A 144,179-nucleotide genomic window follows, 5' to 3' on the forward strand; every position below is an offset into this window, starting at 1 on the left:
GCAAAATCAGGCAAGTTGAGAGGGTATCCTGGTGATGGCTGGGGATGCAGCTTCCCTTGGACTGCAGCCCAGGTCATCTGCACGTTGGACTCAGAGTGGCCCCCTGTATCCCCCCAACACCCACCCACTCCCACCCATCGGGACCCCACACTCACCTTATGCCGGATGCCCCCCCTCCCCACTAGCTATTTGGGTCCAGAACTGTGGGTTGGTCTGTGGTGGGTATAGTCACTGAAGCAATCTCAACTCTCCTATATAGAGGTAAACAGAACTGGGAGAAGAACTTAAACAGGAAGACCCACCAAACAACTGACAGGGGAGAGAAACGGCGCTGGGAGAGTAGAGGCCATGGGAGTTGTGCCCACAGAGAGCGAGCAACTAAGACTTTGCACTGTCGTCAACTATACTAATGTTTCTGTGGTTTTTTGTTTTTCAACAGAAGCCCAACGTTGAAAAAAATCACCCAAGATACACTGCCGTGCCAGCAAGAACTACCTTGCTTCAACACACACCTGCCTAGCTGCCTGGGGTTCTTCCCGTCATCTGACAGTCTCTAACAGTGTGGCCACAAAATGTAAGTTGTGGAGACTGGAGACGTCTTGGTCAGGTATTTTCCACAAAGTACGGTACACGTGTCACTGTGGGGTCAGCAGGTACCTTAAGGTACCTGCAAGTATTTATCGGTTTAATGGTTATACACTTATTTTAATATATATTAGGAAACAATAACCACACAGCCCATCAGTCTGGGCACTCGGCAGCATCACTCAGGGGGAGCTTGTTACTGAGCTCCAAGGCCACGTCTCATTAGATGCCTTCTGGGCCAGCTGGTTGGCATGTGGGAATTGTGGCCGCTGATGACCCCCCCACCCCGGCCTTGGGGAGACGGGTCTCTTCTACTATCCTGGCCTGGTGGCTGTGGACAAGGGTGTCTGGACAATACTACCACTAAGCAGCCTTGTGAGGATAAAGATTTCCCACAGCCCCCAACCCTGGGCTTTGAAAGTAGGTCTCCTTTCTCAAATCAGACACCTTACCCCAGATTTTGAAACATTTAATTCAGAAAAGAATCTGGCATTTTAAAAGTTAAGTTTACAAACTCGACACAGTCTTAACATCAGCAATTTACCTATTTATACATTGTCTAAGAAAATAAGGTCCATGAAGACATCAACAGGATATTTAAGAGTTCATTATAAGCTACAACAATTTGCAAGTAAGTATCCAGTTTAATTGTAACAAACCACTGTAAACAAATTTAACTAAGTATATAAAAACTTTAGTTAAATACAATTCTCTGGAAATATACATTATACCTACAGTTTGTTGTTGTTGTTGTTTTTTACAGTGAGATTCTTCTTGTTTTCTCCTTTCTTTTAAAATTCTCAAAATGGCAAATCACTGTATGGTCCTGGATCTCCAAGCTATAAAACTGAAATATGTGTTTCCAGCATAGCAGATGGTGACCAAAAAGGCGAAGAACTGGAGAAAACAGAGCATAACAGAAAGAGGGCTTAGGGCACATTCTAATTAGCAGAAGTTATCATTTCACCTCCATTGAATCAGGCACTTATAGCATCCCTTGACTCCAGGCTTTCTTATCTAAAATTGCTTTATTGGTTCAATTATCTTCCTTCTGAAATGATCCCTGGCTATGTTGGTTGTTTTGGGGTTTTTCTGTTTTGGGGCTTTTTCTTTTTGTCTTTCTTTTTTGGAAACATATCTGGAAAGCTTGTAGTTTTGCTCAAATAACCACAGGGTGTTCACTTCAGGGTAAACATGGTGGTTGTGTATCTGAGAAAAACACATGTATTCCTAATTTAGTACAGACAGTTTTAGACCAGGGCTTAACCTCAGATTGCTATAGGGTCAGTTAAATAAAGGAGTCAAGTGTGTGGGAGGAAGTGATGAATCCACGGGGTATGAATGGTGAGCAGGGAAAATGCTGGCCCTTTGGAAGGGGCAGCCATCAGGCATTTCTGGCTGGTTCTTGCTGCATGATAGCTGGAACCCAGTGCTGTTAAACTTGTGATTTAATTTTTTTTTTTTTTAAGTCGGCTCCATTCCCAGCATGGAGCTCAGTGCAGGACTGAACTCACCAGACCCTGAGATCAACACCTGAGCTGAGATCAAGAGTCAGATACTTAACTGACTGAACCATGTGCACCATGCTCTCTACCTTTAAATAGAGGCTTTCAAATATAAATATAAGACTATAAGAAACAGAGGAGGAGGGTTGCCTGGGTGGCTCATTCGACTGATCTAGCGTCCAGCTCTTGATCTCAGCTCGGGATCATGAGTTCAAGACCCATGTTGGGCTCTACAATGGGCATGGAGCCTACTTTAAAAAAAAAGAAGAAGAATATAATGAACGGCTGTATATCATCAATCAGTTTTAACATGATCATTTTGGTATTCCTGTCTAACCTCCATCCCCCCAACCCCATCCCCACCAATTACTTCTTTTGGGAATAGACTATTTTAAGGCCAATCTTAGAGAAACTTCTAAAACTCATTTTTAAAATCGAACTACAATACACATTTATGGTGTAAATATGCAAAGAGTATGGAAGCACATAGAAAAAAGGCAGAAGCCCCTCAGGCTGCTCCCCCCACCATCCACCCAACCGTCTCTGGAAGGAACCTCTGCTGGCGTGTGCTTTCCTAAGCATTCTCATTGCATAAACAAACATCTCCACTTCTTAAGTAAAAATAAAATCATAGTGTGCTCATTTTTTTTTTTTTTTTTTTGCAACTGTCTTCCCACTTGAACTGTGGTCAGTAGAATTATTCTCAGACTGTCTCAAATATTTTTTCTTCCTCAAACACTTATCTTGTTCTGCCTATTTGACTTTCACTCAAGCTGGATCATTTAGCCCCTGCTCACTTCAGGCCATCAGGAGGCCCCAGTAATTTTTGCAGCTTTCCAACCAACAAGATAATTGCCAGAGTGTTAGAAGCACAGGTGAGGCTTTCCTGCCCCCACAGATGGCTTGGTCCTCCTCCTGGATCACCAGCCCCTCTGGGAGGAGAAGACTGTGACCCTGCCACATGGGAAGGGGGCAGGGCAGGTGAAAGGGCTTGGTCACTCACCGATGAGGCTGCCCAGCTGTTGAAATTGTGGCTGTCCCTCTCGGGGGAGACAGAAGATGCATCCACCACAGCTGCCGAGAGGTATAAGACGAAGGCACTGCCATTAAAGCACAGACCCTGGGGGAGACAGGGAGGTGGGGAGGTCAGGGAGCGTGGAAGGGCTGGCACCTCTGGATTGCTCAAGAACTGCACACCAGGTCTGGTAAGAGGTGCATCTGGACACTTGGAGGGGGCAGGGATGAGGGATCTGAGAAGCAGCTTATCTGTGCCTCCGGGCAGAGGGGGCTTCCCACCAGCTTATACACGGCACACCCAGACACCCCTTACCTGTCCCCAAGACCCCCAGGCTGCCTTGTCCTTCGGCCACCTCTCTCTCTCTCAATTTGCTCTTGATCCTTGCTTCATCCAGATTTCAGACTTGGCAACCTACTGGCTGAGGAAGGCTGGCAGCTGGCGGCCTCCCTGTGAGGATGGTGGCCCCAGCTGCCATGGCACTTCAGCACCTGTCCCGGACCCAGAGCTGGGAGACAGCTCTTCCCAAAGCAGCCCCAGCCGATCTTCTATTCCCCTCAGGCTAAGCAGCAATCCTAGCAGCAACTTCTTAAAAATGAAGAGAACACTATACATATTAATAGAGCCCTCTGGGAACTAATCTCACCCCTGGCTTCATCTAATTTTTTCCTATTCTTAGAGAAGAGAGAGATGTAAATCCAAGTAGATATTTGGTTTTCGGTTATAGTTAAACTTCAGGAAATCATACTGTGAAATGTGCAAAACTTGATCCTGTCTGTAGAACAAGGGGGAGAAGTGGGGATGGGATGGGGCAAAACTGAGGCAGAAAACCAATGCTTTTTACAGGTAGGAAGAGGATGGCTCCTCTCCGAGGTCAGCCACCAAGGGTCTAACAGCTCTCCCTCTGTAATTCAGAGAGACAGGAATGGGTAGGGGTAAGAGGGAAGCACTATCTTTTTCTTTTAGAAGAAAGGCACGTAGAATTTTCAAGAGGCAGGTCCTCACATTCTGAGGTGGGCTATGTATCCCTCCGACCACCTCCACACTTTGCTGATATTGTTCTGGGTTAAGGAGATTAACCTTTATGATAAGGGTCAGTCCCAGGATTCAGGCTGCCCATGAAGCTCGCCTGCCATGAGAGACGTGCCCCCTGGGGCGTCTGGGTGGCTCAGCTGGTTAAGTGTTGACTCTTGATTTCCACTAGGGTCATGATCTTAGGTATCTGGGATCAAGCCCGGCACTGGGCTCCCCACTAAGCAGGGAGTCTGCTTGAGATTCTCTCTCCCTCTCCTCTCCCTCACTCTCCCTAATAAAGAAGTCTTTAAAAAAAAAAAAAAAGTCCCCAGGAAGCCCTGGTTTCCCTGGATGATTCATTATGTTTGCTGGTTGTGGGGTTTTCTTGGTCCAGGAACACATCTGTGCCTTTTTAAAACCTCTAGTGTTTTTTTTTTCTTTTTTAAATTGCACATTACCTCTAGAATTTTGCACATGTATTATTTGCCAAGTAAAGGACTTCCTTTTTTTTTTTCTTAAATGCTGAAACAGTTCGATGTCGTTATCTTTGAGGGGTATGAAACTTCAGTTTCCATTTTGCAGCATTTTATGGGTAGCAGTTAAGCTTATTCATTTAATAAATTAGCCATGTAGTACTTTTTTTTTTTTCAGGGGGAGGAGCAGGCTCCCTGCGGAGCAAGGAGCCCGATGTGGGACTCGATCCCAGGACGCTGGGATCATGACCTGAGCCGAAGGCAGCTGCTTAACCAACTGAGCCACCCAGGCGTCCTGGCCATGTAGTACATTTAAAACATTAAAATGCATAAGAGAAAAAAAAATTAAAAAGTAATGCACGTTCATGGTAACCAAACAAAATCCCATCTGGACAGAATAATCTGGAGTAGAAAGTCAGTCTACTCCTTTCACCTCAACCCTTTCCTCTGAGGTCTACACAAACACGCACTCTTACACAAACAGAGCCATAGAATCAGGAAACTCAGTGGGGTTTCTCTGTTTCGTTGGGATTTTTTTTTCTTCATTGAGAAAGATACCAGGGACAATTTCACACGTCAGTACAAACACAGGGACCTCAATTCTTGTCATGACATGAACACCTTCGAATTGAACTTTTCACCTGTTGATAGGCATTTGATGTTCCTAGTTTTCCCAGGATTATAAACACTGCTGTGAGGAATGTCTTTACACATGGATTTGGGGGCACTCCTGCATGTCCAGTCCCCATACAAGGGGAGACAAGAGTGAGCGAACTCCTGAGAGGCCAGCCTGGCCAGGACCACCCTGACACAGGCTCGGGCCCTTGTCCCTGCTGCTGCTGGGCTGCACAGGGAGTGGGAACACGACTCTGTACTAAGTGTGGCCCAATTGATTTTCGCAAGGAAACAAGAAATTCTATTTCCCTTGGAGAGAAGTGGGGAAGAGTTTCCTTCCCCCACACACCACCCCAAAGGGTCCCAACGGGTTCTCACAGCCTCTGTTCGGCTACTTCAGAGCCAAACCTAATGGCTCCCCCCATCTTTCGAGGACTCCCAAAATAAGTATGTCTGGGGGAACACCAGGTGTGGGAAACTAGTGAAAATAGGTGGAGAGGAAAGAAAAAAGAAGGGCAAAGAACCTGGATCTGAGATTGTTATAGAGGTTGGAAAAAGAGATCTGTGGGACTACAGAAGGGAAGGAGGACAAGGCAAAGCTTCAGCGGGTTCTGGAACAGCCCAGAGTGTTTCGGAAACACGAGCGTGTACTGCTCCAGAGCAATAGGACCTGAGTTGGAGACTGTTCCAGCTGAACGACCATTGAGCTCCTCCAACTCAAATGCCAGTTCTCGCATCCCTGGACCCCAGGGGTCATTGAACAAATACAGTGCCTTCTAAAAGGTTTCCAACTGACAGATGCTGGCGAGGATGCGAAGAAAGGGAAACCCTCCTACGCTGTTGGTGGGAATGCAAGCTGGTGCAGCCACTCTGGAAAACAGCATGGAGGTTCCTCACAAAGTTGGAAATAGAGCTACCCTACGACCCAGCAATCATACTACTGGGTATTTACCCTAAAGATACAAATGTAGTGATCTGAAGGGGCATGTGCCCCCGAATATTTATAGCAGCAATGTCCACAGTAGCCAAACTATGGAAAGAACCTAGATGTCCATCAACAGATGAATGGATCAAGAAGATGTGGTATATATACACAATGGAATACTATGCAGCCATCAAAAGAAATGAAATCTTGCCATTTGCAAAGACATGGATGGAACTAGAGGGTATTATGCTGAGTGAAATAAGTCAATCAGAGAAAGACAATTATCATATGATCTCCCTGATATGAGGAATTTCAGAGGCAATGTGGGGGATTTGGGGGGAAGGGAAGGAAAAAATGAAACAAGATGGGATCTGGAGGGATATAAACTATAAGAGACTCTTAATCTCACAAAACAAACTGAGGGTTGCTGGGGGTAGGGGGAAAGGGAGTGGGTGGTTGGGTTATGAACACTGGAGAGGGTATGTGCTATGGTGAGTGCTGTGAAGTGTGTAAGCCTGACAATTCACAGACCTTACCCCTGGGGCTAATAATAATTATATATGAATTAAAAAATTAAAAAAAAAAATAAAAGATTTCCAGCTATTCCCTTTTGGGGAAGGTGGAGGGAGGCTATTCTTTTCTGAAATTTGATCCCTCTTTGGTATAAAATGTCCTCCCCACCCCATAAAGGCACCCATAGATAAAAACCCTCAAACAGCTAGCCCCTTTGTTGACCCTCCACACTGTGTTATTGGGATCTGCCACTGACCAAACGTAACTGTCAAGAATGCTTCATTCCTTCCCAGTAGAGGGGAGGCAGTTTCTTCCAGCGAATTCCTAAAGACTAGAACCAGGGCACTTGTGTCCCCTGGGAGCCAAGCAGACTCCAGGGCTGACAACTGTGGTTGGCCTCCCAGGACCTGCATCCTATTCCTACAAAAATCCTCTAATGTCTCAGTTTCTTTACCCACCAAACAGAAATAATCCATTCCCTCTTTGCAGTTAGTGGGAGGTGAAACACTTTAAGATCTGAAGGACCCAGCATGACCTCTGGCACCAGCAGGGATTTCCCAATGATGGCTGCTACTGCCCACAGCAGGAGGCCACGCCCACCGGCCTCTGCCCTGTGACCCCTGTGGTTTGGAGTTCTTGCAGCGAAGCCAACAGGGGTGAGGTGCAGAGGACGAATCCTCAGAAAAAGCTTTTGTGGAGGTCCTGGTGCTCAGTGCTCTGAGGACAAACTGTTTTGTTCTGCCTTGAAGTTTTAGCTCAGACCAGATTTGTCAGAAAGCACATCGCAGCCTCTCCGGTAGATGATACTGCCCAGGAGCTCAGAGGTGCTCTCGGGAACCCGCTGTGGTTCCCGCTCCATGTTAAGGAAGGAGACAGTAAATGTGCACCTGTATTCTCTTCAGATGTGTTAAGGAAAATGCCTATTGTCAAGCCAAGTCCAGTGCAAAGCTCATGCCTTGTCAAGCAAAGAGATATAAGGCGAAACTACCACTCTGTTTTTTGTAGTGTCCCTTGGGAGGTCTCCCAGTCAAGCTTCCAGGGGACTAAAAGGGATCTACTGATCCCTTCTCTGAAATCTTAGATATTCCCCAAATGCTCCGAAAGACCAAAAGTAAATCCCAAAGTGACCTGACAGCGAAAACTGTCTAGCATGGACATGGGAGCAATGCAGTCTTTATCATTTCTTTTAGCAGGAAAATGCATGTATTTTGCAGAAATATTAACATGTCTGATTACAGTGCTGCCCCCAGACTCAGGAGGAGGGGTCAACTTATGTAATAAATGCACCAGATTACTTCTTCCTAAAATTTGGAAAAAGAAAAATCGTGATTGCAAACATATCTGGCCTAAAGGTTCCAGGGAAGAGGTGTGGACCCGTATTATCTGTAAACCTGTGTTTTCTACACATTAGGTGCCTAAGAATTATCTGGAAAGCTTATAATAGAGATTTCCAGACCCTCCATAGAGCTTCTGATCCAGTCGGTCTGGGGCAGGGCCAAAGATTTCCAATAAGCTCCCATGTGATGCTACTGGTCCAGGGGCTGTACTTTGAGCAGTGAAATTCTAGAAGGCTCAGTCTGGCACCAGAAGCCTATTGGCTATCTCTGGAAAGTCCCGGTCCACCTGACCCCTGTCATGCTTCAGTTAGTGTGGGACATACAGTGGGGGCTAGCGAGCGTCCAAACTAGTCTGTTTCTACATGAGCCCCTGCTGGGCGTAGGTAATAAAAGACCTGAGACCTCCACTGTTACACGTGAAAACTTTCCACAGACCCCACTCAGGATGTCCAGTTAACACTGCTCAACCCACTCACGATTGCTCGGAGAGGTCACAAAGGGGCTTCTCAAAGCAGGAAATAGAAACCCCCTCAACCCGAAGTCAGACATGTTTGACCTGTAGCATCTGCCAGTAACAAAATAAGTTTTTAAAATTTGGCTATAAATATTTTAAAAGTGAAAGAGTTCACACAAAAGCCCAGATTTCTGGATTGCCTTAGGGAGGGAAATAAACAACAGATCTAACAATTCTGAGAGCCCGTTTGCAATTTATTTCTTTGGGAAGTGAAGAATATTCCCCATTTGGTTAAGATGCCTCCAAACTGTTTCTGGGTGGTGAGAATTCAGCACTCACTGAATTTACACTCATTTGCATGACCCGTCTGGTCTTGGCCCACATGTGAGTGTGCAACCTGTAGGTGGAGGCTGACGGGCTTGCTTGATGAGATGAAGGATTCAATAACTCTAATGGGTCTCCAAGTCCTGGTCTCCTGACTGCTGGTTGGGTTCTTATACATTACTCAGGCAGAGGCATGCCTGGAATGGAACAAGATCAGAAAAAAATGCTGGATGGAAATAGAGAGAGATGGACCCCAGCTGTGTGTGCATCTGGGAGAAGCCATGAGGCTCTAAATCTCCATTTTCTGGCTTATAAAAGGGGGACACACTTCATTATGATGAATTCTGATCAAGCAAATCAAAGCATTTTAAAACTAGGAAGTGCCAGAAGGGAGCATTGTTAATTAAAAAAAAAAAAAAAACCAAAAACCAAAAAAACAATATTTGAGGGTGCCTGGGTGGCTCAGCTGGTTGAGCAACTGCCTTCGGCTCTGGTCATGATCCTGGAGTCCCGGGATTAAGTCTCAAATCAGGCTCCCTGCTCAGTTGGGGGGGGGTGGTGGAGAAGACGTGTGGGGGGGGGGAGTGTCTGCTTCTTCCTCTGACCTGCCACCTCTCATGCTCACTCTCTCTCTTTCTCTCTCTCAAATACATAAATAAAATCTTGAAAAAAAAAAAATAAAAGCAATACTTCATTTTTTTTTTTAAATTTTAAATAATCTCTTCACCTAACATGGGGCTCAAATTTACATACCCACGATTAAGAGTCTCATGCTCCACTTGATGGAATGAGAACTGGGTGTTAGAGGCAAATGATGAATCACTAAATTCTCTCCCTTAAACTAATAATACAGTACATGTTAACTGATCTGAATGTAAATAAAGAATTAAAAACTTCAAAAATTATATATTTATAGAATTAAAAATATATAATTATATATAATGTATAATTAAATATAATCCATATATTTACATACAAAATTATATGTTTATAATATATAAATGTAATTAATTATGTAATCATATAAATATATATATATGTGTGTGTGTATATATATGCCAAGCCACTGGTCTGTGGACCATCCAAACAGGCTCACAGAGAGGCCACGTGTAGGTACTCTGGCCCTGGCCAGAGCAGTATCAGCTGCTAGTCATGTGATGACTCCAGCCTCCAGCCACCTTCAAGCCATCCCAGCTGATGAGGGAAGCAGAGCTAGACTGTCCTATTGAGCTCCTCCCAAATCACAAATTTATGAGCAAATCCAATCTTGTTATTGCTTAGGGGAAAAACAAAGTCTCATGCTCTACCGACTGAGCTAGAGCAGTCTTCTAATTTTTAAATATTTTTAATATTAAAATTATAATTTTTTTCAATTTTTATTTTAAATTCTTTTTTTAAAAAAGATTTTATTTATTTATTTGACAGACAGAGATCACAAGTAGGCAGAGAGAGAGGGGGAAGCAGGCTCCCTGCTGAGCAGAGAGCCCAATGTGGGGCTCGATCCCAGGACCCTGGGATCATGACCTGAGCTGAAGGCAGAGGCTTTAACCCACTGAGCCACCCAGGTGCCCCTCAACTTTTATTTTAAATTTAAATAAATAATTTAAAATTTTAAATTAATTTAAATTTTTATTTTAAATTTAAATAATTAAAATTTGAATTTTTATTTAAAACTTTATTTTTAAATTTCAAAATTTTATTTGAATTTAAAATTTACATTTTAAATTTTAAACCACTGGGTAGCTCAGATGGTTAAGCAGCTGACTCTTGATTTCAGCTCAGGTCATGATCTCAAGGTCTTGGGATGAAGCTCCATGTAGGGCTCCATTCTTAGTGGTGAATCTGCTGGGGATTTTCTCTCTCTCTCCCTCTGCCCCTTCCCTTGTTCTCTCTCTCTCTCTAAAATAAGTAAATAAATCTTTAATTTTAAAAAAATTTAATGTAGTAAGACATTTTAAATATTTTTAAAAATATAAAATAATAAATTAATGAAACATAAATTAAGACAAAAGAAACTATTTTAAAATATTTTGAAATTTAAAATTTTTAATGTAAAAGTCAGTGGAAGTACTTTTGGCTTAGAGAAGAGAGAGACCAGAGATGATATGGAGCAGAAGTCAGCAAACTATGGGCATAGGCCAAATCTGGCCCACAGCCAGTTTGTGGGAATAAAGTTTTATAGGAAAGACTATCACGTTCATTCATTTGCAAATTGTCTACAGCTGATCTCAAGGTGCAAGCAGAGCTGAGTAGTCATGACAGATTGTATAGCCCCCCAAAAAGAAAATACTTACTGTCTAGTCCTGTATAGCGGAAGTTTGCCCAGCCCTGATCCAGATAACATCCCTAGGAATTGAGACTCAGCAGGAGTGGAATGCAAGGTACCGCTCATGCCCGCATTTACCCACTTCCTCTCCTGTGACAGTCTCCAAGTTCTCTTCTTCCAAGTTCCAAGCACTTTGCTCAAGACACCCTTTTAAGACCCCTCTTTCTCCATAACAGCATTCCTTACATGCCCTCGCCCCCCTGGGCTGTATGCTCTCCCTGTGACTGCTACTTCGAGGGGCTCCCCTTTTTTGATTCCCCACATCCAAATGAGTCTTTCCTCCCAGTGCCCACCCAGGGAGGCAGGACCCCAAATCCAGCAAGGCTGGTTGTGCCGCCCCAGGTGGCTCTGGGCACATAGACTGGTTTTACTTTCAGAACCACATTTCTGAGAATCGTAGTGGAGAATCCTCCCTTTTGTATTTGGGAAAACCGTCAAGAGGCAGTAACTGTGCTTTGTGAAATCGAATGAGACCTGCTTTCTTGCGGGTTGACTTAGCTCTGAAGGCAGCTCCCAGGAAGAACAAAGCCAGGTACATTTTGAGCAGTGATGGTGCTGTGGGCAAGGCCTGCCAAGTTCATTTCTGTCTACAACCCACAAATACGCTATACTTCAAATCTGGTTTATCAACCAGTTATTGGGAGCTGGATATTTTTCTGATATATTGGTTGAAAACAAACAAAAAGAGAGTATCACTCTATAGAGGTCTGTTTCATACAGACATGTGTGGCACTAAATGGGGTTCTTTTGTTTCTTAAATCATGCAGCTACTTCAAATTCCCCAACAAGACTGCAAATGCTCCAAGGCAAGGGAGACCTCACCTTTTATCTCTGTGAGCTCTCCTTAGGATGTGCATGCTCAGTCTTCAAGATGACACTAAATGCTGGCTCCTCCTGGAAGAGTTCCCAGCTGTCCCAGCTAAGATGGTAACTTCCGTCACACTTTCTACAGGGTACCATGATGATGGGATGATTTCATATGTTAACCTGCCTGGGCCACAGGTACACAGATATTTGGTCAAACCTTATTCTGGGTCTATCTGTAGGGGTTTCTGGATGAGACTAACATTTGAATCTACAGAGTGAGTAAAGCAGACTGCCCTCTCTAAGTGGGTGGGCTTCGTCAAATCAGTTGAAGAACTGAATAGAACAAGAAGGCTGAGTAAGTGGGAAGTGCTCCTGCCAGACTGCCTTGAGCTGGGACAGCAGTCTTTTTTCCTGCCTTTAGGCTTGAATTGAAACATCAGGTCTTCTTCAGTCTCAAGCCTGGTGGCTTTCGGACTAGAACTTAGAGCATCCCTAGTTCTCAGGCCTTTGAACTCAGCCGGGAACTACACCATCAGCATTCCTGGATCTCTGGCTTGTGGACAGCAGATCTTGGGACTTCTCAGTTTCCACAATCATGTGAACCAATTCCTTCTAATAAATCTCTTTATACACACACACAACCTAAAGCCCGTGCTTCTCTAGAGAACTCTGACTAATACAGAATTTAGATCAAGAGTGGCGTAGAGAGATTTTGGAACCAGGAGTGGGATGTTGCTGTAACAAAGATCTAAAAATATAAAATTGGCTTTGGAACTGGATAATGAGTAAAGGCTGTAGAATTTTGAAGAACATACTAGAACTATGGATGTTGAAGCTGATTAAGACTTTATCTATTTGTCAAAGAGAGAGAGAGCACAAGAAGGGGAAGCAGCAGACAGATGGAGAAGCAGGCTCCCTGCTGAGCAAGGAGTGGATGCAGGACTCGCTCCCAGGACCCTGGGATCACGACCAGAGATGAAGGCAGACGCTTAAATGACTGAGCCACCGAGGAGTCCCAAAAACTGGACATTTAAATGGGGAGATTTTTTAAGCAAAGTGTTCCTCCTGTTTATAGTAAAATGCACAAGGAGAGAGATGAATTAAAGAAGAAACTGTTGAACTTGAAGGTCTGGAAAGTTCTCAGCCTATCCATATTGCAAAAAAAATAAGAAAGCTTGGGGTGCTGGGTGGCACAAGTGGTTGAGCATCCAAATCTTCTTGGTTTCAGCTCAGGTTGTAATCTCGGGGTCTTGGGATCGAGCCCCGTGTTGGGCTGTGCACACTCAGCATGGAGTCTGCTTAGGACTCTCTCTCCTCCTCTCCCTCCATTCTTCCCCCCAACTCTCTCTCTCTCAAATAAATTTTTAAAAAAACTACTAAAAGAAAGAAAGAGCTTGCTCCAAAGAGAACAGTACAGGTGTGGCCAAACAACCATTTGATAGAGATCATGGCTGCAAACCACAGATCTAATCATGTGTCAGCAGAAGCCAGGAACAGGTAAGGGATTATACCAGTGAAACGCTGCCATTTGAACGAAAAGGGTGGAGATGGGACAAAATAAAGAATTGCTGCCGACTTCGAACCACAGAGCCATTTGGCTGTGAATACGTGCCAGTCTTCCAGAAAAAAAAATGAATCACCGAGAGGCTGATGCAGAGATGATCAGGCCCCAGGGAAAAGTTGGTTACTCCTCAGTTTCAAAGGGTTGGCCTGCCTCTCTGGGTTCTGTGTCTCAGGGGCAGGGTCACCCAACAGATGCATAGGGGTGACAATGCCACCCCAGGAGGCCTAATGGCAGAGCACTGAACCAAAGAGACTTATTCTGGAGACTTAAGACCCAATAGAATTTGTCTTGTAAGTTCCGGGTTTGCCTGGGACTCGCCTCCCCTTCCTTCTTCTCTATTTTTCCTTTTGGAAAGGGAACATCTATCCTGTGCCTGTCCCACCACTGTATCCTGGAAGTACATAACTTGTCTGGTTTCACAGGCTCGCGGCTGGAGAGGAATTCTGCCTGAGGATGAACTGTACCTCCACTCTCATCGTACTTGATCTCGATGACATTTAGGAGAAACTTTGGATCTTAGACTTCAGTCGATGCTGGAACGAGTTAAGACTTTTGGGGAGGCTGAGATGGAATGAAAGCATTTTGCACATTCGAAGGGCATGATTTTGGGGAGGCAGGGGCAGAATATTATGGACTGAATGTCTGTGTCCCCCCACGTGCACAGAAGCTCTACTTGACAACATGGTGCCATTTGGAGATGCAGCATCGGAGAGGTGATCCGGGTTCGATGAGATCTGGAGGGTGGGAAGAGATGAAGGAGAGCTCACACTCTCTTTCTCTTCCATGTGAGGCCCCGGCAAGACAGCAGACACCTGCAACTCAGGAAGGGAGCTCTCACCAGAGACCAGCTCTCCTGACACCTGACTGCATCCTCTAGAAGAGTGAGAAATCCGTTTCTGTCACTTAAGCTACCCAGTCTGTAGGGCTTTGTTATGGTGCCGGAGCCAACTAAGACAGGTGCATTTGCTTATCTATTTCATCCCACACCATGTGTTCCTCTTAGTTTATCCCACACCCAGTACGGCGTCTGAAGCCAACACAAGCATCCAATCATCCTTGACTGCACTTGCTTCCAATTATGAAGACACCCATTTATTTGAACAGCAGTTCATTTTTTGTTCTAATTCTGCACACACTGTGCTTCCCAACATCAAAGAGGTCTGTGTGCAAAAGGCTAAGGTTATGGCCCCAGGAGGGGTTCGAAGGAAGTGAGGTCTGCTGAGGCTGATGCCCTGATGTGCCTGTTTCTAGGTGATGGTGTTTATGGGAAATGAATGAAGAAGTGAACTTCTCTCTTCATTCAGTCTTCCGAGAACCGGTTTGCTATTTTGACTGAAAGAAATTCCTGGATGTTCCAGCATGGCCAGTTTCATACCCAGGTATAAAACACCTGCTGCACTGGGTTCTCCCTGGCTTTGTCCCCTGCTTTGCTGGCAGAGCAACAACCCTGAATTCCAACACTAAGGACTAGGAAGGACTAAGTTCCACCCTACCTAGTGGGCAGTGGACAAGACGACGACCCCTGGCTTCCTTACCACCGTTGTCCAGGGCACCTGGGGAATCCTGGTGTAGGTCATTGTAATGTAGATGATGAGGAAGAAGACGGTGAGGACCCAGTAAAATACAGCTACGAACATGACCCAGCCAAACGCAGGGACCCGGAAGTACTCGGTTCCAGCAATCAGCGTCCACACCAGCAGTCCCAGAACCTGTAAAATGGCAGAGGCAGTTCGAAAGAAAAGGAAGACACAAGAGGAAGAAAAAGAAGGAAGCAGGGAGAGAGAAAAAAAATGTTAGGGTGCCATTTACAGCTTTTGTTCATATTCACACACACACATGACTTACGAATACAAAACAGGGGTTGCAGACTCAAGTTTGCAGACTCACGTACCCACAAATGCCAGGGACGTACAAGAGATGAACGTGGTTGGCTGAACAGAGACCAGAAAACAAGAAAACAAGAAAAACTGTTCTAAGGGGTGGTCTCTACTCAGCTCCAAGAACTGCTCTGGGCCAATCTTTTATTAAGTAAACTCTAGCCCCCAAGGTGGGGCTCGAATTCATGACCCCAAGATCAAGAGTTACATTTTCCACTGGCTGGACCAGGCAGGCTCCCCTATTGTGGGTCAGTTTTGCTAGATTGTCATCTTTATTTTCCCCTCAAGAAAACACAGAAAGTCAAGTTTGTACAGGATCATCTTGATTTTTAAATGTTGGCACTAATAAGATGTTCTGAAGCACTACGAGGGGAGAAGCTACACACACCTGCTCACAGGCTGATGCTTTCAAGGAACAAGACTGTAGGTCCACTTGAGGTGGTCCACGGAACTATCTTCTCTCAAGGGACGAACTTCTGAGGACTCCCCACCTGCCACCGCTGCCCTCTCTTGCCCTGTCCCCCGGCAGATGGCAAATAATGCATGGCCTGAGAGAATTTTCAGAAAGGAGAACACCCAAGGGCCCAGTGCAGATGCCAGCATTGAGCATTTTAACATAAGCCATGCATTTATTCCAGGAAGAGCCATCCAAATCTTCACGGCCGATGAATAAGACCAAGCCCAAAGCCAAATCAATCTCCAATTGACTAAAGGAAGATTTCATCAAGGGAAAGGAAACCGATCTGAACTGTGGGCATCTTTAGTCCTGAACAAAGGAAGGCCAGCACAAAGGATGCATCTCATATTCCAGCACCTTCCAGGGACCAGGACTTTATTCCTAGGTCATGAAAAAGTTAGTATCCCAACCATATCCCCAGGAGTCCAGGGCTGGCTCTAGCTGTTCAGGCTCAGGACAAATTATTTCATTTCTCTTTTAGCTTTCTTTGTGGCATATGGAACAAAATACTACAAGAATTTTAATCATAAATCTAGGAAGATTGTTTTCACTTATTTGTTTAGCCTCTCAGAGCACTAAACTCTGCCAAAGCTTCCTGCTGTGAGGCCCCAAGGATGGGTGGGACACACATTGAACCAACCCTGTGGTTCATAACTTAAAGTCTAGTGGGGAGAAATATCTGAATAATTGTGATTGTGGAAAATGCTATGAAGGAAAATGAAGTATGAGTGTATAATAGAGAGATACACCCTTGTTGCAGGCATGGGGAGTGTCAGGGAAGGCCATACTGCAGAATATCCTGAAGACCCAGGAAAAGCTAGCGAGACGGACAGCAAGAAGACAGCAAGGGCAAAGGTCTGGGGGGGAAGGGTTTTGCTGTATTCTAGAACCTGTAAGAAAGTATACTAAGTTAGGACACTGGTGCAAAATGTTTGAGAGGTCAGAGAGGGTGAGATTATATGGGCCCAGGAGGCCTAGGGATTTTGTACCTTCTCCTAAGGGTGGTGACAGGTTGGAACAAGACAGTGATAGGACCAGGGTAAAGTTTTAATAGTGTCACCAGCTAGACCCCAAGACCTGACCTTTACTGCTCAGCTGCTTGTAGCCACTGACCTCTGTCCCACATTTTTCCTTAAGCTCTGCTTTCTAGCTTATCTCTTAACTGAGAAAAAAGACCGAACGGGTACAACATCCTGTGATGAAAACTGAGACTACCCCCTCAAGCAACAGCGAATGCTTGGACCCAGAGTTCTGGTGGCCCAGAACCCCCAGATCAGTTTGAACTTAAACCCCACTCATGCCTCTACAGAGAGCCCACAGAGTGACCCAGGGAATGACTGACAGATACCTTTATCTTATTATAATACTAAATCTCCAGGCACCTGGGTGGCTCAGTCAGTTAAGCATCTGCCTTCAGCTCAGGTTGTGATCTCAGGGTCCTGGGATGGAGCCCCGCATTGGGCTCTGTGCTCAGTGGGGAGCCTGCTTCTCCCTCTGCCCCTCTCCCCTGCTCATACTCATTCATGTGCTCTCTCTCACAAGAATAAAAAAATCTTAAAAAAAAAAATCTCCCCACAAGCTCCACAGAGGAGCCCCAGCCTCATTTACATAACACACAATGTATGTACAGGCAGGTTTCCTTAGGGCACACATGCAGCCTTACACTCCCCTCTACATGCAGTGACAAATCTAAATATTCATCCTCACCCTAAATAAAAGGAACCCCTCCACCCTTGCCTGGGGAGTCACGGCGTTGGAAGTGATTCCCCGTGATCTCCTTATTTGCTGCACGAGACCTCCGCCTGGTGGGGTTTCCATCCGTGTCTCACCATGGAGAGAACGCACATTAGTTTGGCTACAGTACTACTCTGGCTGCTTGGGGAGGATAGGCACGTGGAAGGGAAGGGAGTATGTGTGAGGAGACAAGCTCACAGACTGTCACAATAGTCCCAGTGGGAGAAGATGATGTATTCAAGACCAAGATGGTGGCAGCGACTATTGGGAAGTGAGGGAATTCCAGACACACATCCGAAGTGGCCAGGGCAGGACCTGAACAAATTTAGTAGGTTAGGACAGAGTGGAAAGATATGCAGAGTCTCTGGAAAGATGTACGGTGTATAAGAGGGCTGTCACTTCCTCACCTGAACAATGAAACAAGAACAGGTGAAGGGGCGGATCTACACCACAGCTTCAGAGCTCCGTTTTCAACCAACCCAGCCTGAGGCGGGCAGGACCTCCAGATAAGGATGACAAGTGGATGCTGCAGGGACAAGGGTGCAGGCCCCTCTTTTCAGAAGGAAACTTACTGTGAGGTCATGAAGCCCGCAGACAGGTTTCCGAGGGACACTGCCCACTGCTCACCGCGAGGAGACCACCTATCTGCTACAGTTTGGATGCTGTGCCAGGGAGTTCAAGACAGACTCTCAGTGTTGCTGCTTCCCCTTTGGAGGTGAAAGCTGCGGTTCCTTTTATCCATTTGATACTGTATATGATTCCAAAGCAATGCTTAATGGAGACGTGTTTTTACGCTTCCATTCGTGGCAGCAGAATTGATCAAAAGTGAAGACGTGCAAAATGAGATAGAATTCCAGAAAGTGCTAAGCCTCACACAGACGGGGTTTCGGGCCTGAATTCATTTTAACTGACAGGTAATCTACACACAGAGAGATCCTCATCAGATCAGTGAGACTGATAATAGATGTAATCCAGCACAGTGGGGTCTGAAAGAACATCACGGGATTCCTGATTCCAACTGAAGGGGTCAGAACAGCCTTTTGTTGGTGATGCACAGAAGAAACATCACTGTGTGAAGAAACACAGCAAACAGGGTCAGGTTGTCCCCCAAGGGGAGTGCAAGAGTTTAAAAGTCTCCAGCATGAGCCTGTGTCCAGGTCGACCGGCTCCGCTAACAGCTCTTGGCTCTGAATGCAAAGACGTTTTTCATTATTAAAGCAAGCAGGGCCCACTGTCCAGAGACGCTTTGTTTAACGGGCTAGCAGTGCTCATCTTTTACACACGGGGACAATTTCGTTAACTGAGTCATCTCTTTAAAAGCAGGAATACCTGACCCATGACCTCACCCACAAACACAGTTAAAAGAATGCCCCCGTCAAGAAAAGAATTCTACCCAAGTGAATTTCCTAGATAACAGAAACAAGAAGCAAGCCTTTCGTCTACCACTATACCAATACTGACGAAAATCACTCTACAAAAATGTTAGTCCTCTCCTGCTGGCTGTGCATGTGTGTGTTTAAGACAAACTCTAGATCTCTAGATCTTTATTTGCTTAAGACAAACGCTAAATCTTTATTTGCTTAGACTACAAAAAAACTGTTTGTTTTTTTCACTGATGAGCATTTTTTTTTTAGGCTAAGACTTTTTTGAATAGTAAAGCTAGGACTTAAAAAAAAAGAATTCCCAAAGTGATCAATGCAGGTAAAAATTTTAAAAAATATAGAAAGTATATATAAAATATACAAACAAGCAACAACCCCCAACCACTTACAAATTTTCAAGAGAAACCAATACAAAAAATTTAAATCTACTTTTCTTAACTTCTTTTCCTTGCATCTGTAACTACCACCTGAACATCCTTTTCTTTCTCTCTTGAAAATATGGATCAGGCTGTACACAGGGCTTGTGACTGGCTTCTCTCTGTGAATAATATCATGGGGGACCTCCTTTCACGCCACTACATACAGATCTACACCAATTTTGACAGTTGCCCAGTTTTCTATAACTCGTGTAACCAGTTCCCGATGGAGAGAAATTGAAGTTATCTCCTTTACGCTTGTATAAAAATGCCCAGGGAACATTCTTATAATATACACCTGAATTCCAGGAAGGATTCTGAGAGGCAGAACTTCTAGGCTATTTTAAGTATTAGAGATACTGCCAAATTACTCCTCAAGGCCTTGTGCTAACTGTACTTATACTAAAGCATGCTTTTCCTTTCAACCCCAGGTACCCATGTTTTAAATAATTTAAAACCCAATTTAAAAAAAGAGATCATTGAGGCATCTGGCTGGCTCAGTTGGTACAGCATGCAACTCTTGATCTCGGGATCATGAGTTTGAGCCCCACATGAGGCATAAAGAGGACTTAAAAATCTTTTAAAAAGAGAGAGAGAAAGATCTCATGTTTAACCTTGCCCTGCTTCACTGAATTGCAGCATAGAGAAAAATGTACAAATCCACAATGAACAACTCAACGAATTTTCACAAACTGCACAAACCTGTAGAACCAGCATCCACGCCAAGAAACGGAACGTGACCAGTGCCCGGAAGCTTCATTCTCACTTCTAGTTACTCCTGCCCTTCTCTAAGGGTAACAATCGTCCTGATTCCTAACACCTGAGTGGTGCATGTTTTTGAACTTCATATACATGGAATCCTACAGTAGGTATTCTTGTGGTTTGGTTTCTTTCACTGAGCATGGTGCGATTCAAGCATGACACTGAATGTCACTGGTTCATTCTCCTGGTTACGTGGAATCACTGGCCCTGCTTGTGAAACCACAAAGGGCTGGGTCCCAGTCTCTTTTTTCGGTAGGTCAGCAAGTCCCAGGTGGTGCCAATGCTGCCAGTCCAGAGTCCACACATTAAGAATTGCTGGTGTATGGGGTGCCTCGGTGGCTCAGTGGGTTAAGCCTCTGCCTTCGGCTCCGGTCGTGGTCCCAGGGTCCTGGGATCAAGCCTGACCCTGCCTCTCTGCCTACTTGTGACCTCTGTCTGCCAAATAAATAAATAAAATCTTTAAAAAAAAAAAAAAGAATTGCTGGTGTATGGGGTTGTGGGGGGTGGGTAGGGAGAGGGTGGTGGGGTTATGGACATTGGGGAGGGCATGTGCTATGGTGATTGCTGTAAAGTGTGTAAACCTGGTGATTTACAGACCGGTACCCCTGGGGCTAATAATATATTATATGTTAATAAAAATTTTTTAAAAATCGCTGGTGTACAGCACTCTTTTTGTTTTAGCTTACGTTTTCCTGATTAGTGGTGAGGATGTGATAGCACTTTTTCAAATGCTTATTAGCCATCTCGAGTTCCTTCCTCATTTATTGATATGTTTTTAAAAAAATCACTTTCTTCCTGATTTGTAAAGGTTTTTAGAGAAGAGGCATGGTAACGCCACATGTGGCAATATTTTCCCCACCTAAGTTTGTTTTTTAGCGGTTTTGTAACAGTCTTTTGTCTTGCGGAAGTGTTAACCTCTTATGTAGTTAATGGGTCCCCCTTTAAGCCTTCTTCTATTCCCACCTTAGGAAGGTCTTCCTCAACCCAGGATTACACAAATATTCTCCTGTATTTTCTTACAGCTTGTATACAGGTTTAGGTCTTTAATCCAACTAGAATTGTGTTCTCTATATGGGGCAAGGAAAGGCCAATTTTATTTTTTCTAGCAGCTAGTCGATTGATCTGTTACCACGTATTGGTGACTTTTCATATATTGGGTTAGTTTCTGGAATTTTTATTCTCTTCCACCCATCTGGGAGATGGCGGTACCAGTGCCAGCCACGGTAGCTTCAGCATGTATTTTAGGCTTCTGGATAAAGATGTCAAATTGAACACATGAGTCTAATTTTGCTCCTTCCCCAAACCCTTCTAAAATTATCACGAGAATGGGATGATTAGGAAAGGAGACAAAAGCGACACAGTTTCAGCAGCTTGGAACACGTGGATGAGGGATAACGAACGTGGCCACTGTGAGAAAGCTGGGGTCTAACTAAGCTGGTTGATAGGGAAAGGCAAGAACCAAACCATGGTCGCTGCAAGGTCTGAAAAGACTCAGGCACCTCTGGGACTAGAACAGCGACTGAGAGAGAAGGGGGGACGGCTAAAGTCATCGAGTTGCAGAAAGCTGTTTTAAAGTAGCTGGGTCCTAGATCGCTTTAAAAAAAAGGGGGCGGGGCACCTGGGTGGCTCAGTGGGTTAAACCTCTGCCTTCAGGTCATGATCTCAGGGTCCTGGGATCGGGCTCTCTGCTCAGCAGGGAACCTGCTTCCCCCTTTCTCTCTCTGCCTGCCTCTCTGCCTACTTGTGATCTGTCTCTCTCTGTTAAATAAATAAATAAAATATTTTAAAAAGGCGAGGGGGGGGCACCTGGCTGGCTTGGTCAGTGGAGCGTGTGACTCTTGATCCTGGGGTCATGAGTTCGAGACCAAAATTGGGCACAGAGATAAGAAGGGGAAGGGAGGGGAGGGGAGGGGAGGGGAGGGGAAGGAAGGGCTGAAATGACTCTTCAGTGTGCAGACTTCCCCATCCTTCCAATCCCTAACATTTCCCCTCCATTGGGTTCTTAGGGCACTGGCAGTGAAGCCTTCACTCACACAAGAGAAAAGACCTTGGGGATTCACCAACACACAGCTTGGCCAGGCCAGTCCACAACGGAGTTCAAAGTTGATAAGCCCCACCTATGTGCTTAGAGCATCTGAACAGCTTTGCATTTTCAAAACGCAGGCAGACAACCAAGGTTACCAGATCTATGATGACAAAAAAGCCGTATAATGGGGCAGGGAGCTGAGCCAAAACACAAACTAGAAGAAAGTAACTTTGAAGAGGGAGAGAAAAAAAAAAAAATCGGTATCCTCAGGGAAAAAAGATATTACAGTAGTGAACCAGAAATAGGTTATAGGAAGGACACAAACAGTCCTGTGGGAAGAAAATTCGCTTTTGAAATTACAAATAGGCTAGCAGAAATTAAAAACGCCATGAAAGTGGGACATAAAATTGAGAAAATCTTCTAGAAAAGAGGGCAAAAAAGACAAAAAGATGAAGGAAAAAAACAAACAAACAGGAAAAGAGGACAATTAGAGGACAGGTTCAGGAGGTCAGGTGTCTGAATGATACATTCCAGGAACAGAGACAGGAGACAAAGGAGGGAAAGAAGTCAACCACAAGATAACTCAAGAAACCTCAAAATTTAGGACATGAATTTCTACATAAAAGAACTCCCCTGAGAAGCCAGCACAATGGATGAAAATAGACACAAATAGAAAAGGTACAACATGAAATTTCAGGATATCAGGTACAAAGAAAGGATTTTGTAAACGACCAAAGAACAAACAGGTCACCTATAGACCTGAATAGCGTCAGAAAGAAGAACAGCTTTTTTTTTTTTTTTTTTTAAGAATAGCTTTTGAACTTTACTAAAAGCAATAGGATACTAGGATATTAGAAGACACAGGCAAATGCTTTCAAATCGGAAAATGACTCCTAACCCAGAAACTACCCAGAAAAATTATCAATGAAGAACAAGAGAATACATTTTTCTCCCCAGACATGCAGTGTTGGCTATGACTCACCAAAACGAGGGCACAAACTCTAAAAAAGGAAACATGTGTAGGCTGACCTGTAGACTTAGAGTTAACACAGGAGGGAGGTAAGGGCAATCCCCGAGAGGAGCGGAAATCAAGCAGGACAGGCGCCCCGGGCCAGGCTGGGACGCTGACTCAGAAGACCGGCATTACAGATGTGATCATCTCCTGCTTTATGTCACTTTACTTTCTTTTTAACCTGACAAGGCAGCTAGGAAACGAGCTCCCTGAAAATGAGGGAGGAAAATAAGAAACAGGAAGTGAAGTGATGCCAGGAAACAAAAAATTCAGCCCAACCCAAAGGCAGAGGGAATTCCAAAGTGAAGGAAGATCCCCGGGAGAAATTCATCCAGGATAAAAATTAAACTGTGATGATCTGATGTGACTGCCCTTGGGGGAAACCTTCCTGAGAGGCTGTTACAGGAAAAATTGGGGCAAATTAGCTACCAAAAACCCCCCTAAGCAAACAGAAACAGCAAGAGAGACAATAGTACTACTATTAACTTCGGTAAAGAACAAAAGAAACTACAAAAGTGGTTTGTAGTTAGATGTTCACTACAATACTCCATCCTAAATGATATTTGCATAGAGATAATAGTAAACACTAAACATTGACTTAAATGAATTATAATACGGAGAAGGGAAACAATGGGGGGGGGTGCACTGGACAGACTTGTGTCCCCCTCCCAAAATTCCTATGTTGAAGCCCTGACCCTCAATGTGATGTGATAGTATTTGGAGATGGGGGCCATTAAGAGGTACTTAGGTCTAGCTGAGGTCATGAGGGCAGGGTCCTCAATGATGGGATCAGGGCTTATAAGAAAAGGTACCAGAAAGCACCCCCAACCCCACCTGCCTCTGCTATGCACTGAAGAAAAGTCACGCAAGGACTCAGGACGAAGGCAGCTGTCTTACAACCCAAGGAGAAAGGTCTCACCAGACACCAACCCCACCAGCACCTTGATCATGGAATTCTGGATACTGGAAGCTACCCAGTCTATGGTCTATTGTTATGGTGGCCCAAGCTAAGGCAGATGGCAACAGATAGTTACCAGTTAGCATGTAACATTGAGTCAGAAGATGGCACTGCCCACATTATTTGCAGCTATGGATATGAGTAAAGGCAGAGGTGTCCCAAGTGGCAGTCTCTGGGGAGGGAGACTCTGGAGTAAGGAGGTATGGTGGTGAGAATGTTTGTTATAAGCCCTTCTGATCTCAATTGCTTCCCTAGAATTTTCTGGCTAAGCCATCTACAATAACCAGTTTTGATGTTCTCCAATATTTCCATTACTTGGTTTTTCTTGTGTTGCATTAACTGGAATCTCCAGAGCCATCTTCTACCACATGATAGTGACCATCCTTTTTATTCTACTTTATTGTTGATTTGATGTTTACATTTGTACAAGGTCTGTTTTTGACAGTGGATGTATATACCCTTGGTCAAGCTGAAGAGTTTCATTTTTTTAGCAAACTAAGGTTTCTTCTCCAACCTCCCCCATGAACAAGAGGGCAATGCACTCAGTTTAATGGATTTTTTGTATCTCCCTTTTACAATTAAGTAGAGTATTTATTCCTAACACAGCTAAACCTTTTAATGACCCAACCCAGGTCGTTAAGAGCACTATTTTGATTACTGCCTTGTGCTTTGGCATGAGCTTACCAATCTCGACTCTAAATGGTACCAGACACCTGTGATTTATTTTCATTGAAATCATCAATGATCACCTCTTGAGGCTCTCAGTGAGCTGATTCCAACAGCCCCTCCCCTGCCCTTCATTTGTACATGCCCACACGTTATCTTTATTGAAATATCCTATGAACCCAAGAAAACAGATGCCTTAGACTTTAAAAAATCACACCAAGGGGCGCCTGAGTGGCTCATTGGGTTAAGCCTCTGCCTTCGGCTCAGGTCATGATCTCAGGGTCCTGGGATTGAGTCCCGCATTGGGCTCTCTGCTTGGCAGGGAGCCTGCTTCCTCCCCCTCTCTCTCTGCCAGCCTCTCTGCCTACTTGTGATCTCTCTCTGTCAAATAAATAAATAAAATCTTTAAAAAAAAAATCACACCGAAAAGCAAAATAAAGTTTGTGAGGCTTCTCCTGTGAAGTCAAGTCTACAAAGCCTGTGAACTTTGGGACAGCCATTCTGCCACTCAGAGGAATTACTGGATGGTGACGCTAACGGCTTCCATTTATTCAAATGTCCACTGGGCATCTAAGATGAGCTGGGTTTCTCTAGCGCCTCAAGTAGGGCAGAACTACATAGGGGCACAGGTGGCGGGATTTATTTCTGCAATCAGTCTTGACTGGTACAAGCACCATCACTGCATCTGTATTCAGCCTCGAAGGCAGATAGGTGACTTCTGATGATTAACGAAGCTACCCTAGGAGCAAGGTACTGGTTGTTTCCGGCTGGCTCTGCCCTAGGGGGGCTGCCTTGCTCCAGGCATGAGCTCAGCACACCTGTGCTATACCTTGCTGCTCTTTCAATCATTTACCATTTTAATTCCTTGCAATGGAGTGGCACTGGAAATCTGCTATTGTCCATCCACCCGATGCCCCCAGAGTAGATGCCTCAGTGAGTATTTAACTACAAACTGTGTGAGTCCTATATAACAAAGGAGGCTGATACAGCCTCGCCTGCACAGTCAGAGGAAATCTGACACTGATCAGTGAATGGGAGTCGGCCAGGCAAAAATGTGTGGGGTAGAGGGCATGTGAACATGGAGACAGCTACCCCAGCTGGCCTGGCGCTGTGAATCTCCCAGGGCGTCTGTCCGAAAGCAGGAATATCAGCGGGAGGTCCAGCTCCAGAGCCGGCTGACCTGGGGCCCAGCACTTGGATAGCAGTCTCCTCCAGACAGCACCCTTTCTCAAAGTCAAGGCTCATTCTGAGTCTGCGGGCCAAAGAACGCTTGCCCTGGAAGAGAAGCGTAGGAGACGCTCAGAAGCAACGAGCTTACGATCACAAAGCTAGGCAGCGGTCAAAGCAGAACCAGCATTCAGTTGGGACTTCCAGTCCAATGATGCTTTAAATTAATTGTACTGTAAGGTCTTGATTTCTTTATTCTCCCACTTCTTCCTTCTCCTTCCCCATTGTTAGAGTGACGCTACCACTCTGGTAATTCAGACTGAGAGGCAGAGTACCTCAGTAACGGAATCATGGACTCTGGAGTCAGCCAACTGACGTGGAGAACCAAGGCCAAAGAAAAAAATTAAATCTCCTTACACTTTACAATCCACTGACAAGTCCTGAGACAGGCGGAGTGACCTTCCTTTAAGAGCTCAACTGCCTCAATGTTGATCTTTGCTAAGGGCAAAAGGCAATCTTAGCTTAACATTAGCCTGACTTCCGGGATCCTCTAAGTCTTCTTTAACATATAAAAATTCCTTTGGGAAACTTCATCTCCTCCTCCCCCTCCAAGATACCTGTTGGCAATCATGCCCCAAGCATGTGACCCACTGATACATATCTGAAAGGTCTCATAACTCAGGTTTTACTAGGCAGTAGTAAATGACCTTTTCCTAACAACAGTGAGATCCTGGTCCAGAAATCTTGCTTCCAAATTCCTTAGAGACTTACGCTGTCCCCAACTCCCTCCCATCTTGGAAGTATATATAATCCGACACTCCTTACAACCCCACTGCAGCTCTTTCTACCCATGGGTCCTGCCCCCATGCTTTAATAAAACCACCCTTTTTGCACTGAAGACTCCTCAAGAATTCCCTCTTGACCATTTGCTCCAAACCCCAACATTTTCACATCACTAACCAGAGCCTCGGTTTTCTAATCGATAAAATGGGGATACAGAAACACGCCTCACAGAGGGTGGGAAGACAAAAGATTTAAGTAATACCCACACAACAGTGCTTGGTACAAGCTAGGTGTTGTGTCTGTTATAGCTATTATGCGAGCATTATTAGGAGGTTTACAAAGACTCAGGAGTGCCATCTCTCTTCCTTTCTTAGGCAAGAAGCAGCTTTTTCTCTGTGATTCAGGATCTTTACACTTGCATGGAGCCAAGGAGCCCTATCTCTCTTCCAGCTCCCTGGATGTATGGCTTGAACTTGAGCGCTCTCCCATAAGCACAAATACCAACAAGATGGCAGGCTAAGTGGACTCCAGCTCTGTCCTCCCTGTCCAGTGTGGACACCTTCAGTGTCACCATTACTGTGTCCTGTGCGGTTCACTAGTATGATGCCATGGCTGTCTGGCCTGGTAGAAAGATTCAGGCTTTGAATTCTTACCAGCTGTATGACTGTGCAAATTAATTTATTTACCCAGTATATATGGAGCAGTTACTCTATGCCGGTCCTGCCCCCCGCAGGAGTGCCATCATGAGGTTGGCATGGAGCTGGTCAAGATCAGGCCTTTTTATCTACTTAAGTCTCACATGCGACACCTTGGCTCATCTTAAAGAAGGAAAAGTAGGAAGAAAATAGGGATGGCAGCAAATCCTATTTGCTCTGATGGTTTAAACTCCCAATTCAAAGAGTGTGCTTTTAACTCAGTGAATTCCAAGAAATCCTGGAAGAAAGTTGCTACCCCATAGAGGTCGACAAAAGAGCCAGCTTGGGTCCGCAAATGTGCTCTGAGCCCTTATTACGTGCCAGACCCAGTGCTGGGTGGAGGGTCCAAAGGTGGGCAAGGCACGCAATCACTGCCCCTGAGCAATGTACCATCTAGCGTGAGACAAACACAGCTCAGTACACTCTTCTTCACCAGGGCATTGAGAACTATGGACGGTGGCCTCATGCCCCCCACCCCGGTGTGTGCAAGACTTCAACACAGCCATGCTCTTTAACCTCCATGTTACCTATGGCTGTTTTCGTGCTATGATGGCAGAGTACCATATGTGGTCCTTGGCTGCAAAGCCGAAAGTATTCACAATTTGGCCTTTTATAGGAAAAAAACAAAAACAAAGAACGAAAAAACCTAGACACTCCTGTTGACCAGCACCCACACCACCCTCTGCCCAGGAAAGATACATGCACTTAACAGTTTTGGTTCCTGCACTGTTTCAAAGAAACAAGATTATTACTATGTTGAGCCAGAAGAGACGATAGGATAAAAGCCTGTACCCTTTCCTGCATCATCAAAGAATGACATTACCCTCAAGCTGACTGCTGCCTACACCTGCTCAGTATTTTCTTTATGGAGTCAAAGGTATCTTTAACTCAGGCATTTCCATGCCCCCTCCAGATTATAATCTGCCTCCAAAAAGCAAACTCTTCTGTTCAGCAAGCATGTGATCTTCTCCATTTATCCACTAGAGGGTGGCCAGACACTGCTTATGAAAGATGAAGGCGCTATGCTGCCTGTTCCTCGGAGAGCCAGCGGAGTCACCATCAGTCTGCATGAGTCCCTACACTGACAGCACATTCCAGAGGTGGCAGGACTTGTAAGAATAAACATGGTCTGGTACTCACCCATTAGAACCAGACGTTGCCTGGAAACAGATCTGACAAGAAATGTAGCCACCCAAATGAGATACAGATTAATTAGTCAAAGACTCAGAAGGACAAATCCACCAGCTCATGGCCTTCTTCGTATCCCCTGGAGATTCTATACGCAGTGTGTTTATTATTCTCCAGGAGGAACCGTGGGGAAGTACTCGCTAGTGCCGCCAAGGGGGCTCAAACTCTGCCGCTTTCTCCAGGAAGAAACTTGGCCTCTCTGGGCTTCTTTCCAATCAGGGAAATGGGAAGAATGGGATAAGAAAAGCAGCTTTTCCATGGGAGTGAGGAGGCCAGCATGGAGGAGGAGCATATCTGAATCACCTGGGGAACTTCACAGCACGTGGTCTTCTTCCTACTTTCACACACACCATCGGAGTGTCTCCTTCTGGCCCTCCTTGAGCCTTCCTCAAGTAGCATGGTAGGAAATCCCTGGGTGCTCCAGAGCAAATCAAAGCTTGAGACCTAGGTGTGGCTAAGATTTGGTGACATGACCTTGCTCTTACTTAGAACTTCATTCTATGATCAACTAGACCTGCCTAGAGATAAGAACTCAGGACCCCAATATTCCCAGCAGGCAATGGAATGGAAATCTGCAAACCAGGCTGGCTTTCAAATACAACCACCAATTTTTTGACACACCCCTAGAGTGTAGGCTCCTCTTGAATGTAGTGACTTGCTTCTGATGAACAAAGCATAGTAGACATGATGCTATGTGACTTGGGGGTGCTAAGTCATCAGCTGTCCCCCTGTGGTCTCAGTCTCAGAGAGTGTGCTCTACAGAAGCTAGCAGTCACGCCAGGAGGACACTCAGGCAGCCCTGTGGGCAGGCCCACGTGGAGAGGAACTGAGGCCTCCCACCAACAGCCAGCACCTACGTGCTCCCCAGGTGAGTGAGTCACCTTGGAAGGGGATCCTCCAGGCCCTAGATGACATCCGACTGAGCCTTAGGAGAACACCTGAGCCCGAATGGCCCAGCCACACTGATCTCGAATTCCTGACACATGATAAAATGTAAGCCGCAATAAATGTCTACTGCTCTTCAAAGCTAAGTTTGGGGGTAACTGTTACATGTATTAGATGACTAATACCCCAAGTTAAGTGCAATTTGGGCTCACACGTAAGAGGCAGTGTGGTAGGCAGAAAGGACAGAAGACTTAAGTTTGTCACTAACTTGCTGTGTGAACACAGGTAAGCCATTTCTCCTCTGGGCCTCAGTGTGCCCCTCCATAGGATGGGTACAGCACCAGCTAGGTTGCTGCGGGATCTCGAGGTGTTTTGTGATATGCAAAGATCTAGGTGAACAGCAATGACTACTAGTCTCATGGTTTTTCTTCCAGGAACCATGACTTCATGGTCAGGATCCCTGGCAACCTGACAGTGAGGGACCTAGAGCACTAAACCAGTGAAGGGGATGCGGGGGCCTGGACCTGTAACCAGAACCAGGGTACTCAGGGTACTGAGGGGACTGCTAGCGCAGGAGTTGGCAGACCTTTTCTGTAAAGGGCCAAATAGTAAATATTTTTGGCTTTGTAGGCCATATGGTCTCTGTCCCCACCACTCAATCCCACCACTGTAGCAAGGAAAGCCACCACAGACAATATGCAAATGGATGGAAATAACTGTATCACTAGAACTGTATTTACAAAAACAGGACGGGCCGGATTTGGTAGACAGGCTATCATTTGCCAACCTCTGCCCTTGAGCCTTTGCCTCACGAAGTGTGTGGTCCCCGCAGCGGCAGGATCAGCATCGCCAGGCGCTTGCCAGAAAGGCCGACACTCGGGCCCACCCAGCTCTGCCGAATCAGCCTTCGTGGGGAGGGGGCCACCCAATGGGTTTTCTCAAGCACCCCCAGCAGCTCAAGTTTGAGAAGCCCTAGCTCCCATCCCTGCTTTCTGCCTGGAGCTCCAGGCACCAGGGACTTCAGAGGACTCTCAGATGGCAATGACCTGACCAAAGATCTTTTCCAGTCTCACCAAGAACACAAAATATCTCAATATTCTCCACGAATCACTGAAAAATATTCATGGTCCCGGGGCCACCAAAGCAAGGCAGAAGCCAATCCTAGCCGAACAGCTTAGTCTTCAAGGAGCCAGAACAAGCTGTGGGGTGGAGACACTCTGGAGGCCAGGGGATGGGAAGTGGTGATGGGTCAAGGTTGTCTCTGACCCCATGACCTGGAGGCAGCCCTTTGTGGTCAGGTGTCAACCTGGCTCCCCGCCCAACTCGCTTCTTTAGGCAAATTTAGGGGAAGGCTGGTTTCCTTCTGTTTCAGTGAAGTGTGGGGATATTAAAGGGAAAGAGGGAAAGGAGAAAGGATGTCTTTTACGGAACAGGAGATGAAAGGTTGATAGGAAAGAAGCAACAGGAAGGGGGATGAACGAGAAACCAGGGCAAGTAGAGCCATTGTAAAATCACATCTTTCATTCTCACGTGGGAGATGCTGGATCCCAGGACTCTCACCGTCTTGCCTCCGAGCATTGGATCTACCTAAAGTATGTTACACACTCTCATCCCATTTAGACACACAGCCGCCCCATGATGTATACAGTCACTGTCTCCATTAGGGCTCTGGGGCTCGGCAGTGATGGGCCACGTCCAACGCCATACTCCACACAGCGGGTGGCGCCCTGGGTCAAAGCCAGGTCCAAGGACTCCTTTCTGAGACAGAACCTCCCGGCACTGCCCACAGGCCCACAGCTCCCTCGTAGGTCAAGGAGAACGCTTACAGGCACACACCTTGATCTGTGCCGCACGCACTCCATCACAGGTGCCCTGCAGGGTGAGCCTGCTTCCACCGGGGACAGCTCCACCCCTGGCCTTACCTTTAGGCACCAGGGAAGGAGGAGATCAGACCGAAAGGTTCAGAGGCAGAGTTAAACAGTATGATATCAGAAGTCACACAGCCACACTTTCAAGTTGATCTCAAAAGGACTGAAATAAAAATCAAACAGGGAGGACTAGAACATGCTTCCCTGCACCAAAGATGCTGGGTGTGAAGGGCTGAGCCCTCAAGTGGAGAACTACCGTACCCCAGGCAGGAGGCTCTCTAGCCCTCTCTGTCTGGGCTGCTGTTGTCTGGGCTCCGCTCACCCCCAGCCCTTTAACCGTCTCTGAGTGTGGAATAGAAGATGGTTCTTCTTCGAGTGGCAGCTCTGGTTTCCTGTCCTGCAAGCCTCCTTACCTCCATGGAGCTGAAAGGGCCCTAGCCAACATGCTTGCCTCTCAGGAGTCTACACTCCTTTGTTGTGTCCGTTCTTCTTAATTCTGTGCTTCCTGGATTAGCAGGCCTTTCTGTTTCAAACAGCAGGAAATGTAGGCAGCCCTAAACCATATGGTCTGCCCAGGAAACACCTGGAAACAGGCCATCTTCAACACATCTGTGCCATCCATCTCTGCCCCAATGGCAGCAGAAGCAGCAAGCTAAGTGGGGCCAAGGGCATGTGCAGTTATGTCACAGCAGATATGGAGAAAGGTAGCCATCTGGCCCTCCAAAACAGGTTTAGAAATATCAAGGTGTGGATTAAGGTGAGTCTGACCTCCGTATTTTTATACAGCTGGTTTGCTTCTGATGGGAGGGCCCCACTCTTTGCCAGCTTATGCTCCTGACCCCAAAGTAATAGAACAGTCCTCCCTTGTCTACACCTGTCAGGAGGTAGGCACAAAACACACAGGTGGGGAGAATGGCATCTACAGGAAGGTATCACACCGCCCCAGCTCTTCCAGAAAAGGCATGGTGTAGAGGGCACAGCCCAGTCAGACAGACCTGTGGGTGGCCCTGGAGACCAAGGCAGGCCCTTCCCTTCCATCACAGACAGAGAAGCCCTGAAAAGATGACCTCATGCCCCTGGCTAGGCCTCCACCCTCCTGACAAGCATGGAGTGTGGCAGGGGTAAGCTATTGCCTGGGAATCATGCAGGCACTTAAGGAAAGATGGAGTCTCCAAATGGGGCACTTAAAGAGAGACATAGCCCCCAAATGGGCCAGCAGCCTTTCACTATCCTCCCCCTTGCTCCCCAGATAACCCAGGGGCTGCCAGGGGATCGGGGTGATTCTTCTTGGAATGTTTGGTAGAATTCTCCAGTGAAGCCATTGGGCCCTAGACTTTATTTTTGTTGGGAGGTTTTTGATTATTGACTTAATCTCCTCACTAGTCACAGGTCTGTTCAGGTTTTTAATTTCTTCATAGTCCAGTCTTGGAAGGCTGTGTGTTCCTAGAAACATATCCATTTCTAGGTTATCCTAAACGTGTTGACATACCATGGTCCTGTCATCCTTTTCATTTCTTTGGCTTGTTTTAATGTCTCCTCTTTCATTTCTGACGGTTTTATTCGAGTCTTTCCTCTTTTTTCTTAAGTCTAGCTAAGGGTTTATCACTTTTGTTGAACTTTTCAAAACACTAATTAGGTGCTGCTTTCTTGATGGCAAAGATCACATGCCTTTATAACACAGTTATCTGTACATACCCACAGGTTCTAATGTTCGGGCAGGAGAGAATTGCCACGAGAAATCAGAATCTGTTTGGAGAAGGTGGCCAATTTGCCATATTACTGAAGACTGCCCAGGCAGTTTCCCGTAGTCATACATTCCGCACTTCAGTCTTTTTGACCTGCCATAAAAAATGCAATTTCTACTTTCATTAAGGGCTAGGAGAGGCTTCGGTATGGTTTACACCATTTTGTAGTTCAGAATGAAACCCCCCAGTTGCCCTTCAAAAACACCTCATGTGCCAAATCTTCTAATTTGCAACTAAGAAAAACTCAGTTGGGGGCACCTGGGTGGCTCAGTGGGTTAAAGCCTCTGCCTTCCGCTCAGGTTGTGATCCCAGGGTCCTGGGATTGAGCCCCATATCAGGCTCCCTCCTCAGCTGGGAGCCTGCTTCCTCCTCTCTCTCTGCCTGCCTCTCTGCCTGCTTGTGATCTCTGTCTGTCAAATAAATAAATAAAACCTTAAAAAAAAAAACCTCAGTGGGATAATTTTGGCAGTTTTGCCTGAGAGTCTCAAATTCAAACTTCAGGGGTGCCTGGGTGGCTCAGTCTGTTGAGTGTCTGCCTTCAGCTTCGGTCATGATCCCAGAGTCCTGAGATCGAGTCCCATGTCAGGCTCCCTGCTTAGTGAGTAGTCTGCTTCTCCTTCTGCCTCTGCCACTCCCCCAGCTTATGCTCTCTCTTTCTCAAATAAAATCTTAAAAAAAAAAAAAAAATCAAACTTCACTCCCAGAGTGAAAAATCAAACCCTTCAGGCATTCAAAACAAAACAAAAAGTCAAAGTAAGACAACCTCCTTAAAGATAAAATTCTCCTTGGCAGATACTGAATTCTAAAATAAGCAGGCAGCTTTTCACATTCAGACAAATGGTTCCCCTACATACTACTTCCCGGAAGCAACTAGAGACAAAATTCTATCTTCTATGGCTCCCGCTGTTGCAGGAGGGGACTGCCAACAAGAAACTGAATAGTTACGGGCTGAGGAGGGGACCCACCACGATGGCGGGCACCACTGGATTCTCAAGGTGAAGGGAAGCATGACACTTGACAGAGGAGGCATTCGCCCCCAGCACATAGACTGGTGAGAGCCCCAGGTGAGAGGCCCACCTTCCCAATGCTCTATACTCCAGCCAGCATTCGGAAGTTCAGACAAGCCACAGCTCTGCAGTGAGAAGCCAACAGAGCCTCCACCAGGAAAGGAACATCTCCCACAGCGGTGTCTTCCGGATTCAACACTGTCCTGATTACAGACTGGCTTGGTTTCTCTCTGCTGGGACCTCGACTGGCCGTGAGCCCCAGGATCTTGTCAGGGAGGGCTTCTCTGGCTGGCCATTTTGTCAGACTCAGCACGTGCACCCTGATAACTTGTGTGAGTTTGGGAACTTTGTTTTTACTTAGAAGGGAGGCAGGCGATGATACGGTAGAAAACTTGGAAAATCGAGGAAAGCATTAAGAAAACAAAAACTAATCTTCCATAAACTTTTTGAGTCGGAGAACACTCTGGAAAAGGCGCTTCAAACGCTTGAGAATGTTTCCAATAGGGAACATTAGGAGCACAATACTTAGCGCCACTCTGAGAGGTAAGGGCTGGTATTTGTAAGGCTCTTGGGAACCACGCCCAGTATGGCCACTTGCTGGGAGATAATGGGGGCATTATTAGAAATGCAGATATCTGGGTACACCCCAAACCACCAAAGCAGCATTTCTGAAGGCCTGGGCATCTGTATCTTTTTTTTTTTTTTATCATGTTTCTTCACTTTATCATCCTAACAATCAGTTGAGTTGAAGCGTTCAGCATTCAGGCTGCTACTGGAAGCTACTGTTGGCAGCTTCCTAACGAAGTCCTTTATCTAAAAATGCCTATTTTGCCTTTATACTGCAGTTACAATCTGGCTGGGTAGAGAATATATTTTGCCCCCAATAACAGCTTTGAGCTACAATTCACATAACACAGCACACAACTAAAAGGAGCCTACAATCCAATGCAGTTTCGTATATTCACAGAGCTGTGTCAGCAGCACCACAACCGATTTTAGATCATTTTCGTCATGCTAAAAGGAAATCCTGTGGCCACTAGGAGTCCCTCCCCGTGGCCCCTCAACCACACTCCATCCCAGCCCCCAGTCAACTTTCAATCTACTATCTCCACCCATTGGCCTGTTCTGAACCTTTGTCCACATGGTAGCATGTAGCACTACTTTCCTCCTTTTTATTCAAGAAGATTCTCCCCCACCCCCATGGACATGCCACATGTCATATATCCATTTATCAGACAGCTGATGGACACTTGGGTGGTTTCCTCATTTTGGCTATTAGGCATAATGCTGCTATGAATATTTGTGTGTACGTGTTTCAATGTGGACAAATGTTTTCAATTCCCTTGAGCATGTGCCCAGGAATGGAATTGTTGGTCATTAGTAAGTAACTCTATATTTAACCTTTAGTGGTAACGAAAGTCTGTTTCCCAAAGTGCCTGCAGCGTTCTACATTCCTACATCCCTCAGTGGAGGGCTCTCATTTCTCTCCACCCTTGCCAACACCTGTTGTCTTTTTTATTCTGGCCATCATAGCGGGTGTGAGTGCGATCTCACCATGGCTTTAATCTGCTGTTCTCTGATGGCTAAAGATGCGAACACCCATCCTTTCATGTGCTTACTGGCCATTTGTTTATCTTTGGAGAAAGGACTCAGGTCCTCTTCCCATTTTGTAGTTGGATTGTCTTTTTATTACTGAGTTGTAAGAGTTTATTTTTAAATTGAATGGTCATTAACATTTTCCTCCTAATACCTTTCAAAGGTGCGCCAACAGCTAGGTTTTAAATATAGGGGAGCCCCCTCTGCTCAGCAGGGAGCCTGCTTCCCTCTCTCTCTCTGCCTGCCTCTCCATCTACTTGTGATTTCTCTCTGTCAAATGAATAAATAAAATCTTAAAAAAAAAAAAAAATATATAGGGGAGCCCCAACCTTTTAAGAGCATTTTTCCTCGAAGATGTTTACAGGTTGCTGTAAATCAAAATTTATTTTTAAAAGCCTTAGTGAAGTGTTATTCACAAGAGGATGCATAAAATCCTGTTTGGGAGAATAATTGCCTTTCTAATTTAGCTCCTATGTAAATTCAAATTTTCCTGGATGGCCTCTATTTGTAGCACATCTGCATAAAACTCTATTTTTCATTCTCCCAGCAGCTGAAAGGAGGTCACAGAGGTTACCAGACACCAGGAGAGCCAAAGAGACAGGCCCTGCACGTGGGCTGGGCACTTGAGAAAGAGGACATGGTTCTTTCCCTTGAAGAATGCTCAGTGTGGTCAGGGAGATAAACAGAAAACATACCTCACCTGTGGCACAGCCAATGGTAAGGATCAAAGTACAATCATGTCATGAAATGCGGGATGATTCCTTCAAGGGGAGCAGAAGAGCAGTAAATATTCTGGATGCTCCGAGGGGACTAAGGGCATCAAGCAGGACAGACCTCACGGGAGTAGCTGCTCTCTAGGCAGGGGTGAAGCTGGGAGGTACCTATCTGCTTTAAAGATATGGGGAAAAGACCAGAGGGTTGGCGACACTTGGGAGGGCAGTAGGAGTTGTAGACGGAGAGGGTGGTGGGGGTCACCCTATGGAGAGCTTGGAATGGCAGCTTAAGGAGTTCAGAATTCATTCACCAGGAAGGCATGATGGACCAGAGGCAATTTTTTGAAATGGGTATTTCTGGCATCAGCTTTTCAGAATTAGCACATCTTTAAAGGTTTTATTTGAGAGGCAAAGAGAGAACCATGAGCACAGGGGGTGGGGCAGAGGGAGAAGCAGACTCCCCATTGAGCAGGGAAACCAGCATGGGGCTCGATCCCAGGACTCTGGGATCACAATCTGAGGCAAAGGCAGATGCCTAACCGATCGAGCCACCCAGTCACCCTGGCACGTCTTTAAAATCTTCTTTGGCAATGGAAGAACCAGTCACGTGACTGAGGGTGGGCTAGTCCTCAGGAGGCTTTGTTTTCATGCCATGTTGCCTCGAGGGCCAATGGATGGGCAGAGTGTGAAGCGGGAGCTCTGCCAGGCTGGCCTCTAGATTTCTCCTGGCTGCCTCTGCAGACATGAATTCCTGAGAGAAGGTTCTAAGTCAGATGTCCCAGGTTGGCTCATTTCACAGGTCCCAGTAAGGGTCTCCACCCTAGTCCAGGTCACGCTCCTGGGGAAGTAACACTCCTCCGTCTGGTGGGTTCAGATGCTCAATCGAGCATTTTATCATGAGCCCCCGGTCTCTAGAGACTTCCCCTGAGACTGGGTGATGAGAAGGAAGAGCGTGCAGCACACAGCTAACCTTTGGGAAGGACCTGACAATTTGCTGGGAGTATGGGAAGCCACATCAGTGTCAGTTTAATCCAAAGATCTGGGGGTGTGATGGGGAAGAAGTACCATCGCAGATAAATCCCTCCACAGCATCTCCTCAGATGGGATCTCTGTGCTTCTCTAATGGTCCCAAGTGGATGCCTAATCCCCAGCAGGACAGTGCTTGGAGCTGGGGCCTTCAGAAGGTGATTAGGCTCCACCCACATGAATGGGATTAGCGTCCTTGTAAAAAAAGAGGCCCTAGGAAGCTCTACTCTCCCCTTCTGCCCACAAGGACACAGTGAGAAGACGGCAAACATGAACCAGGAAGTAGGCCCTTTTTAGACACCGAATCTGCCTTCCTATTGGACTTCCCGGGCTCCAGAACTAGGAGAGGGACATTTCTGTTGTTGGGTGCCTGGCTGGCTCAGTGGGTAGAGCATGCTACTCTTGATCTCAGGGTTGTGAGTTAGAGCCCCAAGTTGGGTACAGAAATTACTTCAAAATTTAAAAAAAAAAAATCTTTTTTTTTTTTTTAAGATTTTATTTATTTATTTGTCAGAGAGAGAGAGAGTGAGCGAGCGAGCACAGGCAGACAGAGTGGCAGAGGGAGAAGCAGGCTCCCTACAGAACAAGGAGCCCGATGTGGGACTCGATCCCAGGACACTGGGATCATGACCTGAGCCGAAGGCAGCCACTTAACGAACTGAGCCACCCAGGCGTCCCTAAAAAAAAAAAAAAAAATTAAAAAAAAAAATTCTGTGGTTTATAAGCAACCCAGTGCATGGAATTCTGTTACAGCAGCCCAGACTAAGGGCCTCTTCATTGGAAATCAAAACCAGAAATATTGCCGAGGCAAAGACAGCTCACAAGAATTTAAAAATAAAATACCAACTCCCTTCCCAAGATTTTACCTGGGCAGCTTCGGGCCTCATCGTCAGATCCCTGAGAGAATGAGTTCACTCTCAGAGGTTTGGGATATTTTGGTTGAAAACCGTTATTAAACCCAGGCTTACAGAAACAAGACTCGTTAATTTAGACACCTGCTGTGACATTTTTCTCCCACTGAATGTGGAGAGAAGACAAGCCCCCTCTCTGACTGTAGGAGCAAGCTTATTATTCATGGCTCAGCACAGACTTTTCTCAGAAGAACAGGCGATTGTGGGGGCTTTTTCAAGCTTGCCAATGACAATGCATCTCTATTATTGGAACTTCTTTCTCCCCCTGTGACTGAGTTACACCTCAACACCCCTGGCTCTGCTTCACAATTTAAATAGGCATGTAATGACCCACTGGGGATGATCATAAATCAGTGCTCCCATTAAAGCTGGGACAAGATGCTGCCGCCAGCTGGGCTGAGATTTTAAACGATTTGCTAAACTCCTTCCTGGGCAACACAGTGGGGGAGACCCCAGTCTCCTTCACCTAAGATGAGTTTAACAATAAGAATTCCCTAAAGGAGGGAGTAAGTCCCGAAATGAGACTGCTATCTTCTTCCTCTGTCTCTGAGAAGCGTGGGGCACAGCTCCGTGTCAGAGAAGGGCCACCCCACAATGAGCCAGGAAACTCGAGATGACTACACCAAACGGTGGCTTGCCCACTGGAGGCAGAGGATTCTAACAAATACATAAAGCAAATACATTTAATGCTGTTGTATTTCAGAACACACGAAGTACAGGTACAGCTCCCAGACTGGAAACAATGGTTTTATGTTATAAGCAAACAGCTTTACAACCAGACTCCGGACACCATACTTTATTGTTCTTTGTTTTGTTTTGTTTTGTTTTTAAAGATTTTATTTATTTATTTGACAGACAGAGATCACAAGTAGGCAGAGGCAGGCAGAGGGAGAGGAGGAAGCAGGCTCCCCGCTGAGCAGAGAGCCCGATGCGGGGCTCCATCCCAGGACCTGAGATCACCACCCAAGCTGAAAGCAGAGGCTTAACCCACTGAACCACTCAGGTGCCCCAATACTTTATTGTTCTTAATGGTGCAATGCGCGTTGTTGCAAACCACAGGTGAAATTAGAAGTCTGGTCATTGTAAACAATATAGACATGAAGGGAAGCAACAAGAGGGCTGGCATATCAATCAAAGTTTGCCAGAAATCCTCAAAATTCACTTCACAGGTTTCAAAGTCATTCGTGACTGCATCCACCTAAATGTTTGCAACTAGCAAAACTGGTCAGCCTTGGCCTTGGCCTGCCTCATTCTATAGAGGAGGAAAAAAGAAACAGCTAGCTATTCCCTGAGTCCATACCATGAACTGAGGATTTCCAAGTATCACCACCACTTACTGCAAGAGCTTGACAATGTGGGTAATTCTGTCCACATTTTAAACATGGAGACGCAGAAGCAAAACTGGCAATTTGCCCAAAGCCAGCAAAGGTGGAGGGTCTGCACCTGATTTTTCTGACCTCTAAAGGCCATACTCACGTAGAAGATCTTTGACCACCTCTTCTCAGTTATGCTCAAAAGCCAGAAAGGGATATAGCAGTGTAGCCTTCTTGGGTAACAGACACCATTCAGGGCAAACTCAAGCAGGAAGGGGACTCTTGCCACAAAGCTCTCAGAGTCTCTGGGTTATAGAGCAAAGCTTGGGATAACTTGGTCTCTGGTTCAGGAACAACAGGGAACTATTTACATGCAAGCATAATTAGGAATAAAAGCCATAGGGGGCACCTGGGTGGCTCAGTCGGTTGAACATCTGCCTTCGGCTCAGGTCATGATCCCAGGGTCCTGGGACTGAGCCCTACACTGGGCTCCTTGCTCAGTGGGGAGCCCGCTTCTCCCTCTCCCTCTGTCTGCTGCTTCTCCTGCTTGTGTTCTGTCAGATAAATAGATACAATCTTAAAAAAAAAAGAAAGAAAGAAAGAAAGAAAGAAAAGCCACAGGCCTACATTACGGACAAAAGCTACCAAGTTTGAGAGTCAAAGTCTGGCCATGCTGACAGTAACTCAAAAATTCATTTTATACACCTAAACATAAACAAGCTTGTTTTTATGAATTACCTAAGATAGAGATTGAGAATCGGGGGGACATGGGGAAATGGTTGTTTCATCACTGCTGTTTACTCCTGGAAATCCATGACTGCATCTCCAGGAAGCAAATGAGCCAGGAGGCCTGACCGACAAGTGGCTGGTGGAAAGCTCTCAGGCCTGGCCCACAACAGCCACCCAGCTGTCCCTATCACTCCTGCTCACACATGCTGGCTTCGGGAGCTCAGAAGCTGCCAGACATGCAGCCAGAAGGACTCCCCTCTCAGTCTTCCGACCAGACCATCTGAACACCCTCTGTCTTGGCTTGAGCATCTCCGGGCCACTTGACAACCACTTCGCTGGAACTCACTGACTCCCTGCTTATAGGAAAGCTCAGGGCTGGCACCTGGACCAACATCTTTGGTGAGAGCACACGAAGTTCTCCACGAGGTCTAACCCCACCCAGCACCCAGAATGTCTAGACTGGAGAAGTAGGAACCAAGACTACCAAGATGCTGTGGGGAACACAAGACGCTCCCTCTACTGTCTCTGCCTTGGGATTTCTCTGTACCCCAGCCACACGGAAGAAAAAGGCCACCTGACTTGTCAAGGTCAGGGCTCTAGCCACTTAGGGAGAAACTATAGCAACAGTCTCAAGTTCAAATTCCTGGGGCACACTGTAATTGGCCCAGGGTCAGGGGCCTGCCCCTCCACCATAAAACTGTAGCCTGGGCTGGGGCAGGATCTGTGGGGGGATATCACAGTAAGTGAATGTGGCTGTTCCTGCTACCACCCTGTGAAAAGAGAAGGACTGACAACTCCTAGAGACTCTATGAGCAAAGAACTCAACAGGTTTCCATGACCAGGACAGCATCAAAAGTGGCCCAGACAAGAAGCTATTTACCTACCTATGAGGAGGTTAAAATCCTTATGGGAAAAACAGTAAACTTGGGTCATACAAAATTTAAATTATTCTCATATCAGCCAGCACAGACTCCAAATGCTCCCAGTAAATGATGAGCACACTACTAAAGAATCTTTGGAAGATGACCAAAAACTTGCCTTCCAGACCACTCCACAAAGGGAACCCTAAGAAACCTTCTGATTAATACAGAGCTAGTATGCCATGTTGGAGTAAAAATGGATTGCAGGCTGACTTGGGTTCTTGAACCCCTGGCTGTAGAGCTCTGAGACCTGTGGGTTTTTTGGTTTTTTTTTTTCTCAAACACATACTAGGCTCACGTTCTAAGTACCATGAATAAAGGCCTGTTCCCCAGGAGAAGGGAATTCTGGCTTTTAGCACTGAGGTCAGCAAACTTGTTCTGTAAGGGGCCAGATAGTAAATATTTTAGGCTTTGCAAGACAGACAGTTGCAATAACTCATCTCCACGGTGGAGGCCTGAAAGCAGCCAATGTGTAAACAAATGGGCATGGCTGGGTTTGAACAAGAACTTCTGAAAACAGGCAGTGGGCCAGACCTGGCCCCTAGGCTGTAGTTTGCTGACTCCTGATCTAGCAGATTCCAGTCTCCCTTCATATCCCATAAGAAGTTGGGGATAATGCGGTGGGGCTCCCTCCCCCAGGAAGGCACATTCCTCCTCACAGCAGCATTTCAGGGAAGAAGTCAGGACTTGCCTCTCTTTATTCCTCCCAAGGCTCTAGAGAGGGGCCTGTCCTCATATTCCGTCCACACTCACACACACTCATGTGGTACACACACTCATGTGGTACACGCACACTTTTGCCAGCTCTGTTTGTCCCTCTCCTCCTACACTGGTCTTCTGTTTTTGGCCAATTTTCCAGTGGGCATGCTGCTGTATGACCCGAGCCTCATGCAGGTCCCCAATGTTTAAACAGCGCCACTGCGTTTTCCTGGGAAACCATGCTGGCGTGGTGGCTCTTTCACCAGCAGGAAACTACCCCTTTGACTTGAGCGTTGTTTTTACACCCTTCCTTCTGGTTGGGCCTTATAAATAAAAGGGCCCATCCTTAGCAGATACCAGTACTGGTTTTTGAAGACCAAAGCAATTTCCAATGCAGGAAAACTCCAGAAAAGGACAGTCATTGGCTGTCACCCAAGAAGGATAATGATGCTTTAAAGTAAGTTTGGCGGGGGCAGGGGTGGGTAGAGAAGGAAGGAAGTTATTATCTGCTAAAGGAACTCTCATAGCCCCAGATGAAGGACTGGAAGTAAAATAAGATGCTGGGGTCAAATAAAGTCACTACTGTTTTCCAGGTGATCTTTCTGGGAGAGAAACTAAGTTTACAAGGAGTTTTAAAGGTGAAAGGAAACGACACCTCCTCCCTCACCCCGGGAATGCACCACACCCCAACTCCAGGAAAAAACAAAGACAAATGCCAAGAGGCAGATCCAGGTACATCTTGAGGCATGGCAGTATGTTAGTCAGATCCTACTTTTATAACAGCTTTACTGAGATACGACTGACACCTCATAAAAGTCACCCATGTGACTTTTTTTAAGCTACAACTGAACGGATTTTAGTGTCTCCTCAGAACTGCACCATCATCACCACAGCTGTGGAACATTTTTATCACCTGTAGAAAGCCCTGACCGGCCAGAAGCCACTCTACATTACCCTGCCCCTCCACCAGCCCCCCATCACCACCCTTGGCCCTAAGCAACCAATCATCTGTCTCTGTGGATTTGCCTATTCAGGGCACTTCATGGAAGTGGCGTCAGGTGACACACAGCCCTTTGTGTTGGGTCCCCTTCGTGTAGCATAATGCCTCCAAGGTTCGTTTGTGTTGTGGCAGGTGTCAGTGGTATGGATTCTTTGATGGCTGAGTGACACTCCATTGTAGGATGTACTGCATTGTGTTTGTCTCCTCAGCTGACGGACATCTGGATTGTTTCCCTATTTTGGCTTCTGTGAATAATGCTGCTCTGAACCTTCACGTTCATGTTTTTGCGGGAGCATACATGTTCATTTCTCTTAAATCCAATCATATTTCAGATATATGAGAGAAGCTTGCTGAGGATCCGAGGGAGTAGCCTGCTGGAGTCCGTTTAGATTTTTAGGTAACAGGCTTGCTGGACCTCTAGTCAGAAGGAGCAGAAGTTTTTCTGGGCACCCCCTCTCCCACACAGCTGCTCGGAGCAGAGCAGAACTATAGGAGGAAATACACAGGGGCCTCAACTTTCAAGTTCAATTTTTGCACGTTACTGATTGCAACCTTCAAACGCTTTCAATGCTAAGCGTCCTGACATCAGCTGACAAACCAATATTTCCACTGAGGGTTGTTTTTTCAAGGGTGGTTTGACAGCTCTGTCATGCCTACTTTTACAGCAGAACTAGTCTGCACCAATATCTGAACATTTCATAGTCTTTTACCCTTACTAGATTTTTTTAAGCAGGTGGGAAGTGGAAAATTGGAATTGCTGGTGCTAGTGATAGTATTGTTAACTACTCATTCATAGGATGAAAGCTACCACACGGGTCAACTGAGAAGGACAAGCTTAACATGTAGGAGATGTGGAAAGTCACTCTCTGAAGAGCGTCTGAAATGTAAAGCAGAGTAATGGATAAAGTGGTGAAAACTTTAAAAGTCCGGGTTAAGGATTCATATTTCAAAAAATAATCCGGCATGGTCCATTTTCAGATTTAGATTTTAGAATGATTTTATGTATGATGAGGGAGAGGAGAGAGAAAACTAATTTTAAAAATTCACAGCATTTAAAATATAACATTTACAAAATATTAAAAGAAAATTCCTGCCTTTTAGAGTAACATACTAAAATATTTATAGATGAAATGACATGTCATCTAGGATTTCCTGCAAAATCCCCATGGAGGAAGAATGCGTAGAATATAGATCAAACAGAGGCGCCTGGGTGGCTCAGTGGGTTAAAGCCTCTGCCTTTGGCTCAGGTCATGATCCCAGGATCCTCGGATCGAGCCCTGCCTCTGGCTCTCTGCTCCTCAGAGAGCCTGCTTCCTCCTATCTCTGCCTGCCTCCCTGCCTACTTGTGATCTCTCTCTCTCTCTGTCAAATAAATACAATCTTAAAATATATATAGATAGATAGATCAAATAATATTGATCATAAATTGGTAATTACTGAAACTGGGCAGTGGCAGATGGGAGTTTATTATGTGCAGTTTGAAATTTCTCATAAATAAGTAAAATAGAACCACATATTCCTGAGACCTAAATGCAGAGAGAAAGTCCCAGAGTCTTGGCACCGCTAACAGGGAGACAGTTCACTGCAGACACCCTGTTATCAAAGGAGGAAGACTAGGGTTCGAAATCTTCATGATTATTCAAATTCTTCCAATAGGTAATATACTGATATGGCTCAGAAATTAAAAAGTTGAAGAACTTAGACTGTGAGAAGTCTATCACCAGTCTCCTTGTGGGTCTCTCTCTTGCCATAGCTTTCCATCCTTAACCCACTGAGGCAAACCCTGTTAGGAGTTTCCGGTGAATCTTTCCAAAATTTTACTTAACTTCTTCCCCCTTACTATCCCAGCTTAATGCATTTTGGAGACCTGTTGTAAGAACCTAGAAAGCATCCTTATTTCTCACTCAACTGCTACATAATATTCCCAATAATATACAGCGTCTCTGCTAGTTCCCTGCTGGTCTACATTTTGGTTGCTTCCAGTCTCATGCTATTGCAAACAGTGCTGCAAAGATCACCTTGTACAGATACTATTTTGTATGCATTCAGGTTTGCTGTTGGCAAGTTTATACCGAAGTGGAACTGCATTTTCCTTATGATAGCTATTGTTAAAATGGCCCTTCATAGTAGTTAAGACTTTCATTTACTTCTGTGTATTTTGCCACCAACAATACATAAGTTTAAAAATAAAACATGCACAGGGTTATGACCATCTCCTGCCTCCTCTTCAGCAGCAAGTCCTTCTTCCAAAACGAACATTTGCTTTCCTAATGTCATTTCAAGTAAGATGGATCAAGTTAGACATGAAGAATGCACTTCAGAAAAATAATTCCAACTGACCATACAGTTTAATCTATGTTTTAAGTACTCACATAAAAAATAAATTAACATTTACTGAGCAGCCCCTAAGGGCCAGGCAGTGCTCTGAGCTGAATCCTTACACTGTCTTGAGGTCAATTCTAATGCCAACCTCAATTCAGATGAGGAAAGAAGCCCAGGCGTGAGTAAGTGTCCCAGGTCACACAGCTTGTGAGCAACAAGCTGATGTCAGGGGCACCGCACACTCTCCCTCCGTTGCCTGTCTGTGCACAACCCCCTAGAGACTCAGAAAACTTCCAAATTTAGATCCCAGGCCACTTCCCAATAGTTAGGTCTCTTACAGTAATATGGAAGTCTGGTGTGTTCAATCTTCAAACACTGGTTTGTCCTACATTTTTAGGAATAAATTAAACACAAAAGCATTTTCTTTTTTTTTTTTTTAAAGAGGTTCTTTTTTTTTTTTTTAGATTTTATTTATTTGACAGAGAGAGATCACAAGTAGGCAGAGAGGCAGACAGAGAGAGAGAGAGAGGAGGAAGCAGGCTCCCTGCTGAGCAGAGAGCCCGACGTGGGACTTGATCCCAGGACCCTGAGATCACGACCTGAGCCGAAGGCAGCGGCTTAACCCACTGAGCCACCCAGACACCCCACAAAAGCATTTTCTTATCCTAGGAAATTATCTACCATATTGGCAAAGGGACCTTCAAATCTGGGCTCACAGTCAGTCAGGGATTTGATCCCAGCGTTAAGCCCTGAAATATTTATAAATGGAAAATGTTTCACAGGAAAAAAAACAACAACAAAAAAAAAACCAACAAAAAAACACAACAGTCCGAATATTCTATGACTTAGAAAAAGAAAAAAGTTAGTCCTGAGGAGTTCTCTTGCCATATAACCAACTGGTTTCTGAAAACTTTATGGAAAAATTCAGCTTTCAACTCAATCATTCAACTTGTCTTCCCACCTCAACCCCAAACATTATGCCCTTTGAATACACTTTGAGTCTCAACATGCTGTTTGTCTTGGAAAAAAGAACCCCAGAATTAGCAAGCAGGCACTCCTCTATTCAGCTTTCATTTCGTATTCAGATAGTGTGGCTATCGACAAATAATTCAGTGTCTCCATAAGACCTTACACATTTAGCCACAAACCTTCTAACAATAAAGGTCACATTCTTATCATGCCTTCTGTTACCCGTCTTCTAGGTTGCTCTGAAGAAGCTGCCCATCTGTCAAGTCTTGAGACCCAACATGTAAACACTGGGCATCTGGAAAAGTCTGAGTTAATCTCAGAGGAATTCTCTTTTCAAAGACAATGGCCAAAACTTTATCAAATCTGCTTCACCAGCTGATGGATCTGAGCAAGTAAAGAGGCAGAATCACAGAAGTTTCAGATTTCAGCGATTTCCTTTTGTAACATCCCAGAGGATGCCTAGTTATTTCAAGGAATGTCAACAGATTCTCAAAATAGAGTTAATTCATTTTTAAAAAAGAGAGAGACTGAGAAGCATTTGGCTTTCTTAAAAGGAATGAAGCACAGGTTGTCAATTCCAGATAATTTAGGAATTAGTATCTGATGCCAAAAGCCACCAAAAAATATGCCACTTGCTCCATAAGCCACCATGTTTCAAAGTATGTTCTCAAAGGTCCTCCGGGAACACAGGTGTATAGTTAGATCCATTTGGGAAAAGAAGACTCTAGCCGTCTCTTAGAAGTGTAGTAGATTAAAGGGTCTGAAGGGACTCACAGTAATAAAATTAACTTTGTCTAACCTGGCCCCTTCCTTACTTATGTGGTCGTGGGACCCCTTTCACTTGAAACCCAACACTCTAAGAATTCTCAGTGTGCAGAGTCCTCCTGGAGCATCCGGCCAGTCACACCTCTGTTCTACCACTTTCTTCGCCCTGCCTGTTGGTCATGGTCACTGTCCACATCTCTTTCCCCTTGAAAACTGTAAAGTTTTGAAAGTAAGACTATGGTTGAGCTGCATGTGTTTTCCCCACAGCACTCGGTTTACCACTGAATGACCCCTGAGGCTCACTGCAGCACTCAAAAGTCAGGAAGCATCAACAGAGAATCCAGAGAGCTGGAATGGGGATTTCTAGCACTTACTAAAGTGTTAAGCTATGCTCCCTAGAACACACAACTCAAGATCTCTGTAAAAGGCTGTCAATATCCCTATCGGCAATGCCTCAAACAAATCTACAAAGCCCACTCCAGACCATTCTCCCTCCTTACCCATAATGAAAAGAAAGAAAAAGAACATATTAAGAAAAAAGCTCCCATCTGACTCTTCTTACCCACGCTCCCCCTGAGCCAGAACTGTCCTCACACTGCCAGGCCCTGAAGACTCATTCTGACTGTCCCTCAACTTTGAACAGAGTGACTGTGGGTCAGGTGCCCCCAAAAAAGCACCTCGCTCATCCCCTTCCTCCCCAGGCATCCCAAATACAGTGTTGCGGATGTGAGGGCGATCTGGCTGTGACATCTGTCACCCCATTGATCGCCAGGGTTGATTCGGCTGATCTGGCTGGCTAGGCGGGTGTCCCCTTCCTCCCTCACCGCTCCATGTGCGTCCCTCCCGAAGCTGCGCGCTCGGTCGAAGAGGACGACCTTCCCCGATAGAGGAGAGGACCGTTCTTCGGTCAAGGGTATACGAGTAGCTGCGCTCCCCTGCTAGAACCTCCAAACAAGCTCTCAAGGTCCAAATACAGTGTTGCCTCTCACCCCCTGCACAGCCATAGAATAACAAAGCTGCCACTTTCTTCACTTGATTCCACTGCTCTCCCTTCTCCAGAGGGGCTACTTACTAGCTGACGCAGAACAAAGCATTAAGGCTCTGCTTCCGTGGGGCTGGCTGCTCCTGCAGCTGTACCAGACTCCAAGATGAGAAATAAATCCTGTAGAACCTTCTGCAGGAACTAGCCTCAGGAGCACCTCTGAGATTGAACTGCCCTCCTTTAAAAAGGTGATGCTTAAAAAAGAAAAAAAAAAAAAAAAAAAAAAAAGGCGATGCTTACACTACCAGCACCCAAATGTCTTGGTGAGTTTGTTAAAAATGCGGGTGCCTGGGCTCCATCCCAGAACTCCTGTGTAGAATCTCTGGGTGGGTGTTGGGGCCAGGGTGGGGTTGGGGGGCAGAGTGCTCAACAATCTACATATCTACATTTGACAGCTTAAGTGTGAGTGATGGATACATGGGACTTTGAACACTGCTGCTTTGAAAGACTACGTGAAGAGGGAAAAGTGGGAGAAGCGATGATTTTGTGGTTAGAAGAGTAATGGCCTCCAAGAGGTATCCACATCCTAGTCCTCAGAACCTGGGGCTGTTCGCTCACAGGGCAGGTGTGATTAAGTTAAGGGTCCTGGGACAAGGAGGTTATCCTGGATTATAGGATGGGCCCAAGGGTCCACAAGGGCCGCTAAAGGTGAAAAACAGAGGCAGGGGAGTCAGAGAGAAAAATCTGGAGATAGCTCTAAAGATGGAGGAAGGAACCATGAGCCAAGGACTCAGATTCTCCCTCTGAACAACCAGAAGGAACCAGCCCCACCAGCCCCTTAACATTAGCCCAGTGAGACTGATTTTGGACTTCTGACCTCCAGAACTGTAAGAAAATAAATCTGTGTTGCTCTAAGCCACTAAGTCCATCAGAGTTTGTTATAGAATTGACAGGAAACTAACACACACACACACACACAAATGAGAAACCCCAAAAAACCCAGCACTGCGCTAAGCCTGTAGCCCAGATATCAAATATATCTCCTCCCTAAGAGGCAGATATTTTAAGTGAAAAATGCCAGCTGGCAAATGCATCTAAATGCTTCTGCCCCAAAAGCGGAGGAGGAAGACTGAGGCAGGAACAGCTTGTGGAGTGTGGCAGGGGCACACTGATGGCGGTAAGCACCCGTGGGTTCTTGCTCCATGCCAGGAGCTGTCCTCAGCTCTTACATCTGTGACATTGCTTCTTCCCCATTCCCTCAGGCAGTTTCCGCTGGGCAGGGCAGGAGACCACCTCACCAAGAGGAAAAGGGAGGTGTGATGGACGGAGGCAGTGACAGGGACCTCAGGGTCCCAAGAGGTGGGCGGGGCTAGCAAAGCGAGGAGGGGCAGCAGGGACCCAGGGAGGAGAGGGAGTTGCTTAGATGGAGGTGCCAGTGGGGAGCGAGGAGGTCAGAGGTCTAGGTCAGGGAAGCTGCAGACAGCAGGGGGTGGAGTTCAACCTAGCTGCCCAGAGAGTGGAGGGGACAGTCAGGTCAGACATGGAAGCCACAGGTAGGAAGGGGGCAGAGCCACCTTGACTGGCCACCAAGCAGAAAATTCTAGGATGGCTCTGAGGACTTAAGGGCCACATGCCCAGACTCAGCCAGACTCCTCTTCAGCTGGAAAGCAAAGCTGCGGTGTGGGGCCTGAGTGCCTTGGGGGACAATCATGGATTTGGATTCAGGAAAGCAACTTTTGAAAGCATCATCCTAAGTTAGGAGACAAACTTCCTTCCTCCAGCACTGACCCAGGAATGGGCGCAAATGAATGAATATATTACAAATACCTTCAAAAATGATGTGCTTTATCATCCCAACTGCAGAAAATATTTATACATCTGTATAAAGAGGAAGGAACTCAAAATTTAGAGTTACTGAATTACCACGGGAGTGGGGAGATTTGGAGTCAATTTTTTTTTCACAACTTCACTGAAGTACAATTTACATACAATAAATGACACCGACTTAAAGTACACAGCTTTATAAGTTTTGCCAAATATATATATCACCACGAGATACCACCACACTCAGAACTCACATTTCCTCTGCCCTCAAAGTTCCCTTGGGCTTATTTCCAGTCCCACCTTCCAGCAGCCTACTGGTCTGTTTTCCACCCTATTGATTAGTCTGTATTTGAATTTCATATGGATAGAATCATACAGCACAGGGGCCACAACAGCTTTTTCTGTAAAGGGCCAGACAGTAACTATTTTAGGCTCTGTGGCCCGTACAGTCTGTCACAACCAGCCAATCTGTCTGAAGAGCACAAAAGCAGCCGTAGACAGTACAAAAATGACGCGTGGCTGTGTTCCAATAAAGCTAGATTTGTGGACACAAATTTGAATTTCATGTCATTTTGACATTTCACAAGATAGCATTCTTGTCTTAATTTTTTCCCCCAACCACTTAAAAAAAAAAAAAAAAAAAAAAAAAAGGAAACGTCACTCTCGATGTTTTTGTAAAGACGGCAGTAGGCCCAATTTGGCCTCTAGACAGGGGTCTGCCAACCCCTGGTACAGTGTAGACTCTATTGCGTCTGGATTCTCTTATTCAGTGTAATGTCTGAAATTCATTTGTATTGTTGTATATAACATTAATGCAGATTACTACGCAGTATCCCAGTGTATGGTTATGCCACGGCGGTTTATTCGTTTACCGGTAGATAAAGAGGCCCGACTACTTACATCTTATTGAACATAATTTCTTAAACCATTAAGAACATACCCTACAAAATGTTCAGGATGAAAAGCATACAAGCATAGGAATTTCCTTTTTTTTTTTTCCTGATTTCTAAATTTCTATAACTTTTTTCCAAATTATTAACTTGTATAACTTAAGAATGCAAATCAGGGGCTGGCTCAGTTGGCAGCGGGCGTGACTCTTGATCTCAGGGTCATGAGTTCAAGACCCACATTGGGTATAGAGCCTACTTAATTAAAGTAAAAATAAAAATGAGATCAAATAAAAAATGAGGAAGAATGCAAACCAATCTTATAAATTGAGTCAGAGTATTTCTTAAATAGTTTGCAGGCTCAGAGGCACACCTGGTACCTGGCGTTGCTTGAGGCCTGTGCCTTGATTATGAGGTGATGATAAAGGATTACCAACACATAATCCTAGGCAGCTAAATTCTCAGGCTCACAACGGCAGTGTTGCCCCAGCCCTATGATTTCTTCCTCTAGTTGCAGGAAAATAACCCTAGCAGAAATAACCCCAGAAGAAAGTGGTAAAGGGCTACCTTCAACTTCAACCTGTTTTCATTAAACTCATTTCTTCCTTTGGCATCCTTCACAGGCAAGGACAAAGCCTCCTAATAAGAGGTTACTTATTAGAGGCTCCCGGCTGGCTCAGTTGATGAAGTGTGTAACTCTTCATCTGGGGTTGTGAGTTCGAGCCCCATGTTGGGTGTAAAGATAACTTAAAAATAAAATCTAAAAAAAAAAAAAAAAAAAAAAGATGTTATTTATTGGATGAGAGATCTCTAAAGAGCCTCCAGACAGCATTTCTGCAGCTCAGGTATAATTTTCCTTGGAACAGAAACACAGCTGGGCTGTAAATTCGAGCTGCAGCCTAACAGTGCTAGCAGAATTCCTCTGCTCCACAGCTGCTGTGAGAGCTTTCTGATGGGCCCTTCCTTGCAGAGACCATCTCCAGAACCTTCCCCCACAGATGAGTGCAGATGTGGCTTCTTCAAATCTACCCGTCTACTTGACATGCTTGAGTTATTCAAGGGGGAAAAAACCCACAAAATTTACAAAACCATGCATAACTCCCCCACTCTTTTCCACATGTGTAACTTGCATGGTAAACATTGGGGGGATGAGTTTCCTGCTCTATCTTGGCTTCGTCCTGTTTTGAATGCCATTTGCTTGCTTCCTCTTTTCCCTTCTGAACACTGGGCTAGGAATCGAAAGACCGCTCTGAGAATCTCAGATAATCCTGCAGAAAGCAGAGCCAACCAAGCACAGTCCCCGGCAACCGAAGGCCATCATCGGATGCCCAGGAGAGCAAACACATTCTTCTGTCATGGACACCAAGAGCCCACAGTGGGTGTAGGGTCACCTGCAAAGCTCCCATGCCCTGTTGTGAGCTGGGAACTCACAGAGCCCAGAGCACACAGACAAGGTTAGCATGGGATCTGAACATCCATTCTGCACCTCCTAATGGACCAACGGTTCAGTTCAAAGAGCTGAATGACTCAAAAACTCTCACGGGGCTGGCCTTTTAAGGAAATTGAGATACCAGATGCCCTAAGTTTGGGACATTTTGTGGGCAATGAGTCCCCATGAAGGCAAAAGAAGAAACTGGTTTTCAGCTTAGGCACGCATGAGCCTTTCCAAGTTTGAACTCAAATTAGCTGGTCTTGCTGCTGTACCAGGAGAAGATGAGACAGGCCTAGGCAATGCTTTGGAACCACTCAACATTTCAGTGGGTCAGCAGAGGGTTAAAAATGTTTGTTTAGAAATAAGCAACTCAGTACATATGACCAAGACACAGGTATTCCCCAGCACACACAGCTGTCCTGTCTATGAAATATTCAAACGTCCTAAATCCTCCCACCCCCCTAATGCCATCACCCGGAAGGCTTTGGCTATTCCAGGGTGGGGGTCACTCATCTCTAGTCATTGTTGGTTAAAGAGGACAACTTCTCAGCAGACAGTATATGGACAAAAGAGCATCTCTAATTGACGGGGCCGCTGGGATCCCAAAATGTGAAAGTTCTGAACCCTAGATTCCTAAAGTTGCTGCCACCTTATTTCCCTAACAGTTTACACCATGCGATCTAACAGAAAACAAACTACAATTCATTAAGACACACTGTGTCTATCAACCCACATTAAAATATAATCAAGGATCATGTTGATTTTAAGTACTTACTATGTGCCTGGCAGTGTTCTAAGGACTGTATACATATTCTCATCTGATCGTCCCCAGCACTGTCAGGTAGGTACCATGATCAGCCTCATTGTACAGATGAGGAAACTGAGGCACACAGATTAATACCAAGGTCATGCACAAAGAGTCTAGCTCTTCCCGCATCCCTTCCACTGTTCCACCCAGTGCTCTCTGGCTCCGCTCTGGGGAAGAAGCTGTGGGGTGGAAATGCCCACCGGGTATGCTAAAGAGCTCTCTTGCAAATTCCTTTGGTTTCCATTAAGCAAATACACACATAGATAGGGCGGGAGAGTTAATATGTTTATTTCCTCTTATATTGAAAACTCAATGTACTACCCTTTACAATCTATCTCTAATGGCCCTGGCAATCTATAGCCACCAAGCTGCTTCTGTTTTCCGATGCTGCAGGGGGCAGGGTCATTTAACACAAAGGTCCCCTCGCACCCATGCCCACGTGCAGCAGTGGGGTAGTGTCTGAGGCAGGAGTGACTCTTCACCTGGCTCTTAATTTTTCTTAAAAAGATGCTTAGGTGTCTTCCATCCTAAAATAATGTTACTACGAATAAAAATGAAAAGGCAAGGAAAATATGCTTCTTACCTTCCCTTTTTCTATGCCCCTCTCTTCCTTTTAAATTCAGATGTTAAAATGAATGGCCTTAAGGTGCAGCTCAGTTCCTTATTAAAACACTATTCTCTGGTCTTCTAAGGGCTCACACTGTCTCAGGTTCCTCTGAGGGCTTTGTAGGGTTTTTGTGGGGGGTTTTTTGCCCCTTCTTTGATCATGAGCCTCCCTGGCCTTTCTCCATTCATGCTCTTGCTCTGCACTGTCCTCAGACGGTGGTCCCCAGACCAGCAGCAGCATCACTTGGAAGCATGTCACTCTGGCTTCCCTCCCCACCCACTGAATTAAAAATCTCTGGTGGTGGGATCCAGTGGCGTGTGATTTAGCCATCTTCTAGGTGATTCTGACGCATGAGAAAGGTTGAGAACCACTGCCTTTGACGAACCCATGCCTGGCGGGCACCTGCTCCCACTGTCTGGTGATTCCCAGTCCCTCACCCATAGAGCTAACTGGAAAAGAAACGGAATGAGATAATTTATACAAATGTATAATTTATACAAATGTAACTGTGTTAAGGTAGCCACACAAAGCAGTAATGCCTATTTTATTTTTAAAAAGCCATGCAAAATTAAAGATTCACGTTTAACCCATAGACATGGTTGCCAGCGGTTTGGTGGGACAGGAGGGGCAGGTGGGGAAACAACACAAGGCCCATGATCGCAGTGTGAACTGAGGAATTCAACTTCTCCACTGTCCACACCTAGTAACGCCCGCTCCTCTGGTAAGCTCCAGCCCAAGTGAGGCTTCTCTTTGGGGCTGGCTGCATCATTGTCTCTCAAATAGTGAAGAAAGCTTGTAGAAGAAAGAGAAAGTGCACTTACCAGTCTTGTGATTGTCTACAGGTCTGTTTTCCTAACGAGATGGTCACTTTGAGTGTAGAGCCCTAGTTTTCCTGGAACACCCAGTGCCCACACAGCAAGACACTGCACACACTAGTGACTGAAAAAACTCTATCATTCTGTAAATGAGAGTCTTCAGCCTTGGAATGACTGACATTTGGGACTTGAAATTTCTGTCACAGACAGTGGTGTATGTGTGGAGGGGGCACTGTTCTGTGTCCTGCAGGCTGTGAAGCCTCCCTGTCTCCTCTCACTAGATGCCACTAGTGCCCTCCCACGTTGTGACCGTCAGAAATGTCTCCCAACATCGCCCTCTGTTCCCTGATGGCCCAAATCACTCCCTGATTGGGGAGCACTGACTTAAAGGATCGGGCTACACAAGGCTGCAATTCTGAGATGGCACTTGAGACACACTGAACAAGTCTGACAGAGACATTGTTGGAGTTTATAACTCTAACTACATCATTCTGCATATAGCAGCTTCCAGGGAGGACTGGGATGGCCAGCGCGGTTCCTCCTTGCACGGTTCTCACCCACCAGCCCGAAGCAGTTTTAGCTCACTACCCTACAGGGAAAGACCAAATACAGAATTCACGTTGAGTCTTCCCATCCACACAGAAATGTTTCTCCTTGGGAGTTTTAGTCAAACCCTTGTTTTGCCAAGTTTAAATCTGTGTCTTTCAGTCCATGCGCGACGCTGCTAAGTTTTCTCTGTGACGCTGCACAGGCTGTTCATCGGCTGAGGCCGCTGAAGCAGACCTTCCTGTTCCGTGGTATTAACTAAAACCTGAAAACCAATGTGTAACCAAGCTAAAAGAATTCTGGCTTATTGGTCTTGTGTGTGCCACTAGGGCAAACATTAGGCATTTTAATAAGTTCATTCAGACCATGGGTAATCACTGTAGGCTACTGACTCCAGACAAGTATTTGCCGTGGAGGCCTCTCTGTAGACAGACGGAGCTGAACTACACTTCCTTTGTTCATGGAGGGGGAGGGTGACAAAGGAAAATACAGAGCACTCCCGTCATTCACTCCCTGCAATGCCACAAGTCGGGATGGCTCTACAAAGATCTGAGTGGGGCCTCTTCCTTTATTATTTTCACATTACTCCTCTGCCACCTCCAACTTTACATTACAACGATGCTAAGATCATCAGTGGATGCCTAAATCAGTGGGTAAAATGGTGTTGGCAAAAAGTACACTTACATGGTCTCAAAACTGGTCCCCACTGACTTATTAAAAGGGTCCCTTTTACAAGATCCGGCCCATATCACTGTAACCAAGTGACCAAATGGTGACGCCAATATGGAAGCAACCTGCTAACGTCTGCCTCCTGGATCAGAAATGTCCAGCACTGCCGAGGTTGTCTGTTGTCCAAACTGTCTAATGTGAACCTCATCATAAGGAAAGAGACAAACCAGGCTGTGAAACATTCTAGAAGAAACTGGCCTGGACTCTTCTAAGATGTCAATGTCATAAGGCAAGAAAAGGCTGGGGACTTTCCCAGATTAAAAGTGACTAAAGGGGCGCCTGGGTGGCTCAGTGGGTTAAGCCGCTGCCTTCAGCTCAGGTCATGATCTCAGGGTCCTGGGATCGAGTCCCGCGTCGGGCTCTCTGCTCAGCAGGGAGCCTGCTTCCTTCTCTCTCTCTCTCTGCCTGCCTCTCAGTGTACTTGTAATTTCTCTCTGTCAAATAAATAAATAAAATCTTTAAAAAAAAAAAAAAAAGTGACTAAAAAGACATGGTGACCAAATGGAATTTCTAGATCCTGACTGGACCTTTGAACAAAAAGCGGGGGCAAAGGACATTTTGGGAAATCTGAATAGGGGCTGTACTACGTACCATTAAATCAATGATAAATTCCTTCAGTGTGATGGAGGTACCGTGATTATATAAGAGAACATCTTTGTTCTCGGGAGATATAAACTGAAGTATTTAGGGAGTAAATGTCATGTATGCAATTTACCTCATAGTGATGTAGCAACAACAAAAATAAGTGAACACACACATACACACAGGGAAATAGAGCAAATGTGGCAAAACATGAGCTGGCAAAGGCAAACGGAGGAGTCTACAGAATTTAAGTTAGGGAGAATTAATTGTTCTTTCAGTTTTCCCACAGATTTGAAATTTCTCAAAATTAAAGTTGGCCGGGCAGAGAACACTAGGTACAGATCTATTACTATGATATATAATCAAGCCAGAATGTTTCAGAGATGCATTGCCCAGGGGAAAAGGTATCAAAAACCAATTATTAGGGGTGTCTGGGTGGTTCAGTTGGTTAAGCATCTGCCTTTGGCTCAGGTTATGTTCCCAGAGTCCTGGGATGGAGTCCCAGTCTCTGCTCAGTGGGGAGCCTGCTTCTCCCTCTCCCTCGGTCCTTGCTCACATTCTCTCTCTCGTTCACTCTCTCAAATAAATATAATCTTTAAAAAAGTTAAAAATAAAATTATTTCAAAAAGAATCCCACATCATATTCTGCCTCAAATCTGAAGTAACCTGAGTTAATTTGTTTGGAAGCATAAGGTTTAAAAAAAAAAATCTCTGAATCCAATCCAACATGTTTTGACTCTTGTTGTCACATTAACAGTGAGGGGAAATCAGAAGTTTTGATGAATCAGAGCTCTTAAAAACCCTAGAAATTTCTCATCGATATGATAATGGGCTTGAAGATTTATGCACACACCAAATGAATCCCAGGCAAAGATTAAAGTAATCTTTGTAATTTGTTAACGCAAATGCTCTCAAGAGATTATAGAGAAATCTTGCCAGGAAAGGCCTGTGCTTCCAGCAAACAGTAACAATCAGCAACTTAGAATAAAATGACAAAGATTTTTGTTAGTACACCTTACTTCTTCAAGACCCGAATTCATTTTTTTTTAAAGATTTTATTTATTTGACAGACAGAAATCACAAGCAGGCAGAGAGGCAGGCAGAGAGAGAGGGAAGCAGGCTCCCTGCTGAGCAGAGAGTCTGCTGCAGGGCTCCATCCCATGACCCTGGGATCATGACCTGAGCCGAAGGCAGAGGCTTTAACCCACTCTGAACCACCCAGGCGCCCCACGACCCAAATTCATTTATTTTTGGATTTTGGACTTGTGCAATTTGGGCATTCAGTTAAGAGTCAACAAGAACAGTTTGCTGCAAAAAGGAGAAAGCTGCACAATCAAGCATGTGCTTGTTTGCAAGGGGGTTAGAGAGAAAAAATTAGCTTAATATTTTAATAAAGCCACTTGGGTGTTAAAACTTTGAGGCCAGGTCCTTCTTCAAAGACAAGTTTCTACACCAAATGCTCTGATCCCTTTGTTCAAATTTAGCGAGCCATCTCTTTGTGTCTGGGAGCTCAAAAGAAGATCCTGAAGTTAAGAGAAAACTCGGTGGGGATGTGGGGGTGGGACTGGGCGGTGGGGGGAGTGGGGAGACACATGCATATGAGCACATGTTTATGAGAAAGGGGACTTTTGCTTTTCGCAGTTCTCAACAGATCCCTGACCTCCCAAAAAGTTGAGAGCTAGTGCCTTTTGAGATATGCGGTAATCTCTTCCCAGGGCTTGAAACACCAGGGAATTTCAAGCACCCGCATGTGTACTTTTACATTCAAAGGGGCCTTGGATCCCTTATCTTCTATTTCCATCTCTTTCACCAATGTGCTGGCCTGTCAGGATGCCAACCTGCTATTCTGGAGCTCTATTTCATTGTTTCCACCCTTGGCCAAGGAAATCTTTGCTCTCAGACATAAAACCAACTTTGCACAGGGAAGTGACCCTAAAGTCTAAGTAACAGAAGGGTCCTGTTGGAGGCACTTGGCACCATAAACTGAATAGCAAACAAAGGCAGGTGATTCACTCTGTACTTTTCCACCACAATTTGTTCCAAGGAGAGAATTAACTTGAAAGTGGTTATCTTTCCTATACCATTTTACTCTATATGATTATTTTATTTTTTTATGAGAAGTCTTTTATAGGTTTTATTAAAAAAAAAAAAGTCAAATCTGGAAATCTAGATTCTGAAAATAGACTATTTTTATTTAGGAAAAAAAAAAACAAGAATCAGTGACCACTCAATTCCACCAAATGGAATTTGAGTCTACTTTTGGTTGTGACATTTCAGCACCAGAAAAAATGTCAGTGACTAGAGAGTGTAAGCTGTTCATTTTACATTTGCAAAAATAAAAGTCCTATGATAGCCAATGTCATACAGTTAGTTGGTCACAGACTCCAAACTCCAAAACTCTTGACACTTAGTCCAATGTTCTTGGGGACCTCACCTGGCTTCTTCACATTAATGCATTCTGCAAGAAAAAATTCCCTTTCTTCTTCTTTCTAAAAATATATCAGTAGATAAGAACCTCTCACTGGAAACCAAAATTGTTCCAGAAAATTGTATGAGATGTCAAGCGTCCACAGTGCATTGCCTCCACTCTGCCTGGAGTAGCAACGCTATGACTCCACCAAGTCCAAGTGGGCACAAGAGGGGACCCCACCTTCCGTCTCTGCCCCCCTTCAGCCACCTTCACCCTCCCTCGATGACTTCCTGCATTTAATTGACAGGAGGGAAGATGAGGTGTAAACCTTCTACCCTTATACTGAATGATTCATAGAATTGCCCTGATCTTAGTTCTAAATATCAATGAACTGAAATCTATATGTTTTTCAAAACGTTCCACAAGTTTTTGTATATGTGGCTGTCTAACTCTCATATTTAAAAAGTTAAACATTTTTCTCTCATATAAATGTATAGAGGCACAAGACAGATTTATTTAACTTACTAGTGATGGCATCAACAGGATGTCAAAACTGGCTCAAAGGGGGTTACAAACACCTATGTGAAGTAAAGAACCTATGGAAAAAATAAATGCTTAAGAAGACTGGAAACTCTGTCACACAATTAATGCAGGGCATAAAGTAATACCCGTCGTGGTCCTTTTCTACCTGGGAGAAATCAACTGTATCTCAACGGGGAAAAAATTATTTGCAACTTATTAATATCAGCCATCTGTTTTCATGGCCCCTGTGAGTGAAGACGGATTTCTGTATTTTTAAATGGCTGAAATTTTTTAAAAGATATTTCACAATGCATGAAAATCATATTAGATCCCAATGTCAATGCCCATGAATAAAGTTCATGTCACATGCATTTGCTGATGCTTTACTAGGGCTGCTTTCACAATACAATGGAGGAGTTGAGTAGTTACCACAGAGACCATATGACCTACAAAGCCTAAAGTATTTACTATCTGGCACCTTAAAAAAAAAATTTCTGACTTCTGCCCCAGAATATCAGGTGATCTTTGGTGAACTTGTTAAACAATGTTCTGGTAGAATACTAAAAGGGCACTCAGAAATCTTTTCTTGCCTTATTTCCAACACTGACATAATTAAAAAAAAAAAAAAAAAAAAAAAAAAAAAAGCCTCTCTACCAATTTATGTGTGCTTTTCCCCTTGAGTCATTGACTCCTATGGAAGGGAAACCCATCTGCAGAGTAGGGAGAGCAGAGGAAACAGAAGTCTGGCATTCCAACATGTTTACAAAATACAGGGTAACCTAAGCCAATATTTTCATCGATTCAAATCAGTATTCTCTTCTGAATTCTTCTCCAAAAAGGAGGAGGTAGAGAGAAAAACATTTACATTTAGAAATGGTGCCTTGACATTTCTCTCCCTTCATATGATATGTCCAGGTCCACAGAATGTTCCACACAGGAACAGCACTCTCTGAGATGCTGAACCTCATCTGATGAGGGGCTGGATGGTAGGAGAGCAAATAAAATATGCAATCAGGGTTGTTTTAATATAATAAGTGGAAGCTCAATGTAAGGAAAATTCCTAGCTATGGTCTCCCTAGAAACACACCAAGAGTTCTTATTCTGAAAAAAAATTTTAAGAGAATAAAAGATTTCAAAAAGCAAAAAGTCACGTGTCTATAGCTTTTTCCTACTTTAGATATTCTAATATCCACAGAAAGCTTGTAGTCAGTTAGGAGATTATAAAGATTTTGTTGGAATTCTATGAGCAATGAACACTGCTAATGACCATGAACCCTGCTGGAGAACACAAACCAGACTTCTTTGCCCTTGAGTTTCTCACCATCTTGACTTTTAAAATGTTATTCTTATCCAGAGCTCTTTCATAAACAAACACTTCAAGTCCTTAAATTAGTCCTCGAACGATTTCCCCAAATCCTTCCCACATACAGATCTTATTTTCCTACACACAGGCCTTTATTTTCAACTGCCAAATCCCCCTCCCCCCAACAACGAGTTTAAGAATTTTATTTTTCCTTAACTCCCACAGCTTGTAATTAAACGTTCCTCCAGATAAGGCTGGTGAACAATAGAAGAAATTGTTATCTTTCACCGTTTTGCACAAGATGCTGTGATGATACTGGTGGGCTTAAGACAGAGCAGCCTCCAGTGTCTGTCCTAGCAGCAGACTGGGCTGACACAGACTGGGGGCATTCTCTGTGTGAGGCCACCATGTACTCTACAAGGGGAGGTTTGGTCACAGACTGCTGGCTCACAGAAGAGAATGGCTTAGTACAAATTTAGGTAGACTGCAACCACTCAAGGTGAGGAAATAGTGTGATCCCTCTTCAAAAGCAGAGAGCGACTGTCCTAAAATCCTCTTCTTACATTAACACATAATAGGAGGATTTATTCTCTCTGTTCGGTGGCTAGACCACAGATCTGCCAGGAAAACAACCATGTTTTGGAAGCAAACTAACACAGAGGGTGAGTTGAAAAGATAACCTCATGATAGCTTATCAAAATAATTAAAATGTAAGGGGCAACTTGGGCAGCTCAGTCAGTTAAGTGTCTGACTCATGATGTTAGTTCAGGTCTTGATCACAGGGTCATGAGTTTGCGCCCCACCTTGGGCTCCACGCTGTGTATGGAGCCTACTTAGAAAAAAAAAAAAGGATCATCCTTATAAAGAAAACAATTACCTGAGCACCTGGGTGGCTCAGTCGGTTAAGCACCTTCCTTTGGCTCAGGTCATGATCCCAGAGTCCCAGGATCAAGCCCCACATGGGGCTCCCTGCTCAGCAGAGAGCCTGCTTCTCCCCCTGCCCCTCACCCTACTCATGCTCTCGCTCTCAAATAAATAAAATCTTAAAAAATTAAAAGAAAAGGAAAGAAAAGAAAAAGTTAAAATGTGGACATTACTGTGGGCTGTTCAGGTTCAGGATCAACAGTCACACAAAGGCCCACCCAGGGGTGCACACACACGTCCCTCCTGTGTTTGAATTAGGCACTGGTTTTCCTGAAAAAGAAATTAAAAACAAAAACAAACAAACAAAAAAAAACCTAGGTGGGAAGGGCAGAGGCCTGACCTATGGAACCTCAAATCCGGCAGGAACGTGTGAAGCAACACAGCAGATTATGCAACCCTAAGGACACCATTCCCATGGAACGTAATGTCAACAGAGCTCTCAGAGTTAAGCAACACTACAGCCCCAGCTGGTCATTTAATAAAGACTGCAGAAGAATAAGTGATCTCTCAAGGGTCATCAGACCAGTAATAGGGCCAGAAGCAGAACATGTTGCCTATCTCAAGGGAGTGGCAAAGAAAAACCAACTTCCCACAAAGGAAAACAGGTTCCAACCGGGCTGACTTGAATAAGACAAGTTAGAACACGTATCCATGGCCCATTCTAGGCTTCAACTATCCATCCGTCCATCCAACTCATCATCAGGCACTCACTGTGGACATACTAAGAGATGAGAGACGAACACGTCCCTACTCCCGGGGGGCTTCACAATTAGAGGGACTGAGACAAGGAAACAGGCAATTTCAAAAATAAGGCTGTGGAAGTCTGCGGAGAAGGAAATCCTGGTTATTACTAAAACACGAGCCTGGCATGTGACCCAGACTGGGGGGTGGGGAGATGAAGAATAGCTTCCCGAAGGAAGTGACATCTAATGGAGACCAGGACAACACTGGCCAGGGGCAGCAGGCAAGGAAACTACTCCAGGCAAATGGAACGGCACACACAAAGCGGCAGATGTGAGACAGCATGGGGCATTCTAAAACATAGAGGTCCAGGGGAGCTGAAGCCTGTACCGGGCTTAGGCTCAGGCAAACTGATAGGTAATAGACAAGGCTGAAAAGCAGGCAGGCCCCAGAAGGAGGATGGATGGCATTGCTTTGGAGGGGTTTAAGCAGAGGACAGAAACGAATAGATTTGGGTTTGGGTTTCTTCCATCAGACCAGGCCCCAAGGAGGTTCTGCCAAAAGCAGTCATCATTCCTGCCCCCAAGCACCTTACCATGAAATGAAGAAGAAATGAGTAATTCTTCACGCAGTTAACACAAAGATGGTGCTACGGGATTTCAGAAATGTTATCAAGTAGGTGTATCTGTATTTACTATGTACCATTCACTTCTGTTAATTGTTTCTCACCACAACTGAATGTAAGCCACACAGGAAGGGATCTTGTCTCTTTTCACTGCTCAATCCTCAGTTCTGAGATCAATGCCTAGAACACAGGAATACATGGAAAACACCGTAGAAGAGAAATGGATGGATCTGCTCTCCGGGTAGGTCGGAGGCAGGGTGCTGGCATTTATTAAATGCCTGTGTGCTGCTGCAGACTTCATGTGGGTTCTCTGGTTGCTCTTTCCCATAATTTTAGAAGGAAGCATGGTTCCCATTTTACAGACCTGGAAAGGGAGGTTCAGGATTTTTTTTTTTTTTTTTTTAAGATTATTTTATTTATTTGACAGAGAGAGAGAGAGAGAGAGAGAGAGCGCACAGCAGGGGGCGCTGCAGAGGGAGAGGGAGAAGCTGACTTCCTGCTGAGCTGGGAGTCCACTGTGGGACTCAATCCCAGAGCCCTCGGAACATGAGCTGAGCCGAAGGCAGATGCTTAACCACCTGAGCCACCCAGGCGCCCCAAGTGAGGCCCTGCGTTAAGAAATGTGAACAAAGGGCGCCTGGGTGGCTCAGTGGGTTAAGCCGCTGCCTTTGGCTCAGGTCATGATCTCAGGGTCCTGGGATCGAGTCCCGCATCGGGCTCTCTGCTCAGCAGGGAGCCTGCTTCCGTCTCTCTCTCTCTGCCTGCCTCTCCGACTACTTGTGATTTCTCTCTGTCAAATAAATAAATAAAATCTTTAAAAAAAAAAAAAAAAAAAAAAAAAGAAATGTGAACAAAGACATATAGATGGTAAGTGGCAAAGCTGGAATTCAAAACCGGACCTGTCTGATGTTGGAATCCCCCCAGACTCTGAGCAACATGACAGCCTTGTGGTGGGCAAGCACAAGGCAACTGTGGGAAGCCAGAGGGGATGGGCGGCGCAGGGGGGGGGGGGAGGGGGAGGAAGAGAAGCAGGAGGAGGAGGAGGAAGAAATGACTGCAAAGTGGGGTAGGGAGCAGAATCAGGAAGTTTCTCAGGGGAGACAGGACTTGGAAGCCTCAAAGAACAGTGAAAAATTGGAAAGTAAAGAGGAAGAGCATTCCTGGTGGAGGGCATGGCAAGGGCAGAGGCCCTAAAACAGACCAATCTAGGGCACTTGCCACTCAGGGGAAAGCAGAGAAGGCTGAGTTTCACTGAGCTCCTGCTCAGAATGAATAAGACTATCAAAATAAATGTGCTGGTCTATTAGGAAACAACAAGGCATTTCTCACCTACAGAACTGGCAAGAATACAAAGGCCCTGCGGATACAGGCCTCTCCATCATTGCTGATGGGAGTATCAAAGGTCATGGCCCTTGGGAAGGGGAAATCCACCAACAGTGCATTTACCCTTGATCCAGAAACTCTACCTCGGGGAGTCTATCCCACAGATGCCCCTGCGCAAGCCAAGCACAGATGAATGACAGCAGACTGTACGGAAGTGCCCAACAGGACACTGGCTGAATCAATGGCATCTCCGCAGCAGGAAATGTCATGAAGCTGCCAAAGTGAGGACAGCCTCCGTGGACTGACCGGGGATCCCTAGAACATCCATACATGTAAAAGGAAAGAATACAGGTCGGCATTTCAGGAAGAAGAGCTGTGTACAGCTGGCCCCTGAACAATGCGGGGGTTCAGGGCCCCCACCCCTGACACAGCAAAAAATCTGTCTGGAACTTGTGACCCCCTAAAACTTAACTACTAATAGCCTACTGTTGACCAGAAGCCATACTGATAACATATACATCCTGTTAACATATATTTTCTATGTTCTACGGATTCTATACTCTATTCTCACGTTAAAGGTTATTGAGAAAATCATAAGAAAAATACATTCACTGTACTGTACTGTATTTATCGAAAGAAGTCTGAGTATAAGTGGACCCACATCAAACCCGTGTTGTTCAAGGGTGAACTGCACAGAGACTGCCACCTTTATATGAAAAACGGGTGGGAAATAAAGATAGATATATAGATATATATATCTATATATTCACATTTGCTTCTATTTGCCTAAAGCAGTGATTCTCAACCAAGGACAGGTTTGCTCTCCAAGGAGTATCTGGCGGTGTCTGGAGGCATTTGTGATTGTCACTGCTGGGGGAAGGAGGGTGGAAAGGAGCCTACTAATATTTGGTGTGTAGAGGTCAAGGATGGTAAGCTCCCCACAGTGCCCAGGACAGCCACCCACAACAAGGAGTTACCCATCCCCGAATGTCAGGAGTGCTCAGAGAAACCCTGGCCTACAGAAACAACAGAAGGATAAACAAGAAACTCAAAGCTGACCTGTGTAAGGGGGCAGGTTAATGGGGCAGGGAGGGGAGGAACAAGAAGATATCTGTGTCTCTTTTCCAAATCTCACCTTTTGAACCATGTAGACATAGTACCTAGTATATACCTATTTGGAAATTAAGGTGAAGAGAGAAGAACCCCAAAGAGGTGATCTATGAGCCTCAGGAGAGCTCCGGGACTAGGAGTCAGGAGCCCGGGCTAGGGATCCAACTCTCAGAAAGAGGCAGTGTGCCCACCTCCAGACCCCAGCCTCCTCAACTGTGAAGTGCAGCATCTTTATATGAGAAGCTAACGGTCTCCTCAAAACCCGCTCCGATTTCAGGCTGCCCCCCCCACACGAAGGGGGCGGGGGTCACAATGCAAGGTGATGTGGGTTGAAGGAGGGAGGCAGGCCTTTCTGCCACACACAACCTCAAACACAGGAATGTTTTCTGAATATTTCCCCCAATAATCGCCTTGAAAGACACAGAACATTCTCGGTTTCCAGACGAGATTGCTAAAAATCAACCACGAGATCAATCTGGGTACAACAGAACCCTGGAGAGGCTGGAGAATAAATACATAGTGTTACCTGATTTATTCTTCCAACATCCAAGAAACAGTTTATATCCTGTGTTCAATCACCAAATATGGGCTGGGAATCTCATCTCCTACTGGCCGTTCCGGTAGGAGCAGAGGCTGCCTCTGCTCCTCTAGAAAGTAAATGCACAGGAGAGGAATGTGGGCTAAGGAGAGGAGTTCAAGGAGCACGCCTCACAGAGCTGGGATCACTGGCTGGACTCATCCTACACCAGGAAGGTGCTGGGTACCTCAGATCTTTACGTGGGGGAAGGAAAATTTAAGATAGAACATTTCCAGATTCATTCCCTTCTCTGGATTCAGCTGTGACTGTCCCCATGAGGTCACCATTCATCTCTGTATGGTCATTTAGTAGAAAAAGGATACAGTCGGAACTGACATCCTATTCACTTCACTTCTAGCTCTGCAGCTCTGGTCACTTAATTTTTCTGAGTCTCAATTTCCCCATTTGTAATTTTTGCCCAAAAAAAAAGAGGAAATTAAGTCACAGGATTGATTTAAGGAGATTAAATGGAATGCCTCAACCTGTCAATAGTTGACCTTGAGCGAATATTCTTCTCTACCCGAACTTTCTTTGCCTCTCACCTCCCCTCTACCCTGCAAAATGCCAGCAGAGTAACACAAATAAAATCTATATCCTACCCCAGCCCTGCTCAGCCTATTCCAGTATTTTTCAAACTTGAATAGTGCATGGGCCTCTTTAAAGTGAAAATAATTTTTTTAAAGATTTTATTTATTTGACAGAGAGAGGCGAGGGGTGGGGGTGGGGTGGGATGGGGTGGGGATGGGGAGCAGGCTCCCTGCTGAGCAGAAAGCCTGCCGCAGGGCTTGATCCCAGGACCCTGAGATCATGACCTGAGCCAAAGCAGAGGCTTAATTCACTGAGCCACCCAGGCACCCCTAAAGTGGAAATAATTCTTGAAACAACCTTCAGTCATGGCTAAATCATGGAGGGTCAGTAGGAACAAGACCTAAATGTACATACTTTACTTACCGTTCACAATGATAAAAACAAATCAAATCTGCAGATTAAATAGAACAAAACCATAAATCTGATGAAATTCAAATCAACATTAGGAATTATTAGGTAGTAAGGCTTTTATGAAACTGGACCACTATTTGCAACTCAAATATGGTACAGACAGCAGTCATCCTTTGTGTTTACTATACCAGTATCATCTAACATATCCTATGTGATATGAATTCTTCAATCGGGACACCTGGGTGGCTCAGTCAGTTAAGTGTCTGCCTTCAATTCATATTGAGATCTCAGGGTCTGGGATTAAGTCCCATGTTGGGCTCCCTCCTCAGCAGGGAGTCTGCTTCTCCCTCTCCCGGCCCCCTGCTTGTGCTCTGTCTTCTGCCAAATAAATAAATAAAATCTTAAAAAAAAAAAAAAAAAAGGATTATTCAATCACTTTTTTCTAGTGGCTGCAAGCCCCTTACTGGACGGTCACCCTATAAGGCTACACTTGGTCTAACCAGACACTTCCATAATCAGTCCATTTGTTCTTTTCTCCTTAGCCTAGGACATATTCCTATAACAGCACCAAGCTGAGTATAAACATAACTGTCTGCCCTGAAGTCACCTGGAGGCCCTTGGGAAAATTCGGAATGTCCAGAATTTGCTTATCATGTTAAAATAACACAATTTTTTAAATCCCTGAAAATACAGTGACCCCAGCCTAAGAAACACTGACATTTAACGTTCAGATCAGACCTAAATTCCATCTTCTGGCAACAAAGTCCTCTAAATTTGGCTTCAGACTGCTTCACATACAACACATTTTAGAAACAGCTTACATTACACACTCTTATAATTATCACAGAAAATTTTTGTGACTTGAGTTATAATTAGTTTGAATGTATTTATTTGGGGAAGAATTGGCATCTTTATAATATTTATGGTTCTCATTCATAAACATGGTATAGCCTTCCATTTATTTAGATCTTTAGCTTTCATAGTTTTGCTCCATAAAGACCATATCTGTTTTAAAAATCATACATGCAAACCATTTGCTGCTTGTATTCAGAAATGCAATTGACTTTTGTATTATATTCTCCTATCAAGCAACCTTCTGAACACTGTAATTCCAATCACTTATACATTTTCTTTGTAGACAATTAATGACTACGAATAATGACAGCTTGATTTCTTTCTTTTTGATCCTTACATTTGCTATTTCTTTTTCTTGTTCTACCACACTGGTTAAGGCTTTGAATATATGGTTATGATATATATATGGCTATGAATATGCTGGTTAGGGCCATGAATATAAATGTGATAATGAACACATTTATGCTCCTGATTTCAGATTACAATGTTTTTAAAGTTCCATCATTGACTATGCGGCTTGCTCAAGGCTTTTGGTTGTGAGCCCCACATTCTCCATGCACCCATTTCAATCAGAGTGGCTTTCCTGCTACTATGGCATTAAGAGCATACTGGCACCACTGTTGGTATTATTCCTTTGGCTAATATTTTGAGTGTCATGGTGCTCAGCACTTACTGTACAACCTCTCTCCTTTCGTAGTACCTCTCCTAACCTGGAAAGACCTCTCCCTCTTTCTTACTATCCATCCTTAAAGCCCTCTTTCAGATTCCACCTCTTGAGGAAGGCTTCCCTGATGCCATGGCTGTCTGAAGCTTCCTGACTTCCTACTTATTTGGGGTAATAAAATCAGAGTTTATCTTAGAGGCCACAGAGAATACAGCAGACTTCATTCTTAAACTTAAAGACCAATGGCCAAATCTGTTTAGCACACATAATGTTTTTCCAGAGTGTTGTTTTTTTTTTTTTACCACCATTAAAAAAAATTGTGGTAAAACACACACCATCTGAAATTTACCATCTTAAGCATTTTTAATTAAGTGCACGGTTCAGTACTGAATACATTCACATTGCTGTGAAGCCATCACCACCATCCATCTCCAGAACTCTCCTCATTGTGTGAACCTGAACTCCATACCCATTAAATACTAATCCCCATTCCCCCTTCCCACAGTTCCTGGCAACCACCATCCTAACTTTCTGTCTGTATTATTTTAACTATTCTAACTACTTCATCTAAATGGAATCATACAGTACTTATCTTTTTGTAAGTGGCTTACTTCACTCAGCATGAGGTCCTCAAGGTTCATCCACATTGTATGCAGCACATCAGAATTTCTTTCCTTTTTAAAGCTACATGGTATTTCACTGTATTCACATATCACATTTTGCTTATCCATTCACCCGTCAATGGACACATGTTTTAGCTACTGTGACTAATGCTGCTATCCAAGTATCTCCTTGAGACCCTGCTTTCAATTCTTTCAGGATTAAACTCAGAAGTGCAGGATCATATGGTAGTTCTTTTTAAATTTTTTTACAAAAGATCTTATTTATTTATTTATTTATTTATTTGAGAGAGAGGCAGAAAGAACACAAACTGGAGGGGGTGGAGAGCCTCTGGCTGAGGGAGAGAGAAAAGCAGACTCCCCACTGAGCACAGAGCCTAATGCAGGGCTCGATCTCACAACCCTGAGATCATGACCTAAGCCAAAATCAAGAGGTAGATGCTTACCCAACTGAGCCACCAGGTGCCCCTATTTTTAATTTTTTGAGGAACTGCCCGCTATACTGTTTTTCACAGTGGCTGTACCATTTTACATTCTCACCAACAAATACAGTGGTTTGATAATTTTTTAAAAGAAGGTTGGTAAGAAATTTTATATGAAAATTCAGAGTACGGCTTCTCTGGAAAATCAGCAGGTCGGCTACTGCTAAGCCTTTCCTTTCTCTGCAGCAACAATCAGCTACAGCCCAGACACAGTGTCCGCAGATCCAGGGTGTGATTCCCCCAGCTCACCACAAACCCACCGCTCCGTGCTGCCTGAGGACCAGCCTGCTTTGTTCGTTAATGCTGCCTGTCTGGCTCGGGTCTGCAGCCGCTTTTAAGACTGCTGGTAGGAAGGCAACTGTGAGAGACAGAGGATCAGGACTCCAGCTGTCACTTGCTGGTATGACCTTGGGTCAGTCACTAATTCTTTGAGTTTTGGTCTCCACACCAGGAAAAAATGAGCTAAGGGCACAGGTCTCAGTTAATTTATAAATGCAGGAAATTCAAATGCGATAGCCTGTTTGGAAAATTAAAAAGGGGGGGCCTTTAGAAATTATAGTCAAATTGTCATCTTGTTACCATCATGCACGAAAGTCAGTTTCTCAGCTAAATTCTTAGCCCCTTGAGGGGGGCAGGAATTCTGTTATCTATCGTCTTGTGGTCACAGACTCCTGGACACAGAGATGTTGCAAAAAGATCATGAGCTGTTCAGTCTGGCTGCGTGGCTAACTATTATCTGGAAAGTGACTTCATCTTTTGGAACCTCAGTTTTATCATCCACAATAAAATGTGTCATGTCAAGTAAATAGTATAGATCACGTGAGTTAAGATTTCATAAAATTTTTTTTTAAAGGCCCTGGACAGACTATCTCTTTCATTGCCAAACCTCAAGCCCAGAACACTGTCGCTTGGTGAACATCAGCTGGCACATAAGTATATTTCCAGCTTCTCTCGTGGTTTTCTCTATAATCCTATCCACAGCCTCCAGGTGATTTTCACATCTCTTTCACTCATAACCAAAGTCTGAGTCAACAGACTTGTGCCATCCTTTTTGATTTGGCTGTCTCTGTAAGGTTGAGGGAACATGTGACATAATGTAGATTTTTATTTAACCAATAATTTTCAAAAATATTTGTTCTATCAATCTAATCAGCCTTTAAAAGCCTTCCAAGAGACATTTATATATTCCACTAAACTATTATTTCCCTAATGTTCTAATTTAACTTTATTCTGAATTGGCAAAAAAAAACTATAATTCCTAGCATACACAAAAACAAAATAATACCTTTACTAGTGAAAATAATTCAGCTAGGGGTGCCTGGGTGGCTCAGTCAGTTAGGCATTTGACCCCTGATTTCTGCTCAGGTCATGATCTCAGTGTTGGGAGACTGAATTCCTCATTGGGCTTGATACTGGGAATGGGGCCTGCTTGGGATTCTCCCTCTCCTTCTGCCCCTCCCCCAGTCTCTCCCATTCTCTCTCTTTCAAAAAAAAAAGAAAAGAATTCAGCCAGTAATAATAGTATTAACAGCTTGGGGCGCCTGGGTGGCTCAGTGGGTTAAGCCACTGCCTTCGGCTCAGGTCATGATCTCAGGGTCCTGGGATCGAGTCCCGCATCGGGCTCTCTGCTCAGCAGGGAGCCTGCTTCCCTCTTTCTCTCTCTCTCTGCCTGCCTCTCCATCTACTTGTGATTTCTCTCTGTCAAATAAATAAATAAAATTTAAAAAAAAATAGTATTAACAGCTAAAGTGTTTCATGATTTTTAAAAGAAGATCTTATTTATTTGAGAGCGAGAGAGACAGAGACAGAAAGTATAAGCAGGGGGAGGGGCAAAAGGACGGGGAGATGCACGGAGCAGGGAGCCTGATGTGGGGCTTGATCCCAGGACCCTGAGATCATGATCAGAACCAAGGCAGATACTTAACTGACTGAGTCACCCAGGCACTCCAGTGTTTCATGATTTTAAGAGTAAAAGCAATATCACGTTGGTATTCAGGAACAAAATATCTGAGTGGTTTAAGTAAAACTTTGAAAAAAAAATTATGACTACCTGTCAAGCTAATTCTGATAAAGACAAAATACTGAAGAAACCCTTTAAACTGAGAGACCTGAGTCGCTCTGTGTGGGAGCGTCTCAAGAATAGAGACAATCTTACCTTATTCCATCCTAGGTAGGCAGTCCCTTACATTATCTGTCTGGGTTTAAATATTACAGAAGGTGCCCAATGAACACGGTGGGTCAAGTGTTCAGTACCTTAGTATATTGTTTTGTGCCAGATCTCAAACAACCTTATAATGTGCTGGGTGAACAGAACTACTTTAGGCAGAAAAGGAATTTAAGGGATATGACCCAGCGCAAAATACAAGATGGGAAGCGGCCACAAAGAAGACATGACTATACATCGGCATTCTGATTTTTAACTAGAGACAGACGAGTTTCAGAGTAACCTGCCCAAGCTCATGGAGCTGAAGAGGCTGTTCCAGCAGGGTCTGAGCCTAAATCTACTCGACCTTTCCACTAGACAAGGTCACGTGGAGAATACTCTAGCATGCCCAGAGCAAGAGGGTTTTTAAGAATCCACGTGGGAAACGGAGCTTCCGGAGTACAATGCAGGCTGGGTTGATTCAGGCCACGGAAGCAGCCCAGAGGTGACCCAGGACATAGACCCCCTTTTGGGAGGGAACACTAATTTTGCCACCACAGTGTCTGATTTCCCCAGCATGTGTGTGCCTGTGGCCAGCAATACAGGGAACAGACTTGCCCGAAAGCATGGTGTCTGTCCTACTGAGCGAGCTGGGGCCCATAGGCCCGATGGAGCCCACAGCCTACTTCTGTGTGGCTCTTGAGCAAAGGGTGGTTTTTATATTTTTTAAATGGCTGCCGGGGGCGGGGGGGGGGGGTGCGGGGAAGAATACCTCATGATGTGAAAACTATATGAAATTCAAATCTCAGTGTTCACAAATAAGATTTCATTGGGCCACGGCCACATTCGCTATTCACATAGTGTTTATGATTGCTTTCGTGCTGCAGGGGCGAGGGGAGTAGGGACAGCAGTGACGAGGCTGTGTTGCCTGCAAAACTTAGCAGGCGGCCTGTCTGGTCCTCTACAGAAAGTCTGCTGACCCCTGGAGTTGAGCATCTGCCCTCCAGCGGGCCCTGAGCTTTACCAGTGTTACATACACGTAATTCATACATGTAATTCTCCCGAGATCCTGAGGAAGTGGCATTGTTCTCACTGTAACAAGGACAGAACAGTCTCACAGAGTTTACATCAGCAGTGCTAACTACACTCAAACATCTGAATACCAAAAAATGGGTGCCAGGCCCCATGGTAGGTACTGGAGAATTCAGCAGTGAACAAAACAGACCCACTTCTCCTTTCCAGGAGTTCATATTCCAAGGGAAGAAGGGCAAAGAGCAAATATGCAGTTTCCAGACGTGGGGAATGCTAAGACAAGAGTCTCCACTCAGCATGGGGTAGTATGGGACTGAACCCAGCTCTGTTGGTGGTGACCGGGAGCCCAGCGGGGTGCTTGATCCCAGGACCCTGAGATCACAACCTGAGCCGAAATCAAGAGTCGTTCACCTAACCGACTGAGCTACCCAGGAGCCCCGTGACCCCACTTTTTAAAAAATGTTTCAATTTGAATTGATCATAAACACACAAGAAGGTGTAAAAAATAGGACATGGGGCGCCTGGGTGGCTCAGTGGGTTAAGCCACTGCCTTCGGCTCAGGTCATGATCTTGGGGTCCTGGGATCAAGTCCCGCATCGGGCTCTCTGCTCTGCAGGGAGCTTGCTTCCTCCTCTCTGTCTCTGTCTACCTCTCTGCCTACTTGTGATCTCTCTCTGTCAAATAAATAAATAAAATCTTTTAAAAAAAAATAAATAAATAAATAAATAAAAAAAAATAGGACAGAAGTCCATGGCCAGGCTTCTCCCAACAGGGGCATCTTATATAACAACAGCACTTTGCCAAAACCCAGACACAGATAACTGCACAGTGTACTTAACTAGTCTATGCAGTTTACGGATCTCACCCACTTTCGCATATAGTCTTTTTTGGGAGGATGGGGGTGTAGATCTAAATCTGTGCAAGGTGCCTGCTCTTCACTGCTATGTTGCATAACCTCAAAGAGAACCACCTCCGGTGTGTACACCACCGTGCTGGAAGCCGCATATTTAAGGACGGCTCTCCAACCCCCCTACGGGTTCTAAGCTTCATTCCTGGATCAGGGCAGAATGACCAGAAGATACGCGCCAACTCAGACTGCCTTAGCTGGGGCCTCTGAGACTCTCCTCCATTAAATCCATTAAACTGCCCTTCCGTGTCAGCCCTTCAACTTCCCTTCTATGAGTCAAGGCCACATGAATTCTGAGAAGCTTCTCCCAAGTTTTCCTAAGAACAAGACTCAGGACACCCTTTAATGTTCTTGTTATAACTGCTCACACGAGGGGCGCCCGGCTGATGCAGTCAGTGGAGCTGGAGCGTGTGACTCTTGATCTTGGGGTTATAAGTTCAAGTCCCCTGCTGGGTGTAGAGATTACTTAAAAAATAGAATCTTCAAAAAAAAAGGAGTAACTGCCCACATGGAAAACTTTCAGAATAGACCTAGGGGTGAGGGGAGGGTGGGGAACAACTCTTTCTCAAACACTCGACTGGTTTCTTCTTTTCCAGTAAGGAGAACTGTAACACCATTCATTTATTTAATAAAATATTTATTGAGTTCCTCCTGTCTTCCAGGTACTGGAGTACAAAGAGGAATAGACACCGTTTGTGGCCTCTGGGAGCAGTGATCACCAGCCGGTGTTGAAGACAGACTCAAATTGTCTAGAATGTCTACTTAAATGCCTAGATACACTTTTAAAATAAGGTTATAGGATCAGTTACTTAGGTTTTTCAATTAAAAAAAAAAATGGGCAGGGGAGGGGCACCTGGCTGGCTCAGTGGGTGGAGCATGCAACTTTTGATGTCAGGGCCATGAGTTCAAGTCCTACATTGGAGTGTAGAGCTTACTTAATTTTAAAAAAATACAATGTGATAAATAAAATAATTGCAGACATCATGAGGAAAGGGATAGTGGCCGCGGAGGGATGGACCCCCCAGCTTGTGTCCCTGGGCAGGTGTGGTAGGCAGAATGTGGTCCTCCCCCAGAGGCCCTGTCCCAGCCCGAGGGCTCACTTTCCTGCTTCCTCCTGTTGGCTCAAATTCTTTTTTCCACTTCTATTTTGTTAAATCTCAGTGTCTACGTGCATGGGGTTTATATGTACGCATAAACACTTTTAATCCTTTTTAGAAAGAAGTGGGCTGCACTGACAAATTATTACGAATGGTTTCAGAGATGATACCAGAGGCACCGCAACATAGCCAGAGCATCGTTTTCTGGCCACAAACTCATAGCGCATTTGAGTCTCCAAAAGGATTGCCTTTATTTCTTCCTTATTCCTCCTTTGCTGCCTCAGCTCCCAAAGTTGGGGGGATGTGTGCCCATGGGTGACAAACTGAAGATGTCTTTGGTGTTGAGATAAATCCTGGGAGCCCAGAGATGCTAAAAATCCTGCCCTGGAGGAGACAGTCCCATACAACAGCCAACTGCCTAGCCTAAAATGCCAAGTGCCCCATGGATTTTGGCACCTCAGTAAACTCCCCCAGTTACTGCTCCAGTTCACATATGGGGAAGAAAGCAAATGGCCCTACTGTGCGCTGCACGTCTCATATACACCTACTATGGGTGGGAGCCTTGTCTCTGCAAATCTGAGACTTCTCCAGAGGGCAAAGCATGCCAACGTCTCCTGCAGTTCCCCATGGCGACTAGTAGAATATTAGCCATACCAGAAGAGCTCAAGAGGTTGTGGTTCTGTCCAAAAAGAAGAAATTCAAATGGCCTTTCCCCAGTGAGAGGCATTTAGCAAAACTCTGCTGTCTGACAATTAGACATCATAGATAAAACAACACAGATTGTCCCAATGATGGGAGAAGAGGAAAGAAAGATTCAGGAACAAGAGCAGGCCTTGGATAATCATGTCCTTCCTCATGGCTTGGGCTAAGGCCTTGATTTTCAACCTTTTTTTCCTTATTTCCCCTCATGTCCAAGGAACATTTGCAAAACCATTTTTTTCCTAATGCCCGGCACTCCTCTTCCCATGAAATTTTTTTTCCTTAAACAAACATTTACTTAGTGCCTATTATGTGCAATGAGCTATTTTAAGCCCTGGGGATGCAGTAATGAACAATAGAGTCTACTCTCACATAGCTCACATTCTAGGGGAAGTAGCAGAACAAAAAGTCGGGGGGGATTGTCAGATGGTGATAAATGGTATGGAGAAAAGTAAAGCAGACTGGAGGAGGCCAGAGTGGCTGGAGGGGCTGATTCAGGAGGGGGGTGGGGCATGGGGTCTTGCAGATTGAACAGAGTTGGGGTCTGACTTCAAATGAGCAGAAAGTGGCATAATATGACATACCTTAGAGAACAGACTGGGGGGCCGGAGATGGGGGCACAAGCAAGGAGGTCAGTTAAGAGGGCACAGTTGATTAAGCATCTCTTTTTCTTTTTTTTAATTTAAAAATCTATTAATTAACATAGAAGCATCTGATTCTTGATTTCAGCTCCAGTCACGGTCTCAGGGTCCTGGGATTCAGAGATCCGGTACTACCCCCCCACAGGCTCTGTGCTCGGTGGGGAGTCTGCTTGTCTCCCTCTCCCTCTGCCCCTCCTGCTGCTTGCTCACTCTGTCTCTCAAATAAATAAATCTTTTAAAAAAAGAGGCAATTGCCAAAATAAAACAAGAGAGGATGTTGGTTTGGCCAAGGGTGGAAATACTGGAGGTGGTGAGTACTGGTAACATTCTAGGTACATTTTTTTGGAACTTTTTTTCTCACAAAACCAAATCACTGTGACAGCTAGGGGGAAAAAAAAAAAACAATATTTAACTTCAATACATATCAATATTCAAATATCCCTGACTGTCTCATAATTTCTTTACCATTTGTTTGTTTTAATCAACATCCAAATAAGGGCTATATATTGTATATTGCAACTGACTGACATTTATCCCTTAAGTCTCCCTCATCAGTAGGTTTCTCCGCCATTACACCTTTCTGGTTTTTAGTTTAACATTGGGTTTTTCGTGTGTTTTTTGTTGTTATTGTTGTTTTTAGGGAAATTGTCCTAGTGACACAGTTTGGATTTTGCTGATTGCATTCTCATGGGTCCTTTTCCATGTTTCTCTGTCCTCTAAATTTCCTGCAAATTGGTACTTACAGTTGAGCTGCCTGTGAGACACCCAAAGAGAGACAGTATGCAGACAATTACAAATCTGGGACTCAGGGGAGAGGTCCAGGATGGAGGTAGGAACTAGGAGTCCTGGACAGAGAGCATGTAAAGTCATGTTCTGGGGAGCACTGTGGGAATGAGGCTGGACAGAGAACTGAAAGGCTGGAAGGCCTGAGCCCTGGCACTCCCAGGCTTACGGCTAGGGAGATGAGCGCATCCAGTCAGATAAGAGAAAAGAAGTTTAAGCCAGTGACCCTAATGGCAAGAAAAGAAGGTACTTGAGGAGAGAGTGGTTAACTGTATCAGTGTAGTCCACAGGTTCAGTGATGAGGATGGAAAGTTTACCATTGGGTTTGGCAAAGTGGACACCACTGCTGGTCTTGGAAGAGCCGGCTGGGTGGGTAACTGACAGACTGATTGGGGAGGGTTCAAGAGCAAATGGTTGAAGAGAAAGAGACAGGAAACAATGACAAGTGTGTCAAGAAATTTTGCCTCAAAGGGGAGCAGAGAAAGGAGGGGACCAAACATGACATAGCCTCCTCATGCAAGTTTAACACTACAAACCACACATTTATATACTATACATATATATGTACTTTATACACAAAAAGGATAAGATTTTTCTTGTCCTCTCCCCAAGAATCAGTTTTGCTTCCTTGAGGGCAGTATCCCACGCGCTAAAGGAACCAAAATGCTTGAAGAGAAGAATCCAGCTACCTAACTCCTCCCACTCTCGTCAACGTGAACGGAATTCTGCTGGCCAACGAAATGTTTTCAGGCACAGCCACTGCAGGTGTTATGGGGAAAACAGAGCTCACAGCTACATCTGTATTTCTACATAAAACCCTGCCCTGGTGGAGCTACGAGATCTTTCCATATTTTGACTGCTACACACAGGAGCATCAAACCTCAGAGTTTTCCCCACACAGAGACAGGAGTTCCAGCATCATTCATTCCAGAAAAAGCTGAGGGCGGTAAATGAAGAACCTAGTACCACCTGGTGTCAGAAAGACCTGGTTCAATTCCTACCTCTGCTACTTCCTGGTCTGACCTTAGGTCACCACCCTTCTTTTAGCCTCAGGCACCATATCTGTAAATGGGACAGTGACAGTTCCAAGTGTAGCAGGCTCATGTTTCTGTAATGTAATTTGAGCAGGGCTGACTCCACACCCTGGTACCAGAAAGAGACAGATGATCCAAGTATGACTAGTGTCCTCTATCTCCTTGGTCCTGCCGAATGGACTAGAAATGGCCATGGGGCCTGAGCCAGGTCAGTGAGGGGCTTCCTCCAGCACTTGGCCACCACAACGAAGGAATGGATTCACGTTCTTTTTTTCCTGGAATCAGTAAACTATAAGGATAATACAGAATTATAAGTGGCATCTTTACTATCATGCAGAAAAAGTTTTCCTGAGGACAACGTCTATAAAGAAGAAACATGACCAAGAGATGGAAAGAGATCTAGTGCTATCATTGGCGCTCCTGGTCCCAGCCATACCCAAAGCTAGACCCACATCTCCACTTGTCAGAGATATGAACTAACAAGGGCCCCTCCTTTCTGGCTGCTGCTCAAACTGTCTGGGCCACATTTTCATCATCTACACCTGCAAAAGCCACAACTAACACACAATTTCACTGTAGGGTATGAAAAATAAAGTTTATAAAGGTTTGAGAATGGGTCTTTGAGAAAGGGTCAGTACCATTTCTCTGGTCAGTAAATGGTACTGATCATTAGTCTTTTATGTGCCAAGTGCTTTGCCAGGCACTTGGTATACTGAATATATAAAGGTAAAGAAACTAAAAGGCATTATATAAAAACGAGCATTTGTGTATTAGGATGAGACAACAGAGAAAGAAGTCATTTTGGGAAGGGAAAGAAGGGGCCACGTTATCCTGAGGAAGAGTCTGCCAGGCCTGAAGGGGAGGGAAGGGAATTCTAAGCAGAGGCAGCAGAAAGTAAAGAGGAACACACACACACCCAGGAATATTACTCAGTCATCAAAAAGAATGAAATCTTGCCATGCTTAATGACTTGGCTGGAACTAGAGGGAATTATGCTAAGTGAAATAAGTCAGTTAGAGAAAGACAAATACCACATGATCTCACTCATATGTGCAATTTAAGAAACAAAACAGATGAACATAGGGGAATGGAAAGAAAAATAAAATAAGGTTACAACAGAGAGGGAGACAAACCCTAGAGACTCTTAACTCTAGGAAATGAAAGGAGTGTTGCTGGAAGGGATCGGGTAAGTGGGGGATGGGCATTAAGGAGGGCATGTAATGTAATGAGCACTGGGTGTTACATGCAATTGAGAAATCACTAAATTCTACCCCAGAAACTAATAATACAGTATATGTTAACTAAATTGAAATTTTTTAAAAGATTTTATTTATTTATTTGACAGAGAGATTGAAAACATAAGTAGGCAGAATGGCAAGCAGAAGCAGGCTCCCCACCGAGCAGGGAGCCCAGGACCCTGGGATCACTACCTGAGCCAAAGGCAGACATTCAACCAACTGAGCCACCCAGGTGCCCCTAAACTGAATTTAAGTAATTTTTTTTTAAAGCACGGAAGTGTCCTGCCTGAGAGTATCAGGGCAGAGCTGAGAATGGAACCTCGACTGTCTACAGGGACCAAAAAGGTAACATCAATGAATGAAACACATCAGGTATAAAGCAATGAATGGCCATGACTCTTGGCCTGTGGTGGCACAGAACACCAGCGGTCCATGACACCAGCTCTCACCCTCTCCCTTTAATGAGAACTGGATTTAAGCTATGCACATGGCCACAGACATGGAGACCACGCTTCCCCAGCCTTATCTGCCACCAGATGTGGTCACACCAGGACATTCTGCCCAAGGGGTGGGAGAAGAAGTGATCCGTGCAGCTTCCAGGCTAGGGCTTGAAGGCAGGCATCCTCCACTTCCCCCTTCCTACTATTCCGACTGGAGTGGACGTGATGGTGGGAAACAAAGCACAGGGGCCACAAAATGGAACCCAATGTGCATGAAACAGTGAAAACAAGACAGAAGCAGCTGGAAATCCGGCACCACGGAGTCATCCTCTCTGCCCTGGACAATTGTCGCTTTAACCTTCAAAGGAGAGAAAAACAAGTTCCTATCTTGTTTAAGCCACTTATTTCGATCTTGGTCACAAGAGTCAAACACGCATCTTGGCCAACACTCTTTTTTTTTTTTTTAAGATTTTATTTATTTATTTGACAGACAGATGACAAGTAGGCAGAGAGGCAGGCAGACAGAGAGGGGGAAGCAGGCTCCCTGTTGGGCAGAGACCTCAATGTGGGGCTTGATCCCAAGACCCTGGTATCATGACCTGAGCCAAAGGCAGAGGCTTTAACCCATGAGCCACCCAGGAGCTCCTTGACTAACACTTATATGCAGATGGCAGCCACTGCTTGGTTCCAAAGGATTATCGCCGTGAGGGATTATGGGGCCAATGCTGCACATTTGTCCAATTTTCCAAGAGAAAAGAAAATGTAAATTTCCTTAAGATATCTGACTTTTACATACTGGCAAGTAACTCTGATTTCCAACACTATACAAGCCAAAAAAAAAAAAAAAACAGTCGAGAGGCCATGGTCATTTCTGTTCTGCAGGCTTTTCTGAAATGAAGACTTTTTATGGGAACGAACAACATAATTTAGGGTGATAATACCGACAAGATATTCAGAGTCCTGAAAGCTTGGGCAAAACAAGAGTGTTCCGACAAACACTCACCACCTTCAAATATGGTCTCCCTGGTGGCTCCATTCTCTGGAGAACTGACTGCCCAGGCCTGTAAGGCAGCAGCAGCGACAGCCATCAGGTCTTACCTGCCCGCAGCCCACTGCACAGCCTCCCTGGAGACCAGTGCCCTTTATCAGGCTGAACATGGTCCCTTCCCCCTCCTTTTCAAGATTAAGGGATTTCTCACGAGATGGGGATAGACAACAGTACCAGGCAAGTGTCACCCATCCGTGCAAAACAAAATCAAAGGTGAGAAAGGCATTCCTCCGTTTCATATGGAAGGTCTGGCAGCCTCACCAAACAAGTTCACCCAGACAAACCACTCCCTGGAGAAGGAGTGCACAGTGACAGAAGACACAGAGGATGCGACATCCAATGCTCATTCAGGGGGGACCTGTCGAGGAGACAGGTAACAAGAAAATACCCTAGGTGGCCTCATCACTCTGCAGGGTCCCAGCTTACACTCGCTTCTAAAAAAGGAAGATCCCATGTGAGGCAACTTCAGCTGAGCTAATCTTTCTGCTGGAATTCCGGTTTAAATGTCTATGCAAATGTCCATGGCTAGCCACAGGCGACTGATCGCCCCAACTGCCAGCAGGGCAGTGGCTCCATAAGATTCTCCCCATACAGGTCAAACCACTCACTGTCGTCACAAGCCGATTGGAAGATAAGAGAAATACTGTGGCATCACTGTTGCACAAGCAGCACAATGAACAGACGCCAAAGATCGTGTTCCAGGAAAAGAGGTGCCTTCTCATCAAACCACCTGCCTTCTAGGGAGCTGGGGTCCAGGTGGGTGCTAAGCCTTTGTGGTGCTCCCGCCGGGTAAGAGACACAAATTTGGAGGTAGGAGCTGGAGAGTTTCCCGGAATGGAGGGAGAAGGATTTGGATTTGGAGGTGAGGAGGATGAGTAATCTGGGAGGGAAGGTGACAAAATGACGGGGAAGAGAATGGAGTGGGATGTCTGTGTGCATGTGCCAAGAGCCTCTTGCCCATCATCAGTCAATGTCTAAAACTAACCCAAAAGTCAGGCAAGTGGGCTTCTTAAGGGCACTGGAGATGTGCCATAGCAAGGGGGCGAGGAGGTGGGCGAGAAAGCAGAGAAGACCAAGAGAACACTGGCTCTCTGAGAATTAAAGAGTGTAGGAGGCTTGTGGGCTCCTTTACTGAGGTTCTGAGTAATTTCACCAATACCTTCGAGGGCCAGGGAGGCTCCTAAGACACTGAGGTAACATTGCCTCTCCCAAAACAAGAGTTAGGAGTTCCTCCTGTGCCAGTCACCGTGCTCAACAACTTACACGAATTTGCATTGGATTTTCCAATAGTCTCAAGAAGTAGGTGTTATGGGACTTGTTTTACAGGTGGCTTTTAAATGTTACATATTTTGCTTATGATCAGAGAGCTAACACCTGCTAGGTCAAGACTGAAAGCTGGATCTGTTTGATTCCAAATTCTGCCATTTCTGCTCTGAAATATGCCATGTTTAGCGTTCGGAAAAGGACTCGGGTTAGATTCACTCATCACTAGATGCAGTGCAATCCCGTGCCTCCCGCTACGCTGCACCCGGAAGGACACACATCACGTCGGTGGTATTTCTGACAACGTAACCGGAATCTATGGAGGGATCCCCAGACAAGCCCAATTCGAGAGCATTCCACAAAACAACTCCCTTGATTCTTCATAATTGCCAAAGTCGTGAAAGGTAGAAAGACTGAGCAAATCTTCTAGGTTAAAAGACACTAAAGAGACAGGACAGCTAATGTAACACATGATCCTGGAGTACATCCTGATAGGGAAAAAAGTGAATAAACATAGAGGGCATTACTAGGACAAATGGTAAAATTTAAATATGAACTGTCTTTGTATCAACGGTACATTTGTTGAACTTGACAGTTATATGGTGGTTCCACAGGAGAATATTCTTGTTCTTGGGAGACACATCCAAAATACCTGGGGTATCTGGGGTTGTGAATTTTGTAACCTAGTCTAAAACAGTTCCACAAAAAATATTAAGTAGACAGACAGGGAGGAAGGATGAAGTAGGATATTTACATTTGAGAAATCACACTGAAGGGAGGAGGAAATTCATTATATTGTTCTTAATAACTTTCCTCAGCAACTTGAACTTTTTTAAAATTAAAAAATTAAAAAGATTCTGCCTTCACTTTCTAGTGGTGTGACAGGTTTCCCAAATGAGACAAATACAGGTAAAACATAAAACATTCTAAATCATGTTGCTGAGCTGGCATGAAAAGAAAGAACCCTAAGAGGCCAAAATGGAAATAAAACAGGAATCCTGGGGAATTATCAAATGCCAAAGCCAGTTTTCATGCTGACAGTTTGTTGAAACTCGTGGGGATCCTGAGCTTCCTTTTTTTTTTTTTAACAGTTTTTTTGAGATCCAATTTGTACACCATATAATTTAGCTTTTCAAATGTAGGAGTCAGTATTGTTTTTTAGGTTTTTTTTTTTTTTTAAGTATATTCACAAAGCTGTGCAACTATCACCAGTATCTAATGTCAGAACATTTTATCATCCCCAGAAGAAACCCCATTCCCACTAGCAGTCACTCCCTCCTCATTCCCCCACCGCCCCTCCAGGGCCAGGCTCCAACAGGGTTCATCTGCTTTGTGTTCTATGGAGTCATCCATTCTGGATACTTCATATAAACGGAATTCTACAATATGTCGCGTCCTATGTCTGGCTTCTGTCATTGAGCATAATGGTTTCAGTGGTCATCCATGACGTAGTCTGGATCAGTGCTTCATTCCTTTTTATTGCTAAATTAATAATCCATTCTATGGAGCCAACTGGGTGGCTTAGTCAGTTAAGCATCCGACTTTTGGTTTCAGCTCAGGTCACGAGCTCAGGTCTGCTCTAGATTTTCTCCCTCTCCTTCCCTGTCTGCCCCTCCCCCCACTAGGTCCTTTCTTCTTGCTTTCCTGCTCTCTTGCTCTCTCACTCTTTCTTTTTCTTTCCTTACCCAGAGAGAGACTGAGAGAGCACAAGCAGGGAGAACAGCAGGCAGAGGGAGAAGCAGGCCGCCCGCTGGGCAAGGAGCCCAGTGCAAGATCTGATCTCGGGACCCTGGGCTCATAACCTGAGCCGAAGGCAAATACTTAACCTAATGAGCCACCCAGGTGCCCATGTTCAAATTTTTTTTAACAGAAGCTTGTTTTATTAAATTATTTTGACCATATGCCTGGGAATGGAATTGTTGGGTGATACAACTCTGTTTTTCCTTTGAAGAATTGCCAAATTGTTTTCCAAAGTAGCTGTACCATTTCACGATCCTAACAGCAGCACATAGGGGTTCCAATTTCTCCACATCCTCACCAAACCTTGTTATTGTCTGTCCTTTTAGTTATAGCCATCTTACTGGCTGTGCACAGGGAACTCACTGTGCTTTTGATTTGCATTTCCCAAAAGACCAAGGAGAAAAAGTATCTTTTCATGTGCTTATTGGCCTTTTGTATACTTTCTTTGAGAAACTGCTATTCAGATCCTTTGCCAAGCTTCCATCTTGGTGCTAGATGGCAGAAGATATTAAAGCCAAGGGGCCACCCAAGGCATAAAGTCTAAAGGGAAATAACCTCCCACCCCCATTCACGTAGAGCTGGAATCTTAGAGGACCATCCCGTCAATGTCAAGGTAGATAAGAATTAACTCACTGCCCAAAGGAACCAGCAAGATAACAGCTATCTCAGTCTTGGCAATGGGTAGAGAGCAAAAAATACCTTCTTTCAATTCAAAGCCACACTCAGTCTCTCATTTGGGTTGGGTCTGAGTCTATGCAGGCACTAAAGAACACAGGAGATCTGAAAAAGTTAAGGAATTTCTAGAAATGTAAAGAATTGAATTTAAAAGTTGAATGTAAAAAAAAAATAAATAAATAAAATAAATAAAAGTTGAATGTATGGATTAAACAGCTAAAAAAGAATTATTAAAATAGAAGATATAATACATACATACCTACATACATACAGGCCAGGAACACAGAGTCAGAAATTATCAATTTTAAAAATAGAAGACAGATGGGCGCCTGGGTGGCTCAGTGGGTTGAGCCGCTGCCTTCGGCTCGGGTCATGATCTCAGGGTCCTGGGATCGAGTCCCGCGTCGGGCTCTCTGCTCAGCAGGGAGCCTGCTTCCCTCTCTCTCTCTCTGCCTGCCTCTCTGCCTACTTGTGATTTCTCTCTGTCAAATAAATTAAAAAATAAATGAAATCTTTAAAAAAAAAAAAAAAAAAAGTAAAAATAGAAGACAGAGCCTGGGGATCTAATACATATTTAATTAGAGTTTCAGAATGAGATGAAATAAAATAAGACAAATATTCCCAACATTTTAAGAGATAATGGCTGAGAATTTTCCGATATTGTTGAAAGATGGAAAATTGGATCCAAGAATCCTGTTAAACCCAAGGATAAATAAAAAGAAATTCTCAGATATACAAGGAGATTGCTGCATACAAAGACAAAAACCATTTTAAAAGAAAAAGAAGCCAAATTAAAAAGGAGGCAAATTGCAATTTGACTGCCAACTTCAACAGCAACCATGGAAACCAGTAAGACAAAAGAATGACACCTCTAATGAATGGAGACAAAAAGGACTGACAGCTTAGAATTCTATAATCTGTGCAATTATCTTTCAAGAATGAGGAGGAGAAAGATTTTTGTAAAAACAAAAGCAGATGGTGGGCCTGAGTTATTAAAAAAAAAACAAAAAAACAATGAGCAAAGAAATTGGGCAACCATGTGGGTTGTGGGTAAAACAAAACTGTTGACTGTATACAATAATTATAATGCCTAACATGTAGGTGGAAAAGAGTACAATATTATAAATTGTGAGGGATGTCATCTGAATTAGAGTTCTGAGGTCTTTTTTTTTTTTTTCCTGCTTAGGAGCACGTTAAAAATACTTATTAATTTCAACCTGTATACCAGACTAAGTATGAATGTTAAGATAGCTAAGGAATCCACAAAGGATAGTTAGAGCTGAACTTCCAAACAAACAGAAGAAAGTGGATAAGAAATACAAAATGGAACACCGAATCATTCTAAAACATGGCAATCCAGGTGGTCATCAACATAGAAGGGGCCAATGGGGGATACACGTTTCTCTAACAGAAGCAGCAAGTAACAGAAGGTATCACCTGATTCTGTATTCGGTAAAGTTCAAAATGAGCCAAGGCTAAACAATGGCTGGAACACTTTGAACTTTATAAGATACAAAGCCAGGACAGCGTTACCTCTGGGAAGTAGACAGGGCACACATGGGGCCTCTAAGATACGGTAGAGTTCTAATTCTTAAGCTGAGTGATTGGCATATACTTTTTTTTTCCACCAAAAAATACTTTATTATTATTATTATTTAATTTTTTAAAATTATTCTTTACTTTTATAATTTTTCTTTAGATCATATATAAGTTTAGTACCATATGACATTTCACATACAAAAATGTTTTAAGGAATCTTAGTTCTGGGGGCATGGTACAAGTCTGCAGAAGACACTACTCCCCAGCTAATGCAAGTAAGCCACTGAACTACTGTGGCCCAACCTTTTCAAATCCTCCAAGGAACAGGAAACACAAATGCCACCTCCCATCTGAGCTCCCTTTCCACAGGCTAGCAGCTAAGCCAGCCTGGTATTAACCAGTGATTTAGTTCACTGCACTTTGGTTTTCCACCTTTCACTAAATGAACCTAGCCACATAGAGGGAAGTTAAAAAAAAAAACAAAAACAAAGAAACAACCAACATTAGCATCCCAGGGCAGGAACAACGTAAGCTCTTGATCCGAAATGTGAATGAAAAGGAATACCACTCAAGATTCATCATGTCACAGTTAAAGGAACCTGAGACATGATTTCCAAAGTATAAGCTAGTAGAATATTAAATACAGCAACTACATAGGTCTCCTCTAATGTCTCCATCTCTAAGGAAATTTCTGGGTTCATGAAACCAGAAGGAGGTCAGAGACTCAAAGCACACAAATCTTTTTTCCCCCTAAAGTAAACCTAGAGTTGAAAGCAGATGAGCTGACAAGTCCTGGATATCTTCTCTTCTTGACCACCACACAGAGTAGTGTCAAGGAAACACAACTGTTTTCTGTCTCTAAAGAGTCTATTCAAGAATGCCCCTTCAGGGAGACCTGAGTGGCTCAGTGGGTCAAAGTCTCTGCCTTTGGCTAAGGTCATGGTCTCAGGGTCCTGGAATCGAGCCCCGCATCGGGCTCTCTGCTCAGCGGGGAGCCTGCTTTCTCCTCTCTTGCTTCCTGCCTCTCTGCCTACTTGTGATCTCTGTCAAATAAATAAATAATTAATTAAAAAAAAAAAAAAAAAAAAAAAGAATGCCCCTTCAAGTCTGCTCATAGTTTAGTGATTATGACAAAGTTCTTCTCTTTCTGAAGTGATCTTTGAAGCCTGTCAATCCTTGTTGATAAAGATTATATAGATTCTTTTTTTTTAAGGTTTTATTTATTTACTTGATAGAGAACACGAGTAGGGACACAGGCAAAGGGAAAAGCAGGATCCCCACCTAGCAGGGAGCCCAATGCTGGGCTCAATCCCAGGACCCTGAGATCATGACCTGAGCTGAACACAGATGCTCAACCAACTGAGCCACCCAGGCTCCCCTAAAACCACAATTAAAAGACATCTGTCCCACCACCAGTCCTCTGTGGAAACAAGGCAGGTTACAAATCAACAATAAAGATGTCTTTCTCCTCTGAATTATTTTCCCCCCAGAAAGTGGCACTGTTTATAAATAGGTTTTAGATAGAAGAAGGAAAGAAACGAAAGGCAAGATAAGAAGGTCAGAACTTTGCATGTTTTTCCAAAACAGGCCATTAAACTCAGGTCTCCGGAAAGCTGACCTACCTTATAACTTCTTAGACCTTTATTGAATAGAGTGTACACAGGAACATAAATGGATGAAATGTTTCCACTGCACCAACAAAGCTGGCATCATTCATAATTGTAGCTAGGTCATTCTTCTACTCATAGTCTAAGTGAACTGATCATGTTAAAAGGTAAAATACATGGGTCTTTGTAGTTCTCACTGTAGCCTTTAAGGTTTCTTTAGTCAGAAGTATCATCATAGTCCTAACCTCAGCACACCACAGAAGCTCAATTCTATGTTCATGCTCATTGCTGGGTACAAAAAATTCACCAGAAGCTAAGATAGGACCATCCATTCTCAATGCAGCCCTGTCCAACTGGGATTAACCTATATAATCTGGATCTACTGAAGGAAGAAAGACAGAAAGAAATCTATATTTAGCCAGGAAATAAACCAATGTTTACCTCTGGGACAAGGCTTACATGTAGCTCATTTCATCTTCCGCTCTCTCTCTGCTAAGTCATCATTACTTAGATGGAAGTTCAGGAAACATTAGGTCAGTCATACAAGGACATAGAGCTAGAAATTGAATGCATGTCTGAACTGAAAAGGGGCAAGTCCTTTGAATGTCCCAGAAGTGTGACAAGTCACAGGTCTTTCACTTCCAACACAATGAGCCTAGTAGAATCCAATGAAAGTGACTGTGGTAAGTACAGCACATAGACCCACTCACTCCACTCAGTTTTCCTTGCAGTATGTCTTACTGCTCACCAGAGACTGGAAACCAGATTATAGTCCAGGTTCCATGCACGGTGTAGCTTGGGCAGACACACTCATATGAACAAGGCTTGGAAAGCAAAAGACAACACCATGGGGCTAGAAGATATGCTTTCCCTGCTTTTGTGTTCCCACTGCAAACCAAGGAGTGATTTCCTTGTGGCCACTATACTGAAATCCTAGTGTCCTGTCCCTTGCTTTATAGTGTTGAGAGACAAGTCAGGGGGAAGCCTTTGAGGCCGTGTGTCACAATGGAGGCAATGGAGCCCCAGGATCCAGCAGTTGTGAGAGTAAACCCTACTTCTTTATGTTTTTACCCATGGCAGTGGAGTTCTCAGGGTGATTCTGAAAGGTTGTGCCAAAAGCTTCGCTTAAAGTCTGCTCTTCCAGCCCTACAAAAAATTTTGGAAGTCATCTAATGATGCTTAATAAACCTCTTGCTGCTTCAGCCAGCTAGAATGGATATTGTCATCTGCGACTGAACCATGACCAAGAGAAATGGATATCCTGCTTTCCCACTGAAAGGAGATTTTACTGATAGGCTAGCATGAACTGATGGGTGGGTATGGAAGAGGGAGAAGCAATCAGGTGAGATTTGTTTCAACCTGTCTCTCCACAAGTATCGCTGACTCATTTGTGTATTATTTAGGAACCGTTTCCTCAAATCAATGCTCAACTAGAAAGTAAAGGTAAGAGGATTCCCCAAAACTTGGACTGGCTTAATATCAATTGAGATAATAAGAGTGAAAATTCATTTTATTTTATTTTATTTTTTTTAAAGATTTTATTCATTTAACAGACAGAGATCACAAGTAGGCAGAGAGGCAGGCAGAGAGCGAGAGGGGGAAGCAAGCTCCCTGCTGAGCAGAGAGCTGGATGCGGGGCTCGATCGCAGGACCCTGGGATCATGACCTGATCTGAAGGCCGAGGCTTAACCCACTGAGCCACCCAGGCGCTCCCATCACCAGCCCTTCTAAGAAATAGAAAAAAACAAGGAATACCTAGAAGGCTTGTTTGTATCAACCAGCTAAGCATTTAATAATTCAGATGGAAATATGGACATTTAAATGTCACCATAGACAGCCTATAGGTTTTTTTGTCTTTGCTTTTGTTTTTAAGATTTTATTTATTTATTTGACAGACAGAGATCTCAAGTAGGTAGCGAGGCAGGCAGAGAGAGAGAGAGAGGAGGAAGCAGGCTCCCTGCTGATCAGAGAGCCCGATCCATGTGGGGCTCGATCCCAGGACCCTGGGATCATGACCTGAGCTGAAGGCAGAGGCTTTAACCCACTGAGCCACCCAGGTGCCCCCAAATTCATTTCATTTTAAATGAAAATTACTGATAGGGCGCCTGGTGACTCAGTTAAGTGTCTGCCTTGAGCTCAGGTCATGATCTCAGGGTCCTAGGATGGAGCCCCTCATTGGGCTCTGCTCAGCACAGAATCTGCCTCTCCCACTCCCTCTGCCCCTCCACTTCGTTCGTGCTCTCTCACTCTCTCTCTCTCAAATGAATAAAATCTTTAAAAAATTTTTTTTAATGAAAATTAATGGTGGGGTGCTTGGATGGCTCAGTGGTTAAGCCTCTGACTCTTGATTTCAGCTCAGGTTGTGATCTCATGGTCGTGAGATTGAGCCCCATGGCTGGTTCTGTGCTCAGTCGGGAGTCTGCTTGAGATTCTCTCTCCCCCTTCTCCCCTTACCCCTCTCTCCACAAACAAGTAAATAAATCTAAAAGAAAGTAAGAGAGAGAGAGAGAGAGGAATTAATAGTAAAATACTCATCTAATGAAAAGTACTGCTACCTTCCTGGGAATAGTTCTAGTCATAAATCTTAGCAAAAAAACAAACTATAATTTGCATCTTTTATATTTTAGATTTTGAGATGAATAATGGACCAAAGGCCTACAAGGAATAAATGCCTTTTGAATTTCAGCTCAAACTTGAAAATTTGAAGCTTTAAACTCTCCTTCAGTACCTCCCTAAGCGTATTTTCTTTTTATGTCTTACATCCTATTACTGATCATTTGTTATAATAAAAATAGAAAGGTGCTATTTACCACCACATTCTAAATGCCAGATACAGATTCTGGCACACAATAAATATTCACATACCTGATGACTGAATACATAAGAGATGCATTATTAACTTACACTGGAAAATACCTTGAAGAGCGTGACAATCAATCCTAACACATCACTGAAGACAAGGGAATGGTTGAGAAGTCGTCTTTGTAGGAACTAAGGTAAATCCTTTGTCCCAAAATTAATCTATGCATTATATAAAAATTTAATCAAAGTGCAATACAGTTTTTTTTTTTCTTTTTTTTTTTTAAAGATTTTATTTATTTATTTGACAGAGAGAAATCACAAGTAGATAGAGAAGCAGGCAGAGAGAGAGAGGGGGAAGCAGGCTCCCCGCTGAGCAGAGAGCCCGATGCGGGACTCGATCCCAGGACCCCGAGATCATGACCCGAGCCGAAGGCAGCGGCTTAACCCACTGAGCCACCCAGGCGCCCAAAGTGCAATACAGTTTGACAAGAGAGAGGGGACACAGCAGTCCAGGGCTTTAAAAAAAATTCTGAAAGTTATATCTGAGGTGGTTTACCCTAGCAGATGTTAAAATGTTATCCTAGAACTACAGATGGTAAAAAATGGGAACGGAGACTGGAATAGAGTAGAAAGTACAGAGTTGAAGGTAAGAAGATACAAGAATTAGTTAAGTGAAACAAAGAAGCAACCCAGATTAGTGAAGGAAGAATAGAATTGTCAATAGATCATGCTGGGACAATTGAACAGACATTTGAAAACAAAGTTAGAGCTCAAATTTATACCTTCTACTACAGTAAATTTCAATATGAAGATTAAACATCAAAAAGTCTTAAAAGAAAAAAGTTAAATACAATGTATTTGGGTTTTGTTAGTGAGGTACAAACTTCAAAGCATGATGGCAAACGTGGGGTCAAAATGAGATGAATCAAAGATAAACTTTGGATTTTGTAAATAAAATCAACATAAATAAAATTATGGTGTGATAGGGCAGAAAAAAAAATTTGCAATACAGAAAGAAGGTCAATATTCCTTCTGTACATCAAAAATACCTCTAAGTAACAAAACAGCTGAACTTCTCTTTCAAAGTAGCTGACCAGACCTGCACGCTTACCTCTTCATCCTCCCTATATCCCACTGAAATAACTGAAAAAACAAACAAACAAACAAACAAACAAAACCCCCAAGTAATTTCAAAACACAGAGTAGTGCAGGGGCACCTGGGTGGCTCAGTTAGCTAAGCCTCTGCCTTCAGCTCAGGTCACGATCCCAGCAGGAATGAGGCCCACATGGGGGCTCCCTGCTCAGTGAGGACCCTGGCTTCTCTCTCTACCTTTGCCTGCTGCTTCCCTGCTTGTGCATACGCTCTATCTCTTTCTGTCAAATAAATAAATAAAATCTGAAAAAAAAAAAAAAAAAAGTACAGGGTAGTGCTGAAAAGCTGGATAGAGCAGCAGCGGTGCCTAGAGTAGTGAGGGATCCCTGGGAGGGACGTGGGAACAAACTAATGACAAACATGCAGTTTCTAACCTATAGCTCTAGAAAGGAAAATTGAGGACCTATCAAAAAAAGGTGAGCTTCCAAACAGACCCTCAGAAAAATCCAGACTAGAGTTAACAACAGAAGTGGGAGAAGGAATAAGCCAAGAGTAATCTGCTAAGTATGAATTTGAAGGCTTAGAAGCTGCCAAGTTAATCATCATCTCCCCGATTCCCTCCAGCAGTTACTTCTGGAAATAGCCCCCAAGACAAAGCTTCAAGACAGCCAGATCCTTCAGGAAGCTATGTGCACACCTCATAGAAAAGTCCACACAGGTACACTGTTCCTTAATGTCCCCCCTTCGCCAGATTAATATGTCTCTTCCTCTGGAAACAAAACAAAACAAAACAAAACCCACTAGGTCTAGGTCATGTGATGAAAACCCATGTTCACTGCCAGAGGCACAGGATTCTCACTCACACTAAGCAAACACTCTCCAGCCATCTCATCTACAATTACAAACCGACAAATATGAATCACCAAATGATTGAGGAAATCAGCCGGAGAAGGAGCCAACAGATTCAACAAGCAGACAAGGTCTCTCTGCAAACGAAGTGTAAAAACATCAAAGGGTCCTAAAATAATTCAATTAAAAAAAAAAAAAAAAGAAATGATCAGGCTACAAATGAAAAAGAATGATAAACTGCTGTGAATTAAAAATATCAAAGCCCAAAAAACCATACTCCACAGAAAATCTGAATTGGGGCTGGAACTGTTATTTCCCCAAACTCTGCAAAAGAACAAAGAGAAGGAAAGTTTGGGTGAGGCGGGGAGAGGGGGGTGAAGCAAGGAGATACTGAAGACAGTTTAATCTCTCCTGGAACTTCTGGATTGAATAAAGAGTTTTGGGGGAGGAAATGGAACAGATGCAGGAAATAGAAAAAAGTTCTCTGTGCTGAAGAGAGATTTCATTATTATTTATATAGGGTCCCATGAAGGCTGATAAATAAGGAATGCTTTTCTAGACACACAGTGGTAAAGTATATGGTCTCTACAGATTTATAAACATAGGGAGAAAATTCCAAAAGCTTCTAAGGAGATTTTTAAAAAACACCATTTGGTTGTTTAAAAGGAAATACGAACATTATTCCCACTGAGAAGTGGGTTTATAACCTAGGACAAACAAGCTCTCTGACTTAAATATTACAAAGGTTCTATTCTGCAAGAGATGCAAAGGACATAGTCTCAGCAGGGATCACCAGGGGCCATCAGTCTAGAACCACCCTGAGAGAGGACCTTCAAGTCCTCTCCATCCATCCCAGGTTGGGGCAACAGCATTCTGTCTGCCCAGGGAGAGAAGCCATCAGGACTCAGGAAACTCCAAGTGAGGGTTTAACAATCTTTAATTCCCAACCATAACAATCTGAAGGCCTACTATAATTACCAGATATGGCTGCAAAATGACCTTTCACAAACCATTTCACCCCAATGAAACATTCCACCCCCAAGTTCTTGCCATACCACCAATGCCATCTTTCTACATTTTCCTGCAATGTGCAAGTCACTTCATGCAAGGCTGTGCTGCAATGAAGTCTGTGGGAATGCAAAATCATGAATGGACAAGGCCTGGAAGGGACTAAACTTCATGGCCTGTCTAGGGTCTACCAGACCACGAGGTCTCTTATTAACAGTACTAGATGCTTGAAGACAATGAAAGGTCTTCAAAGAATTAACGAAAAGAAGTGTTAAGACCTATAATTTTATACTGAATTATTATTCAAGTATGAAGATAAAAGAAAAATGTTTTTTGATGCACAATAATTTAAAACGTTTACCATCTTCCCACTTACTAAAACAATTACTCAAGGAGTTATCTGGAAATTGAAAAATAAGAAAGTAAATGACACAAAAAATTGACAAAAGAGTGAAAAAAATCTAAACTTGTTAAGTTTAAATAGTTGTTCAGTGATATGGGCAGGAAGCTTCAGACAACCAGCAAGAAACAATTCCTAAGGGGCATCTGGGTAGCTCAGTGGGTTAAAGCCTCTGCCTTCAGCTCAGGTCATGATCCCAGGGTCCTGGGATTGAGCCCTGCATCGGGCTCTCTGCTCAGCGGGAAGCCTGCTTCCCTCTCTCTCTGCCTGCCACTCTGCCTACTTGTGATGTCTGTCAAATAAATAAATAAAATCTTAAAAAAAAAAAAAAGAATAAATAAGGAGGACAGTATTGTTTTTTTAATGGTTTTGAGGTTAAACATCTTAATTTTCTGGGTGGTTAGAAAGATATGTTTAGGGCGCCTGGGCGGCTCGGTGGGTTAAGCCGCTGCCTTCGGCTCAGGTCATGATCTCAGGGTCCTGGGATCGAGTCCCGCATCGGGCTCTCTGCTCAGCAGGGAGTCTGCTTCCTCCTCTCTCTCTCTCTGCCTTCCTCTCTGCTTACTTGTGATCTCTCTCTGTCAAATAAATAAATAAAATCTTTAAAAAAAAAAAAAAAGAAAAAGAAAGATATGTTTAGGTACTTTAAGGAAAACTTAAAAACTAAACTCTAAACAAAACAGAATTTATAATTTCGTTCATTAGAGGAAAAAATAAGGAAAACTAAAAATACTAAGTAAGTTATCACAATAAATGTAAATGTGATAACATTTCCATGTGGAAAACAAGTTCTCAGACTGGGTGTATAAATAAAATTTAGTTATACGATGGGTATAGAAGATGTACTTATAATAAGAAGAAAAAAGTGAAAAATAAAGGGAGGATTTCCTTTTGGGAAGATTAAATGTTTTGGAACTACACAGAAGTGGTGATTGTATAACACTGTGAATGTGCTAAATGCCATTCAATTGTTCACTTTAAAATACTCAATTTTATTTCAGCCATATGTGGAATTTGAGAAGTAAAACAAACAAGCAAAAGGGGGAAAAAAGAGAGCATGAGACAAAATAAGAAAAAAACTCTTAACTAGAGAGAACAAATTCATGGTCGCCAGAAGGGAAGGGGGTGACAGGATGGATGAAGTGGATGATGGGGCTTGGGGCAGGCACTTACTCTGATGGGTACTAGGCAATATGTGAAATTGCTGAATCACTACATTGTACACCTGAAACTAATATAACAGTATGTTAACTGAAATTAAAATAAAAACTTAAATAGTTAATTTTATCTTTTTTTTTTAAAGATTTTATTTATTTATTTGACAGAGAGAGAGATCACAAATAGGCAGAGAGACAGACAGACAGAGAGATGAGGAGAAGCAGGCTCCCTGCTGAGCAGAGAGCCCTATGCGGGACACGATCCCAGGCCCCTGGGATCATGACCTGAGCCGAAGGTAGAGGCTTAACCCACTGAGCCACCCAGGCGCCCCAATAGTTAATTTTATCTTTTGTGACTCTCACTTCAATTCAAATTAAAGGGACAAGAACATAACAGATAAACGTTAGCCAGAAAGCTTGTATGGCAATATTAAAATCAAACAAAATGGATCACAGCAAATGAATCAAAGAGGCTGGTCTTACATGAGTGTAGAAACAATCAGATAGAATATTAACAAATAAAATTAAAGAGTAAAAAAAGTTTTAAAATAGAATATTAAAAGAATATATTATAACAAAGTAGAGATTTATTCCAAGATCTCAAGAATGATTCCATGTTGGATTTCCTAATATAACTCACTCCATTAGCGAATTAAGGGAAATAAAATTCTGGTGATCACACTGACAAACACTCCTCCCCCCAAATCCTATCTTCTAAATTCAACAATAGTTTTTGATTCAAAGTACAAGTTAAACTTCCCTTCTTTAACTCAACAAAGAATATCTACCAGAACCTATAGTTAAACCTGTACTATCACTGATACATTGGAAAACGCCCAACTAAAGTTATAGCCAGCCAAGGACACTCATACCATCCCAATCATTCAACATTATACTGGTAGTCCCAACATACACAATAATGGAAAAAAGAAAAAGTATAAATATAAAAAGGAAAAGAAAAGAATCTAAGGTGCCTGGATGGCTCAGTTGGTTAAGCATCTGCCTTTGGCTCAGGTCATGATCCTGGGGTCCTGGGTCTGAGCCTCACATTGGGCTCCTCATTCAGCAGTAAGTCTGCTTCTCCCTTTGCCCCCTCCCCTTCTTGTGCTCTCTCTCATGTTCTCTATCTAATAAATAAATAAAATCTTTAAAAAGCAAAAATAGAAAACAATCCTTATTCAAAGACAGTACTATAATTTACTTATAAAAGAAATAAAACTGTTAAAACTAGTAATATAAATATGATAGCTAAACACAAGATAGAAATAAGAAAAATAATAGCTTCCTTATAAACCACAAATAATTAGAAATTGATAAATCCCATTAATTTTTATAAATATCCCTTATCAAAATTGAGAATTCCTAATTCTAGTAAGAAATACATAAAGGGTGCCTGCGTCTCTCAGTTGATTAGGCGTCTGCCTTCCACTGAGGTCATGATCCCAAGGTCCTGGGATTGAGTCCCGAGTGTTGGTCTCCCTGCTCAGTGGGGAATCTGTTTGTCCCTCTCCTTCTGCCCTTCCCCCAACTCATGCTTTCCTTTGATCACTCTATCTCTTGAATAAATAAATAAAATCTTAAAAAATATATTAGATTCATCTGGAAAAAACTTAGGACTTCAAGAGCATAAACTGACCCAAATAAATAGAAGGGTACAATATCCCTAGATTGTAAGATTCAATATATCAATTTATAATATTAATTATATTAATTTATACATTATTGAATTATCAAGTTAATTTATAAATTTAATACAACTCAATCAAAGTTGTAAAGGGGTTTAAGGAACACTGATTCTGAAAATCACTTAGTGTAAATATACAAGAACAGCAAAGAAATACAAGTCTGTAAGACTTACTCTCCTGAATATTAAAATTCACGATGAAGCTACAGTAATTAAAAGGTTATAAAGCTAACTCAGGAATAGAACAGATTAGGGTCAAGAAATAGTTACACATATATGGGGATATGATATGATTAATGGTGAGACAACTACATATCCATTTGAGGAAAAAAGTGAAATCACATTCTTTTTTTTCTTTTTTTAAGAGTTTATTTATTTATTTGACAGAGAGATATCACAAGCAGATGGAGAGGCAGGCAGAGAGAGAAAGAGAGAGAGAGAGGGAAGCAGGCTCCCTGCTGAGCAGAGAGCCCGTTACGGGACTGGATCCCAGGACCCTGAGATCATGACCTGAGCCGAAGGCAGCGGCTTAACCCACTGAGCCACCCAGGCGCCCTGAAATCACATTCTTACACATACAAAAGGAACTTATGGCTTAAGACAGTAAATACTTTTAACACTAAAAAAAATTATCCTATATTTCCTTCAAATATCGGCATAATCCTGGGGGTAGGGAAGCCATGTTTAAGCAAAGCAAACCCTAGAAGGCTAAATAAAGATAACAGGCTTAAAGATTCTATTTATTTATTTACTTAGAGAATATGCAAGCAGAGGGAGGGGCTGAGAGAGAGGGAGAGAACTCAAGCAGACTCCGCCCTGAGCAATAAGCCCAGTGCAGAGGGTGCTCTCACGACCCTGAGATCATGACCTGAGCAGAAATCAAGAGGCCAACACTTAACCAAATGAGCCAGCCAGGTGCTTCAAAGATAACAGTTTAGACGGTGCAAATCAGAAAATTATTTTAGTGAAAATGGCATGATTGATGCTATTAACAAGTGACAGAGGAAAATTAATAACCCTTAGTATATAGGAAACTTATAAATCAACAAAGAAGAACATAGAAAAATATTAAGATATTATTAAATGATGAAGCAGTTGCAGAATGTATGTAATATACTCATTCATGTATGTGCAGCATACTGTATGTTCGCATGTACACAGAAAAAGGTCTGGGAGAAATGTGAACGGTATAAGCACATCAAAGCAGACGGGTAGATGAGGGATGGAATGAAGGACGTATGTTAGCAGAGACTTTCAGTTTTCATTCTATATATAAATGATATGAAATTTACCTTTACAGTGAGCACTTATTACCTTGCTGTAGGCTTCTTTAATTCCATTAACTCATAAATATATCCTTGTTATAGAAAAATGTAAACCTATAAAAAGATAAGCAGCTACAAAGCAAACAACCCATTCAAACACATTCCCCATACCAATCTTATCTCTCTCCTGGGAGGTAATTTTCATTTAAGCTTTTTCTCTCTCTTTTATATCTTTTAAACATTTTCTTAAAGAAAGAAAGAGCCCATGTTTTAAATGAAGAGGAAAAAATTACTAGTTATCAAGAGAAGAAATAAATGGCTAATGAGCATATTTAAAATATTCAACTTTAATAATCAGAGAAATACAAATAAAAACAATTTGTTCTTTTTCACATGTCCAGGGTTCCCCTAAATATTAGCTGATGTTCTTTCTGACTAGTGTTGTCTATGCCAAACTAGTTTTTTTTATTTTGAGTATCTCCCACTCTAACAGAGCTGGCAAATATTAAAACAAAGTTTGAGTATTTGTAGAAACAAACCCTGTTACACACTGAAATACCACTAGAGGAAATGTAAATTGGTATAAACTCTGTAAAACTTGGCAGCAGAATCAAAAGTCTTAAAAACACATATGCCAAACCACGAAAAAAAAAACTATTAGAATCAATATATGAGGTCATCAAAATTGCAGGATACAAGATCAAAGATACAAAACTCAATTGGATTTCTATGATCTAACAATGAAGAGTCTGAAAATGAAATTAAGAAAATAATTCCGTTTGCAAGAGCATCAGATAGAAAATACTTAGGAATAAATTTAACAAAAGAAAAATAAGACCTGTGTGCTGAAAACTATAAAACATGTTGAAAGAAATTAGAGAAAACCTAATGAAATGGAAAGCCATCCCATGTTTATGAACTGAAAAATTTAATTATGTTAAAGATGGCAATACTCCCCAAATTGACCTACAGATTCAACATAATCCATATTGAAATTTCAGCTGCCCCTTTCTATAGAAACTGACAAACTGATACTAAAAATCTATAAGGAAATGCAAAGGACCCAGGATAGCCAAAAAACAATTTTGAAAAAAGAAAAACAAATTTGGCACACTCACAACTTCAGACTTCAAAACTTTCTACAAAGCTACAATAATCAGTACAGTGTGGTACTGGCATTAAGAACACAGAGATCAATGTACTAGAACTGAGAATCCAGAAATAAGCTCTTATAATACTACATTAGATTTTTGAAAAGGGTGTCAACACAATTCAATGGGAGAAAAAGTCTTTTCAACAAATGGTGCTGGGACAACTAGATATCCATATGGAAAAGAATCAACTTAGACCCCTATTTCATACTGTATAAAAGTAACTCAAAATGCATCACAGACTCAAAGATAAGACAAAACTATACAACTTTAAGGAGAATACATAAACGTAAATCTTCATGACTTCAGATTAAGAAAGTCTTCTCATATATGATATCAAAAGCATATGCCATGAAAGAAAATACATACACAAATTGCATTTTACTGAATTAAGAATCTTCGCACTTCAAAGGACGCCATCGCATAAAGTGAAAAGACAACTCACAGAATGGAAGAAAATTATTTGCAAGTCATATATCTGATAAAAGACTTGTATCCAGAATATGTAAAGAGATCTTCCAACTCAACAATAATTTTTTAAAACGGTAAGGGATTTGAATACACATTTCCCCAAAGAAGATAGACAAATGACCAATAAATACATGAAGAGCTGCTCAACATCACTAGTTGTTAGAGAAATACAAACCCAAACCACAATGAGATACCACTTCAAACCCTGTAGGATACCCAGAATCAAAAAGAGAGAAAATAAACAATCTTAGTGAAAATACAGAGAAATTGGAACTCGGATTGCTGGCTGGATTGCAGGGCAGTGCAGGCACTTTGAAAAGTCTAGCAGTACTTCAAACAAAGAGTTACCCTGTGACTCAGCCATTCCATTCCTGGGTAACTGCCCAAGTGAAAACATATGTCCATAAAAATACTTTGTTCATGAAGGTTCATAGCAGCATTATTCATAATAGCCAAAATGTGGAAACAACCCAAATGTACATCACTTGATGAATACACAAAATTAAATACATAACGGAATATTCTTTGGCAAAAAAGGAACTGAGTATTGATATGTACTACAGCATGGATGGCCACTGAAAGCATTAGGCTAAGTAAAAGAAACAAGACAGAAAGAGCCACATATTATAGGGCCATTTTTTGAGATGTCCAGAATAGACAAATTAGAGAGACAGAAAGTAGACTAGTGGTTACCAAGGGCTGAAAGGAGGGGAGAACAGAAGTAACTGTTAAGAGGTATGGGGTTTCTTTCTGAGGTGACAAATAAGTTCTAAACTAGTGGTACAGCTCTGTGAGTATCCTAAAAATCTCAAATTGTACATGTTAAAAAGGTCAATTTCAGGATCTGAATATCTCCATATAGCTGCATTTTAGGAATGCACATGCTAAAACTCACAGAACTCTACACTAAAAAGGGTGAGTTTTACTGGATACCTCAAAATTGACTTAAAAGAAAATTCAATGACCTTTTATTCACTTCTAAGTACTCACTCTTAGTAAACATTAAAGAACCACCAGAAAGCATCAGCATAAAGGAAGCTTGTTACATTTTTAAAGGAAAGAAACATAACCTGAAGAGTAGGAGCCTGAATATTTATGGAATACTATGTGGCCATTAAGAATGTCATAAGAAATTAATTAATGAGGAAAGGTGATTTATCAGGACTCAGCAGGACACCCGGCACTTTCAGATTGGGTAATCCCAGATAAGTTTAATAAAGGTGTTATTTATAAAGCAGGGTGCAGGGAAACCACAGTGATAGTGCAGGGCCTGGCAGTGGAGAGCAGCTGGGAGCAAACGGCTGGCTCTGAGAGCCAGGGAAAACAGCTGGGTGCGGAGCGTTGCCAGACAGCCTTCCTTCCACCAAGAGAGTCACTGCTCAGAGTCAGCAGGCAGGAATCCCAGGGACTGAACACCCAGAACCTGCTCTCCTCTCACCGCCAGCCTCCTGCGGTTATCACTTCTGGATGAATCCAGTGAAACATCAGAGGGGAGCTCCTTGAGACTGTCCAAGCAAGTCAGCCTTCAGGGTGGAGGACAGAGTGGGGAAGGGTGTGGAGTGGGTCTGGAGGACAAATGGGAGATATCCAGCGCAGATGGCCATAGCAGTAAACGAAAGAATAGTTTGTAAGTGACTGCATCCAAAAAAAAAAAATACAGATAAATGATACATAACCACTTGAACAATTCTGGAGTGGTTTTTTCCAAGTGCTAAATAGTGATTCACTCAGCGTTCTTTAACAGTGGTGCTGTTGGCAAATGGTAAAGCAATTCGTTCTTGGGGACTGTCTCATGCACTTCAGGACATTTAGTGACCCTGACCCCCAGGGCACAAAACACCAGTAGACACTTCAATATTACAATAACCAATTTTTTTTTTCAATTTTAAATCCTATCCCCTCCTAGTACCATGCCCATTAGCAACCACCATGGGAGCTAGAATTACAGGGGGGTTTTCTTAACTGCATTTTTCTATATTTTTCTACAAAGACTAGGTATTGTTTTGTGAACTGGAAACTATGGTCACTGAGTTTTTCTTTTTTAAAGAATTCAACAGGATAATATGATTTACATCCCAGCTCTCGGTAAATTCTACTCATCCCTCCCCACCCAAGTCTGCTTATGACAGTAAGCATACGAAAGGTGACCTGACATTATTACCCGGATGCTGTAATTAATTTTGAAGTCACCAATAACAGGAAGGGTGCAATTAGCTCAGCTTCTGACAAACCACTTTAATTCTTCAAGTACTCGTAATTATTATAAGATCACAGCATCCTACAAGTCACGGGTCAGGTACTGGATTGCTTCTAGCTTGTTATAAAACTTTAAACGGAAGGAAATGACTACAATTTGGTTTCAACACAATGTTACACTGGCACAGCCCAGTGTTTGAGTAGGTTAGCTACAACCACTTGCTCCTGTGGGAAAGCCAGGGCTAGCGAATTTGACAACAGATTTGGGGAAACATTTTGTTTTGTTCTCTACTACTTCATTTCTCCCAGATTCAAGCAGGAAGTCAAAGTCTTAGCAATTCTTTGTCCCGGTATTTGGTGTTTATTTTTCGAGGCAGAAAATAACATCCTTCTCGGGACAGGTCTATCTGAATGCCAGGGTGGGGAAAGCAATAGTTGGAAACCTGCTCCCCTCACAACCCCCTCCCCATAAAGACTCAGTGGTACCATATTGCTTTACCTCTAAGAAACCATCGACAATAAGCCACATCCTGATTTAGACATTAAAACACGAACCAGAAATATCTTAGATCAATAAAGCATATATCATTTAAGATGATTTTTCAGATTTTTATTTTAGAAATTCTAACTTAAAAAAAAAAAAGTATTTTTAGTTTGATAGGTTCACACTACTGATAATAATTTAAGCCAGCAGAATTTTGTGGAAAGATAATTTCAGAATATGTAGCAAACCTTTAATTTTGTGCACTCTTCGACACACAACTGCACTTTAAAGAACTTTCTCTTGAGAAAATCACTGCATCAATGTGGAAAGAGAGACAAAGAAGGAAAGTTGCTGTAGCGCTGGCTATACCAGTAAAACCTAGAAACATGTTAATTTTTTTTTTAACTTTTATTTCTTTTTCTTTTGAGAGAGAGGGAGCATGTGGGCATGTGAAGCAGGTGGGGAGTAGGGTAGTGAGGGAGAGAGAAAGAATTCCAAGCTGACTCCACACCCAGCACAGAGCCCAGTGCAGGCTTGATCCCACAACCCTGAGATCATGACCAGAGCCAAAATCAAGGGGCAGACATTCAACCAAATGAACCACTCAGTCACCCCGAAACATGAAAACGGAGGAAATCAAATACGGTACTTCCTTACAACAGAAAACTATAATCATTGAGAGATCCGAGATCCTGAGAAATGCTTAGGGCATGGTAAGTGAACACAGCATGTCACAAACCCATGAGTAAAATTCTAAGAAAATACATGAATAAACAAAAATAAGGGATAAATGGAGTTTCAGAAGAAAAAAAAAAAAAACAGAAAGGTAAAAATCACTTTTAAAAAATCTCCTTACACATACATGAGCTTTCCTGACAGAGAAGACATGAGGTCCCCTGAATAACGGAAGAAAAATGGACTCAGAAGAAGGCACATTAGGATGAACTGAAAGATTTTTTGGGGAAAAGATCCAGAAGGTAAAGAAAAAAAAGGATGAAGAATTAAAATTTATGAAAACAAAAAACTGAACAGCTCAAAGAGAGTGGAGGACTACTTTCAAAATGCTGAAGGAAAACAATTTCCAATCTAACATTCTTTACCTAGACAAACTATTAATTATGTATAAGAGTTAAATCAAGATATTCTGAAAGATGTAAATCTCTATTCACACATATATCCCTTCTCAGGAAACGACTAAAGTCTGTACGGTTCCCCCACAGTAAACTACAATAGTAATAATAAAAAGGTTTTTGTAAGGCAAAACAGAGAGGAATACTGGTCAGGAGAAGCAGGAGACCCAACCCAGAAGAGAAGGGGAGAGAAAGAATCTCCAGAGTCTTGCTGTAGGAGACCCCATGCTGTCTGTCACCTGTGCCAAGGTGAGAGGCCTGGTGGGAGCAGGGCGGAGGCTCCCAGAAAGGGTCGGTCGTGAGATGATTTTGACAGATTCCCAGATGTCTCTCACTTGCCTGATGGGAGATTTTGACAATTAAGGTAAAATTAGTGCTAAACAGCTAGAGAATGAAGAAATGGAAAAAGAAAATTACTAATTCCAGGGAAATAAATTGGGCTAGAAAGGAAAAGTCCTCACAGACCACTCTCACTCAACTGTGAATAGCATTTATGGTGTCGTAAGGTCAATTCTGGTCCTTAGTCTAACCTAAAATACTGTGAGAGACAGGAGGGAATATATGTATAACAAGGGGTGGGATGTGATGGGTAAAAGGTGGTCTGAGAGGGCTAAAGCCTTATCTCTCACAGGGGGAAGCCAGTGGATAACACCTACAACTGGGAAAAAAAAAAAAAAATCAAGGAACAGATTATAAACATTAATGGCTCTAAGAGATTTGAAAGTGAGGAGACGGTGGGGCAAACTTAAAACTCTGCTTGTAAGACTGATAAACATGTATATATAGCCAAAAATAAAAACTAGGGGTGCCTGAGTCGCTCAGTCGTGAGGCGTCTGCCTTCTGCTCGGGGTCATGATCCCACAGTCCTGGGATGGGGCCACACATCGGGTTCCTTGCTCCATGGGAAGTCTGCTTCCCCATCTCTTACTCCCCCTGCTTGTGTTCCCTCTTTTGCTGTGTCTCTCTCTGTCAAACAAATTTTTTAAAATCTTTTTTAAAAATAAATAAATAAAAATTTAAAAAAATAAAAATTGAACTATTATAGTGGTATGAGTAATTTTTCTCACCTATTTTTCCACCTTAAAAAAAATTATTGAAATCTAAAAAGATAATATGCCAAAATATCAATGACTCATGGTTATTTCTAGGGATGGGATTGTGGGCCATTTACATTTTGTCCTTCACTTTTCTATTTTCTGAAAAAGCATGGAACAGGAGAAGCAGCCACCATCTCTGACTTCAGCTTGTTTGTTTTGCTGGAGCAGGGGAGCCTGCCAACTACTTCATTCACACAGCAAATATTTGTTGAATTCCTATAAGCCAGGCCCTGCAAGGTGAGTCCAATACCGTAATCTTTTTTATTGGTTCTTCTGAAGTCCTCTCAGTACCAGCTGCGGGGGGGGGGCTGGGCTGGGCTGAGCTGAGCTAACCTTTCTCAAACTTTAGGTGCTAGGAAATCCATTCCCTAGATCTGGAGTGGGGTCTGAGACTTCCCAGTAGCAGGGAAACTGCTTGATGTACACAGGTTTTGTTGGGGGCTTCTCAGAGAAAGCATCTGCGTCTTCTGCCATGTCTTTACCACCACAGCCCACATTCTCTTACCCCATAAAAGCTAGATTTCAACTCCACCAATGTGTAAATGAATGTGTGTGACATATGATGGAGAGGGGACTGGTTAGACAGCCAAAATATCAGTATAACCCCTCTGCAGTGAAGAGCAGGGCCCTAGAGTCAGGCTGACCCACCACCCCCAGGTGGGACTGACTTCCCCTCTCTACACCTCAGTTTCTTCCCATGGAAAGTGGAATTAATTGAAGACACCTTCACAGGGTAGGGCTGTTGTGTGGATTACAGGAGGGCACAAAGGCATCTAAAGGTCTTGAGGGAACCCCAGCCCCAGCCCATGGACCCTCATGGAACCCTCATGTCCCATGAGGACAATAAACAGTACCCACTACTAGCCCTGTGAACAGGGCTCCAGACAAGGACTGGCTGGGACTTCAGAAGAAATCGCTTGATCTCTCAGCCTCCATGTGCTGTGAAGAGGAGAAGGCACAAGCCAGGCCTCCTGTCCAGGAATGTTCTGAGCCTCAACCAGGATGTGCACTGCACCAGGCAGGAAGCCTTCCAGTCCTCAACGGGGCTGAGCTCCTCAGATTTTACTCAGTAAAAGTTTCTTCATTCACCTCAATTTTACTGCCACGGAGATCAATCAGCAAAGAAAAAAGTCTCCTCCGCTCCGAGTTTTAGAAAGCTTTGCTTTTAGGGAGGAGGCCATCCACGTGGAGGTCAGGCAAGGGAGGCATCAGGTGTCCGTGACACTCATTAACACAAACTCAACGCCCCCCAAGCATTCCGCTCCCAAGGGACGCCAGGACCACCGAGAGGGCCCAACGAGTCGGGTCTCTGCCCGAGTAGACACCCTGGGTGAGGGTCAGGACCCTCTTTCCGAAGAGAGCGCCAGGTGATCGGACCTCGCTCGGAGACACGGTCTCTGAGTTTTGCACTCTGGGAAGGAGGCGAGACGGAGCCAAAAGGGTTCCCTGGAAGCGGATCTGCGGAGGCACGACGCCCGGGTCCACCAGCGCCTCCCCGCCCCCCCGCGCGCCCGGCACTCACGATCTCCGCCACGATGAGGAGCCCGGGCAGAGTGCGGAGGAACTCCCGGTCGTAGGCGAAGCTGCTGCTGCTCGTGGAGAAGTTCTCCGCGAAGGAGCTGGCAGTGGTGGTGACGGTATGCGAGCGCGCGCGCTGCGGCTCCTCCATCGCCGCGCCAAGGCCGGGCTGGCCCCTCCTCGGGGACCCCCCGCGCGTCTGGGGCTGGACGCGCGGCCCGGAGTCCTGGGGACACCGGCGGGGGGGAGGGGAGCGCGGCGGGCTTGGGGAGGGAGGCGCGCCGGGGGCGCCCCCCGGGGCCGGTCCCGCCGCGGCGCGTGTCGTACGAGTGCGCGGCGCCCCCCCGCTCCTCCGCGCGGGGCTCTCGGCTGCGCTGTGGCCCAGGAGGAGGAGACCGCGCGAGGGGAGACCGCCGGGCGGCCGAGCTAGGCGGCTGAGGCCGGGAGGAGGGGAGGGGGCGTGGAGAGGGGCGGGCGCGAGGCGGGCGGGAGAAGGACCGCCCCGGGGAGGCGCCGCGGGCCGGCGGCCTCTTCACCTGTTGCCGGGGGCCGTGCGGCAGAGAGGGCGCTGGTTGGCGGTGGGGGTCGCGGGGCTGGCTGCCCGGCGGGCAGCGCGGAGGAGGGGGCGCGAGGGTCCCGTGCGCCTGCCGCAGCCCGCCCGCGCAGCCTCCGCCAGGCCCCGCCTTCTCGCGCGGGCGGCTCCGCTGACCTGTCTCCTTCCACCTGGCGGCTGGGCCAGGGCTGCGGGGCCCCCGGGAAAGCGCGAACTCTGGGGGCTCCGCGGCCCCAGGAGTCCGCCCGCTCCGCGATAACAGAGGCCGGGGGTCCGGGGGTCCCGGGGTCGGGGGTGGGGGTGTGACTCGAATGGGAGAAAGAACGGCCGGAACTCTGACCCGGCCGGACCTTAGACCGGAGATCGATGGGAGGCCGCCAGGACTGCCCAGGAGCCGGCCAGAGCTTCTCCCCCTCCCTCTGCGGCCGCCACCGAGGGCGGGCGTTGTTTCCTGCCCCTCCGGTTGGGAACAATTTGAGGAACCGACTTAATCGCTGGGCTTGGAGGGCGAGACTCTTACAGGCGCTCGCACTGGCTCTATCTGGGATTCGTGGAGTCTGAGTGACGGCGCCTGGCCGGGAGACGGGACGGGGGAGTGATTCGGCGTCACTGGTCGAGATGAATCAGTGCGACCATCCCGTGGTACTCGGAAGGAAAGCTCGAAAGGTGTGGATTATGCAAAGCGAAGTTTATGACCAACGGGCTATGCTTTCCTGGGATGGGGGAGGGGATGAGGGTGCCGGTGAGTGAGACAGCTTGTTACAGGGTCAAGTTAGACCTGAGCTCCAACAGGGAACTTCCATTTTTCACCTGTGTGACCACGAGCCAATGGCTCCACCCCTTTCGGCCTCAGTGGGGCCACCTGTAAAATGCAGGCTCTGAGAGACTGGTCCTCTTGCCAGAAAGGGGATCTTCTGGGTGGTCCCTCCCTCTCTTTTGTAAAAGGCTGGCAAGAAATGAGTTTTATTGGGAAACTACCAAAAGGAAAGGAATAGTAATTTAGTCACAAAGGGCTGCTTCCAGGTCACTGGAAAGGCCTTCCCTCTGATCAGCTGCAAGACAGATCAAAAAAGAGGTCAGAAGGGACCTTTTATTCACCATGTCCTGTCAGGTGAGAAGAAGGCAAAACTGTATCTAATAAAACGGGGAGTTCGATTCTTTGTAAGTCTAGGGTCTAGTCAGGATCACCTCAGGGAGTAAAAGTTAAGGCTTCAACAGCATTATAAAGATGAGGATTTGGAGAAATTCCATCCATGAGCATTTACTAAGCCCCTTGTGCTCGTAGGTAAATACAACAAAAATTGAAATAATGACACTCTTCCCTAGAGCAATGGTTCTCTCACCCTAGGAATCTGTCAGAAATACAAGTTCTCGAGCCCCACCCTAGATCCACTGAGGCAGAAACTCTTGAGGACAGCCCAGGAAGCTGTGTTTGAACAGGCCCTCCAAGGGGCTCCATATACACTTAGGTTTGAGAACTTCTGCTTTAAAGAACCTGGCCGTGCAGCTGGGGAGTTCAGGGGTGCACATACGAAGTGGCTGGGAAAAACTATGGCATCATGCATGACATTTAGGGAATGCAGGAAGACAGGAAGGAAGTCTAGACAACTCTATTTTTGTAATACAAAGGACAATTCTCAAAAAACAAAAACAAAAACAAAACCCTTGGGCCCACGTGGATTTCAAAATTCAGATTTTTTTTTTTTAATTTAAAAAGGTAAAATATACACAGACCTTATATACTACATAACACCCTCAATGAGGTCTAGAGTGGCACTTTTGTCCAACGCAGTCATGTTCTGCAATAAAATATATGTATATATGACATAAGTGTGTGTTTGGGTTATCTATGGCAATGTAATAAACACTCCCCAAACGTGAGTGGTGTAAAATAACCATCTTATTTGCTCCTGAATCTGTGGGTCAGGAATTTGGGCAGGGTTCCGCTGACAGTTTCTTCTGCTCCATGTGGTGTTGCTTGGAGTCATTCATGCAGCAGCTTTCAGCTGCGGCTGGACAGGCCTGAGAGTCCGAAGAGGCTTCACTGACGTTCTGTTGGCTTCCATTATGGCACTTCAGTGCTCCTCTGTGTAGTCTTTCTCTTCATGAAAACTGGGTGTCCTCACAGTATGCTGGGCTTAGAGTAGCTGGACTTCTACATGACGACTGTCTTCTAGGACATTCTAAGAAGGCCAAAAGCTGAAGTTGTTGATGTCTTTTTTTTTTTTTTTTAAGATTTTATTGATTTATTTGACAGAGAAAGATCACAAGTAGGCAGAGAGGCAGGCAGAGAGAGAGAGAGGAGGAAGCAGTCTCCCAGCCAAGCAGAGAACCTGATGCAGGACTTGATCCCAGGACCCCAGGATCATGACCTGAGCTGAAGACAGAAGCTTAACCCACTGAGCTACCCAGGAGCCCCTGAAGTTGATGTCTTAAGGCTCAGCCTTGAGAGCTACACAGAATCATTTCCAGCACATTCTACCAGTTAAGGCCAATGACAAGAGCAGGCTGGATCTGCATGGGGGCGGGGAATAGAAGCAAAAAAGAATGTTGGCCATCTTTTAATCCATGAAGTAGGATAAATGAAAACCATAGATAGCATCATATCAGTTTGGGTCAGGTTTTCCATAAAATAAATTTTCTGCAAACTTTAGCAGACACTATTAGTTTTTAGCCTTTTAGTTTCCAGATTTGCAAAGAAGCAATTGTACAACAGATGCTGACAAAATGGCTACCCCTTTCCAAATGCTGCGTAAGGTGCTCTTCTTAGGTTCAAGTGCTCCTCTTCTGCCTGGAACCGTCCTGATCGGTATTCCTTCCTGTAATAATACCATTATCCAAACTGCCCTCCTTCTTCCTGCCTGAAATCCCAGGCTCAAAACTGGGTTCATGTCCCTCTGTGCACATTGTAAGGGCCTCTATAGGGTGTCTCAACCTGTCTCTTCCCAACCAGTCTAGAATGCTTTCCTTTCTAGCCCCAGATACATTTTCTTATGTCTCTGTAGGTGAGACCACTTTAAAACCAGCTTGACTCTCAGCCTAGAAAGCTTCCGACCTTTACCCACAGCTCAAATCTGCATCCTTCAAAATCCAGTTCAAATACCTCCTTTTCTGTGATTTCCTCTGGAGATCCATAAATCTTCTTTTCTTCTTTGCCACAGAATTCATTAATTGTGTACATTTCTCTTTTCTACGTCTTGAGGGTCTATGAATGAACCTTTTGTTGGCTCCCTCCTGCCATAGGAGGTACTAAATGAATATTGAAACCCAACTGTATTCATTAAGTGCAGAAAAATAACAAGGAAATAAAAGATAAGCCCTTCCCTCCCATAAAAGACTTCATGCAGAGCAAAGCTGTGAGTGGGGACTTGTGGGAAGCATATAACTGATAAAAATGGAGGAGAAGGAGCCTGCAGGAACAGCCCAAGTGACAGCACAGTGCCAGGATGAGCCAGCATGTGCACATAGATACAGAAGAATCTAAGGGGATCTCTTTGCATGGAATGAGGGAGATATGTGAAGTGTAACACGGTAGAGGGCATATACAGAGTCTGAGATACAGTTTCCACAGGACTGTATCACCCAACAAGCGTGTTTGGAGACCTACACTTCCAAGGGTCTGTGGAGCCCAGGCCATTCCGTGAGGACCCAAGGCTCATCAATGATTTAATAAGTGGACACCTTGTGATTTCTACCTGCTGTCTCAGAGAGGAGCACGGGCATTCTCATTTATAAAGTCATTTTCTGTTTTTTATTACTATTGAAGTACAGCTGATAAACCATTCTATATTAGTTTCAAGTGTACCACATAGTGATTTGACACTTCTGTCCATTACTGCGTGCTCACCATGGTAAGTGTAGTCACCATCTGTCATTGTACAACATTCTCACAGTATTATTAACTATGTTCCCTACGCTGTACTTTTCATTTTCGTGACCTCTTTATAACTAGAAGTCTGGGCCTCTTAATCCCCTTTACTTATTTTGCCCATCGTCCCACCCATCTCGCTCTGGCAACCACCAGGGTGTTCTCTGTATTTAAGAGTCTGTTTCTTTTTGTTTGTTCTTTTGTTTTTTAGATTCCCCATATAAGTGAAACCATATGGTATGTGTCTTTCTCTGTCTGAATTTTGCTTAGCATAATTCCTTCTAAGTTCGTCATATGGCAAATAGCAAACTTTTGTTCTTTTTTATGGCTAAGCAATATTCTGTCCATATCTATTCATCTATCTATGGACATACGGCCTGCTTCCATGTCTTGGCTATCATAAATAATGCTGCAATAAACACTATGTCTTCAATTAGTGTTTTTGTTTTCTTTGTATAATTACCCAGTAGTTGAATTATTGGATCATATGATAACTCTATTTTTAATTTTTTGAGGAACCTCCATACTGGTTCCACAGCAGCTGCACCAATTTACATTCTCACCAACAGTGTGTGAGGGTTCTCTTTTCTCCACATCCTCACCAACACTAGTTGTTTCTTGTCTTTTTTTTTTTTTTAAGATTTTAAAAAATTTTATTTTAGAGAGAGTACATAATGGGGCAGGAGGAGGCGGAGGGGAAAAGAATCTCAAGCAGACTCTATGCCCAGGGCAGAGGCTGACATGGGGCCTGACACATGGCCCAAGATCATGACCTGAGCTAAAACCAAGAATCAGATGCTTAACCAGCTAAGCCACCCAGATGCCCCTTTATTGTCTTTTTGATCATAGCCACTCTGACTCATGTGAGATAATATTTCTTTGAGGTCCTTATTTGCATATCCCTGATGATTTAGTGATACTGGATATTTTATTGTGTGTCTGTTGGCCATCTCTATGTCTTCTTTGGAAAAATGTCTGTTCAGATTTTCTGTCCATTTTTGAACCAAATTATTTAGGGTGTATATGTGTTGTAGAAGTTTTTTTAAATATATATTTTGGATATTAATCCCTTATCAGATACATTATTTTTTTTTTTTTTTTTTTTATTTATCAGAGAGAGAGAGGGGGAGAGAGTGAGCACAGGCAGACAGAATGGCAGGCAGAGGCAGAGGGAGAAGCAGGCTCCCCGCTGAACAAGGAGCCCGATGTGGGACTCGATCCCAGGACGCCGGGATCATGACCTGAGCCGAAGGCAGTTGCTTAACCAACTGAGCCACCCAGGCGTCCCTCAGATACATTATTTGCAAATATCTTTTTGCATTCAGTAAATTGCCTTTCTGTTTTGTTGATGGTTTCCTTCACTGCACAGAAGCCTTTATTTTGTTGTAATCTCAATAGTTTACTTTTGCTTTTGTTTCCCTTGTCTGAGGACACATATCTATAACTATGTTGCTAAGGCTGATGCCCAGGAGATTACCGTCTTTCAGGAGTTTATGGTTTCAGGTCTCACATTTAGAACTTTATTCCATTTGAGTTTATTTTTGTGAATGGTTTTAGAAAGTGGTCCAGCTTTATTCTTTTGCAAGTAGCTGTCCAGTTTAACCAATACCATTTATTGAAAAAAATCTGTCTTTTCCCCAGAGTATACTCTTGTCTCCCTTTGTTGTAGATTAATTGACCATATAAGTATAAGTTAATTTCTGGGCTCTTCATCCTGTTTTGTTGATCTTTGTGTCTCTTTTTGTGCCAGGACCATACTGTTCTGATGACTACAGCTTATATGGTATGTCTTGACATCCAGGATTGTGATACCCTCAGCTTTGTTCTTCTTTCTCAAGATTGCTTTGGCTCTTTGGGGTCTTTTGTGATTCCCTGCATATTTTAGGATTTTTTTTTTTTAAGATTTTATTTACTTATTTGACAGACAGAGATCACAAGTAGGCAGAGAGGCAGGCAGAGATAGAGGGGGAAGCAGGCTCCCTACTGAGCAGAGAGCCTGATGCAGGGCTCGATCCCAGGACCCTGGGATCATGACCTGAGCTGAAGGCAGAGGCTTTAACCCACTGAGCCATCCAGGTGCCCCTATTTTAGTAGTATTTGTTCTAGTTCTATGAAAAGTGTCTTATGTATTTGATAAGGATTGCATTGAATCTAGGTTGCTTTGGGTATACACTATGTTTTCATAAATTCTCCAAAAGATACTATTTTCCCATTGTAATTCATAAGTAACCATGCAGTGGAGAAACCTGTGGGACACCACCAGACATCAAAGGTACCCCAGAAAGCATGAACATCCTGATATAATGCATTGAGAAGAATGCATCAGTTTTGTGATACTCTTACCAAAATGAATAACCCTAATTTAATCATGAGGAAAGAACAGACAGAACAAAATTGAGGGACATTTTAAAATTAAATGTCAAAAAATTTTTTTAATTAAATTAAATGTCAAGGTCATGAAAGACAATGGAACACAAAGGAACTGTTCCACATTACTAGAAACTAAGGAGACCTGACAGTTAAATGCAATGGGAAATCCTAGACTGGATCCTCGTTCAGAAAAAGGATATTAGGGCGCCTGGGTGGCTCAGCGGGTTAAGCCGCTGCCTTCGGCTCAGGTCATGATCTCAGGGTCCTGGGATCGAGTCCCGCATCGGGCTCTCTGCTCAGCAGGGAGCCTGCTTCCTCCTCTCTCTCTCTCTGCCTGCCTCTCTGCCTACTTGTGATCTCTCTCTGTCAAATAAATAAATAAAATCTTTAAAAAAAAAAAAAGAAAGAAAAAGGATATTAGCAAGACTTTTGGTAAAATCTGAATAAACTTTGTATATTAGATAACATATGTGTACCGATGTTAATTCTATGGCTCTAATCCTGGTACTCTTGTTGTATAAAATGTTAACATTTGAGGACTCTGGGTGAAAGTTTACAGCAAATCTTCATTCATTTATTTATTTTGCATTTTTTTTGTTAGTCTGAAATAGTTTCAAAGGAAAAGTTAAGTTAAAAATAATTTTAATTTATGGTTAATTAAGAATAAAGGGTTTTTTTTTTTAAGATTTTATTTATTTATTTGACAGACAGAGATCACAAGTAGGGAGAGAGGCAGGCAGAGAGGGAGAAGGGAAAGCAAGCTCCCCGCTGAGCAGAGAGCCCCATGCAGGGCTCGATCCCAGGACCCTGAGATCATGACCTAAGCCGAAGGCAGAGGCTTAACCCACTGAGCCACCCAGGTGCCCCAAGAATAGAGTTTTCTAATTCCAACTGTAGTTCACATTTTCCAAACACGTTTGATTTTGTGGTTTATCCACCCTACAACTTCCTGCCTCCACTCCTCTTCTGAGCACATTCTGTAGGGAAACCAGGAGCTTGGCTAAGAAGTAAGAATGTACTTTCCACTCCAGTCCAGAAGCTACCAAGCAGTCTGGTCTTCAGACTTCAGTTTAGAAAACCAGTGGAGGTAGGGCCCAAATCCGTTTGCCAATGAATCTCTGGGTCTGAGGTTTGTTTGCGTTCCAAAAGGGTCTATCAGTTTGGGCAGAGGTTTTAAATCCCCTGGGGCTAGGAGATAAGGTAAGATAAGTGAATCAGGCTAGATTTGTTTCAGAATGGCTTCTTGAATTGTATTCTTCTAAACCAGACACTGTTGAGCTTAAATATTAACTTTGTAGAGAGTTCTTCAGTCATACAAAGGAGTGTATTCACTCCCATGTTTTCTGAAATACATGAACTCCTGGGTTGTACTTTCATTTTTCTGCTTTAGTGCAGAAAACACACAGGAACCAGAAAGATTTCATTTTCCTCACACCATAAAGCAACATTTGGGAACCTGGGAATGCATTAAAATCATTTTTTAAATGATTTCCCCAACTTTCTAACTCAGTTGTGGAGGATACAGTAGGGAGTTGTGGGGGTCTGTGGTAGAAAAGAGTTCTAATGTTCTGAAGGGGCCAGCTGGGTTTCTGCTCCATCTAATTGTTACCATCAGAATTTGGGCCCTGGTATCATTAGAAATCCTGATTTTTAAATATGGGCAGGTAATGTACATTATTTTGAAACTGTATATGCCAACCTCTGTGGGCTAAACAGACATATCTGAGAACAATCCGCTGGTCCCATCTGATTCAGGCAACAAGAGAAGGGCCCCTTCTCCCTCTCCCTGCCCTTCAGACCCCCAGCTTCCTCTGGGAGGCCCTATAGAGGCCTGGGGCATTCAGAGTTGAAGTAGAGAGGGTGACTCTAAGAGCAGAGTCGCTGGAGGGAACTCCAAGGAGAATGGTGAGTGAAATGTGAAATAAAAGGAATGGTGCTCAGGGCAGAAAAGGGTTTTCTGAAGCCAAAGAAGGTTAAGATTGGGAGAAGGTAAAAGGATGCTAAGACTCAGCTTATTTAGAAGTAGGGGTTCCTGAAAGATAATAGTAATAACTAAATAGTCACTAACTTATTATTGGCCTATTTTGTGTCATTCACTGACTCAACTCCTTAAATAATTCTGTGAAGTCATTGATTTAAAAAAAAAAAAAAAAAAAACCTTTGGGGTTTTGATCTCAATGAGAAAGATGGGCTCCCCAAAGATTCTGACTGTGTTTTGGGCTCAAGAAATATTCATCCACTGTCTATGAGTCACCATACACTAGTGCATTACTTAGTTCAGTAAGACACTGTCCCTTCCCTTAGTGACTATGTAATCAGGAGCCAGGGAGTAAGCAGGGTGGGATCCCCACCAGGCCAGGGATAGGCCTGGGGGACAACCAGCACAGGAGGAGGGCAGCAAAGTCAGACTGGGGCCCAGAGACATTTTCCTCCAAGAGCGCACATTTTAGCTATTTGTAAGGACCCTTGAAATTTAGCTAAGCAAAGAATAAGGGGATAGAGAAGGAAATTCCAGAAGCAGAGATGCAACTCCCCCCAACCCCCCATCAGGAAGCACTGGACCTGTGTGTTTGCTGAGAGAGGTGGCTAGAGGTAGTTGGGAGTCCTCCAGGCCTTCCAGGATAGAGAACAATGGGTTCTTCCTGCTCCTTCTCCATTTGATCAAAAAGCATCTATCAAACTGCATGTGGCAAAGTGGAAGCTATGGAGAAATGCCATCAGTGAGCATTTATGCATCTGGAGGTCACACTATACCCACTCCTATGTGAGATACGGAGAGGTACAGGGCTGTGTGTGTGTGTGTGCGTGTGTGCTTGTGTATGCATATATAATCTTTTTAGGGGGTGAATAAACTCAAGATCAGATACTTGAGGCTCTTTTGGTCTGCAGATTCTTTACTTTTTTAGCAATTTCTTTTATTACCCAGTAGAAAATTAAATCGATGATACATACACTATTTTCGCAAAACCAAAAATCAGTAAGGGGGGGTGGAGGGGTGGGTATCCATTAATGTTCTCCCCTAAGGCAGCCTAGTTGACCCCCATGCCAGACTGCAGAGTGGAAAATAACAGGTTTTTTGGAGGAAGGGCCAGCTTTCCTGCAATGCATCTCGCGGGGGCCTGTTTATCACATTCAAACAAGGAAACAGACAGCAAGGATCACGAGCAGACGGAAACCCACCAGTGAACTGTGCCTGAGGATGAGGCCCAGGAGACATGGACATTGGTTTCAGAGAGAGATTCGCTGAATTTGGAGAAGCTGCCTTAGAAGTTCCAAAGAATGGTGGGAAATGGGAAGGCAGCAGCTGCTACAAGTATCTTGTGCTTGTTAATAACACCTTGTCAAGATTCCACGGGCCAGGGAACCTGGGTGGCTCGGTGGATTAAGGCCTCTGCCTTCGGCTCAGGTCATGATCCCAGGGTCCTGGGGTCGAGCCCTGCATGGGGCTCTCTGCTCCGCGGGGAGCCTGCTTCCCTTCCTCTCTCTCTGCCTGATTGTGAGCTCTATCTGTCAAATAAATAAAATCTTAAAAAAAAAAAAAAAAAAAAAAAAAGATTCCACAGGCCAAAACCTACAGGTTTGATTTGTAGGACTGAAAAAATTCTAAGCAATTGTAACAATTTGAAACAGAGGTGAATGTGAAGGTCCTAATGCCCTTTATACATTAGCATTAATTAGGCACCCATGTGCAAATTCTTCTGCCCAAGATATTGGATGAGCAAAGACCTTCCCTTTCAAAGTTGACTACACCCAAAGAAGTGCCAGGAATCTTCCAAAGTGAAGGCAGAATTGCACTGAAAAAATTAGACAGCAGAGATGAAAAGCAAAGCAATTATACCCATCATGTGTCTCACCAGAAGATTATGAGAGGAACACATTAAGCAAGGAATTTAGGTTGGGACGCCTGAGCGGCTCAGTCAGTTGAGCATCCCACTCTTGATTTCAGCTCAAGTCATGATCTCGGGGTCATGAGATGGAGCCCTGCATGGGGCTCTGTGAAAGGTGGGGAGTTGGCTCGAGATTCTCTCCCTCTCCCTCTGCCCCTCCTCCTGCTCCAGCACAAGCATGCTCTCTCAAATAAATACATGTTTTTAAAAAGCACAGAATCTAGGGAGTGGATGTTTGCTTACTAAGTGGTTCTGCTTTAGAAAGAATCAATTGGAGAGTTTGCTTATTGATGACTAACTATTTGAGGAGAGATGATGGAGCGGAGAAATGTAAAGGTAGACCCTAGCTACCTAGAGTCCAAGAAGCACCAAAAAACACCAGGTTTGTACAAAGAGATACATTCTCAAAGACTCACGGGCCAATAAAATGTAAACTGTAGGTTTGCTCTAGAAATTCTATCACTTCTACAACACTGAATATCACCTTTTTAGGTTTTTTAATGCCTGTGGTCAGATCTGCTTTGCTCAAAAGTTAGTAACTGTCCCTTTGGTCCAGGCATGGGGCCTGAGCCAGGGAGGGGCTCTGAGCGTGGATAGTTCTGCCTCCTTCATACAAGCTAAAGTCCTAGTAGCATCAAATGTATTGCTGGATGACAAACTGCACTCTGGCTCCTCCCCTCCCTTGGCCTGGTGAATGTGTGACCAAGCCACCTCTGGCATGCTCAGAGGTGGGGGCTGCTGGAGAAGGAGCAGTGCATCTGTGCTCTTCAGAGTGGGGGATTCTGGTCCTTGACTGCAGAATCCTCAAAACATATCATAAACGTGAGAGAATGATGGCAGTGCCACGAAGATGGAGTCCACCGTGGACACCTAGCCCGGGGCTGGCAGAGGCGAAGCCCTCCACAAAATCTGAGAAGAGAATGGAGTAAAAAGGAGTGGTACTTTTCATAAAACCAGAGTAATATGGGACCTGTCAACAGGCCACCACGGATGACAGAGATGCAGCATGGCACAAAGCCTCAAGCGTTGTTATGTTTAATATTGTTTCCATCTCTGTAATGGATCATAGCCATTCCATCGCACGAGGAGTTTATGTGGCTGTTTTTAGGTCCACATTAGAAATTTCAATTACTTTTCATCTGTAGTCCTTTTTGTTATTTTGGCAACTCTTACATAACAGAGACTCAAGTTGTCTCCAAATGTTCCCTCTCCCCTCTTTCCTCTACTAACAGAGCTTCAGAGTATTAGCTGGGCGCACAGCCACCTGCTAAAGGACATTTCCCAGCCTCCCTCATAGTTAGATATGGCCAAGTGGCTAAACAAATAAAAATAATAGCCTACCCTCTTATATGTGACAGGGACCACACAATCACAGGTAGTGTTAGGAAACAGAGGTGCAAAGACTATGTGACAGAGCAAGACCACAGGGAAAGCAAGTGCTAGAGCTGGGACTGCAGCCCCAAAAGTGGGGCTCCTGAGTTTGCATTCCACCCCACATTCAGCCCAGTGAAATGGGAGTGAAAATTGCAGGTCATGGCCTCAAAGGGGAAAGGCTTGTTCCTATTGCCCCCTCTCTCCTTGCTGCTAGCTGGAAATCAGCATCTTAAACTACAGGATGGAAGTCGCATGTCGAGGATGTCAGGACAAGATAGAAGAAGACTGTGTGCCCACTATCATATCAGCCTAGATTGCCCATGCTCGGTTGTTACAGAAGAAAGACTTCTAGTCTGATTTTAACCACAGTTACTTGGGGAAGGATGGGTAGTTAATATATCCTAACATATCCTAATAAACCAAAGGTCTACCTTTGGTAAATAGTGAGGTCATGGAGGGAAGGAAAGAGGTCTCTAAGCACCTACTATGTATCCAGTCTTCACACTCTATCTTATACACTCCCCACAAGGTTCTGCAAATAGGTGCTGTGAGCCAGTATCTGCAGTGAGCAAGCTGAGGCTGAGTGGTTAAGTAGTTTGCCCAAGATCACAGAGCCGGTACGTAGATTGGCTGGGATTTCAACAAACCTTCTCCAAAGGTCTCTTTTTCATTCTTCTACAGCAATGCTCTGGGGAAAGGTGACTCATTCATAAGAGGCATTTCTACAACATCTATATCATGATTCATAACCCTTCTATTAGTTACTCCTCAAAGCAATCTGATCAGATCGGTACTCTTCATTCCATTTTGTAGAAGAGAAAACAGACAAGACAAGCATTTATACCACCAAAGTCAACAGAAGGTGTAGAGTTAGTCAACACAGCTGCAGAAATTCAGGGCTGATGACTCCTCTCCAAATACAACCAATGTAAGAACCCAGAGTCCTTATTCGTCAAACTTACAGAGTGTCTTCTCATTTTCATGAATCTTAATAATGGAAGGAGGAAAGCCGATTGCTGACAGCAGAGATATAGTCTGTTTAATCTGAATTTTAGAAGGTTTTCCTGAAGGGTTGACTATGTTCCAGGTTTGTTGGTCACATTAGACCTTCCAGGTTGCAGGGGATGGTTGCATAAATTCCCCTAACCTGGAAATTGGTCCTCTTCTAGAGACAAAGACAGTGGTCACTGGGGTCCTCATCTGCTCTCTCCATGTATAGCTTCAAGATGGAACCCCCAAGCCCAAAGCACTGTTGAACTCTTTCTTTTCCTGCAAGAGACCAACTTTCTTGGTTCCTGGTTTACTGGGGAGAAAATGTTCAAACTCCCCACCTCATGTTTCCTGGCTTAACACAGGCAGCCAGACAAAGCCGGAATCTGCATTGCCTCCCTCCAGATTCCCAGGGAAGGGAATTAACAAGAGTTTAAGCCCCTTGCCTACCCCCTCATCCAATCAACAATGATAGGTGTCCTGCAACCATGTGGGTTTGGCGAGAAAACCATTCCCATAGAAGCAGTAGACCAGATGACTTAGGATGGTGGTCCTCAACTCTAGCTACACATCAGTGTCACCAGGGGAAACTTAAATCACCAAAGTCCAAGCCCTGCCCCTAGCGACTATGATTTAATTGGTCTAGATGGGATGGAACCCTGGCCTTGATGACTCGGGAAGTTCCCCAGATGATTCTTTGCAGGCCATGCTAAGTTGCTTGCAATGCGTTTAACAGCAAAGAAGAACTTTTTCAGAAGGATTTTAAGCACAAAGTGTGTTCTGAAAGGCTGTCCCATTTGCTCTATGGCTTATCACTTCTTGCATTAAAGAAACATCTGACAATCTTGCTGCTTGAAGAGTGGTTCCCATACTGGCATCATTTGCATCACTTGGGAACTTCCTAGAACTGCACAATCTCAGCCCCGCATCCCACTCACATCTGGGAAACTAGAATCTGCATTTTAATGAGATCAAAGGGTGCCCTGTGTACACATTGGAATTTGAGAAGCTCTGCCCAAAGACCCTGGTTTTCAAACATAGTTGCACATTGGAGTCATCTGGGGAACTTTTAAAACTACTGAGGCTAGGTCCCACTCACAGGGGATCTGATTTAATTGGTGTAGAGTCTGGATATTGGGGTTTTTAAGAACTCCCCAGATGACCGTTGTAGGCAACAAAATTTCAGAACCGTGGCTGTAATAGTCTTTCCTTCCCAAACACTCCTCTCCTCAACCAAAAAATAGATAAATAAATAATTTAGAGAAGCCAACGTTGCAAATCTCACCTCCGTCAGGCTGGTGAATCAATTATGAGAAAGTAGTTATTCCTATTTGTGATATTTGATTTAGACTTAAGGATGGTAAATAACTCCAGGCAAAATATAGCCCCAAAGATTCAACTTAAATCTTTATGAGTATTGATTTGGAAAGCGTATGCCTAATCCGCTAGCCCTTTCCTCCCTAGAGCTGCACCCCAGGGATCAGCCTGGGACTCTCTCCAAGCGACTTTCTGAAGGTAGAGAAAAGGGAAGACATTTTGAAGCTCACTTCCCTGTCCACAGCCCAGAATGCCATTTTTTCTTGTTTTGATGTCTCAGCACAAGAGTTTTCATTTTATCTAGAGCTTGGCCCTCTGGGCTGCTCAATTTGTGCTTTGCCCCCGGTCTGGGCTGCTAAGCTGAAAAGCACTCCAGAGCCCATCATGTTTTTGTTTTTGTTTTGTTTTTGTTTTTGTTTTTGTTTTTTCCCTTCGGCCAGATAGCATCAGAGGGAAATAATTGAAAATTACAGTGGAGGGCGCCTGGGTGGCTCAGTGGGTTAAGCCGCTGCCTTCGGCTCAGGTCATGATCTCAGGGTCCTGGGATTGAGTCCCGCATCAGGCTCTCTGCTCAGCAGGGAGCCTGCTTCCTCCTCTCTCTCTGCCTACTTGTGATCTCTCTCTGTCAAATAAATAAATAAAATCTTAAAAAAAAAAAAAAGAAAAAAGAAAACTACAGTGGAACAATTGTCTTTTTATACAAGGTGACTTTTACTGGGAGAGGGTACCCCTTTGCTTTGTTATCCTCAAAAGTAGCCTCACAGCATAGGGTCTGTGCTCTCCCCTGAATGGCCATCATCATCCAGTCCTGGGCATTTCATTGTCACCTTTCAGCCTTCTCAACTCCCTTTTTCCACCCTGAGGAAGAATCGTGTTTCCTAAAATGGGTTGAAGCAGATACTGAAACTCAAAACCAGAGAACTTAAATCTGCGGGAGGTAGGCAGCAATCAGTGACTCCAGCCATCACTGGCTAATGAAGTATGGTGCAGCCAGAGATAGAAGACTGAATGAACTAGAGCTTGGTCATATCCCCAAATCTGGTTCAAATGAGCAGGCATCTGGAACTATGAAAATATGCCACGGTTCCTTAGATCATCTTGAACCAGCTCTTGAAGTTGAAGGATAAGTATGTGTATAACAGGATGGGTTGGGTGGACATTGAGGTTAAGGCTCCAACGTTTATCATATCCCCCATCATTATGGATGGCCACAGTGGGAGAAAGAGTTTGATTCCACTCATAGCCCATTGTCTGGACCCTGATTGTTTCAAGACAATTGGGAGAATCCTACCTCCCTTTGGCATCCCAATTGATTTGAAGGGAAGTTGGACTGTGGGAGGAAGACTGAGCTGAAAAACAGAGAAGCAGCCCTCAGGGATGGCTCTCAGGAATCAGAGTATACATACCTCAGCTCCTGTGCCCCAGGGATGGGAGAATTTTGAGTCATATGTTGCATACCATTTCTTGGAGCTTCCTTGAGGGACTAAGCTTCAGATGTTCAGAGTCTATAACTAATTTAACAATGCCCTCTTTATTGGCTGCCATCCCTACCCCTTATCACTTCCCAGTTCTCTTCTCATGTTCCATTCAGATGCCAAAGTAGACTATTCATGCTCAATTTCTTCTCTCAGGTCTGCTTCTGGGGGAGATCTAAACTAAGATAGTTGTGCTCAAGTTGAATTTTTAGGCCAAATGCATGGTTTTCTCTTTGTGGGTACTGTGGTACTTGTTGACCCTCTAACTGGATGCCTTTGCTTCCTAGTCTCTGCCAGGCAGCTCCTATTCAGGCTTCAAGACCCTGCCCCAGGGTCTGCCCCACCTGAGAGTTAGTCATGGCCTCCCTTATGCCATCATTAGACTGTGTACCAGTCAACAATACTCTACAACAATACTGTATTGTTGGAATGACCTTGTTAGAATTAGGCGTTCACCTGGCAGTCTTTCTTCTGTACTGAGTGCCTTGAGGACAGGTATCTCTGTTCCTCTAGGGATTAACACAGACCTTGGTCATAGCTGGCACTCAGTAAATATTGGTTGAATCAATATATGAATAATCTAACTAGTGACTCATGTCTAACTAGCATCTAACTAGAGATAGGCATTCAGCTCTCTAGAAGTTAGAGGTTAGATTTCCTGGTTATTTAAACTGTCATTCTATTTTTAAAAAAATTTTTAAATTTATTTATTTGACAGAGAGAGACACAGTGAGAGAGGGAACTTAAGTATGGGGAGTGGGAGAGGGGGAAGCAGGCTTCCCATGAGTAGGGAGCCTAATGAGGGGCTCGATCCCAGGATCCCAGGATCATGACCTGAGCCAAAGGCAGATGCTTAATGACTGAGCCACCCAGGTACCCTAAACCGTCATTCTAAACAGAAGTTCTTAACCTACACAGACTTTGGGGACCTGGAGCCTCCCAGAAATTGTCTGCAGAATCATGCATGTCTCAGCATTAATCTGCAGAGATCTTTGCTGTCATCAAATTTTTCAAGAGAGTTTTTGGCTCCATTCATTCAACAACATTGGTAATAATTGTGTGCAAATTACACACCAAGAACTGTGCCAGATGCTGTAGGTAAAACAGTGAACAAAACAGACAAAATCGGGGCACCTGGATGGCTCAGTGGGTTAAGCCTCTGCCTTCAGCTCAGGTCATGATCTCAGGGTCCTGGGATCCAGTCCCAAATCTGCTCGGCAGGGAGCCTGCTTCCTCCTCTGTCTCTCTCTGCTTGCCTTTCTCTGTCAGATAAATAAAATCTTTAAAAAACAACAACAACAGACAAAATCTCTATCCTCATAGAACTTACATACCGGAGTGGGAGACAGAAAATAAATTATGACTGGGGATCAGTGAGGTGTAGAAAAATAATGGAGGAAATAGGAAAAGAAGTGCATGCTGTTCAGCTAAGGTGGCCAGAGAGGGCCTCTTGGGAATGGCAGCACCTACCTCAAAGATCTGAGATCAAAAGATCATGGAACTCGTGACCACAGGAGGGTGTGGGAGAGGGAGCCCCATAGGTAGAGAGGACAGCAAGAGCAAAGGCCCTAAGGAGAAGCATCTCAGGGCAGAAAGGATGCTGATGAGGCTGAAAAAGGGAAACAGAAGGAATGAAGTCCAAGTGGTGCTGGGGACAAATCCCAGTCTTCTAGATCATAGTGAGGACCTTGGAATTTGTTCTGAGTGAGATGAAGAAGCCACTGCAGGGTTTCAAGCAGAGGAGGAGAACATTCAGATGTGGATTGTACAAGGGCCAGTTGTGTGAATTGACTATAGGGGGCAGAAAGCAAGGAGACCAGTGAGGAGGTGACCCTCATAACCCAGCAGAGCGATAATGGGGGCTTTGATGCTGGGGGTTGCAGTGGAAGAGGTGGGAAGTGGTTGGATTCGGGATGTATTTTCAAAATAGAGCCAACAGGGTTTGCTGTCGGTTGGCTGGGGTGTGAGAAAAAGAAGGAATTATGGTGACTCCAAGATTTCAGTCTGAGCATCAGGAAGGATGGAATTGCCGTCAACGGAGTGGGAAGTCAGTCTGTGGGAGGGCAATGAAGGAGAGTTCCATCCCTGCCCCCATCTGGTGGCGATAAACCTGTTGCTCTCTTCAGCTGCTTCCTGTTCTTCATGAAACCCAGGGAAGTATAAAGAATAAACACTTCTCTAAGACCTTTCCGAGGCTGAAGCCAGAGAAGCGAGTACTGGAGTCTAGCGCTAGAACCATGGGGAAGAGGTATTTGTTTTTGTAACTAATAATCTTTGAACAAACCTGGTCCAGACCAGAGCACGAGGGTGGCATCCTACAGCATCTTTAGCATTCTGCAGTTTTTAAAATCCAAATTTGTTCTCACCCTCTAGAAGCAGTGTGTGACAATAAAGGAACAGGGATTGCTTGCTAAAAAGATCTGGGTTATAGCCCCAGTTATTAGCTGGGCAGTGCTAGATGAGTTATTTAATGTCTCCTCCCCTGGTTTCCTAATCTAGAAGCAGTAGTGGTTGCCATATGGATTATGTGAAATAAAGGTATGTGTTCCTGTGACTATTGCTATGTAACAAGCTACCCCAACACTAAGCGACTGAAAGCAACCACTACTTTTTTTTTTTTTAACCCCAGATTCTGTGGACCATGAGGAAGACTTTGCTGGGTGATTTCTTTGATCTTTGTTGTGTCAGTTGAGTTTGCTCTGCTGGTGGATGGACTGGTCTGGAGCATCCAAGATGGCGTCCCTCACATCTGATGTCTTGGCTACGGTTGAATTTGGGTTCCACTATGGTGATGGTTTAAAAACACAGCTCCAAATTTATTGATCCTCCTATCAAGACGAGTTTATGTCCCCTCATCTGTGTCCTACCTTTGAATGTGCATGGAAGTGATAATATGTGACTTGGACAGTTAGGTCAAGAAAGGTTATGTAGTTTCTACCTTTTTCCTGAGAATACTCACTTTTGAAGCCCGGAGCTACCATGTAGGAATTTTGACTATTTTGAGACCTCCAGGTGTGAGGAAGCCTAAGCCCCATGAAGAGGCCATGTTTAGACAGTCTGGACTACCGTTCTAGGTGAGCCCAACCTTGAAGATACCTCAGCCCAGATGCCAGACATATGAGTGAGAACTCTCAGGTTATTCTAGCTCCAACTGCCAACTCTTCCCAGACATTATAGAGCAAAAACAATTCAGCTCTGTACTGTCCTGTCTGAATTCCTGATCCTTGGAATCCCGGATATGATAAAATGGTGATTATTTTCCACGACTGGCTGTTGGGATAGTTTGCTACATGGCAATAGAGAACCAGGACAGCCACTATTAACTTTTTTACCTTGTGCATGCTGCTTAAACTTTCAGGGCCTCATCTGAAAAATGGGAATAATAATGGTACTTCCTTTCTAATTGGTTTTTGGTGAGTATAGGTAAGAGACTTGCATCTGGCATGTAGCAAATACCCGAGAAATGTTTTCACTATAGCTCTCCTGGGCATGGTCAAGCATTCAGGGCTGTGACCTTGCAAGTTTTGTTTTGTTTTGTTGGTGTGTTTGGAGAAATCTCCATACTGTTTTTATAATGGCTATACCAATGTTTATATTCTCACCAACAGTATATAAAGGTTTCCTTTCTCTACATCCTTGCCAATACTTATCGTTTCCTGTCTCTTTTGAGAAAAGCCATCCTAACAGGTGTGAGGTTTTGGTGGTGCATTGCCCTGAGGGTGAACAATCTTGAACACCTTTCCATGTACCTGTTGGCCATCTGCATGTCTTCTTTGGAAAAATGTCTGTTCAGGCCCATTTTTTAACCGGATTATTTGTTTGTTTTGATGTAGAGTTGTATGAGTTCTTTATATATTTTAAATATTAACGCCTTATCAGATAGATGGCTTGCAAATATTTATGGATGGGCTTTTTGTGAGGGGTCAGTCAGGGAAGGGTCTACAAAGCTCCTTTCTAAAAACTGACTTGTTACTAACTCCTACTTCAAAACGTGAACATTTTTTATCTTAATGATGCTAACTTAATAAAGCAGATGGATTATTCCATTAATCATGAACTTATGTATGTGGTGTTACTTGTAGAATTATCTAATAACCAATATTATCTAATTATCTAATAACCAATAGTGTTGTCTTTCAGCTGAGGTTCTAAGACTAATCCTTCTCCCAAAGACCCAATGCCTCATCTGCCTCAGGTGGTAGGAATTTAGGCTGTAGGAGGCAGGAGCTTGTGGCCGCTATGCACCCACTCCCCTGCCTCTCTCTTCCTCACCCAGGGCCTGCTGGCTCATTTCAGCTGCCAGCAGGAGGAACAATCTTCCAAATTCCCTTTCTCCCCACTGCAGGGACCCCTGCTGAAAACTGATGGCACACTCAGATTGGGTACTTTGGGAAGAGTTAGGCAAAGGAACTATTTATGAAGTTGTGACGAGAATGGGAAACCGCATGGGAGGGTGCAGTTCCCCAAGGTGAGGACCAGGTGGCGCTGTGACTGCTCCTGGGCCTGGGGGAGGGAGGCCAGGAGAGACTGAGTGATGGGGGTGGGAGGTTTCTGCCCTAGAAAGCTGAGGCAGCCAGCCTCTGCCACCGTCAGGGCAGGGAAGACGCTGGAAGAATAACACCCTGACCTCCTGTCCACCACCCCCACTTCCCTCCTCCAGCCACCTGCGGAGGCTCCCTATTGACTGTGCAAGGCAGCCTGGTGCCAGAGCAGGATGGGAAAGGGTCAGGGGTGATCCAGAGGGCAACCAACCGACTGACTTTTTCAGTGGGAAATGAATAAAGGCTCACGAAAGATTAAATAACTTCCCAAAACGCAAGGAAATGGATAACTCCTGGAGGGATGGCCCAGGCAAACCTCTTTATAAATACGTCTTGAATCCAAGTTCCTTGATATTGCCAGAGCCAGGTTTTTCTTTGGTGGTGGTGGTGGTGGTGGAGGGAGTGGGACATAACCTAAATATATTACAATCTGATTTTAAAATCTATTTATGTCAAGTAACGTCACTGAGAAAGTGTTCCTCTCACCAGGCTGGGCCCTGGCCGACCAAGAGTAGGAGGGTGCAGGGGTGGTGGAAGACACCATCCTGGGAATGGGAAGACACGCCACATTTCCCCCCACCTCTTTTCTAAGGAGATTTACAGTGTGACTTCCACTTAGTTCTCACTTCTCTCTCATGTTTCAGCTGCGACTGAAAGGGCTAAGCTGAGGCACATTTGTCTCCTTTGCTGGGAGGTAGTCAATATTTGTGGTATCCAAGGTGTGTGTACCGTAGGCAAATGCAAGAGGCTTGGACTGAATGGAGACATGAACAAAAGCTGGCCTATTTTCAATACCGCTGGTCGCTGGAGCTCTCCGGGCCTCATCTGCGAGAATCATGGATTCTGAAGCCAGAATACGTGGCTTTGAATCTCAGCTCTGCCATTTCTAACCATGTGACCATTGGCAATTGATTTTACTGCTCTGTGCCTTGCATTCCTCATTGGAAAACCAAGGATCTTAATAAAAGCATTTGCCTTGGGGTACCTGGGTGGCTCAGTGGGTTAAGTCTTGGCCTTCGGCTCAGGTCATGATCCCAGGGTTCTGGGATCGATCCCTGCATTGGGATTCCTGCTCAACAGGGAGCCTGCTTCCCCACCGCCCCCCCGCGACCTGCTGCCTGCCTCTCTGCCTACTTGTGATGTCTCTCTGTCAAATACATAAATAAAATCTTTTAAAATAATAATAATACTTTTTTTAGAAAAGCACTTATCTTTTAGGGCTCATGTCAGAATTCTATTAATACCATCAAGCACAGAGAATAGCCACCGGGCGCCAACTAACAATGACTGTGGGCCATTATGATCTCATGGTGTCATGGCAAGGATCCAATAAGCTCATACATGTAAAATACTCAGCATTGTTCCTGGACATAGGATGTTAGATAGCACATTCTCCCTTGGTTCATTTGTGCAACAAGTACTTGGCAACCACTGTGTGCGAGCCCTGGTCTGGGCGTGGCGGGGGAGTACAGGAGAGCAGAGGGGAAGTTGGTGGACTAATATCCCTACCCTTCTGGAGCTTACGTTCTAAGGTTATTCATAGCGCCCAGCAGAGGTAGACTCGCCATAAAGATGCTTACACTCTAAGCTCCTGAGCTGCACAGATCCTTCTAAAAGCTCTATGAGGGCCCCTGCCAATGCCTTTACATTTCTTGCCGAATTTTGTATTTATCAGTGTGTATTATCTTTCTTCAAGATGGCCCACCAGATTGCAAAAGCTGGGGCACCTGAGTGGCTCAGTTGGTTAAGCAACTACCTTTGGTTCAGGTCATGATCCCGGAGTCCTGGGATCAAGTCCCGCTTTGGGCTCCCCACTCATTGGGGAGTCTGCTTCTCCCTCTGACCCTCTCCCCTCTCATGCTCTCTCTCACTCTTTTCAAATAAATAAATAAAATCTTTAAAAAAAAAAAAAAAAAGGATTTGCAAAAGCTTCTGACCCCATTAGACCTGAGTTTGCCTTCTTAAAATTTATTATCAGTGGAATAATTACTATTATTTGGGTAATAATAATCATGATTATTTGTTGGGAAATGAGGCAATGCTGTAGGTGACTTTGGAGGTTTTATATTATTACCCTGAATCTCTGTGCTATAAGTATCCCACAGAAGGTCAACCTGCTGAACCCACAGGCGGGGGGCAGAGCCTTGTGTGTCCAGATAGGGGTAACGACATCTCCTCTTTTACCCCATCCCCCTGTCCTCTTTTTCTAATGTCCACCTTGCGCCTTCTAGTAAGCCCGAAAGCCCTTCTGAAAAGAAAATGGCTCGCATAAGCTGCTCCCAGGGACATGTTTTCTCAAGGCTGTGGACTGGCCTAGGAAGGTGGGAGGGAAGCTTAGCACCCATGGAGCCCCAAACCCTCAAGTCACAGCTGCAAGAGCAGCCCAGTGGGTGAGTGCCCAGAGCTAGGACAGGAACACAGCACTCTTCCCTCTAGCAGCCTGGGTCCCGCCTCTAGGTCAGGAACAACCCACCTTTGTCCAAATATCAGGTAATGTGTATCAGGGTGTTTTTCCACAATGGACCTACTGCTCGGGTATCTGCAACACACATGCAAATGTCACTTCCAGGCCGCCTGCTGGATGGCAAACTGGACTTTGCTCCCTCTGAATGCCTCTGTATACAGAGTATCTGCAGCCTCCTTTCCCCGCACAGCTGATTTGGGGAAACAAACGAATCTATTGATAGGCACAACCATTAAAGACAGACGCAGAAAAGTTACTTTACAGGGTTCTGGCTAAGTCTCTCTAGAAAACCTTTTGCTTTTTGGACTGGAAATATCCCAACAAGTAAGCTTTACAGAGTTTGATATAATAACCATAGCAAGGTGTGGTTTTGTATCCGTGTCTTGTACTATTTATTGCCATTTTGGAAAAATAAAATAGAATTGCCTCTCATATCGATCTTTGGGGGGAATTACGTGCAAAATAAATTTACTCCTTAAACCAGAGAACCATAGATAATTGTCTGCTGTGCCTGGGGTTGCGGTTTTTAAAGAATGCTGGGAACAGCGACAGGTGAAAAAGGGATTTGGATGGGAGCTTTCAAATAATTACTCCATTAGAGTTGGTTTATTAACTTCTGGTATGAAATGAATAGATCTATGGCATACTTGTTCCAAGGAACAAATTATCTTTAACCTTCTCGATATATCCAAAGGACCATACAACTTTCAAGAATGACGCTGGGCAGCCTTGCTTTTAAAATGCCTTTCATTCTCCCTCTGCCTCTGCCTGCCTCTCTGTCTGCCTGTGCTCACTCTCTCTGACAAATAAATAAATAAAATCTTTAAAAAAAAAAAAAAGGGACGCCTGGGTGGCTCAGTTGGTTAAGCAGCTGCCTTCGGCTCAGGTCATGATCCCAGCACCCTGGAATCGAGTCCCACATCGGGCTCCTTGCTCGGCAGGGAGCCTGCTTCTCCCTCTGCCTCTGCCTGCCTCTCTGTCTGCCTGTGCTCACTCTCTCTGACAAATATATAAATAAAATCTTTTAAAAATAAATAAATAAAATAAAATGCCTTTCATACAGCAGTCATTTGAATGAAGTCTTTACAAGTTAAATAACCTAGCTGACGTGATTGTTCAGAGCACAGCTTTACAGTACTGGGGGATCCGACATGGGTGGTGATTTTTATTCCAGTCTGATTTTTCAGTTGGTCCCTTCCTTTTCATATTTTTCTAACATGTTGTACAAAATTCCATTAGAACCAGGGACAGTCTGAATCTACGTGTCTTGCCTGGATGCTATATTATTTGTGTCCCCTCTGACTCTCAACGCTGTCTTGGAGGATATATTCCCTAGTCTCCCCAATTACTGTGCAGGCCACACTGGGTTCTGGTGTCTCCCTGTGGAGATCCCCATCCTTTTATTTCCATCCTTGTTTCCTCAATGCCTACAAGGGGCTCTGACACATGGTAGGTACTCAGGAAATGTTTACTGAAGTATAGAGAACCAGTCACTAAAGGATCACTATTTCTTATCGAGATACATTGATTAAGCCCAGTCTTAGCGATTTCATTCTATTTACTGAATTATGCTTGAGACTATCAGCTAATCAGCAATTGGCCATTATTATGGTGGGGAAAGAAAAAGTGCATGATAGAGTTAGAATAACTTACTAGGCAGAAGGAAACGAAGAATGATCAAAAGCCAGGGAGTGTTCCAAATACAGCAGTGATTCCAGAATCTTTTTGTTTAACAAGATCAGCCACTCCAAGACTAGTTTGGGAAAATGCAATATTCCATGCAGTCAAAAATTATTAAGATCTTTCAATATTTACTGTGCTATCATATGCTGGAACGATAAAATTATTTATGGTGTACGGCTTGCCTGTGGCTGTATTTGATATATTTTGAGAGAGAGAAAGAGAGGGAGAACACAAGCAGGCAGAGCAGCAGGCAGAGGCAGAGAGAGAAGCAGGCTCCCGGCTGAACAAGGAGCCCGACTTGGGACTTGATCCCAGGATCCTGGGATCATGACCTGAGCCAAAGGCAGTGGCTTAACCAACTGAGCTACCCAGGCGTCCCTCCTTCACTCTTGAGATTGCATTTAGCAAAGTCCAATGAAATGGATGATAGGGTCATGTGGGTATTGCCACAATGCACTTTTGTAGTTGTGAAGCAGGTGGTTCGAGGCTTGGAAAACATGAGAGTGTATTTTTATAGGCCAGAACTACTGAACAGAGGAAAATAGTGGATCAAAGGAATCTTTAAAATTAAAAAAAAAAAATCTATTTATTCAAGAAATACTTACTAAAGATCACTTGGTCGGCAGGTACAGGCCCGAGCACTGGGTACATAATGCTGCATTAGACTTGTTTTTCTTCACGTTTTGACATCTCAGATGTAGAAGGTAACTAATGGCTAATAGTGCCTAATGGATGAGACATTTTTTTTTCATATTTGACGTCTCAGAAATAGACGGCTTAAAAATCACTGTTGGCCATATGACAGTTGTGATGAACTTGTCACTGCCTACACGTTTGTGAATTTAGCTATAATTCCTGGGTGTAAAACTGGTGGATGGCCACCCTTCAGAGGCTCAGTCAAAAACTCATCTAGGACGCATTTGAAGAAGGACTATGAGTCCTAGCTGTTGTCTGAAAATCTTCCATTGACCCTTCTAGTAAGATTTAGAAAGCACCAATACCAAAGCTTGCAAAATGGGGTCAGGGCATTGGAAAAAAGTCCTGGAGACAGTAGAGGAATACTCTCTTAAGAGAGCCTGAATATATACTTGATATCTTAGAGAACAGTATCAGATATAAATATCATTTACATGATAACTCTAGGTTGAAAAGTGATTCAGAAGAATAAGGCTATATTTGAATTTATCACAACTATGTTAGTATGCACACATTATGCATGTGTGTACTATGTATCATATAATACATTATATATAAAAAAATATATGTATGAACAGATATGTTTTCCTTCTGCCTATATGTAAGAGAGACAAATTATAAAAATCTGTGTCTCTATAAGTTTATAAAAAGTCAAAGCAATCCAATAGGGAAAGAAATTTTTTCAACAAATGGTGCTGGAATAATGGATGTCTATAAAAAAAAAGAAGAAAAAAAAAATCCCAGCCCCTACTTCACACCATGCATAAAAATTAATTTGGAACCTTAAGATGTAGATATATGGGTATAAAATTGTTTTACTTTTATAATTGAAAAGTTTCAAAATAAAATGATGAAAAAATAAAAATTAAGTAAATTTAAAAGGGTCTACTGATAAATATAAAATAAAAAATTCTAGGGGAGCCTGGGTGGCTCAGTGGGTTAAAGCCTCTGCCTTCGGCTCAGGTCATGGTCCCAGGGTCCTGGGATCAAGCCCCGCATCGGGCTCTCTGCTCCGCGGGGAGCCTGCTTCTCCTCTCTCTGCCTGCCTCTCTGCCTACTTGTGATCTCTATCTGTCAAATAAATAAATAAATAATCTTAAAAAAAAATTCTAAATGATGAGTCATTATCTCCTAGTTTAGCTGACAGAGTTGTTTTTCCTTCCTTCCTTCCTTCCTTTTTAAAGATTTTTATTTTTTTAAAGTGCTTTCTACACCCAACACAGGGCTAAACTCACAACCCCAAGATCAAGAGTCCCATGCAAAATTTTTTATAAAAGTGGAACCATCGGTTCCAATGAATGAATGAATGAATGAGTCCGTAAAGAAACTGGGGCCCAAAAAGATTAATTATCCAGGATTAGCCAGCTAGTAAGGGCGCAGTCTAAGACTTGGGTCTTCTGATGATGCTTCTTTCCAAACCGTTTATCTTTGGTTGGGATCCCCAGAAGCAGAGCGGAGCCAAGGATTCTCATGGTGCAAGTGACTTTTTGGTCCATAATCACTGTGCAAGTGATTTTTTGAGGTTGTTATCTCAGAAAAATCCTGTAAGGATGAAGGGAGGCAGGATAGAGCCAGGAATCAAAGCAACGGGAAGACGTGAGTTCAGCCAGAGTCCAGCCTCAACCTTGATCTCAAAGGAACCCTGCAGAGGCAGTTCCCCACCCTAGTCTAAGAGGACTAGGCTTATGTACTCCTACATCAGTCTATCAATGGATTTATGTACCCCCACCTTCTCCTTCAGGGGGTAGGCATCTCTGAGCAAAGTGGCTCTGAGGTCAGTCCTCTGGAGAAGGTGAGCTGGGACCTGTTAGCCATCAACACTCAACAGTGGCTTAGGGCATGGGTGCCCTAGCCAGGTAAAGGGTGGGACAGTATGGCCTGCACTACACCATCGCTGTTCTCAATATTATCAGCATCATGGCCTAACACACTTTTTCAGGGACAGCGCATTGAGATATTGAGTTCCCTGGCTAATGTGTTCCCTGTGAGATATTGCAAGCCAGTAGCATTTAGCTACAAGGATTGTTCCCATGTTAGACAAAGTTTACTGCAAAACACAGTTAGAGAGATATTCCAAGGAATGCTTTATCCACATACTACAGAGTTCATGAACTGGTAATCAATGGGTGCCTCCATTTTTTCATGAGTGAGAAAAGTTATATTATATCTCATAGTTATGGGAGTGATCATATTATAACTGGTGTTATAATAGTACTCTCCTCATGGGGCTGTTGGGATAATGAAGTGAAATCAAGTAGATAAAGAGCTTGGCACAGTGCTGAGAATGTAGTGATAGATCAGTAAAGGTCACCACTATGATTATTAGAAAGGAATGTGAGGCATGAGAGGGGAACTGACGAGAGGCCCTAACCCAGGACGGATTTGGAAGGGGTTGGGGAAGACAGATAATCCAGGGAGCTTCACTGTGGGGGATCCTCCTGCTCAGCTTTGCAGATGTCCTTCGAGTTAACCAGATGTTGCCCAGCTCAACTGAGAGGGAAAAGGACTGGAATGGGGTGGAGAGTGGAAGGGTGTTTAGGGAGAAGGAATAGCCTGTGCAAAGGTTAAAGGGCATGAGTCAACATGACATGTTCTGGGGCACTGCGCTCCAGCTCATTTGCCTGGAGAATCTCAGAAGTGGCAGGAAATGAGCCTGGCAAAGTACTTGAGGGTCATATTTATGCAGAATGTTAGGGAAAAGTATAGAAAACCTATAAATCAGGCCAAGTAGATTACTGCACATGCTTTCAATGTCCTACTGAAGCCACAAGTAAGAGGTCTATCCAAGGATCACGCAGTTGTCCAGGCAACTGTAGTGTTGTGTGATCTGGCTACATACTATTATTAACTATTAATTAAGGACTCAGACTTCAGGAAGTTCCATGAAAATTAGTAGATTTGTGTCTAGCAGAGATGCAAATAAATTCTGTCTGCTAGAAAATATCATCTCAAAGGTTGCATTTTATTGCCTTGTAGGACCCTGGGATCATGACCTGAGCCAAAGGCAGGTACTTAACCTACTGAGCCACCCAGGCACCCCTCCTCAGATGTTTCCTTTTTTTTTTTTTTTTTAAGATTTTATTTATTTATTTGGCAGAGAGAAATCACAAGTAGACTGAGAGGCAGGCAGAGAGAGAGAGAGGGAAGCAGGCCCCCTGCCGAGCAGAGAGCCCAATGCGGGACTCGATCCCAGGACCCTGAGATCATGACCCGAGCCGAAGGCAGCAGCTTAACCCACTGAGCCACCCAGGCGCCCCCTCCTCAGATGTTTCTTAAACCAGATTTATTTTCTTACTGGTTTCCTCACTAATGAAGTCAACAAATTGTAGCATTTTTCTGTATTTTTAAGTTTTAAAAATTATGCTGAGAGTTACTGATTTTAACCTGAAACAAGTAGGAAAAAATTAAAGGATTTTATGCAGGAGAATGATGTATTTATAGCAGTGCTGTGGAAAAGTTCGTTTTTACAGCAGTATGGCAAGGAACAAGTCACTTATGTGAAATTTAAGTTTGGAAGTCAGTGGACTTTTGGTGAAAGTAATGTCAAGAATTTCCAAATATCCTGGGGGCAGGTAGTAAAGTCTGTATGGAAATCTTATCATGTATAGAACCAAAGAGGAATGATATTCACATTGCAGTTTAGAAGGATGTCCTGTGGGGCGCCTGGGTGGCTTAGTGGGTTGAGGCCTCTGCCTTTGGCTCGGGTCGTGATCCCAGGGTCCTGAGATCGAGCCCTGCATTCAGGCTTTCTGCTCAGCAGGGAGCCTGTTTCCCTTCCTCTCTCTTTGCCTGCCTCTCTGCCTACCTGTGATCTGTGTCTGTCAAATAAATAAAATCTTAAAAAAAAAAAGAAGGATGTCCTGTATATTAATATGTGTTAACAATACTATGGTAATGAGTGATCATAAATATTTCAAATAGATAAAAGAAGTTGTGCCTTAGGGTTCCTGTTGAAAGCACATTAGCCACACTCCCTTGGACATGCAGGGAGAAGAACAAGTTGTAGCTTGCCTGCAACTGGAAGGAAAGCCAGCTTATCTGATCTGAAGCTGTCTCTGACACTTCTTTCCTCTCCCCATATTCTCCAAACACAGGAGGTGAAGTGATACCAGAAAACATGTTGGGAAGCACACATTCTCTGAGAACACTGCCCCTAGTGGGAGCTATTAGGGCTGGAAGAAGATATATTATTCCTGCCCTTGGAATTTTGAACCATTGGGATGTACAGGTTACTGTGCGTACTGCTGTACCAGTTGTGCACTGCACAAAGGAATCTTTATCTGGAGAGGCACCATTTACATGGTAGGTATTTTGGATCTGGATAAATTTCCTGGCGGTTGGCATTAAAGTGCCTTGGATCAGGAGTGCCTTTATTTATTTATTTATTTGATAGAGAGAGATCACAAGTAGGCAGAGCAGCAGGCAGAGAAAGAGGGAAGCGACTCCCCGCCTAGCAGAGAGCCTGATGTGGGGCTTGATCCCAGGACCTTGAGATCATGACCTGAGCCAAAGGCAGAGGCTTAACCCACTGAGCCACCCAGGAGCCCCAGGAGTGTCCTTTTTGTACAGAGGCACCAAATTAACTGGGGTGACCTTGTGAATGACTTATATTTTTCACAGTGTATATAAAACATATTGATATATTAGATTCCTAGGATTTTCAGGGCTGGCATTCTGAAGTGTTTTTCTCATATTGTACATTACTATTCTACTTTTTCTTCCCTAAGATATATCCGTTTCTTCAAAGTTCTGGAAGTTGAGCTGAAGCCACAGATTCTTTGCTTTACTGTTTTATTTTCACCATGTGTCTACAGATGACACTTGTCATCTTTAAAAACTGTTCAGCATAAGGGATGTAGAGCAATGCTTGATGTCGGGTTTGTGAATTTAAGCCCCCCATTGGGTTTACAGATTACTTTTTTTAAAAAATCTTAAATATTAATTAATTAATTACTTAATTAAAAATACTCAGCATCTATTTCTTCCTTAAAACATTATCCTGGATATCCCAGGATATCATTTCTTTTTCTCAGCTACATGATTTAGATGGGATTGATCCTACCCTTGGTTCTAGGGCTGGGCCCTGATTGGCTTAAATCACCATGTTGACTGGCTTAGGAAAAGGAATATAACCTGATCAGAACTAGTGAGAGAAGACGTTTGTTTACTGGGGCCATTTTGCTGCCATAGAGGGGAGGGCCTAAATCTGCTGGAGGAAGGACAATTGGTATGAGAATAAATCTAAAAACATAGAAGGAAAGAATTTTCCATGGTGACATCATTCGGGCCCTGAATCACACTGCTCCTGAAGCTAGCTTTTCCTTTGGGTATTTTCGTTATATGAGCCAACACAATCCATTTACTGTTAAGGCAATTTGAGGTTTGGGAGGTTTTGAGAGGGAGGTTGGTTTTGTTTCATTTTGATTTTTGTCATATGAAACACACAGATCCTTACCTGACATAATCTATTTCTAATGTGATTTAGATTTATCCGTTTTCAAACCAATGGTTGAAAGTATGAATCTGGGCTCCAATAAATCATTTTTTAAAACAACTGTTTGCTCCTAAAAGCACTTAACACAAACTGCTGGCAAGAGAGCTTCATATTATTTGAAAATTGAAGTTACACTTTTTTGACCCTTAATCAGAACTGAGTACTCTGACGGCTCTTTCTTAATATTTTCCTTTTGTAAAAATGAACTTCACTTCATACATATAGCCGTATGGGTCCAACCAGGAGAGAGAAAAATACAGTAGATTGACTAGAGGAAGTTTTACATAAAGGAGAATTTCACTAAGATAAAAGAGTAACTGTAAGATAAAAGGAAATTATATGGTACCCTAAGCCAAGGGAGCATACCCAAGGAAGACCAAACTTGGAAGATGTTTAGATCTTGTTGGGGAAGGTATGGTTCAGCCCACTGGACAGCAGAGAATTTCTGGTTCTGCCAGGCCAAAGTTGGTCTGCAGCTGCTGGGAAGCTATAAGCCACCTTCTGGAATGCAGCCCAGTGAGAGGTGGGGATGGGCAGGCAGTGGGAGTCTGCCCAGGGGCAGGAGCCTTTTGGGATATGCCAGCCACAGGGCAGTTTTGGTTTCCATGTCAAGTGGACCATGGAAAGGTTATTGCCAGGCCACAGCTACAATGTCACAGAGGGACTGTTTTCCAGACCCATGGCTGGGGCAGGCTCCATCAGACGTCCTCAAACCCATACAACCAACCAGGTTGACTCCAGAATAGGCAGCCAGAGCCTCTTCCTCCTGCAGCATCCTGGAAGGATGAAGGCTTGATTATCACTGTGCCCGGCTCACAGGAAAGATGCTTCAAAGAATTCTGAATTGATAATCAACACTGTGTCTTTCAAAGAACACGGCTCTATCCAAGTCAATAGGCACTATGGTGTGGGGGAGGGAGGTGCGTGGAGAAGTGGGTGGATGTCACTCACCCCAACTCTGTGATGGGTTAAGGGTTTTCTGGAAGCTTTGAACTCAGCGGAGGGAAGTCCCTACAAGAGTGTTCTGTGCACGAGTATGAATCAGAAAAAAACGTGGAATGTGCCTTGCTAAGCAAAGGTACACAATTTATTTGCCATCAGGCACCTTCAGTGTGCTCACATATAATGAATTTCCCCCAAATTACTGGAATTTTTATCCTTTCCCCTTCAGGGCTGGCTACCTAGAAGGATACCTGTAGCAGATCAATTTTTCTCAAAATGCTCACAAGAATCTCCTTCTTTTCTTCTTCTTCCTCTTCTCTTTCTCCTCTTCCTTGTGAACTAGTAGGGACCCAGAGCTAGGCACCACCATGGAATGATTGTGTGTATGCCATGTCAGTATGCCAAGACCCCCTAGTTGGAACTGTCAGTGTTGCATGTCATCCTGGGTTTCTCCATCACTCTGAGCACTCGAGCCCCCAGCCGGCACCCAGTGTCTTTGCCCTAGAGTGGCCCTCAGGCTGCCGGAAGCCTTGTTGCAAATACCCGGCGGTTTCCAAGCACCCTTCCGCTAACAAGTCCTTAACTCCCATGGAAGTGAGCCAGAATGAGCCCCAGTGGGATGTGACCTGCTTTGCACTTTGGCTTGGCCCTCTCCCCCTGCCTGTCCCACCTTCCCCTCCTCCGGATCTATCCTGGGAATCCTTCCTGCTATGTCACTTTCTTTTCTTTCTCTTTTTTTTTTTTTGCCCCCAGTAAATCAATATCAGTTCATTTATTTTCCTAAGTTAAATGTTGTTAGTTAACATACAGTGCAATATTGGTTTCTGGCACAGAATTCAGTGATTCATCACTTGCATACAACACTCAGTGCACATCACAAGTGCCCTCCTTAATGCCCATCCCCCCATCTAGCCCATCCCCCACCTAGCCCATCCCCCACCCTCCTCCCTCAATCAATCTTCAGTTTGTTCCCCGTCCTAAAGAGTCACTTATGGCTTGTTTGCCTCTTTCCTTTTTTTCTTTACCCCTCCCCATATGTTGATCTCTTTTCTTTCTTAAATACCAGGTATGTCACTTTCAGGAGAATCCTAGTCTCGGGTTCTGTTTCTGGGAAATTCAAACTAAGACATTCCTATCTAGCAGTCAGGGGAAATTGAGGTGTAAATTACCTAAGCACTAAATAAATAAGTAAATAGATGATGGATAGATAGGTAGAAAGAAAGAAAATAGATAAAATATAAATAAAGTGGTTGACACTTTAAACCTGGCTTCCTTCTGATTCTCCGGTCTGCATACCTGGCCATAATATTCAATACTGCTTCATGAAACAAGGTCATCTATTAACATGTAAGTCTGTCTGGAGAAGGACCACTCTGGAAACACCACGGCTAGGCAGGGACAGCCATATGGAGGCAGTCTCCTCTAGATCCCCAATGCTGGGGTTCTTTAAAGTGAGTTTTCTGAGGGCAGACTGTGCTATGTGGAGCTTTGCTTCCCCGTCCCAGTGGTACCCAGCACACTTTCCAGTCTCCAAGCATCAGGGACTGATACGCGGCTATGATAAACTTTGCACTGTGCCATAGTGAATGAGAAGGGGTGAAAAAGCGTCAGTATGGTATGACACCAAATACTGACACCATCAGTATTTGTATGACACCAAATGTATTCAATTTATTTTTTATTTTTTTGTAAAGATTTTATTTATTTATTTGACAGAGAGAGATCACAAGTAGGCAGAGAGGTAGGCAGAGAGGCAGGCAGAGAGAGAGGAGGAAGCAGGCTCCCTGCTGAGCAGAGAGCCCGATGCGGGACTTGATCCCAGGACCCTGAGATCATGACCTGAGCCGAAGGCAGCGGCTTAACCCACTGAGCCACCCAGGCGCCCCAAATGTATTCAATTTAAAGGACTCTTCTTTATTCTGAGATTCTGTCCTTCCTACGTTTTTAAATATTCTTTTTTATGTAAGATAATAATAGTAAAAGTAGATAGTAGTTGACGTTTTAAAATAATGGTCCGATGCAACAAAATGAAACAGTTTGAGCTGGATCTTTGTGGCAGTTGTGGTGGTAAGAGATGGAATAATGTGGTTTGGCTTATTCTGAGTCAGGGGCCTACCACTCCACCCATCACTGTGGCCCAAGGGAGCATGAGATTCGGGATAATATAGGGACCAGGCACAGAGCCAGAAGAGGGAAGGAGCCCTATCATGAGCTGACAGAGCGATAACTGTGCACCACAGGCAAGAAGTCCTGACTTTAAGGTTTGCTCTCTTAGAGGACTTGCTGTAAAGGCTGCCCTTCCCATGCTCCACTGAGTGACAAAGGCTTGCGGCCAGGGGCCTAATAAATGGGCTCCTAGTTACAGCCCTAGGAGAAGACTTGTCAGACTTTATAGACCCAATTCTGAGACTAAAACTACAGCTTTGGGTGGAAGTTGTAGAGATTTATGTTTAAAGAAACAAACCCAGCCAGCTTAGCGATAAATGCGATTCAGTTCTTTCTGGAAGTTTCCACCCTGAGAAGGGATGGAGTTTCAAGCTATATAATCCTTGGTGAGAAAGGATTATATAGCTTTCTTGATGCAAGAAACCCACATATGTTTCTCAAAACAACTTTGGTTCAACACTTCAGCTTTTGAATGCCAGCGCTGGCCCTAAAAAACAAAAACAAAAACAAGAAGCTACTGGAGACCGTCAAAATAGAATCTAGCTATTTGGGGGCTGGATATTCAAGGCCTTCCACAACCTGGCTCCAGTTAAACAACTACCACCATTTCCACTACAGTTTAAACTGGAACAAGTAGAATTTAAAATAGCATTTTAAATGCCTTTCCATCATTTTCCTTTTCACCTGTGGTAGTTTCCAAAGGAGGTGACTTATGGACCATTTTTGTGTGCTTCTTCATGTTTTCGTGTATTTCAGGGAACCTAATAAGTACTATTTGGGGGGAAATAAAATTCTTCCCTCAATAGAGGGATCCTCTCAAACCTGTCAAGGGAGGCTGGAACTCTCCAATGGGAAAGAACTTACTGCCAGGTAAGGCTGTCCATCTTCCGTCGCCAGACGGTTATCGCCCTGAGAAGGTTATTACATTAAACCTGAACCTGCCTCTCTCTTACCCAGGAGTGCACTTCTGGGCTCTGGACCAAGGCACACAATTCTGCTGTTTCCCCCGACTGCCCTCTGGATATTCTAAGATCCCCATCAAATCATCCCACACAATCTGTCCTGCCTCTTTGTCACCAATTAATCCTACCCCGGATTCACCATCTTGGTTTTCCTCAGGATGGACCTTAGTTTTCAGTGTTCCCCCTGACAGTGGAGTGCCTGTGTTCAGTTCAGTATGTCTTAATTCCTTCACCAAGTGTGCACTGGGCACCAACTGCCAGCCAGGCTCCGGGATCCAATTAAGGGCAGGGAGGGCCCGATCCCTACCTCACCCTCATGGGGACTGTGAGAGTACCAGGGGCTGCTATTTATCAGGATCATAACTCCTTTTTCTCATAAAAGTTTTCTGCTAAAACTGTGTAATTTCACTTGGTTTCTGCCACAACCCTTTTTCACAGGGATGGGGACAATGCCAGGCGCTTGGTGTCCCGTACCTGTGTGGGCTTTTTCATTCTATACTTAAATACAGGGGCAGTTTCCATTTTATCTTGCAGGTTTCAGCTCAGCCTTCTGATATGTTGAAATCATTTAAATATGCATCATGCAATTTTTTATTTTGCCCATTCTCCCAGTTTGGGGTCATTGGCCAAGTTGATAAGTGTGACTTTTAAGATTCGTGTTTTTAAATCAATAGTTCATTTTACAAAATGTGGACAAAGCAATAAACAGTACCCCCACGAAATACCACATCAGTTCAAAGACCCTCATATATACTTGAATGAATATTTATGTACTTTCTCTGACATTTGATAAAACTTTCTTTTCTAAAGTCTCTTTACTTGCTATTTTCCAAATCAACGGACTATTTTTTCCAGAGAGTCCGAGCAGTTCAGTGTAGCTAGACTGGTCGTGGCATCTCAAACATAATTCAGGACAGAACTGAATTATAAAGAACCATAATAACCGTACATCAACACAAGTATCTGTTGTCTGGAGGATTGCCCAAATTATCACACCTCCACTAACCCTCCCTACCCCCCCCTTACTCCTTTAGAAAGGAAGATTGTGTCATTTGAATATCATGCCCAGTTTAACTTCAATTGTAAGTATCAAAAAGGGATGTGCTTTAGAAGAATAGCTAAGGTCAACAAAGGCATCTGCTAAAGAATTTTGTGGGTAATTTTAAAGGCACAACTACTATGAAGATTCTATTTTTATGGTTGTTGTTGAGAACATCAGGTATCAACAGGAAAGCAAATCCTGCTGAGTGAGATCAGATAATCAAGAGAATGGGTTGTCCCAAGCTTCTTCTGCCTGAGCTTTCGAGAGAGTTCAGGGTCTCCCTCCAACCCTGGAGCAACTTCTGGTCCCATGGGCTTCACAGAGCAGTGATCAGAGGTAGATCCTGAACCATTCCCTGATCTGTGTGGGGAGCTCACATTGAGGGAAGACAAGGACATCAAAATGGTTTCTGCTTGTGCTGATGCAGTTCCATGCCTCAGGGCTGGGGGCAGGCAGGTGGGTGTGTGCGTGGGTGTGCATTCCTGCGTGTGGACTCCTTGCCAGCCTAGACCTATCTCTGCCCAGTGCTTTTGCAGTGTGCAGTGTCGTCAGGTAAAATTCCGAAACCAGGTGTTGTTTTTCATCTTGCTGTTTACAGGGACTGACAGATTTCTTTTATTATCTATTTATTTGACAGACAGAGATCACAAGTAGGCAGAGAGCAGGCAGAGAGAGGGAGAAGCAGACTCCCTGCCGAGCAGAGAGCCGGACGTGGGCCTTGATCCCAGGACCCTGAGATCATGACCTGAGCGAAGGCAGAGGGTTCAACCCACTGAGCCACCTCAGTGATGCCCCCGATTATCGAAATTAAAAATGCTTTATATACAAATGTAGTAATCCGAAGGGGCACGTGCACCCAAATGTTTATAGCAGCAATGTCCATAATAGCCAAACTATGGAAAGAACCTAGATGTCCATCAACCGATGAATGGATAAAGAAGATGTGGTATATATATATGTGTGTGTGTGTGTGTGTGTGTGTATTCCATTGTGTGTGTATATATACATATATACATACACATACACACACAATGGAACACTATGCAACCCTCAAAAACCGAAATCTTGCCATTTGCGACAATATGAATGGAACTAGAGGGTACTATGCTTAGTGAAATAAGTCAGTCGGAGAAAGACAACTATCATATGATCTCCCTGATATGAGGAAGTGGAGATGCAGTGTGGGGGGTGGTTTGGGGGGTAGGAAAAGAATAAATGAAACAAGATGGGATCGGGAGAGAGACAAACCATAAGAGACTCTTAATGTCACAAAACAAACTGAGGGTGGCTAGGGGGAGGGGGGTTGGGAGAGGGTGGTGGTGTTATGGACATTGGGGAGGGTATGTGACTATGGTGAGTGCTGTGAAGTGTGTAAACCTGGCGATTCACAGACCTCTACCCCTGGGGCTAATAATACATTATATGTTTATTAAAAAATAAAAAAAATTAAATGTTTTATGCCTTCCAAGAAGTTTATGGACTCTTCACCTATGGGAGTGAGCCTGGTTTGATCATCTTGGAAAGCAACAGTCTGGAAGTACTTAGAAAAATTAGGTGTACTGCTAGTCCTGGGTTCCCCGCCCCTGGAAAGCAGCCTCAGAGAAACTCATTCCTACATCCACAAGGACAAGAGGGAACATTATTGCAGCATCCTAGGTGTGAAAGAGGGTGATGGTGTCCATTGCTAGGAGAGTGGAAGAGTAAGCTGTTGAGGAGAGGAAGACCATGGAGTTCTTGGATCAGTCAGAATGAATGAACTGAAGGCACATACAATAATACAGACAGATCTTGAGAATAAAAGTTTGAATGATTAAACTTTAAAAACAGAGGGAGATCTAAACTAGTGCTATTCAACGTATGGCCCACTGCCCGGTAGCCTCAGCATCCCACTGTTATGAATGTAGGCTCTCCAGCCCCACACAGATCTGCAGAATCCGGGTCTGGGGTGGCGTCCAGGAATCTGGGTCTTTCTCCAGGTAATTCTGATGCCACTAAAGTCAGGTTACCATTTACATGCATTTGAAATGCATACACACATTGCACAAGTTTCTGGACTTTTCTAAGGTAAGGTCATGTCCAAGGAAATAGTACACATTGCAGTGTATGCTTGTGGGGAGAATCCAGTGAAATGAATACAAGAGGGAGACATGGCTCAGAGAGATGATAGTAAGTGATAAGCTGACGAATACAAGTAACATAATTTTGTAATTGAGGTTAAAAATATTCATCTGGTTCAGAAAACCCCAACAGACAACTGGAGAAAGAGGGAGGCCATCAGATAGAGGGAATCTCTTTTGCCCCAAGTTTTGAGCCTACTGACTCCCTCCAGCAGAGGGAGATGCAGTGAGTTGAGCTGTTTGGGCCTGTGTATGGATAGAAAATCAGTTCTTCCCACTCCCGCTAAGCAAATATTTAAAGAGCGTCACTTTGAGGGAATGCCAAATCATGAGCCTACCCAAAATATCCACATATTTTATTCTGGTCCTGGGTGGGTTATCTTGTTCTAAGACACCTGTAAAGCAGGTGAGAGACCCATGCATGTTCTCCAGGAGCCATTTAGCTGGTAGATCACATAGAAACTGACCAGAAAACTGGGTCTCGGGAACCCTTGGCCCAACGAGAGAAGCTAAAATGATCACAGAATGGCCAGTCTCTCCTGTTTTGTTTTGTTTTATTTGAGAATCTTATGACTGCTGGGGAAAGCAGAGTGGCAGTTTCCTTGGCTGAGTCCTCAAGCATTAGCTAAGGAAGGTGCCAGAGGATCAGAGCTACCTCCGAAGTATGGCCTTGAACAGGCTGGCACTACCCCAATGAAGGGCCCTGGGAGTTGATGGCAGAAAGTCTGCAGGCTGCCAGTGGACATGGCTGG

The 144,179-nt window shown here is 44.0% G+C and overlaps 1 protein-coding gene across 2 annotated transcripts; it reads right to left on the reverse strand.

Moving 5' to 3' along the window:
* Positions 1–1,038: 1,038 nt before the first annotated feature.
* CMTM8 (CKLF like MARVEL transmembrane domain containing 8) lies at positions 1,039–105,898 on the reverse strand. Of its 2 annotated transcripts, XM_059162390.1 has the most exons (4): positions 105,491–105,771; positions 14,993–15,166; positions 3,094–3,210; positions 1,039–1,482 (listed from the first exon to the last, which is right to left on the reverse strand). In XM_059162390.1, exons 1-4 carry the CDS (start codon positions 105,635–105,637, stop codon positions 1,399–1,401), a joined length of 522 nt encoding a protein of 173 aa, XP_059018373.1. In that variant the 5' UTR covers positions 105,638–105,771; the 3' UTR covers positions 1,039–1,398. The 2 variants fall into 2 exon arrangements, with proteins under 2 accessions (XP_059018373.1, XP_059018372.1); XM_059162389.1 differs by lacking the exons at positions 1,039–1,482; positions 3,094–3,210 and adding an exon at positions 6,389–14,191 and having other exon boundaries at positions 105,491–105,898.
* Between the last annotated feature and the right edge of the window lie 38,281 nt (positions 105,899–144,179).

This window comes from Mustela lutreola, chromosome 2, assembly GCF_030435805.1.
Source record: "Mustela lutreola isolate mMusLut2 chromosome 2, mMusLut2.pri, whole genome shotgun sequence".
NCBI classification, from domain to species: Eukaryota; Metazoa; Chordata; class Mammalia; order Carnivora; family Mustelidae; genus Mustela; species Mustela lutreola.

What these genes read in the sequence shown, in the direction of transcription:
- CMTM8 (XM_059162389.1), bottom strand. Translation starts at nt 105,637, where the DNA reads ATGGAGGAGCCGCAGCGCGCGCGCTCGCATACCGTCACCACCACTGCC. An exon ending in TCCTCATCGTGGCGGAGATC is followed by an intron (nt 15,167 to 105,490) that starts GTGAGTGCCGGG and finishes GCCATTTTACAG; the next exon opens with GTTCTGGGACTGCTGGTGTG. An exon ending in AGGTGCCCTGGACAACGGTG is followed by an intron (nt 14,192 to 14,992) that starts GTAAGGAAGCCA and finishes CCCACCCTCCAG; the next exon opens with ATCTCATCGAACCCGGATCA.